Here is a 142,722-nt window from a genome sequence, read left to right on the forward strand (position 1 = left end):
AACCGGGATAATGATGATCTCTACATCACAAGGCTGATGTAGCATGAAATGGAAGAGCAGCCGCTGGTCTATTATTATCATTATCTAACAAGTCATAATTGTGGCCCGACATGAAGAAAAAGACTGTGCCGGTTGTCTCAAAAGTCGTTCCCGTCTAAAATTCTACGGCAAGACTTGAGACAAATTCCACAGCTCTGACTAGGGAGGGCCTTTTCAGAGCAGCCGGCACTCTCGATGGAGTCCGATACTTGAAACCCGCGGAAGTCCTTAGCACCTAGGAAACCACCGATGCTGCGCCCAACTGTGGTGGAATGGCCTGTTCCATTCCTGAGGGATGATAGTGGGGGAGCTTGGAAGACTAAGCCCGGAAGTGCCGGTGAGTTTACTAGCATCTCCAGCATTTTACTACATGACTGATATCTTGTAATTATCACACTTCTACCCTGACGCCCCCGACAGGCTTTTTGAGGAGCGTTTGGAACGGCGCCACAGTCTCTCACCTGGGACCTTTTGGGCTAGCCGGCGTGACGGCCAGGAACGGAAGCCTGGAGGGCCCCGCCCCCACGCAGCCCCCGCCCCCACGCAGCCCCCGCCCCTCCGCGCCTCGCACCGCCCCCACAGGCCCCGCCCCTCCGCGCTGCGGCCCGCCCCTACACCCCTTTTCGCCGCGCCCCGCCCCACGCAGGCCCCGCCCCACGCAGGCCCCGCCCCACTTCGCTGCGCCCCGCCCCCGCCCCCACCCCTGCACCCCGAGACCCGCATTCCCCTCCCGGCGGCGCTGCCGGGCAGCTCCACCTCATCTCGGCCCTGCCCGCCGCGGGCGCGCTGGACGTCAGCGCTGCCAGCGTGGAAACGGCGGCGGGGCGCGGGAGGCGGAAGTAGCGCCTGGGACTGCCGGGCCTCCTTCGGGCTCCACCGGCCGCCTCAGCCATGGACGCGTCCCTGGAGAAGAAGGTCCGTAGCTTGGGGGTGGACGTGGCGCGGCGGCCCGAGACCCCCTCCTCTGGGGCGACTGTTTGCCGCTCGGGAGCTGCCATTGTGACCCGGGAGGGGGCCGTGGGCTAACGGGCCCGCCTGAGGTGGCCTGGCTGCGAGGGCGTCCGTCTCGGCCCTCGCGGCTGGGGCCTGGTCACGTCACGGAGCCTGTGGGTCTCTAGGGTCCCCGTGGATCGGGAGGGGTCTTCGGGGCCGGGTTCTGTGCGGGGGCTGCGAGCGACCCGGAGCCCAGTCGGGGGCCTCGGGGCCGACCTTGGGGCCTGCCTCTGCTCGGCTCGCCCTCTCGAATGACAGAGCCAGCAGTCTGCGGCCCCAGAAACGCCTGGAATGAAGCCCCAGTTGTTTCGGAGCCAACTACAAACCTGTAGGTTGTCTGCGGTCTCCGAGTTTGCCTTCTTTAGCGTGCCTTGGAGTCACCTGGGGCCCTTGGTTAAGAAAAAAAAAAATCCAGATTTTCAGCCCCGAAGTCCGAACCTCAGGGGGGCGGGACTGGGATTTGTGGGTTAAACAAGGTCCCCACGTGATTCTGGTGCAGTAGTTTAAAGACCCCTGAGGTCTAGAAAGAGGTGGGGCTTCTGCAGATGGTGAATTTCGTTTGGGGCGATGCTGCTGCCGCGCAACTTTCTGGTTCCCCCTTTTTGTGGCCAAGGGAGACCCTGGGGTCAGTCGGAAAACCACTGGAAGGAGCGTTTTCCTTTGGTCTCCTCTTGGGAGAACAGCAGCGTGGTGTACCTGGCTGACCGCTCTGGCATGTGAAATGGATTCTAATTGTCCCGGATTTAGGGCGGGTAAACGAGAACCAGAGCTTGGGTTTCTTCACGGATCCCTACCTTCAGACCTTGACTTTCTCCCCGCCTCCGAAGTCCTTCTGTCTACTAAGCTTGGGAGTCTGCTTGTCCTGACCGGGTTTTTCAGTTATGTGGGGTTCAGGGGCGATGTAGTGTTTTAAGACTGCTTTATTTTAATTTTGAACTGGCAAGTATTTGGTCATTTTTTTCAATGCAGCAGCTGCTGTAGATTTGTTCACTTGTCACTGTCGAGTTGAAGGGAGTTAACTACAAGTTGAGCCAGAGGTCTTCACGTGCCCACTGTGATTTACCCTACACGTTGGTTATTTCTCATAAATTGGGTGGAAGGAATCAAGAAAGGGCAAAGATAATATGTTTTTCTTCCACTGCCTCTGTGGTGAATGTTTCTGGCTAGGAACAAAGTCTTCCCAGGCTTTTGATGAACAGTGTCTTTTTTGGAGTTTTCAGTCTAAATCAGTGTTTCTCAACCACCAGGCAGTTTTCCCCACCCGGGGGGATATTTGGTCAACGTTTGGGTACATACTTTGGTTGTCACAACCAGGAATTAGGGAGGGGCTGCTGGTTCCTAGTGAGTAGAGGCCAGGGAATCCGCTAACATGTGACATTGCTCCGGACAGACACCATGCCAGAGACCATCAGTAGTGCCGAGACCGAGAACCCCGGGTCTACAGCGTATGTGGACCAGTAGTTGAATACAAACGCCAGTGGTTGAATACCAAATGATGCTAACAGTGTCCCCTCAGTGTTGTTTCCTTTCCAGTTTCATAAAGAAGATGGGAGCAGCTTTGTGTCATTTCAGTTAGAAACCGAAAGAACTGGAGTGTTTTCCTCCAGGATTAGTTCATTACAGGCAAATCTAGGAAAGAGTGAGTTGGAATCCTGCTTTACGTACTACTCTTTTGGTATTTGATCAGTTTATTGCAGTGTTTGCTCCCTAAGTGTTAAATGATGATAAAAGATCTAAACTCTTCAAATGAATATCTGAAGAGGTACTGAAACTCCGACAGGCTTAAACTCCGACACTCTTAAGCCTGGCACATTCACAACAATTAAACAGTGATCTTTTAGGAATTCAGAATGTGTGGGCTGGAAGTCTCTGCCTTTGGCCAGTGTGGAAATTCTGAATGTAAGTTTTTCAGAACTAGTACTGTGTCTTATTTTTATATTCCTTGAAACGATAGAGGGCTTTCCTTGTAATGAACAATTTCTCTTGGTGCTAAGTGGGCAGAAAAGAAAAAGCATTGCTGTAATATGAATGTTGAGGATTTTGTGTTCTGAAAAATAGTTTGCATCAAAGTAAAACATTGCATTGTGCACATTATTCTGGTTTCTTTGAGGAACAGAGGATTCTGTGTTAAATTCTACATTGCTAGTATGTGTAAATTTAATAACTTTTTGAGCAGTTCTGAATGATCCCCTTTAAACTGATCCCTGCATAATTAATACTAGCTACAGAAACCACAATGTTATTTAATACCCATCCTCTAAAATTTCAAGTAATCTCTCTCACTGTACACTGTACTGTGCTATCATTGTTTAATGGGATCACTCAGTACATTTCCTTTGGTCCAAATGTAATTTTGTACCCTTGCTTTTTCTTTAAGTAATATTCAGACTGCAAACCTGTGATGACAGAGCCTTTTCCTTGCCTTGATTTTTCTTTCACAATATATCAGTTGTCTTTTTGTATTCGAAATTATCGATGTCCGGAAAAACTAGAGATAGGGTAATTAAAGTGAAAGTGAAAGCCGCTTAGTCGTGTCCAACTCTTTGCGACCCCATGGACTGTACAGTCCATGGAATTCTCCAGGCCAGAATACTGGAGTGGGTAGCGTTTCCGTTCTCCAGGGGATCTTCCCAACCCAGGATCAAACCCAGTTCTCCCGCATTGCAGGCGGATTCTTTACCAGCTGAGCCACAAGGGAAGCCCAGTGTAATTCAAGGGGCAAGAAATTCAAGCTAGAAGAGCAGGAGCCTCAAACCGTCAATACTGTATGTCGAACTCATAAGGAGCGAGTGTCACCGTGTTTACTTATGTTTAAGTAAAATGTTGATCTAAGTTTAAAAAATGGCACAGGAAGTAATAACACTGATGCTGAAGATCTTAATGAGGTATTCAGCACACCTACATACACCTGTTGGTAAAAACCTGCTACTTTAAACTTGTAGAACAGCCCAGACCTTTGCCTGTTGCTTGGGAAAAAAATCTCATTCTTCCTGGGTATTATGTTTAGACAAGGTGTATTGCAGTTTGTTTTGCATTTACTTTAGTTCCAGCCTTGAGTAAACTTAGAGCAGACGTCTCCTCCTCGACACCCCGACGTTGGGCTGGGTCACTGTCCACCGTGGGGGCCATCCTGTGCACTGTAGGATGTTCAGCTGCATTCCTGGCCTCCACCCGCTCGATGCCAGGAGCATCTCCTCCCCCGCAGTGTGACAACCAAAAACATCTCAAATTGAGGCAGTTGTCCCCTGCGGGTGAGAGATCCCCTCTGGTTGAGAATCACTGACTTAGAGAATCTAGAGCTGCACCGTCCATATTTGGCTATTTAAATTTAAATCTAATTAATTAAAATTGAGTAAGTTTAAAATTCAGTTCCTCAGTCACACGAGCCACATTTCAAGCGTTGAGCAGTCACAACGTGGTTTGTAGCGCAGCCCAGACAATAGCACATTTCCATCGCCACAGAAAAGTTCTGTTGGACAGTGGGGTAGAGTGGGGCCAATTTATTTATTGTATATCTAACTCTTGGTTCTAAGAGAGGCAACTTGGAGCCTGTTTCTAACCTAAATAATTACTACCAAGCCCATTTTTTATCGTTGTGCTCATCCAGAGCTAAGTGCCCTCTACCCCTTGGACTTGATTGTGGAAAATTCTGTTCCCGCTGCACTGTTTATGAGGAGCAGCAGGAGCTGCATGGTGGGAACATTGCTGATCATTACTGATAAGAACTATCGGAATTTTTATCCCTGCTCTTTACTTAAATGCTCACAGAAAGAGCCCCCCGTGACCCAAACTTGAAATGAGCAGTTTCTGTGATATGCCTTTGTGGATCCCACTCTTACAGAGAAAAGGAAGACTTCCGTGAGGAGATGATCACCTATAATGTTCATTTAAAGCTGACCTCTGCATTATTGTGATGGAGGGTTTTGCATGTAGGTGCATGGTGCCTAGGGCAGTAAATGATTATTAAGTTCTGGGTATCAGGGAAACATGGTGCAAAGTTCCTGATCCTAAACATTTGTGACATCTGTGGTTGTTGGCTTATTCAAGATTTCAGATGCAATTTATTCAAGATGTGCAATAGTTAGCAGTAGAGCTATTGATGGTCCCCAGGCCTGGGTATTCCACCTTATCTAGGATTTTGAGTTATAATTATAGATAGCAGTTGCTTGAGCTTAATGTCGTCTGTTTTCACCCAGAGCAGAAACCTACTTTGACTTCAGGTTTTTTATTGCTGGTCATCTACAGTCAAAGCCCTTTGCTGAGTTCAGAAAGAGACACAAGATGCATAAGATATGATCTCTGGAAGAGGTTACAGTAAGGGGCATACAAGTTTAGGCAAAGCCTTGTATAGCAAGTCAAAGTTTGCTCAGTCATGTCTGACTCTTTGTGACCCCATGGACTATACAGTCCATGGAATTCTCCATGCCAGAATACTGGAGTGGGTAGCCTTTCCCTCCTCCAGGGGATCTTCCCAACCCAGGGATCGAACCCAGGTATCCTGCATTGCAGGCAGATTCTTTACCAGCTGAGCCACAAGGGAAGCCCAAGAATCCTGGGGTGGGTAGCCTATCTCTTCTCCGGGGGATCTTCCTGACCCAGAAATCAAACTGGGGTCTCCTGCGTTGCAGGTGGATTCTTTACCAACTGATTTATCAGGGAAGCACTTTGTATAGCGAAGAGGGATGAAAAGAAGCACAGGAATTAAGAAACAAAGGGCACTGAGTGAGTGGCCGGAAAGTTTATATGGAAGAGATTCTTTAGGTAGAATACTTAGTTCAGAATCACGACTTTTCTAGGTTTGTTCTAAATGTAAATATAATGCATTTTTTTGCTTTATATTTGTGCCTAATGTTACTGCTTAAGTGTGTGTTAGTCACTCAGTTGTGTCTGACTGTTTGCAGTCCCACAGACTGTAGTCTGGCAGACTCTGTCCATGGGATTCTCCAGGCAAGAATACTGGAGTGGGTTGCCATTCCCTTCTCCAGGGGATCTTCCTTACCCAGGGATTGAACCCGGGTCTCCTGCTTTGCAGGCAGATTCTTTACCAGGGATGCTCCCGATGTTAGTGCTGGTAGAATATAAATTAAGAGAAAAGAAGCCATTTTGTCTCTTGAAGTTAAATCAGATATTAAAAGATATATATATATATATATATATATATTTATATGCCTCCAATCACATTGAAAATATCCAGAACTTCCTTTCAGAAATTTATCTAGCTAAAATCAAATGCATTCTCTCCAAACAATATTTAAGGGCTGTAAAATTATTCTGAGTTTAATATTTGTTTAATTTCTGTTACTGTCACAGTAGTTTTTGTTTTTGTTGTTTCCTCTGTGGCAAATGTTAAGTGTTTAGCTGCCTTAATGTTAGATAGTTCTTGAGTCCAGCCTGGGGCCCTATCTACTTTTTAAAAAATGTTTTCTAATGCCTGTGGAAAAGGCATTGAGTTTCAAATGACTGAGGGGCAGTAAACTTTTCTAAGATCTTTTTGCTATATGCATAAAAAGTAGAAACAGCAAGCTAAACCCTTCAATTTGAAGGTGCAACTCAGTGACACTGAACATGTTGCTGCTCTAAGGCTTTCCATGACCTAGTGAGACTGAATTGCTTATTAGATTAGGCATGGTATTGGGTGGAGTCCTATGAAACTGCTGGTTTTGGCCCCTGGAAATAGCTGAATATTAGCAGATAAACAGAGTCACAGTTTTACTCAGTAAAGGCCTAAAGATACATAGAGGTTTTAAGAATTGATGGTTTCCTTTCCTGAGAATTCTTATTAAGATAAGGTTGACAATAAATCTGCATAATTCCAATTCAGTTTTGGAAGTAATTGTATTGATAAGGGCAATGGATATCTTTATCTTTCTGAAGTGATCCCCCCACCAAGTCCTAGGAAACACCTTCTTAAAGAAGCATGTCTCAGTGACTTATTTTTTCGGGTGACTGTAGCATGCTTTTCTTCAGGTGGTTTTCTTTTTTGTTCTAGAGTTAAGTATGTGATTCTATGTGATTCCAAATAAACTAGTAAACTTTTTAGAACTAGAGCTTGCTTGTTGTGGTATTTTTCCTTCCTTGTAGTTATTGGCACTCATGATAAAATATCTAAGTGAATTGATTCTCCGGAAGTAGTAGTCTCATGGAATACAGTTTTTGAAATTTTTGGATCCCTGGTCTTCCCAGCATGTATCTTAAAAAAAATTTTTTTTAATTTAGTTATGTATTTATTTTTGGCTGTGCTGGGTCTTCTTGCTGAGCGGGCTTTTCTCTAGTTGCGCCGATAGGGGGCTGCTCTCTAGCTGTACTGTGCGGGCTTCTTACCTCTGTGGCTTCTGTTGTTGCAGAGCACGGGCCCTTGGTGCACAGGCTTCAGCAGTGGCTCACGGGCTTAGTTGCTCTGTGGCATGTGGGATCTTCCCAGACCAGGAATCGAACTGGTGTCTTCTGCATTAGCTGGGAGATTCTTTACTATTGAACCACCAGGGAAGCCTGCCCAGCATGTATCTTATGGCAGTGAATTGATGGCCCTTTTTCCTCGTGCATACATCTGTTGCCAGATTTGATCTGGTGTCACTGTGTTTCATCCCTACTGATACCAGATTTTTTCCCTTATTTGTGTATTTTTGCCCCCTTCTTTTTTCTATCTGTTCTTTTCTGCCTCTTTTCTTGAGAGATTTGTAAGGTTACATACTAACACCTTATGCAACATTTGTATATCCCTTTTCAACTAAAATATTTTGCTTAATGAGCCAGTAAGTACAGGATGTCTTCATGTTCTCACACACTCACGCATAGAGTCTATGATAGTTAAAAAGAAAAGATTTTCCAAGAGTGTCCAATTTTTAAAAGACAAACAGATGAAAGTACCTGGTTCTTAATTAAATTCTTTTCTGTTGGCACTACATAAAAGTATTTAGAAAGGTAGAAACTGAGGCCCCAGTGAGAAAGTCAGGTTTGCAAGGGGCTCTGTCCTCTTAGAGGGTCCCTGTCATCCCTCATGGTTAACCCGTAAGGAACAGCTGTGTTTGTGGAGCAGCTGCTGCTGCTGAGAAACTCTGCTTCTCAGAGATGTGTAGTATTTGGGGTACTTGTTTAGTGCTAGACAGCAGGCATTCTTTATGTTTATCTCTTATGTTTTCACCTGGGAGGAAAATGTATGGTGTTTGGAGGGTTGATACTTGCATGATTATCACTATCCAGGATTAAACCTGCTTAGAAAGCTGTGGAAAGCTGAAGAGTAGGTGGAATGTTAAAAACATTAATTCAGAGCTTTATCTGACTGCCTTGAGGAAGAGTAGTGAAGAAAGGTAGTGTTTTGTTTGTTTGTTTTTAATTGTAGTAGATTTGGGTTTCCCTGGTGGCTCAGCAGTAAAGAATCAGCCTGCAATGCACAAGACCCAGGTTTGATCCCTGGGTCAAGAAGATCCCCTGGAGAAGAGATTGAGTATCCACTCCAGTATTCTTGCCTGGAGAATTTCATGGACAGAGGAGCCTGGCAGGCTACAGTCCGTGGGATTGCAAGAGTTGGACATGACTGAGGGACTACACCACCACCACCACGCTTGACTTACGATGTTGTGGTAATGTCTGTGTAGTGACTTAAAAAAGTCACTAAAGTGTCTAATGCAAATGTTGAAGGTTTAGGTCTGCATTTATAAAATAGCCATTATTCATATACCGTTTGTGAACTTTGTCACCACTTGTATTGTTATTTGCTGAATATTTCTTTTCAGTCAACTCAATCAATTTGCCCTCCTTTTTTAAAAATTAAGGAACAATTTATATGCACTAAAAACACACAGTTTGAGTTTTGGCAGTTGTGTATAGTCACATCAGTTCAGTTCAGTCATGCAGTCATGTCTGAGTTTTGCAACCCCATGGACTGCAGCACGCCAGGCCACCCTGTCCATCACCAGCTCCCGGAGCTTACTCATTATGTCCATTGAGTTGGTGATGCCATCCACCTATCTTATCTTCTGTCATCCCCTTTTCCTCCTGCCTTCAGTCTTTCCCAGCATCAGCGTCTTTTCAAATGAGTCAGTTCTTCACATCAGGTGGACAAAGTATTGGAGTTTCAGCTTGAGCATCAGTCCTTCCAATGAATATTCAGGACTAATTTCCTTTAGGATGGACTGGTTGGATCTCCTTGCAGTCCAAGAGACTCTCAAGAGTCTCCTCCAACACCACAGTTCAAAAGCATCAATTCTTCGGCACCCAGCCTTCTTTACAGTCCAAACATGACTACAGGAAAAACCATAACTTTGACTAGGTGGACCTTTGTCGGCAAAGTAATGTCTCTGCTTTTTAATATGCCATCTAGATTGGTCATAGTGTTTCTTCCAAGGAGCAGGCATCTTTTAATTTCATGGCTGCAGTCAACCATCTGCAGTGATTTTGGAACCCAAGAAAATAAAGTCTGTCACTGTTTCCACTGTTTCCCCATCTGTTTGCCATGAAGTGATGGGACCGCATGTCATGACCTTACTTTTCTGAATGTTGAGTTTTAAGCCAACTTTTTCACTCTTTTTCACTTTCATTTAGAGGCTCTTTACTTCTTTGCTTTCTGCCATAATGGTGGTGTCATCTGCATATCTGAGGTTATTGATATTTCTCCTGGAAATCTTGATTCCAGCTTGTGCCTCATCCAGCCTGGCATTTCGCATGATGTACTCTGCATATAAGTTAAATAAACAGGGTGACGATATACAGCCTTGACGTACTCCTTTCCTGATTTGGAACCAGTCTGTTGTTCCATGTCCAGTTCTAACTGTTGCTTCCTGACTTGCATACGGATTTCTCAGGAGGCAGGTCAGGTGATCTGGTATTCCCATCTCTTTCAGAATTTTCCACAGTTTGTTGTGATCCACACAGTCAAAGTCTTTGGCATAGTCAATAAGGCAGAATAGATGTTTTTCTGGAACTGTCTCACTTTTTCAGTGATCCAGCAGATGTTGGCAATTTGATCTCTGGTTCCTCTGCCTTTCTAAATCCAGCTTGAACATCTGGAAGTTCATGGTTCACATACTGTTGAAGCCTGGCTTGGAGAATTTTGAGCATTACTTTGTTAGCATGTGAGATGAGTGCAGTTGTGCAGTAGTTTGAACATTCTTTGACATTGCTTTTCTTTGGGATTGGAATGAAAACTGACATTTAAGCCCTGTGGCCATTACTGAGTTTTCCAAATTTGCTGGCATATTGAGTGCAGCACTTTCACAGCATCATCTTTTAGGATTTGAAATAGCTCAGCTGGAATTCCGTCACCTCCACTAGCTTTGTTCGTAGTGATGCTTTCTAAGGCCCACTTGACTTCGGACGCCAGGATATCTGGCTCTAGGTGAGTGATCACACCATCATGGTTATCTGGGTCATTAAGATCTTTGTACAGTTCTTCTGTGTATTCTTCTGCTTCTGTTAAGTCCATATCGTTTCTGTCCTTTATTTCTGTCCTTCATGTGAAAATGAATAATATAATTTTGGGTCACACTTTGGTGGGCTGGCTTAATTGAACAAAATATGTTCAAGGGCTCAATTAAGCACCTTGAAAGCTGAAAAAATTTTATGTAGAGCTGTGCTGTGCTTAGTTGCTCAGTCATGTCTGACTCTTTGCAACTCCATGGACTGTAGCCCACCAGGCTCCTCTGTCCATGGGGATTCTCCAGGCAATAATACTGGAGTAGGTTGCCATGCCCTCCTCCAGTGGATCTTCCCAACCCAGGGATCGAACCCATGTCTCCCACATTGCAGGCAGGTTCTTTAACTTCTGAGCCATCAGGGAAGCCCTGGAGAGCAGTGGTTCCCAAATCTTTGGCCCTGGGATTTTCTTCTTCTTCTGCTGTAGTGTCCATTTTTGAAAGGTTATTACAAACAACTTCTTAGTTAATAAAATTTGTCTATTAACAAATGATTGTTTATTCTGTTACTAATTACCGGATATGAATTTTCAGTGACATCCATTAAAATGGTGTGAGTCCCCATCCCCTAAACTGCAGGTTACATCCTATATATGAGATGTCAGATCAATTTAGCAGATCATGACCAGCAGGTTTTCAGAAAAATGAAATAGAATAAAATGATAAATATAACATATTCCAAATAATAGGAGTATTACCTCATAACTGAGTTGATATAATTCTAGCCAGAGGCAAAAATAAGTATTTTTTTCCCTGTTAATTCAAATAATTTATCTTCCAAATAAATTTAGTTTACTACAACTTTGAAAAGTTGAGAGTTACTTCCAGACCTCCTTTACTATTTTATCTTGCATTTGACTTTCAATTTTTTTTCCTCTAACATTTAAGTTGTGAGAATTTTAGTGATATTTTAACATTACATATATACTATTTCTTCTTTTGATAGTGGCAGACTATTTTAATATCCCACACTGAAAGTGATGGAAATCCACCAGTATAAAAGTCATTGTTAAAAAATGCTTATAAAAGAATGAATGGCAGGGCTTGTTTTATAAAATGAGCTGTCTGGTTCTCTGACAGTTACCATATGAGCAATTAAATGGTTCTCCTTAGGAGCTTTGAAATTGCATTAAGCCATGCCATGCATCTCTGTTAGACATAATTGAAGCAAAAATATGGAATCCACTTCATTACACAGAATCAGCCGTAGCTGAAATATAATTTACAATTTGCAGTCTAATGGGTAACAGTTTAATAACGGATTTTGAATTTTCAGTAGTGTACATGTGGTGGTTTTGTAATTAGAAAGTGAACCAGTGGATATACACACTCTGTATATGCTTTGTTGCACATTTGGGCTCCTTTTTTAAACAGTATAATTGCTTCAAGCCTCTTGAGGGCTGAAGGACACCAGTTGAGTGGAGACCCTAGGAATCCAACACAGAAGTGCGTGTTGGCTGCAGGGCCCTTCCCTAGAAAAGCATCTTGAAACACCACATTCATGTTCAGCCTGGGTTGGCTTGCTTCAAGACGGCAGAAAAGATGATGGAAAGGAAGCAGACTAAACGCCAACTGACTGCAAAACGGATGATTAGATAGTCCATGGAGTTGCAAAGAGTTGGACACGACTGAGACTTCACTTTCACTTTCATGTATGGATATGAGAGTTGGACTGTAAAGAAAGCTGAGCCCCAAAGAACTGGTTCTTTTGAATTGTGGTGCTGTATAAGACTCTTGCCCTGGAGAAGGAAATGGCAACCCACTCCAGTATTCTTGCCTGGAGAATCCCCATGGACAGAGGAGCCTGGCAGGCTATAGTCTGTGGGGTCGCAAGAGTTGGACACTACTTAGCAACTGAACCACCACTGCCACCCTAAGACTCTTGAGAGTCCCTTGGACATCAAGGAGATAAACCAGTCAAGCCTAAGGGAAATCAACCCTGAATATTCTTTGGAAGTACTGATGCTGAAGCTCCAATAATTTGGCCACCTGATGTGAAGAGCTGACTCATTGGAAAAAACCCTGATGGTTGGATAAGATTGAAGGCAGGAAGAGAAGGGGATGATGGAGGATGAGATGGTTGGCTGGCATCACTGATTTGATGGTCATGAGTTTGAGAGAGTGAAGGACAGGGAAGCCTGGCGTGCTGCAGTCCATGGGGTCGAAAAAAGTTGGACATGACTGAGCGACTGAACAGCAACAATAAGGAGTCTAAAAAACCTCAAGTGTCTTCTTGCCTACTAACCTCCTTCATCCTGAACTCTGTCTTAGAGACAAAGATATCCCTATCTTGTCCAGTAAGTTCATCTATGTAATAAACTTTTGGAGGAAGCAGCCCCTTTGTGTTAAAAAAAAAGGGGGGGGGATGGTTAGACTCTGTTGCTTTTTTTGTTAATAAAAGGGCCTTTTTTCAGGAATTGTTTCTAGTTGGCCCCCAATTTTTAATCAGGCCCCTGTACTCAAGATTTAAATGAGGGAAAATATATTGTTTATAGGTAGGAAAAGATGTCTCGTAACAATACTGTGCGATCCTGAGCATTGAGAAGAGTGCCATGGGCAGTACCTGCACTGCAGTGCACTGCTTTTGAATTATCTGTTGTCCTTGGTTTTACCTTGTAACTCATGAACAGCCAGCACTGCAAACATTGGCCTGGCCTTCACTAGGTGGAATACTGATTTAAGATGGGAAGTAAACAGTGTAGTGAAGGCTGGGGTAACTCTACATCCTGGTTTGCCCAGGACTGTCCCAGTTTGTACCTGCTGTCCTGGCTTAATTATTAATAGTACTGCCTTGACTCTTAAATATGCTCTGGTTTGGGTAATAAGTTTATGATTATCTAGTTGAGGCTGTTGTAGATCAGAAATTTTACCCATCAGATCAGATCAGTCGCTCAGTCGTGTCCGACTCTTTGCAACCCCGTGAATCGCAGCACGCCAGGCCTCCCTCTCCATCACCAGCTCCCGGAGTTCACTCATACTCACGTCCATAGAGTCAGTGATGCCATCCAGCCATCTCATCCTCTGTCGTCCCCTTCTCCTCCTGCCCCCAATCCCTCCCAGCATCAGTCTTTTCCAATGAGTCAACTCTTCGCATGAGGTGGCCAAAGTACTGGAGTTTCAGCTTTAGCATCATTCCTTCCAAAGAAATCCCAGGGCTGATCTCCTTCAGAATAGACTGGTTGGACCTCCTTGCAGTCCAAGGGACTCTCAAGAGTCTTCTCCAACACCACAGTTCAAAAGCATCAATTCTTTGGCGCTCAGCCTTCTTCACAGTCCAACTCTCACATCCATACATGACCACAGGAAAAACCATAGCCTTGACTAGATGGACCTTTGTTGGCAAAGTAATGTCTCTGCTTTTGAATATGCTATCTAGGTTGGTCATAACTTTCCTTCCAAGGAGTAAGCGTCTTTTAATTTCATGGCTGCAGTCACCATCTGTAGTGATTTTGGCCCATAGGGAGAGTCTTCTGATAAACTAACATTTATCTAGGTGAAAACATCAATCAAACAAGGATTACGTTTAAAATGAGACCTTACTTAACTCTAATTATGATTTTGAGACAAGAGCTTTTTCGAAGTGTAAGTTGCTTTGTTTTCTTATTTGATGAAATTGAGGGGCAGTATTGCCTAGTGGTTAAGAGCACTGGTTCTAGAGTAATTCAGACCTTGTTTTATTAAAAAAAAATTTTTTTTTGGCCACACCTCAAGGCATGTGGGATCTTAGTTCTCTGACCAGGGATCAAATCTGCATCTCCTGCATCGGAAGCTTGGAGTCTTAACCACGGGAGTGCCAGGGAAATCCTCGGACCTTGTTTTAAATTCTGGCTCTGAAGCCTGCTAACTGTAACTTTGAGTTTGCTAGGGAGTAATGTATGTAATCACTTCATGGCAAATCAATGGAGAAGAAATGGAAGCAGTGACAGATTTTAATTTCTTGGGCTCCAAAATCACTGCATATGATAACTTTAGCCATGAAATTAAAAGATGCTTGCTCCTTGGAAGGAAAGCTATGACAAACCTAGACAGCATATTGAAAAGCAGAGACATCCCTTTGCTAATGAAGGTCCGTATAGTCAATGATAAATGGTTTTCCTAATAGTCATATATGGATGTCAGGACCATATGTGGACCATAAAGAAGACTGAGTGCTGAAGAATTGACGCTTCTGAACTGTGGTGTTGGAGAAGACTCTTGAGAGTCCCTTGGACAGCAAGGATATCAAACTAGTCAATCCTAAAGGAAATCAACTCTGAATATTCATTGGGAGGACTGATGCTGAAGCTCCAATACTTTGGCCACCTGATGCGAAGAGCTGACTCATTGGAAAAGACCCTGATGCTGGGAAAGACTGAGGTCAGGAGGAAAAGGGGGACAACAGAGGATGAGATGGTTGGATGACATCACCGACTCAATGGACATGAGTTTAAGCAAACTCTGGGAGACAGTGAAGTACACAAAAGCCTGGCATGCTGCAGTTCATTGGGTCACAGTCAAACTGACTTAGCGAATAAACAACAACAGTGTATATAAAGGTGTTAATTAGATGATGCCTGGAATATAGAGAGCAATTCAGTAAGTGTTAGTAATGAGGGATCTCAGTAAATTAAGGATCACAAGTCTCATTGAGTCCTTTTTCTGCGCCAGACCCTGTGTTAGGTGCTAAGGGTTGAAAAATATGACATCTTCCCAGGAACTTGGCATAGAATACTATTTTTTTCTTCCCTGAATAGTGTAAAACATTCTTCTTCTAAATACTGAATGATGGGCATCTTTATTCAACTTAATTCTTCACTCATTTTGGTTTGTGTCTGGCTGTTGCCCTGCTATTGTTTATTAACATTTATCACACAAGTCCTTTGTCTGGCCCTGTAACAGGTATTGAGGTTGGGAAATGTGAAGAAGAAAGTAGTCACTGTCCTCAGTAGAAGTGTATGGAGGCATGGCTTTTAGTTTTGAGTAACCAATTGATAAATATTTTTCTTAGAGCATTCTTTGACTTAAGGCCTGATATCCTGCAGCTGGGTAACATTTAAAATTTTGGATTATCCTCTTAACAGAACAAGCCCATGCGGGTCTATAGCATTGGAGTCACATTCTATTCACATTTAACTAAACGTGCTATTTTCCTTACCCATCTGCTACCCCACCCCCTGCCCCCACTTCACTCCCTAAAAGAGAGTAGGAGCAAGAACAATTTAAATGTCAGCCTTTCCACTCAATGAGTGTGTGCTCTTGAGAGAGAGACCCAGATGGGGAAATATGAAGCTGCACTTCCCTCCTGCCTCTTTTAGTGTCAGTGTCTTATCATCACATGTGACTCTGGTGTTTAAAAATAAGTATTATCATATGAAGCAGCTTCTTAAGTCAACTACTTTGTCTATTCTTAACTGAAAAATCTGTTCAATCTTATAGGAAAAGTTAGCTGTGTTGAACTTAGAGCCAATATGTTGATATCCAGTATGCTGTGCCTTCCTGAGGGGTTTCAGAGGCAATATGGCAATCCAAGACCCAGGCTGACTTTAGACATTTTAGGCCTATTGTTGTTTAGCTACTCAGTTGTGTCTGACTCTTACGACCTCATGGACTTTAGCCCTCCAGGCTCCTCTATCCATGGGATTCTCCAGGCAAGAATACTGGAGTGGGTTGCCATTTCCTTCTCTGAGGGATCTTCCTGACCCTAGGATAAAATCTGCATCTCCTGCCTTGCAGACAGATTCTTTACCAATGAGCCACCAGGGAAGCCCTTGAGGCCTATAAGAGAAGGCAAAATCAGTGGGAGTCTGAATGGCTGAGAATACCTGTGCTGGGAAGACCACCTGGAACACAGTGCACAGTGAGGGATGTGAGAAATTGGGCAGTTACATATTAGAATGGCCTCGGGTTCAAGCCTTCCAACCTGCTGTCCCCATAAATATTAGTACAGTCATTTGTCAGGCAGTGAGTCCAGATGTTTGATTTAGGAAAAAATGGTATCGATATCATTAGAGGGGATGTGAAAAACTGAAAGTGATTTTATCCATAAGGGTTTCTTGAAAGTGGTGGATCCTGATTTAACAGGTGGTTATTGGGCAATGGCACCCCACTCCAATACTCTTGCCTGGAAAATCCCATGGACGGAGGATCCTGGTAGGCTGCAGTCCATGGGGTGGCTAAGAGTCGGACACGGCTGAGCGACTTCACTTTCACTTTTCACTTTCATGCATTAGAGAAGGAAATGGCAACCCACTCCAGTGTTCTTGCCTGGAGAATCCCAGGGATGGGGGAGCCTTTTGGGCTGCCGTCTGTGGGGTCACACAGAGTTGGACACGCCTGAAATGACTTAGCAGCAGCAGTGGTAGATAAAAGGCACAGGGACATTTCAGACAGGACAGATGTTATAAGCATGAAACAGGGAAGAGTAATTGATCAAGAAAACTGTTTGTCTTTGCGTTTGGCCAGATGCTCAAAGATTGGAGTGTCACAGGAGATGTGGGTGGTAAGGACCTTGACCAGCAGACCGGGGAGCAAGATCACTTCTCTTGACCATTATCTTGTTCCTCCTCCTACTCAGACTTGTTAAGGAAGAACAAGGAGACCCTTTTAGATTGCTCTGTCACCTACCTTGTGGTTACATTTAAATTGTGATTTTTATTGGAAATGCCTTTTGTTTTTAAGTGCTTTTTCTATCTTTTGTAAAAATCAGGTCAGATGTGGCTATGTGATTCTTTTCTAACCTGTTGTAGAATCAGTGTGATGTAATAGAGGCAGAAACAGATCAGGAAACCAGGGTTCTGGCAGCTCTCCGTCTTTATTAGTTCCATGAGCCTAGGCAAGTCACTGTCCTCTCTAAGTCTTAGTTTCCTCTCTGAGATGTGACACCAGGACTTCCCTGGCCTGGCGCTCCGGTAGTTAGGACTCTGCACGTCCACTGCAGGGGGCACTGGTTCCGTCCTTGGTTAGGGAACTAAGATCCCACTTGCCGTGCAGTGCAGGCAAAAACAAGTAAGTTTTATAAGTAATTAAAATGTTAGACTGGAAACAGAGGCTTTCATGCTATACTTTTCCTTTTTTGAAAACTTGACTCAAAACCCTGTTGTTAAGAACAGAGCTATCTCCTTAAAGGGGAGCAGAGCTGATCTCCTTAAAGGGGAGCAGAGCTGGAAGCTCCAGGTGGCTGCCGAGCCCCTTCTCCCTAAAGTTCTTCCCAAGAGTCTTAAGGCTCAAAAGAATGCAGGTTGGCGATTCCTAGACTAGACCCCTAAGGTCCCTTCTTGATTTAACATTTTCTGATACTTATACTGGGGCTTCCCTGGTGCCTCAGATGGTAAGGAATCCGCCTGCAATGTGAGAGACGCAGGTTTGATCCGTGGGTTGGAAAAAACCCCTGGAGAAGGGAATGACTACCCACCCTGGTATTCTCACACTGGTAAACAGTAGCATTTCTTTAAGAAAAAGAACACAATTTTGAGGAGGTAATGCAATACTGAAGGTAATACTCGTTGCACATCTACGTAAGATGAAGTATTACTAGGTACAGTAGACAATAGGAAGAAAATGCAGATAAATACACTTGAAGTACACTTGATTAAGAGGGGAACAAAAGAGAGCTTCTGTAATTGTTTATAACTCAACTCATACTACATAGAGATTCATGGCAACAAGGCTGTCTCCCTAAAAATTGTTACGGAGATGTAAGAAGAAAGAGTGAATGTTTTAATTCTGTGAGAATTTAAAAAATTTAGTTCCATCTATGTTTTGGATGGGAGGTAGATGTACACTTGGTACTAAAATCCAAAAGGGTATGAATGGTAAATTCTTTGGAGGCGTCACTATTACGAGTTTGTGTAAGTGTCCGGAGGTTTTAGAAGCACTTGCAAATTCTTGAAGGTAGGCGTTTCATGTGATTGCTGTAACCTGTTAATACAAACTAGGTAGCTGGGAACAACAGAAATGTATCCTCTTTCAGTTCTGGAGGCCAGAGTTTGAAATCATTGTCGTTGAACTGACATCAAGGGATGGCGGGGCGCACTCCCTCCAGAGGCCCTGGGGTGCCCCTTGCTTTCTTGTCCCAGCTTGCTGCTTGTCAGCCACCCTGCCTTTATTGGTGGCACCATCACTCCAGCTTTAAGGGCAGCGTCTTCAGCTCTCTCTGCTCTGGCAGCACATCGCCTGCTCTCTGGGTTTACACGTGGTCTCCTTCCAGTTCTCTCGTGTTGGTTCATGCTATTGCACTTAGGGCTCGCCTGGATGACCACAGTTGAATCACATCTGCAAAATTTCGTCACAGAAGGGACACATTCACAAGTTCTAGGGATTAGGATATGAACATCTTTTGGGGGGCTAGTTTTCAGCTTGGTGGTGGTGGTTTAGTCGCTGAGCAGTATCCGATCCTTGCGACCCCGTGGACTATAGCCCTCCAGGCTCCTGTGTCCATGGGCTTTCCCAGGCAGGAACACTGGCGTGGGTTGCCATTTCCTTCTCCAGGGGATCTTCCCAACCCAGGGATCGATCCCACATCTCCTGCATTGCAAGCAGGTTGTTACCACTGGGCCACCAGGGAAGCCCCATTTTTCAGCCATAAAACAAATAGTATGCTATTCGTACTTCTCTGGACTTTCTTCTAATAGTGAAAAACTCGAGTAACCTAAAAGGTCCATTAATTCAGGACTGTTAAACTGTAATACATCCGTCAGATGCAAAAAGGTGTAACCGCTAAAGTGAATGAAGCGGACCTACTGATGTGAACCGTGCTCACTGTAAAGCAGGAAAAAAGCAGTGTGGAGGAGCGCACGTGGGGAGAGGGAAGCTTGGAGAGGCACGTGCCAAGAGCGGCCTCCCGGGGGCTGGGACTTTTGTACTGTTGGAATTTTGACATCAAGCATGTGCTTCATAACCCAAGTATGTTATCATAAATCCAGAAGAAAATGGACTTAAAATTTAGTTTTTTTCTTGATGAACTCTGTTGTGGAAGTAATAGAAGGTTGTTAACATTTAACCTTTTGAAAAATGTTTCTCCAGATAGCAGACCCTACTCTAGCTGAAATGGGGAAAAACTTGAAGGAGGCCATGAAGATGCTCGAGGACAGTCAGAGGTGAGCCTGCAGAACAGACATGACCCCATTAAACGTGCTCAACCCGCTGCGAAACTGGCGGCACTGGTTTCCTGCTGTTGAAGACGCCTCTTGCTCTCAGAACATCATGCTTAGCTGCAGCTGACTTTAAAATTGGTGTTTGTCTTGAGTGGACGGTGCTTTATCATTAAAGGATTTTGAAATTGAGAGGCAGGACTTATAATTTTCACTTCAGCCTATTAAAATTTACTTAATATATTAACTTGACTCTAGAAATGCTTCTTACTGTATATTCAGGTCATATAGTACGTCAAGTAAACAAGAAATTGGTTGAAGTATTATTTTTTTTTAGTATTCTTTTCCTGAAATTAAACTATAGCCCAGCCTGGGGGGCTGGGGTGGGGTGGGGGTGGGGGAATGTGTGTTTCAAATCCCACATCAGTTACTAGAGCTTATGAGCAACATTATCACATGTTCATGCTCCAGTGTTAGAAATATAACAATTTTTTATTTCCTTTAAATTAGAAGAACAGAGGAGGAAAATGGAAAGAAGCTCCTATCAGGGGATATTCCAGGGCCACTGCAAGGCAGGTAGGTGGCAAGGAAGAGAAGCACTTTTTCCTACTGTTTAGCACAGGGAACTTCTGCTCAGTGTTATGGGAAGGGAGTTTGGGGCAGAATGGATACATGTGTATGTATGGCTGAGCCCCTTTGCTGTCCACCTGAAGTTATCACAACATTGTTAATCAGCTGTACTCCAGTAGTAAATAAAAGGTTTAAAAAAAAACAACAGATAAGCACCTTTATGTGGGGTGTACATTTTCTTTAAACCAAGATTTTGCCATTGCTGATTTACAATTTTAATGAACACAAAGCAAATTGAGAGTTCTATGCAGTGTAACGTCAGAAAAGTGAAATGCTGTTGGCTGGTTGGTGATGCTGCTATACCTACTGTTTCTCCCCCTTCCCCGATCAGAGTTTAACACAACCTCTTAGAAGCATATACAGACTCATAATATAACTCAACTATCATACTTGTTTCATCCTTGAAACCAGCAATCTGTTTGGTAGACTGAGCTTTATTGTGAGAGTTGTTCTAACTTGATAAGATTTACCATTGTATTATATAGTAGGGAAAGGAAAATGAAAGGAAAGCATCAGCTCATTTATTAGTAGAGTGATTTATTTTTTGGCAGCTAAAGGAAATCTGTCAAATGTTTGTGGTTTGAAGAAGCAGGGAAAATATCAGGAAAATAAGTAGTTGTCCAGCCAACAGTTTGTACAGGATGTTAGCGCTTAATTTGGAATTTAAGTCCTGGCCCAGTTTCCTTCAGACAAACTTATTATTTTTTTATAACCAGGAAACTGTGCACAGGTAAACAGTCCAACTCCCTTAAGTTGTCCTTTGACCTGAATGTAAATATGTTCAGGGCCGCAAAAGAACAGAGGAAGGATCCCAGCGGATGGAGGGTGCCGACTGGAAGTCCTCTGTGGGTGAGGTTCATTTTCCAGCTGAGAACAGGAACCAGATCTTCTGAGTCTCCTCACCCAGGCCTGCTGAAGGGAATTACAGGGTTCTACTCATCCTGCAGAAGTTTCCCTAGAAGAGATGCTGCCAGGAGTATCTGTAATTCTGAGTGGGAGTGCGTTAGTGAAGCCAGTCCAGGGTGCTCACACTAATGATGCTGACAGCCGCACCCGAGATCCCACTTCCCAGGCGCAGAGTTCAGTGCTTTTCATGGACTAATGGCCTTCTCACAGCTCTGTAACATAGGGTGTCCTGAAGGCCACCTGGCTTCATCTCTACATAAAGTCCAAGGACCAGAGTCCCTCACTTGTGAAGGTCAGCACCTTGAGGAAGATGGGTTTGGGGACATTGTTTTTCAAAAGGGAGAACTTTTTATGTCACCTTCTCATTAATAGAGTGGTAGCATTTTGACATCACATGTTTTGCAAGTCACCTTGCCATTGCTAATGACTGCACCACTCACATTCTTCTCATATGTTTCCGCCTCCTCATGTTACAAGCGTTTAAAAACGTATCTTGGACAGAAGTAAGTCTGTTTATACTCTAAGCAAATCTCCAGTTTCTCCAGTTTGGGGAAGAGGTGGTAATAAGCGATGCCTGCATTTCATGTTTAACTCTGTTAGAACAAACAGACAAGAATCCCACATGGAGGGAAACTTAGATACTCCCAGTGGTATTGGAGTATTCTTGCTGCTTTTGTGATCTTCCAGCAGCTTATAAGGACTATTTTGACCCTTATAATATGCTTAGTAAGTAGTCTCCAAGACTCAGATGAACTGGTAGAGAGATACTGCTAAAGCTGGGGAAATTTTTAACAATCAAATTTACATTCAGGTAGAAGATTTAATTAATCACAAGCAAGGGGCTTCCGTGGTGGCTCAGATGATCAAGAATCTGCCTGCAGTGCAGTAGGTTCAGTCCCTGGGTTGGGAAGATCTCCTGGAGAAGGGAATGGCTACCCACTCCAGGATTCCTGCCTGGAGAATTCCATGGACAAAGGAGCCTGGCGGGCTGCAGTCCATGGGATTGCAAAGAGTCAGACACAACTAAGCAACTAATACTTTAATATATGTATGGTTATCTTCAGAATTCAGTTGATAACTTATGGTTTATTTTTAAAAAACAAGATGCTGTATACTGTATCTCAAAACACATGATTTCTGTTGTAACAGAAAGATATCAACGCTAGTTTAGACAAGAGAAATAGTGGGAGACTGTGGTGAGGGGAGGGGTGGCATGTGCTGTTCCCCGTCTATCAGCTGCTTTTCTGTCCCGCAGCGGACAGGACATGGTGAGCATCCTCCAGTTGGTTCAGAATCTGATGCACGGAGATGAAGACGAGCAGCCCCAGAGCACCCGGTAATGGAGAACGCTTGGCAGCTTCTCTTTGAAAGTGCATGTGTTCTTGGGTTTGAAACTGATTACATTCATACAAGTTGCCGCAATAATAAGCCTTATTTCATTCCAGATTATATATGAAGTTACAGCAACATTCACTTCCTTCAGGGAGATGTTGACGTGTTTTAGATAATGTATTTTGTAAAAGGAAATCATTTACTAAAACCTTGTCATTTTTATGGTCTTGTGTCTTAGGGAGGGGCTGGCGCAGGGGCCAGAGGGTAGCTGCTGTGTGCTTCTGTTTCTGGCTGTTTCTGTTCCTGGGCTTTTGATTGCTGAGAAGTACTGCAGCTGAATTCATTGGTGGCAAGCCACGCCATCTGTGAATCATCTGTTTATCTTATTTCCATTTATGCATCTATCAAGCAATTTATCTAGTTTTATTTTCTCTTTAAGTGTTTTAAATACAGTGTTTTTTAGAATAAGTAATGCATTCTTCTGGGTCAGATTTCAAAAGGTAGAAAAGGTATATATGCACAGGCAGTATTCCTTCTCACCTCTCCCTCCCTAGCTTTTCTCCTTCCTAGAGATGAGTTGCCAGTTTCTTGTGTATTCTTCAGAGATACTTCTTGTATACGTACACCCAAGCCAGATGTTTATGCTTACTGCTTCCAGGACCTAAATACTCTGCACCTTGTTCTGTGTCTTGCTTTTTTCATTTATGTCTTCAAGTTCCTGGAATAGCAGTACACAAGGCACTTTTTCCTTTAAGAGCTGTTTAATGTTGCTCTGGGCCTTCCCTGGTAGCTCAGCAGTAAAGAATCCACCTGCTGTGCGGGATACATGGGTTTGATCCCTGGGTCGGGAAGATCCCCTGCAGAAGAAAGTGAAAACCTACTCCAGTAGTCTTGCCTGGAAAATCCCATGGACAGAGGAGCCTGGTGGGCTACGGTCCTTGGGGTCGCAAAGAGTTGGATATGACCGAAAATGCACACAGTCTTAATGGATGAGCCATATTTTATTTAACTAGTCTCCGATTCATGTTTTACCCTTACAGCCATTCCTGCAGCTAGTAACTTTGTACATGTGTCATTTCCTCAAAGTAGTGTTTCTGGAGATTGAAGTCCTAGAAGTGAGATTGCTAGACCGAATAAGTTTGTGTATTTATAAATGTGACAGATATTGCCAAATTTCCCCTCATGGACTTGTACCTGTTCACATTCCCACTCTGTGTGTGTGTTTCCCCCACACGCTTGCCTACAAGGGTATTAGCAAACTTAAGGATTGTTGCCAGTCTCATAGGTAAGAAATGATATTTCAGCATAGTTTTAGTTTGCATTTTTCTTAAGAAATCAGGTTAAGTGTCTTTTTTGTATATTTTAAGACCCATTTATATTTCCTTTTCTATGAACTGTCTCTGCCCAGAATCCTGTTGATTCTTTGTCATTTTCATTATTACATTTATTCTTTATAAGGGAAATTAGTCCATCCACTGTAATTATATGCAAAGCAATACCTAGTCCCCCTTGACTTTGCTGAACTGTTATAAATAGCTGCTTAATGCAGGGAATTGATCTTCATCTGTTGATTCTTAAATTGTTTTCTGCACATTTTATCTCAGCTCTACTCTCTATAGTTCTTACAGCTAGTATTTAAAAAACTTATCTGGAGAAAATTATTTAAAAACAGTTTGTGTATTTAGTTGGTATTCAATAAAAAGGATATTCATCTCATAGGACTTAAATTCAGAAAGAAAATTTCCTCCTAAGCTATTAATACCTTATTACACATTGAATTTTCTAAATTTATCTCAATTTCTGCCTTCTAGGCCATTAAGTGCATTTCAAATGTGACAGAAATTTTTCTGGAATACTGTCTCTAAGTTCTATTTATTTATGCTTAGACTAATACCTTTTTTTAAATCTAATATTTTTGATTAACAGAATTCAGAATATTGGAGAACAAGGTCATATATCTTTGTTGGGGCATAGTCTGGGAGCTTACATTTCAACTCTGGATAAGGAGAAGCTGAGAAAACTTACGACTAGGATACTTTCAGACACTACCTTATGGCTCTGCAGAATTTTCAGGTAATAAGTTTTTAGTTTCCGGTAAAGGCATTTATGAGTTGGGTATAGACTGTGAGAAGTCTCTTTTCTGGAGCTGTGCTACCTAGATTCAGATCTGCCTCTTCCCTTTCCTTTCGGAAGAGTTACTTAACCACTGCATGCCTCAGTTTCCCTATCTGTGCAACAGAGATAGCCTTAATATCCATTTGATGACATTGCTGTGAGGATTAAATGAACCAATGAATTAATACGTGTCAAGAGCTGAGAACATGAGCCTGTACTGTTGAATAATGTCCACAGTTTCTTATTTGTTACCATATATAGTAGAACTCTATGTAACCTTGCTCTGTATTTTCTAAGTCTCCTGTAAATGTGTTATCATACTTCCATGATTTAAAAAAAATAAAAATAAGGAAAGAGAAGATTCCTAGTTGGCACATGTTGATAGAAGATGTAGCAGTGACATGGAGGCAAGTTTGAGGGAGTTTTTTCTCTTTTTTTGCCATGCTGTGTGGCATGCTGGATCTTAGTTCCTCAAGCAGGGATTGAACCCATGCCCCCAGTCTTAACTACTGGACCACCAGGGAGGTCCCTGGATTTGAGTATTTTTATTTAAAGTATTACCTGTGTTTTAGTAGAAAGGAAATGCTGTCATAAGGAAGATGAGTATGTGTTGGGAAATTGAAATTTGCTTTATACAGTGGTAAATATTGTCATTATTAAGGAATTCTAGCAGAGTAAGGAGTCAGTAGAAGCTACAAGACCAGTGGTATTTTGTGTTTATTTATGCTGTTACTTTTATGGAAAAGGAATGTTTACCTAACATTGGAACGTTTAATAACTTGGGAGACTCATTTCAGATGGTGGAAAGGTGCTTGGCCTGGCGAGAGTATGAGTTTGCCTGTGTGGCAAAGGAGAAATTTTCTTCTAATAAAAATCCAACACCTGTAATTGCAGTTCTCTCTCTTTCTCTTTAGAGATGGAGAAGAAGAAAAGTTTCCAAGCAGATAATAGTGAAAGCAAAACTTAGCCTGACTAGCATTATTGACAGTTTTACTTACTTTGGACGTTTTAGGGCTGATACTACTAAAAACCATGCCTACATTATCCAGTGCTGATTTTCTGGTGAAGTAAGCCAATCCGTGATCTTCAGCCTTTTTATATCTGAGGCATTCCTATTTCCTACTGGTTTTATTAGTTCCTATCTTCCAGGAGCTCAGTGTGGATGAAGGGTCATTGCCTTTGTTCTTTATAACCTCCAGCTGCCCTGAGTTTTCAGCCATCTGAGACGAGGGTGATTCCTATCTCCTTTGACTGATCTGGGTGACAGTTTCTAGGTTGAGAAAAGATTTACTTCCATGGTTATAAGACTGGGACTTATAAAATCAGAGGTAAGAACATACTGACGTGTGAGTGTCTCTTAACAGGTATGAAAATGGCTGTGCTTATTTCCACGAAGAAGAAAGAGAAGGACTCGCAAAGATCTGTAGGCTTGCCATCCATTCCCGTTATGAAGACTTCGTAGTGGATGGGTTCAACGTGTTATATAACAGGAAGCCTGTGCTCTATCTAAGTGCTGCTGCTAGGCCTGGCCTGGGCCAGTACCTCTGTAATCAGGTAATGTGGCATAAGGGCGAGCGTTTAAAGAAACGGTGCTTTATTCTGTCCTAGAAGTTTTTCAAGTGTGTTGACCTATTTCTTTGGCCGCTTTTTTTTCAAGTGAAAAGAAAGATGATTTTCTTACGTGCATCTTTTGTCATTTTTATATGTAAATGTGTATTAATAAGTTTAGAGAGATGTATGTGTCTTTTTTAGTTGCCCAAAGGCAACCACAGTCAACATTTTACTTTATTTCTTTTCAGACTTTGATCAGTCAGAGGGCATGTATGTTTTTACATGGCTATACATGGCTTTTTTCACTTACTGTTGTTAACAGGCGCATATCACGTTTTATCAGTTCTTCATAGTAAAGTATATTTTTAATGCCTTCATGATATTCCTTTAAGTGAGTGTATAGTATTTAAATTTTTTTTTTCTTTTTGGGAAGTTAGAGTGTTTGTATTCTTTGGCTTTTTATGACCATTTTTGGGAAATTCTCTTTGTATAGTGCTGTTATGAACATCTTTATGCATAAAGCTTTTTCTATACTTTGGGTTATATTCCTCAGATGGATTTTCAGAGCCAGTCTAGAATTATTAGATCAAAGAGCATTATCCTTTTTTGGAGTTTTCTGAAAGCTTGATTAGGGTGCTACCTTGAGTCAAGAACTTGTTAAGCCTCTTGGCCAAGAACATTTTAAAGCAAAACGCATAGAATTGGAGGGATTGTCTTCTGTAAGATGGAGAAGTCCCCAGGAGATACATAGGGGAATCTCAGGAGTTGAGTTGATTCTGAACCTTGGTCACTGGTGGTAAGAAATTCTGTCCTCTTCTTCTCTGGAGGAGGGCATGGCAACCCACTCCAGTATTCTTGCCTGGAGAATCCCATCGACAGAGGAGCCTGATGGGGTATAGTCCATAGGGTTGAAAAAGAGTTAGACACGACTTGGTGACTAATCAGCAACACCAAATATTAACCTAAGTAGACTAAATCAGGTCGGCAATACAGAGTGTTTTTACCCGTTTTCACATCAAAAAAAAAGAAATCATGCCTTCTTAAGAATATACAAAACGAGGAATTTTATAATACCTCTGTAGAAACATGAAACATTACTTATTGAGTACTTGCTGTGAGCCAGGCTCTTAGGGGCTCAGAGCTATCTTGGGACAGCAATCGAGTCTTCAAAAAAATGTGTGAGGAAAAGTGGGAAAGGCAGGTGGCAGCCGTTCATGTTTTAAAAGTATGTACATGGTAATGTGCATATTTTTTTATACCTGGGAAAATATATATATATACGTATATTATATTTTTGCCTAGAAAATATCTGAAAAGTTCTATACTAACCTATTAGCAGGGGTAATGTTAGTCACTCAGTCATGTCCAACTCTGTGACTCTATGGACTGCTGTGACTCTGTGTACTGTAGCCTGCCAGGCTCCTCTGTCCATGGGATTCTCCAGGCAAGGATACTGGAGTGGATTGCCATTCCCTTCTCCAGGGGATCATCCCAAACCCGAGATCGAACCTGGGTCTCCTGCATTGCAGGTGGATTCTTTCCTGTCTGAGCTATCAGGGAAGCCCAACAGTGACAGGTTGTGGCTTAACTGGGGGGTCTGAGGGGTGGGGGGGATGGGACGGCATTTTCACTTTTAATTTCTGTAATTATTTATTGTGTGTTTTACTTGGGTTTCACGTTCATAATTTAAAGCAAAGATTCTTTACAGGAAAAAAATGTGAATAAAATGCTCATTAAATTTTTGGTGTATAAAGGCTTACAAGTCTTAGTTATATAGAGCAATATGCTCAAATGTTAAAAAATTCCTAAAACATAATCTCCTTAAGGATTTGGAAGCTAAAAATGAAGAATATAAAATTTATTTGATAATTACTGTCTTTATAACACTGACTTCATTTATCTTGAGATATGTACATCTGTTGGTCCATATTTATTGTTTTTTAGGAGTGGGTGGGCCCATAAACATGTTTTGTTCTTTGAATACCTTTAGGCGGTGTTATTTACCACTAATCCTTGGAGGGAAGATCCTAAATTACCCCCCAAAATGCTAAAGGCTCAGCTTGTTTCTCCATTTGGAAAAGTTTTTTGTTTTTTTGGCATATTCTAAAATACAGCAAAGATTAGGTACTCATTTAGAAGATGAGTTGATAGTTACTCATTCAACTGACTCATTTAGAAAATTTTAAATTGTCTGTATCCTCTTAGAAGACAGCTCCTGGAAATTTACCACCCTACCCTCCTCCACCACATGATGTTTTTGGCTTGACTCTCTAGATATACTTTAACATCTATATATTTATAATATTAAGTGTTCCTAAGGGAGGGATTATTTTAAAAGAATAATCGTGACTTAGAACCACAGTCTTTTGGGGACATAAGGGGATGGAGACAGAGATTCTTCTTATGAAGTTGCATGTTTCTTCCCACAGCTTGGCTTGCCCTTTCCCTGCTTGTGTCGAGTGCCCTGTAACACTGTGTTTGGATCCCAGCATCAGATGGTAAGCTCTGATGGTAAAGTTTATAAAATAAGAAAGAATTGTGTTTTGAAACTGTATCTTCCTTTCAATTGTGGCTCTGTTCGCTGGGCTCCAGATAATTATTAGCTTATTCATGGATTGCTTAGATCTTCCCATTGCCCAGTACATGCTTCCAGGTTTGAATGTCCACACAGGTTGACTGGCAGAAAGGTGAGCAGCACCTGGCTCTTAAAGAGTCTTATAATCACTGTATCACCTGCTTTAAGTAGAAACATGAGTTCAACTAACCATCAGAAATTCCTTCTAAACCATTCTTTCAAATGGTTGTCACTGTTACCTGGATTTATGAATGGGCAGATTTTGAAAGTAAGGTTGTTTACCATAATCCTTGGTATTGGATTCTGCTTATTTTCAGACATACAAGTGGTAAGGCTATCCATACTGAAGTCAGAAGCAGAAGGGTTGGGTTTTAGGATTCTGCATTTCTTTTTCAAGGTAGTTAGGTTTTCTGGTTTAGATGCATCACTGAATAACATTCAGTTCAGTTCAGTCACTCAGTCTTAGTTGTGTCCTATGCTTTGTGACCCCACGGACTGCAGCACGCCAGGCTTCCCTGTCCATCACCAACTCCCGGAGCCTGCTCAAACTCATGTTCATTGAGTCGGTGATGCCATCCAACCACCTCATCCTCTGTCGTCCCCTTCTCCCACCTTCAATCTTTCCCAGCATCAGGGTCTTTTCCAATGAGTCAGTTCTTTGCATCAGGTGGCCAAAGTATTGGAGTCTCAGCTTCAGCATCAGCCCTTCCAATGAATATTCAGGACTGATTTCCTTTAGGATGGATTGGTTTGATCTCCTTGCAGTCCAAGGGACTCTCAAGAGTCTTCTCTAGGGGACTTCCCTGGTGGTCCAGTGGCTAAGACTCATGTTTCCAATGCAGGTGGCCTGGGTTCAATCCCTGGTCAGGGAACTAGATCCCTATGCTGCAGCTAAAAAAAAATACCGTGTGCTGCAACCAAGACTGCAGGAAAGAAAATAAACAGTTGTAGGCGGGGAAGCAGGGGAAGAGTTGTAAAAAAAAAAAGGCTTTTCCAACAACACAGTTCAAAAGCATCAATTCTTCGGAGCTCAGCTTTCTTCATGGTCCAACTCTCACATCCATACATGACTACTGGAAAAACCATAGGTTTGACTAGACGGACCTTTGTTGGCATAAGATTAGAGATACATTTTCGGCTGTTTTTGTGGTGGCAAGGGGGCCAGTTTAAGAGAATTTTTAAAATCGTAAATGTTTTAAAGTAGAGAAATGTTGGTTTTGTGTATGTAGTTTCTAACTTTAATCTCATTTAACTGAGTTTTCTAGTTAATCTTCAAGTAAAATGATTTTGTTTTCTCATCTATAATTAGAGGGATAAAAAGGAAAATTGTCTAGAAAAGAACTGATAAATTGTGAGAGTACCTGCTTCATTCAGAAGTTGCCGTTTTTCCTTGTTCAGCTTTTATGCTGGTTGCCTCACGTTTCTATCGTTTGTCTTTCAATCCCAGGATGTTGCCTTCTTGGAGAAACTGATTAAAGATGACATAGAACGAGGAAAACTGCCCTTGCTTCTGGTTGCAAATGCTGGTAGGTGTCATGAACCTGAATCTTCCATTTTAGACATACAAGATAGAGGATTAGGAAAAAAAAAGAAGATTGGTACTTAGCCTTAGACAGATCCAGTCTTAAGAATGTGAGGTAGATGGTATCAGTACCATGGTGAGAATTATAATAGTAAAATGTTGGTTTGTTCTGGGAGTTCTTGTTTGTATGTATATACTTTTTCATTTAGGATGTAAGTGCTTTTCTAGTCCATCATGTGCTTCCTTTCTAAATTGAATTTTTAAATGTCACACTTAAATCTCCACATTTGAGATAGCAAGTCAACTACCGCTTTCTGCTGTGCTCACCAAATTGTATTCAGCATTGTACTTGAAGTTCTGGACAGTGCAGTAAGGCAAGAAAAATAATTATATGGTGTACACGACATGACAAAAATAGTTACATGACAGATTAGAGAGGAGAAATAAACTGTCTTTATTTATAGATGGCATGATTGTAAGATAGAAAGTCCTAAGGAAACCATGAAGAACAGCCATTGGAACTAATAAGCAAATCTATCAAGGTTGCAATGAACAATTGAAATTGAATTTTAAAGGCCATTCATAGTAGCATCAAAAAACCCTTCAGGGATAAATGTAACAAAATAATGCAAGATATATACACACTGAAAACTACAAAATGTTGCTGAGAGAAATTGAAGAAGACCCAAATAAATAGAACAGTGTGCCATAAACATGGGTTGAATGACTTGGTATTATTAAGTCAGATCTCTCCCAAATTAATCTATATATTCAACTCAATCCATATCAAAACCTTAGCAGACTTCCAATTTCTTATAGAAATGGATCAATTCTGTTCAGTCGCTCAGTCGTGTCCAACTCTTTGCAACCCCGTGAACTGCAGTACGCCAGGCTTCCCTGTCCATCACCAACTCCTGGAGCTTACTCAAACTCATGTCCATTGAGTTAGTGATGCCATCTCATCCTCTGTTGTCTCCTTCTCCTTCCACCTTCAATCTTTCCCAGCATCAGAGTCTTTTCAAATGAGTCAGTTCTTCACATCAGGTGGCCAAAGTATTGGAGTTTCAGCTTCAGCATCAGTCCTTCCAATGAATATTCAGGACTGATTTCCTTTAGGATGGACCAGTTGGATCTCCTTGCTGATAGAAATGGATAAGCTGATTCTAAAATTTATATGGACATAAAATGGTCTAAGATGATGAAAATCATTGAGAAAAAGAACAGCACTGGAAGACCTACCTTGTCTGACTTGTAGAGTTACTATACAGGTGCAGATGAGACAGACTCACCCATAGAAATATGGTCACTTAGGTGTTTTTTTTTACAAAGATGCCAAAGGTAATTGAAAAGGAAAAGGATAGTCTTTTTCCATCAGTGGTTTTGGAACAATTGGATATCAATATAGGAAAACTTGAACCTCAATCTTTACCACACTCTACATGCAGATGTTAATTGTAAATAGTTCATAAGCCTGAACATAAAAGCCAAAGCAGTAAAATTTCTAGAAGAACATATAGAAGATCTTTATGACCTTGACTGAGGACAGATTTCTAGGGACACAAAAGGCAGAACCATAATTCGGCTTTATCAAAAATTAAAAGCTTTGCTGCCCAGGGAACTATATTCAATATCTTGTAATAACCTTAATGGAAGAATCTGAAAAAGAATGACTTTGCTGTCAGGTGGCTGAGTGGCAAAGAATGCCAAGCAGGAGACAGGTTTGATCCCTGGGTCAGGAAGATCCCCTGGAGAAGGAAATGGCAACCCACTCCAGTATTCTTGCCTGGAAAATCCCATGGACAGAGGAACCTGGCGGGCTTCAGTCCATAGGGTCACAAAAGAGTCGGACATGACTTAGTGCCTGAACAATACCTGAAACTAACACAACACTGTAAATCAACTATAATTTAATTAAGGGGAAAAAAAAAGCTTTTGCTATCCAAAAAAACATGTTTAAAAAAATGGAAAGGCAAGTAACAGACTAGGAGAAAATAGTGGCAAAACATTTTCCTGACAAAGGACTCTATCCAAAATATACAAGTTTTTATAATTCAGTATTACAGATATAAATAATACCGTGTTTAGAGTGAACAAGAGATTTGAGTAGACATTTCACCAAAGAAATATATGAATGTATAAGCACCGAAAAAATGCTTAACATCATTAGTCATTAGAGAAATGCAAAGTAAAACCACAATGAGCTACTACTATATATCTGTGAGAATGGAGAATATAAAAAATACAGTGCCAAACACTAGTGAGAATGCAGAATAGCTGAAACTCTTAGGCTGCTGAAGAGATGCAATGTTCTTACCTGAAAACAGCCCAGATTCCCCTCCCTCAGTGAATGAATAAATTGTAGGATAAACAAATCATGGGTTACTAAGCAGTAAATGAAAACAACTACTGATACACATATCAACATGGATGAATTTCAGAAGCATGCTAATTAAGTGCCAAAATCCAGACATAAAAGAAGTTACATAGTGTATGAGCCATTTATATGAAATTCTAAGAAGATAAAACGACAGCAAAGAAAACAGATCACAGTTGTCTGGGGCCAGTGAGGAGTGGAGAGAAGAGTGAAACTTCAGGGGGAGATGAGGGAACTTTGGGGTGATGCTGGTTACACGCCATATACATTTGTCAAAATTCATTGAGTCGACTGAAGCAACTCAGCACACCACACGCACATAAATGAGTGGATTTTATTGTACATAAAGTATACTTCAATCAGTAAAGTCGGTTATTTAAAAACAATAATAAACAGAAAAAGCATCCATCCACCTTGTTGCCACCAGAAAAACTGTCTCTTCTGCCTGATTTAGTGTATATATATTTAAATAGAAACAGAACCAATGTACTATCGATCACTTAACAAATGGGAGGGGCTTCAGTTTACATGCGGTTGAGTGACTTAGCAGGGTGACCACATTGCGTTCCCCAGACCCCGCATCCCAGTGGTCAGCCAGCTGACGTTGCCACAAGATGAAGAGAATGTGAATCTGGCCTCCAGTTGCTTAAACACAGCATTGTGCCTTATGTTTTGATGGCTCATGTGACCCAACCCATGCCTTGGCCTTTGATTTTGTTCTGGCTAAACTAAATGTGTCATTTAAGGTTTTTTTTTAATTTGAGATGGGTTTGGGTTTGGAGGTGGAGTTCTCAGGCTTTTCCTTGGCACAGCCCCTGCAAGAGAAGCGCTTGTCTTAGTTGTGTTCCTTGAATCAGTTGGTGAAGATCTGAAATCTTACTAGGTGGCTTCTGCTAACTGGAAATTTAGGACAATTGGGAGCATGCTGACTCTTCATTTTACTCATGTTCTGTGAAGAGGGTCTTCCCAGCAAAGCCTGCCATGTAAATGTCACCAAAGGGGTGGGTCAACATGTGTAATGTGTTTAAGCTGACTTCAGAGTGCTTTCTAAATTTAAACAAAGAACACCTCATATTGGGTTAAAGAAATTATATTATTTTTTATAGAAAGGGAAAGAAAGTGAAAGTTGCTCAGTCGTGTCCAATTCTTTGCGACCCCATGGACTGTAACCTGCCAGGCTCCTCTGTCCATGAAATTCTCTAGGCAAGAATACTAGAGTGGGTTGCCATTCCCTTCTCCAGAGGATCTTCCCAACCCAGGGATCAAACCGAGGTCTCCCTCTATTTTTTATAGAGGACACATCTAAATAAAAATAACCCAGAAAGTGACAAAAAGTAAGGGGTATCTCGGGCAAGTGCTTTCCAGGTGGCGTATCGGTAAAGAATCTGCCAGTCAATGCAGGAGACACAAGAGACGAGTGTTCAGTCCCTGAGTTGGGAAGATGCCCTGGAGTAGGAAATGGCAACCCACTCCAGTATTCTTGCCTGGAGAAGTCCATGAACAGAGAGAGGAGCCTGGCGCGCTGTAGTCCTGTGGGTCACAGAGAATCAGACACGACTGAGCGTGCACACACATCTTGGGCAAGTGCTGACAGAACAAAAGTACTATAGCAGGGTTGCTGTGAGATGAAATAGTCTCCATAGTGATAATTCATGGCATCTACTCAGAGGTAATACATATAAATGCTTACGAATATAACTGAAACGTATAAAGGAAAAGTTGATAGAATACTGGTACAAATTGACAAACCCACAGTCTTGGTGGGAAACTTGAATATATTCTGAAACAACAGATCAAGTACATAGAAAATTAGTGTACATAGATATATAGAGAGAGGATTTAAATTGACAGCAAGCTTGATTTTTTATTTTTCAAAACTTGAATAAAATCCTTGAATAATCAGCTTGCAGTGGTTGATTTTAAGCCAGTTTACAAGGAAAATCTCAACAAAACAGATATATTACTTCTCTCAAAGGGAGATAATGTATATAGAAGCTTTTATCATGCTGTAAAGACTCAGGAAATATTTGTGTCCTTTCTTGGATGTTTTATCCCAGGAACTGCAGCAGTGGGGCACACAGATAAGATTGGGCGTTTGAAGGAGCTCTGTGAGCAATACGGCATATGGCTCCACGTGGAGGGGTAAGTGGAGGGGTGTGGGTCCTCGGTGGGCCTGCAGAGTGCCTGGGAAGAGCTCACTCTGTCGTCACATTTATCTCTAAGGACTCTTTGGTGAAGTGAAAGTGAAGATGCAAGTCACTCAATCATGTTCGACTCTTTGCGATCCCATGGTCTATACAGCCCATGAAATTCTCCAGGCCAGAATACTCTAGTGGGTAGCTGTTCCCTTCTTCAGGGGATCTTCCCAACCCAGGGATGGAACCCAGGTCTCCCACCTTGCAGGCAGAGTGGGAGCTGCTGAGCCACAGGGGAGCCCAAAGACTCTTTGGGTTTCAGATAATAAAGAGGTCTTATTGGCTCCCGTAACTCAGACCAGTGTTAGGATCAGCAGTAACACCACGTCAGCCAAGTCACTTGGCTGACCTTCCTCCATGGTGGCTCCGTCTGGAGCTAGATAGCCTTTCCTGTTCTGGTGCAGAGTAGCTGCAGCAACTCCAGCCGCCTTTCCAGCTTTGCGTCCAGAGGGTCAGAAATCCTTCCAGGAGTCTCATGCTGAGCCAGTTGCTGTGGCCAGGGAAATGTAATTCTCTGATAGTTTAGGTGATTTCGAGGCTGAGGTCTCACAGAGGAGGTGGGGAGTGGATTCCCAGAAGGCTGCTGGAGTGCTGCAAAGACAAAAGGCGGGGAGGAGGTGGGGCAGCCCTGGGGGTCCATTTCCAGCACGTCATATGTACACGGTGCTTTGCTTAATATTGTCGCTCTGGGAAGCGTGATGACTTGGATATAATACCTACCAAGATAGAAAGTAAGACACTTATTACACTAGATAAGTAGAAGCCATCCCCTGAAACATTTTAATTAAAATGCATTTTCCAGGTTTTCCTGAAATTTGTATAATATATGTACCACATTTTATGTTGCTATTGCAAATGCTACCAACACAGCTGAAAGACATGTAAATGTCAGCGTGGAACAGCACAGCCCTGTTTTGTTTTTCTTTTGAGGGGGAGGGGGGTAAGTACATACTTAGTGAATAAGCAGCAGTAAATAATTAGTTCTCAGGTCTGTGTTTTTCCTTCCAGTGTGAATCTGGCAACCTTGGCTCTAGGTTATGTCTCCTCTTCAGTGCTGGTATGTTGTTGATTTACTAGATACTGTGGTTTTAAGAAGGAATTTAAAATCACTTAACCCCGGATGGCTTTTATGCATGGAAGAGGGTGCTGGGTTGACTGGATCCTGGTAGTCTAACAGGAAGTTGTTCTCTCTGTGGTAGGCTGCAACCAAATGTGACAGCATGACGCTGACTCCGGGCCCGTGGCTGGGTCTGCCAGCTGTTCCGGCCGTGACCCTCTATAAGCATGACGATCCTGCCTTGGTAAGCTTCCTCTCACTGGGAGGGAGTAGGGAGTGGTGAGTAGTCATTGAGTCTGGGGGCAAAATACAGAAAAAGGAAAAAGTACATCTCTTCCTTAATGCTACATCTGTGATTTTTCATTAAAAAAATTTTTTTTACATAAGGGAAACTATGCCATATATTTTTTTTCTATTTATTCTCCCCATACTTCCCCATGTGTATGAAAAACTTTTATCACTGTATAATATTCCATCATTTAAGTACCACAGTCATCCTCCATTTGTGAACTTTTAGGCTGTTTTCAAATTTTTGTTACTGAAATAATGAGCATCACTCGTGTTTCAAATTACTTGTTAGACTGGATTCCCACAGTGGAATTAAGATTATTTTAAGGCTCTTGATCTTCCACATTGTCTAAAACGTTACAAAATGATGTAGTTCTTAAAAGCGTAGTGATGGTTCTTATTAGTGAACCAGTTAGTGATAGGCAACTGTGAAATAAGTTTTCAGTGATTCTTAAACAGTTAAGCCTTGCTCATGTGTTTCTGGCCAAGTATTTGGGGATGCTCAGAGCAGCCTTGGAAGGGGCTGCCTCTTGAGTGGCTAAGAGCTCCAGCTCTGAGATGAGCCTGTCTGGATTCTCATCCCGACTTTGCCACATGTTAGCCACGGACCCTTGGAAAAATCAAGGTCTCTGAGCCAAGTTGCCTAGAATACTTTGCTCATGGAGTTGCTTGATGATCAAATGAATAATGCAAGCCAAGTGCCTGCATAGCATCTGACACAAACTAAGTGCATAGTAAATGGAAAGTGGTTAGTTCTGCTATGCGATTTCATTGGCTTTAAGTAATAAACCTATATTGACTTTTTTAGACTTTAGTTTCCGGTCTTACATCAAATAAGCCAGCAGACAAGCTCCGTGCCCTGCCACTGTGGTTGTCTTTACAGTACTTGGGACTTGATGGGATTGTGGAGAGGATCAAGCATGCCTGTCAGCTGGTGAGTGGAAACCTGAAGTTCGCACAAGTCACAGATGCTCCATGGCAGAAACAGAAAAATCCTTCACTGATTTACCCCGCCTTCAATACCTCATTGTCTGGATTTCCCTTCTCATAAGCAAGCAGACTAATTGTCCTGCATATATAGGTTTCTTGTTCAAAGTTCTGGGAGAGACTGCTGGGGCTGTCCCAGCATTTGTGTCCAAATGAAATCAGATTAAAATGAATGCCGGTGTCAGCATGGGGGAGAAAAGAAGTCACGGTGACAGCCAAGGACTGGAGGAGGATGTGGAGGCTGGGATAAGCATTCCACTTGACCGACCGACTCTTGAGGGTAAAAGAGTATGATGGCTGGGGGGAGTAAGGCTGGCATGGATATTTTTAACACCCGCTGGCTTGGGCTCCCAAATTGCAAAGCTTTAGGGACAGTTCTAATTCTCTGTTAGAGGTGTTCTAATTGTGAAAGCTATATAATTATGTTGCAGTTCAGAAAACAAAAAATGCCTTATGTACGCAGTTTTTGAGAGCTGAGTTCTACCTAAGTCTACAGCATGATGTCACCTTTCTGTCCCTCTGATTTCCCACCTGTAAAATAGAGGTGATGATGTGATGAAAGATTGTCATGAGGACTTAGTGAGTTCGTACAGGTAAAGCTCCCACAGTAGGGCCTAATCATATGGTAAGGTATGCAGATAGTTTTAAAAATAAATCTTTGTTTTCCCTGGTTGAGGAGCTAAGATCCTGCATGCTGCATGGGTGCAGCCAAAAACAGGAAAAAATAAATCTTTGTTTTAAATATATTATTGGAATTCGTACATGTTTGTGTCATTTTTATATTTAAGAAAAATTAGTATTTTCATATTACTGTAATAGGGGTCCTGTTATAATAGGATATTTTAACATGAGTTTCTAATGAAATATAAACATTCTAAATTAAGTAGTTTCATTTTTACATTAAGTAATATTAAGATTCATGCTCATTATGTTTACAGAAGCACATTTTTAAAAATATTTTCTTATGGGGCTCTTGGCTGTCATCTTGAGGTTTGGTTCTTCGGAAGGAGAAGCCTTCATTGCCATGGTAACTTAGTTTGGGGAAGGTTGGGGCACTCCAGGGAGAGGTGTTCAGCTCCCTTTGGTTTACAGAGTACAAGAGAATAATGATGACATTAGCCACCAGACACTTGAGGTCCCTGCACTCTGGCATCTACCTGCCAGCAGACACCACAGTGCATCGCAAACCCTCCTGAGGCCTGGCCTCCGCTGCTGACTCACGCAGCTAAATGCACGTGTGAAAAGTCCACAGAGGTTCAGCAGGTGTGGTCTCCCATGTCCCGTCCTGCCTTGTAGTCCACACCAGGCCTCACATTCCCTGAGCAAAAATCAGTGTCCTCCTCCTCTTTTTCTTCCTTTTTCTCCTCTTTGTCTTCATGGGAAGCAGTTCCAGAGCGTTTACAGTCGGTGCCAAGCACTATGTGGCCCCAGGGGGCACCGTGGATGCAGGCTCTCATTTGGTCTCTGCAGCTCCCCCAAAATATAAGGTCCAGTGATAGCATATTAAGAATTAGTTTCCAGGACTTCCCTGGTGGTCTGGTGGTTAAGATTCTGCGCTTCCACTGCAGGGGCCTCAGTTTCGATCCCTGGTCAGGGAACTAAGATCCTGCATGTCACTCAGCATGGCCAAAACAAAAAATTACTACAGTAATATTGACTATATTCCCCATGACTTATTTTTTAATAATTGCAAGTTTGTACTTTTTACCTTTTGAGTCCCTTCACCGACCTCCCCCAGCCGCCACCTGTAGCAGAGACCAGTCTTCTGTCAGCTTTGTTTCGTTTTAGATTTCACATGTGAGATCATATGGTATTTGTCTTTGTTTGAATTATTTCACTTGGAGTAATGCCCTTAAGGCCCACCCGTGTGTGCATGCTAAGACGCTCAGTTGTGTCCGACTCTTTGTGACCCTATGGACTGTAGCCCTTCAGGCTCCTCTGTCCATGGGATTCTCCAGGCAAGAATGTGGCAGTGGGTTGCCATGCCCTCCTCCAGGGGATCTTCCCGACTCAGGGATTGAACGCTTGTCTTTATGTCTCCTGCGTTAGCAGGTGGGTCCTTTATCACTAGCACAGCTGGGAAGCCCTGAGGTCCACCCATGTTGTTGCAGATGACAAGCTTTTGTTCTTTTTTTACGGTTGATTATTTCCTGTTGTGTGCGTGTGTGTGTATTATTATATGCCCTAACGTCTTAACTCATTCATCCTTTGATGGACGCTTAGGTTGTTTACGTATCTTGGCTATTGTAAATAATGCTGAAGTGAATATACCTTGTCAAATTAGTATTTTCCTGTTCTTCAGTGCAGATAGCCCACGTGGAATTGCTGGATCATATGGTGGTTCTACTTCTCATTTTTTGTGGAAGCTCCATATGTTTTCCACGGTGGCTGCACCAATTTACATTCCAACCAAGGGTGCACAGGGTTCCTTTTCCTCCACGTTCTTGTGAACACTTGTTTCTTGTCGTTTTGATGACAGCTGTTCTCCCAGGTGTGCAGCGACATCACGCTGTGGTTTTGATTTGCATTTCCCTGATGATTAGTGATGTTGAGCATCTTTACTTTCCATGTGCCTGTTGTCTGGAAAAATGTCTATTCAGATCTTCTGTCCATTTTTTAATTGGGATAGTTTGGGTTTTTGCCATTGAGTTGTATGAGTTCTTCATATACTTTGGATTTTAATGCCTTATTAAATAAATGATTTGCAAATATTTTCTCCAGTTCCATAGGTTGCCTTTTCATTTGTTGATGACTTCCTTTGCTGTGCAGAAGCTTTTTAGTCTGATGTAGTCTGCTTGCTTAATTTTGTTTTTGTTGCCTTGCACTCAGTATTTTTTGAATGAATGAATGACCTCTATGTTGCTAACATGACAAATTCACATATATCTAATTAGAAAAAGCTTTTCTGGAATCACTAAATGCAATTGTAACTGGCATATTGGGGAATATTTGCAGATGTTGAAATGCAAAAATTGGTATCCACATTTAGAAATCGTCAAGTCGCAGATGGCTTTATCTGCCCAAGATCCTTGTTTGCAGACTTGCAAAGACCCTTAGGAAAACTACTTCTTAATATGAAATTACAAGAAACTGTTTTTTTGTCATTTGCAGAGTCAACGATTGCAAGAAAGTTTGAAGAAAGTGAACCACATCAAAATCTTGGTACAGTATATAATTTGGTCTGTCTCTTAAAGTCAGTAACTTTTACCTTCAGTGACTTAGCATGATTTTCTCCAGATTTGGTGTGTGTTCATGGAATTGCGGCAGCTCCAGTTAACCACCGTTCTTTGGGAAAGTCATACATGTCCCGATGACCTAATTCTGCAGTTAGCAGAAAGCTTAGAAATTTGCCCCATACACTGAACACCTACAGTGCTTTTCAAATAATCCATTCACAGTTTTTATTCTATTAAAATTTAAAATTGCACAAAGATGTAATAAGCACCATTGATTTCACCTGTCCAGAAATTTTTAGAACACCCATCTTCCTCAAGTGGAAAATTGTTTTGTCTCTCAGAGTGCTTTGGGCCACTCTTTGTGAAGCCCTCTGATCCCAGAGAGCATTTGCATGAAGGGGCGTTTCTTTGACAATTCTTCAGGATATAGTTAACTTTAAAATTAACATTTGAGTTTATTTGGGGTTCAAGTGAGTGCAGTCTGTGTCCACTTTAGTACATGGTTCGGTTTAAGTGCTGATCAGGGGCTGCTCCCCTCACCGCCTTCTGAGTAGGAGCTGGGAGCTACTCACTTGACCTGAGGTGACTCCTCTCCTAGCTTGGAAGGGGATAAAGGCCCCACCGGAGAAGCAGAGGATCAATGTAAGTCAGGAGACTTGGGTTCCAATTTCAGCTGTGCCACAGGGGCCCTGTGACACTGACTCATTCTGTTAACCTCTCAAGCCTGTGAGCTCAGCTGTCGGTGAAGGTATGTTGGTTGGACACTCTTGATTGCAAATAGAGAGACTAAATTATGGACTGGAATGAGCACGCTGGTGGGTTACAGGCAGTGCTGGGCCTGTGTATTTCCTGTCGCTCCTTTGCTGAGCCCTCTTGGGCTCCTCCTCATTCCTCTCCTTCCTCATTCTCCTGCAAACCAGGAGGAGCTGATGTTGCTCACTAATTGCCAACTGGTTTGGACTTCTTTGTAAGGCCACATACAGCCTAGGCATAACCCTGTTCCTTCCCTCCTTCCAATGGCTGCTTTACTCAATAGAGGGGACAGTCACTGGCAAACACCATGAGGCACTGTGGCCTGTCAGTAATCCATCAACGTCGTCATCATCACCTTCCTGTCAGTAGCCCACCATCATCATCGTCACCATCACCACTGCAGCTGCTGTTTGTGACATGCTTACTGTGTAGCACGCGTGATACTAAGTCCCCCTTCCATGCCTGTTTCATTTAACCGTCACAGATCTCCTTTGTACATGCTGTTCCCCATACCTGGAAACACTGTTCCCCTTAATTCTTCTCATTACCAATTTCTTATCCTTCAGATCTTAGTTCCCAAATATCACTTCTTCAGAGAGGCTCACCCCACCCCACCAGAGTAACACCCACCACTATCCATCACTCTCTGTGCTCTGGGTTTTCTCCTTCATCATTATTACTGCCTGAAATTGTGGGCTGTGTTTGTTCCTTGTCTGTTTTTGTCTGGAGAAGCCTTGCAAGGCAAAAACTTTTGTCTGTTCATGACTATATCCTACGCCCAGTGTGGTACCTGGCATACAATAGGTGTTCAAGTGTGGATGAATACACAGACTCTGTGAGTTGGACACAGTGGTTATTCCTTTTCTTTAACTGGGGAGGAAGCTAAAGCACAGACAGGATAAGGAAGTGGTAAAGCAGCGTAGAGCTGGGGTGCACTCTCAAAGCCTGTGTCCTCCGCCAGCGGACCCTCTGTCTCAGGGTAGTTAGAGGAGAATGGATTCGTCTGCCCCGGTGGCTTGTTAGGAGGGGCGTATCAGCTAATGTGTGGGAAGGCAGAATGGAGGCGTCAGGCACCATAAGGTGGAAGTGATTATTGTCTTCTGCTCCTTGCTACAGCCTTTGTCTGCTGCTTTCATAGGTGTTGACTTGTGAACCCTCACAGTAAGCCTCTGGGGTCGAGCGGCAGCATCTGTTTCTGTGGCTCAGATGAGCTGTGTGTCCAGAGTCCCAGAACTAGTATGTGGCAAAGCCAAGACTTGACCCCAGGGTATCTCAGAAAAGCTTCTCTGCTGCATAGCCACTCCCTTCTCCCAGCGCCCATGACCTTCTTCCTTCCCATCTGGAGGGCCCTTCAGGAGCCTCTCCCATTGCAGAAACAAGGACCCACTTCCCCAGCTCAGCACCTCCAGCGCCAGGGCCAGGGGTGGCACTCGCAACCCGCTTTCACAGGGTGCCAGTTCAGTCTCCTCGGCAGCTGCGTTCTGATAAGGCTGCTGTTTTACTGGCCTCTTATCAAACACTTGGAGTGGATTCTAAAGTCGGCCTGTGAGGGGAAACTCGAACACTGTTACCATTGCACCTGAGAATTCCAGAATGCCTCCGTGGGACTGAGCGTGGTTTCATGTTTATATCCTTATTGTTCTGCCACTTTGACCGTGATACATCCAAGTGAGGGTTTTTTTTTTTTCAGTCCTGTTTGGGACTTGTGCTGATTTAACATGAGGATTCTTCTTCTTTTTTTTTTAATCCTGTACAGTTAATTTTTTCAGATATGTCCTCCCTTCAGGAACACCAGTAAGCTGCATACTGAACCTTCACTCCACCCCCCATCAGTCTCTTGGATGCCTGCATCTCTCTCTCTCTCTGCCTTCCAGTGCCTCCCTTCAGATCCTTCTTTGAGTTCAGTCATTTATTCTTGAGCAGCATCTCATCTGCTGTTTAACCCATTCACTGAGCTTTTTACTTCCAGTGACCTCTTTCATTCTGCAATATTCTCTTCAGTTCTTTTTCAAGTTATTCTGTTTTATAATCACCTTTTAAAGCAAGGATTCTGGTCCTTTGTCTCTCTGTTTAAACACCGTGATCGCCATGTGTTTCCAATGGCTGTTCCAGTCTCAGTTTTGGGGCCACATATCGTCCTCTCGGTTGTGTCTGCTGACTCTTGCTTCCTGTGTTACATAATTTTTCTGTTTCAAGTGAGATTTTTTTCTCTCGTATGACTTGCCAGGGTCCATTTATTTATGTTGGTTTCCCAGTTTTAGGAGTCCCACAGAGGACGTCACACACAGGTGCAGAACACACCTGATGTTTTCTTCTCATGAAAGAATTTTTTGTCTCTCTCTGCAGAGCCTTAGGCAAAGTGAAGCTTTCTTACTGATCAGTGGGTGAAGTTTTTCTCTCTTTTCGTAAAGAGCATTTTTCAAGGGTCCTGGCTTTATGTAAACTAAGCACTACCCCTCACATGGGCTTAAAAACCCACGACCTTAGATGTTAATGCTAAGTTCTAGGCCCCGTCTGTGCTCCCCTCCCCCCAGGCCCTGCAGCTCAGCTTACAATATTCTTTCTGTTTTCTCTTATTTCTGGATTCACCTGTTTTGTGAGCCTAACAATGATTTGAACGTTTTTTGGTTATTGATTACATTTAATCAAGCATTTCAGGTATTTAGAATTGATGACTTCAGTATTGGCTTGGTCTACCACGTGGCCAGAACCAGAATTCTACATATATAGCCCTGTACAGTATTTCTTATGCACACTGACATTGAGACCACTGGGCTCAAAAAAGTAAGAAACAGAAGACTAGAGAAGTCTTGGCACTCAAATTCTACCTTGTTCTGAAAACAGGAATGTAGAGTTTTGTCACCTTGTTACCATTTACTTTTTATGCTTACTCCATTCTATATAAATATTAAACCACTCTCACTTTAAAGATAACTAATAGATTTATTTGTTTATGTGAAAATTAAGAGAGATAGTAGATATGAAAGCACAAGAATTGACTCCATAAATAATTGGCAGATTCAAATCTACCTGTTGCTTAATCGGACTCACACACATTTGTTCCTTTGAACAGCTTAGTGGGGAAGATCTTGGGCCTATCTCCCCAGTTAGCATGTCCTGGTGTGGCCCTACCAGTGCCTTGGGAAATAGGTTTCAAGACTAGAATTGTAGTGCTGGAGTTGTTGAATGCTGGGAGAGCCCCTCTCCCTCTACCCCCACCCCCTCCTCCAACACGACCGTCTGTCGAGGGCATTAACACTCCCTCTGTGTCCTGACCCCGAGGGGAAGCTGACGGCTGACTGTACATTTGTTCAGTGGAGAACAGGGAACCTTGGGCTGGGCAGTCAATGCAGTGGCCGTCTTCATCTGTTAGGAAATCTGTTAGTGAAGATGGTTGTCTGATGCCTGTCCTGAATGTAAGTATTGCTTCGGTGATTTAGAGAAACACAACCTCAGTTCTAGACTGCGGTTATCCACACGCCAGCAGGACTTGCCTTCTGTTCAGCGAGTTTCACACAATGAGTAGAGGATGAGTAGGAAAGGATCCAGTCATTCCTGGTTGCGGTGGCCTCACTTCTGGATTCTTGAAAGCTTGGACTCTCTTGCTGATTCTAGTGCCACTTTTTTCTTGCCTTTCTTGATCTTTCGTGTTGGACCCATGTTTATCCATAACCATCAAAAATTTCCTTTTGCTTCTCAGTGTACCAGTGTCACATATTATAATGTATTCTCAGGACTGGCTTATAATTATTTCTAAGAATTTTACTAAACCTTTGATTTTTGTTTCTCTAGCAACTGAAATTAACCTTTGAACTTGATGTGGTTTTTTTGCTGTGGCGGTGGTGGTGGTTGGGTTTTTTGGTTTGTTTTCTTGGTTTTGGTGTTTTGGTTTTTTTCCTGCTGCGCAGCTTGTGGTATCTTAGTTCCCTGATCAGAGACTGAACCAGGCCCTGGCAGTGGGAGCGCTGAGCCCTAACCACTGGGCCACCAGGGGATTCTCTTTGCATGCTTTCTAAGGGCAGCATCTGCAGCCTAGTTTCCAGGCTCACCGTTTGACTTTGTAAGTGTTTGGAATTTACTATCACTTGGTAATAACTGGATTCCATGTTTCAGGTGGAAGATGAGCTCAGTTCCCCAGTGGTGGTATTCAGATTTTTCCAGGAACTACCGGGCTCTGGTAGGTGATTTTTAAATGAGGGTTATTTTTCTGTGTGTAAGGGCTTTGAGTGTTAAACCACTTCAAGTTAACTAGGTAGTCCAAAATATTTTGATTGCTAAAATCTTGTCATCGTTGCAAAAAAATGTAATAAGGTTCACAAGAATTCCAGGCCTATTTGCCTTAGCACTTTACTGACAGTTTGCTGTGATTAAACCAGTGGTTTCCAAACACCAGTCCCTGGACCACTGCTGGAATGAATGAGAGTCCCTTGAAAACAGAATTTGGGGCCCTCCTTCCTAAGTGTTTTGATTCAGTAAGCGGATTCAAGAATCTCTATTTGTAAATAATGTCCCAAAGGCGCCCTGCTTAGTCCAAGGCTCTCTCAGGTTTCACCCAACAGCCATGGACCCCATTCCAGACCATTCTCCACTTCCTGTCACCCCCTTGCCCGTAGCCTGCGTGTCTTCCCGTGCCCGATGGATGAGGTCCAGGCTCTGGACCAGGCCTCATGCAGCCTGCGAGTCCAAGCCCTCCCCTTCTGTCCGCCTTCCTCTTCTTGCTCACTGTGCTTCAGTCAGACTGGTCTCCTCTGAGGCACCACTGCCCCCCTCGTCCTCCCGGCTCCTTCCCGCCTTCAGGTTCCCCCAGTGCCCACCCCCTCATGGAGCCTTCCCTGCCTGTCCTGTCTGAGGTGACTGACTCCCTCATGTCGTTTCAGAGCCTCACCTTCTTTCAAGGCCCTGACAACAGTATTTAGTGATTTCATTTCTTTATGCTGTTTCTCCCATAGAACATAAGAGGCAGCCTAAAAACCTTGTCTGCCTCATATCCTAACCCCAGGCCCAGCACAGCACCTAGCACGAGTGGGCACCTCGACCATTTATCGCAGGAGGCCGGTTGCATTGTGAGGCCTGGAGTGCTGCTGGGCCGACTCCCCTGCACAGGGCTCAGTGCTTGTGGACTAGTTGGTGACTTATAATTTTTATGCTTTGATTTCTGCTCAGAATTCCTTGAGGGAGAAAATGTGTTAATGAAATTAAGAATTACATTTGTATAAATAGATGTAAGTGTGTTGGTCTTCATACTATTTGAGACTTTTCTCTCAGGTTCATGTTGGGCACTAAGTGAGCCGGGTCGGGGGGTTGCTGTAGTTGGCTGTGTTTCTGAGAGGCAGACCCCTCTGTGTTTTGTGTCAGATCCAGGACTTAATGCCATCCCAGCGCCCAGCGCTGCCGCCTCAGCCGTCGGCCGGGAGAGGCACTCCTGTGATGCCCTGAACCGCTGGGTAAGAACGCTGTCACGTGCCCGTCCTGCTGCGTCTGGATGGTTGGGATAATGCATGGTCACCTCTAGAAAGGCAGAAACTCACAGGGGAGCCCCTGTGAAGCGTGGGGCTTTGTCCTGGGCTTCTTAAGCAAAAACCACAGCCCCAGAGGCTGCATGAGTTCCGGCAGGTCCTCTCAGCACTGTTCCCTAAGGTTCTTCACGGAACCGTTTCTCTCCTTCCCTGTAAAGGTGAATGACAGCAAGCCAAACCTGGCCTGCGGTCCAGGCACTGTGGAGCTCTGCTGATCCCAGAAGGCACATGAAGCCTCCCCTGCATGCCTTCGGTGGAGGGGCACTTTGCTTTGGCTGTCTTTTGACACTGAAATCATGGGATGATTTCAGTATAAAGAATATTCTAAACAATGTAAAGGTGTTCATCAGAGCAGCACCAACCCTAGCAAAACCTCGGACATGCCCCCAGTGGTTAGGACTTGAGCTTCCACTGCACGGGGCCCAGGTTCAGTCCCTGGATGGGGAGCTAAGATCCTGCATGCTGCAAAGTGTAGCCTAAAAAAAAAATAATTGAAAGAGTTGACTCATTGGAAAAGACTCTGATGTTGGGAGGGATTGGGGGCAGGAGGAGAAAGGGACGACAGAGGATGAGATGGCTGGGTGGCATCACTGACTCGATGGACGTGAGTCTGGTGATGGACAGGGAGGCCTGGCGTGCTGTGGTTCATGGGGTCACAAAGAGTCGGACACGACTGAGCGACTGAACTGAATTGAACCTAGGTGTTCGGGTGAATAAGGTACACCCATGCAGTGAAGTTCAGAACAGCCAGTATAAACCGTGTAGCTGCATGTTCATGGCAGAAGGGAAATGGTCACTGTGAATTGCATGGAAAAATGCACCTTACTACACAGCATGTAGTATATCCTGTTTCACAACAGCAATGGAAGAAACAGACTCGCATGCACAGAAGGTGGGGGGGTTATCCCGTATGTCAACAGTCAGCAGGTGTTTCTCAGTGGTGTGTTGTGGGTAAGTTTTTGTTCTGTTTGTTTTGGTTTGGTTTACCTGTGTTGCCTAGATTTTTCTATAGCAAACATTTTTGTAGTAAGAAAAAATATAAAATTTACAATTTTTAAAATGAAGGTGCCATAAGTATTCAAAGAAAATTACAGATGAAAGGAAACTCACCTCCAGGAACCTCTTGGGTCTGGGCTGAGTGGACGAGGAGACACGGGTGCCCTCCTTGCTGGAGTGCATTCATTCTGCCCCTTTCCCTGCAGCTGGGAGAACAGCTGAAGCAGCTGGTGCCCATGAGCGGCCTCACGGTCATGGATCTGGAGGTTGAGGGCACGTGCGTGCGGTTCAGCCCTCTGATGACGGCGGCAGGTAAGCGGTCTCCGTGGGGCACCCTCGGTGTTGTTCTGAGGGCACCGGTGCCAGGTTGTCAGAGTCCAGGCTGTGGACTGATCGCTTTCCCCTATGAGGCTGTCTTCTCTCCCTGGGGAGGCTTTTACTTTTCATTTGGCTGAGTTTAGGTAGACAAGCCCCTTTCCAGGGTACCTCCTCACAAAGAGAGATCTGTGAAGTCACTCGAATTCCTGTGTCTTGATGTCCTCTGACCTTTTGTTTCCTGTTCAGTGGTTCTCAGTCCAGAGTGACTTTAGAATCCCTGCAGAGCTCTGAAAACCCCCCCAGTGCCCAGCCCCACCTCAGATTCTGGTTGACTGAGTGTACTTGGAATGGAGCCAGGGCACCAAACAGGCCAGTGAAGGTCGAGATCACTGTCGTAGACCTCTTAGAGAGCAACAGAGCTGAAAGCACGTGGACTTTTATGACAGAAAGTCCTGGGGGTTCTTGTCCCCCGCTTGGCCACTTCATACCTGTGAGGCCTGGAGCAAGTTTCTTGTCTCCAGACCTGTTCCCCACCACCTCACATTGGTGATGTGCAGATCAGACTGTGAGACTGTGAACATGCAGTGGTTTGGGTGGTGCTTGGCATGTTTTATAGGAGGCACTTCAAAATAAGCTGTATAGAGATGTATCAGAAATCTGATTGTGCTTTTTTCTGAGATGATCTAAATACGTTCAGAGAATGCTTGATGGTTTTTCATGAGGTGTTTTCGGCATCTTTGGAAAGGTATTTTTCCCACAGACTCCAAAGTAGGGAAGTGCAGGCACCTGTCCCGCATGTCATGACTGTGGCCAGAGGCCTCGGGACATTCTGGGAGCCTTTGGTCCTGCTGAGCAGGGGGTCTGGAACTGGAAAAAGTAACTGTGGACACCCCAGGCTGCACGTATTGAGGCTTAGATCACATAAGCTTTGAATCAGTGGAAGCGAGGGCGCAGTGAACCCTGAGACTCTCAGGCTCTGACCTTCAGAAGCACTTGGTGCTGTCACCATCACCACCCTGCCCTGCTGCCCCTCCGCCCACCCCCAAACCTCTCTCCCCTCCATGTTAATAGAGAGAACTGTGTGGCTGTCTTCTTGTTTCCAACCTGATACAACGTTTATCACTTGACTTAAGCAGAGTCTTTCTTCAAGAAGAATCTGATTTCCATGGTAGGATTTCACTGTGTGTTAAATCAGAGGAGCTAATGCTATCTTCTGTGTAAGAACAAAATGTGTCTACACCTCGGCCATCAGCTGTGTGAATTTTTAACACCTGCTTCTTCCATATCCGGGTTTGTAGTTCAGTCGTGTCCGACTCTTTGTGACCCCATTAACTGCAGCACACCAGGCTTCCCTGTCCTTCACTATCTCCCAGAGTGTGCTCAAACTCATGTCCATTGAGTCGATGATGCCACCCAACCGTCTTATGCTCTGTCACCCCCTTCTCTTCCTGCCCTCAATTTTTCCCAGCATCAGGGTCTTTTCCAGTGAGTCAGCTCTTTACATCAGGTGGCCAAAGTATTGGAGCTTCAGCATCAGTCCTTCCAACGAATATTCAGGGTTGATTTCCTTTAGGATGGACTGGTTGGATCTCCTTGCAGTCCAAGGGACTCTTAAGAGTCTTCTCCAGCACCACAATTCAAAAGCATCAATTCTTTGGCACTTAGCCTTCTTTATGGTGCAACTCTCACATCCATAGATATCTCATATCCTCACGTATCTGGGTTTAGTGGTTGTTTTTTTTGAGTCCTCAGCTGCAACTGACTGGCTATACTGAGAACTGCTGATGTTCTGATAGTGGAACTGAGAGCACAGCTCCCTCCTTTCCAGCCGTTCCTTAAGCGCTTCCCTGACATTCTGTGCACATGTCCAGTTTTAGGGACTCGGGGAGAGGATGTGGATCAGCTGGTGGCCTGCGTCCAGAGCAAGCTGCCGGTCCTGACCTGTACACTGCAGCTGCGAGAGGAGTTCAAGCAGGAGGTGGAGGCAACGGCAGGCCTCTTATATGTTGACGACCCCAACTGGCCTGGAATAGGAGTTGTCAGGTATGGTAAGACTGTGGGCGGATCATTTTGTGAACCAGCTTAGAAATCTAAAATGAATATGTGTAGTCACAGCACTCGTGTCTGATGCAAGTTCACCCAGACCTGGGCATTTAAAAGAGCACAGCTGGCAAGCGGCCCAGCACGCGCTCAGTGAAGTAGGAGTTGCTGTGTGTTCTTTCTGCTCCAACTTGAAAGTTACTAGTGCGCCACTGACGTACGAACAGAGAGCTACCACTCACCCCGGAGAACCACTTCCCAGTGGGGGCAGACCCTCCAACCTCTGACTCAGTGGGCGTCTTGAGTCCCTTTGTCCCCTCTCGGGATAAGAGAAGCCTCCTGTTCCTCTTATGAGTGATGGGGCTTCTTGATCATGCCCCTCTTTGTACATTTCATGTACCTGGAGACTTGGGCTCCCCTGGGACATTCTTAAGGTTCACTCTTGAGACCCTCTGAGCGGCTCCTTTGCCCTGTGTCTCCTTGCACACCCTTGGTAACTCCCAGCAGCTTCTACTCCACCTGTCATCCTGTGTCTAGAGGGACACTTACTTTAGATTACTGAAGTGCTGTTATGTGATATTGTTTATAGGTATGAACACGCTAATGATGATAAGAGCAGTTTGAAATTGGATCCAGAAGGGGAAAAAATCCATGCTGGGCTACTGAAAAAGTTAAATGAACTGGAATCTGACCTTACATTTAAAATGGGTAATTACTCCTATAAGTCAGCTGTGGACTTTGGAAGTCGTTTTCTAACTGGCCTAAAGGGAGTTGGGCTGTCTTAAGTGGTGTAGCTCTTCATAGCATGAGAGAGCTTCCTGCCCCTGCCACAGCCTCGCTGGGTCCCGAATCCGCAGTAGATCCATGCCCTCACCCCCTAGGGGAGGCTGCCCCGTGCCTGGCCGCGTGGTGTGCACGGAATGGCCTGTGTCTGACTCGTGACAGCGGACTTGGGAACCAAGTAAGTCTGTTGTTTCTGCCCACAGGCCCTGAGTATAAAAGCATGAAGAGCTGTATTTACATTGGCATGGCGAGTGATGACATCGATATTTCCGAACTAGTAGAGACCATCGCAGTCACAGCCCGAGAAATCGAGGAGGACTCAAGGGTCTGTAAGAGTAATCTGTGCCTCATTCCTTTTTTGGGTTTTCCCTGGGCAACTAGCTGGAGTCACTAAGGAAGAAGCTTACCTCGGTGATGTCTGTCCATTCATTCTTTCCCCAAGTACTTAAAGGCCGCCTGTGAGCCAGGCGTTGAGCAGGTACCAGGGCAGTCCCTGCCCTCAGTGAACTCACGAGCCAGCCTGGGAAAGACGTATATGAGCAAGTGAGGTGGTGCACGCACGTTCAGGAAGATGCGTTCACATCACCTCTGCCCCGCAAGGCCAGGGGAGAGCTGGTCAGAGCTGGTCCTGGGGCTGGATGGGATGGTGCTTCAGGTAACAGAACTTCCCGCCCGTAATAGACCTGCTGCTCTTGGCCAGTTGGCACAGAGGACCAGGCTTTCAGGCTTACGGGACGCTCTCCACACCAGATATGAGTCATTAGGAATCCCTCAAAGGGAGGGAAAAGGGAGCAGTGCGAGGCTGGCCTGAGAGGAGACAGGCACCTGTGTCGCGTGACTCGTGTTTGGTAGGAGGGGTGCAGAAGAAAAGGGGTTTGAAATGGAGCCTAGGAGCCAACTTTCTTGGTTCGTGGGAGGGCATCTTAAAGTTTTCTGACCCCGCCTGTATCACTTCTGCCTCCGTTTCCATGAATGTTAAGCACTGTGTCTTGTTTTTTTCCTTCTGCCTGCACTGGGTCCTCCTACAGTGCAGGCTCTCCAGTTGTGACACGTAGACGTGTTTAGTTGCCCCAAGACATGTGGGATCTTAGTTCCCAGACCAGGGATGGAACTCATGTCCCCTCCATTGGAAGGCAGATTCTTAACCACTGGACCAGCAGGGAAGTCCCTGTTGTGTCTGTTTCCTGTTGGTAGGACGTTCAGATCATAGGGGCAGTTCTCTTCCCTGGCAAATGCGGCCAGTCACCACGGCGCCTGACACTAGGCCTCCTTTAGCATCTTGACCTCTTCTATTTGATTTTCTGCTGTATTTTCACACTGACATGTTAAAGTACCGTTTACTAACACACTTTTGAAAAATATCGCCAGTGCTGTGTTTATAAATCTAGAACCCCAGCAAGCAGCTTGGACAGATAATGCCTTCCTTGGTCTTAACACAGCTTCTGGAAAACATGACAGAAGTGGTTCGGAAAGGAATCCAGGAAGCTCAGGTTCAGCTGCAGAAGGCAAACGAGGAGCGGCTTCTGGAAGAGGTGAGGCTCCGGGCTGGGCCCCCAGCTGGACTCGGGCTGGGAGCTGGCCTCCGGACGATGGCCTTGAGCAACGCTTGTGTTTTGCAGGGGGTGTTACGGCAGATCCCCGTGGTTGGATCCGTGCTGAACTGGTTTTCTCCAGTACAAGCATCACAAAAAGGAAGGACGTTCAACCTGACGGCAGGTAGGACTACCTTCCTCCCAATCTCTCGCATCTGGAGTGTTTGGCCAGGTGTCCTGGGATGAGGAGCCGTGTGTGCGTCCCAGGCTTCACACCAGGCGCTGGGCCAGGACCGGAGAGGAGGCGAGGTCTGTCTGCCTGGACTCTCGTCCTCCTCTTCTGTCCCGACAGTCGGAACAGCACGGAGGCAGGTGCCCGTGCCCCGGAAGACTCCCTTCCTGGGGTCCAAGCCCACGCAGCTGTCTGTTCGGATCAGTGTTAATATTCTTTGCAGCTCTCATGAGTGTTTTGCCCCAGTCGAGGGCTGCTTTTGCATGGGGCAAGTGAAAGGCTGTAGTCTGTAGCCATTTTAGTTCAGTGAGTACTCCCAGTTGCTGTTCTGCCAGTGGATTAGGCTCCCCAAACCTGGGCCATTCCCCAGGAAATGATGACTACACGGTCACAGGGCAGCAGGGGACAATCTGACTCTCAACCTGCCAGGCCACAGCCTTTAGCCAAGAGGCATCCGCTCCTTGTTGCTAAAAGACATTTCCCATCAGGGCCTGGCTCTCCTGGCACGCTCGGGCCACACTGCAGGCTGGCTGCTTTCACACGCACACAGGATGGCGGGGGGACAAGGCTGGAACACCCCACGGGGCCAGCACTCACGGCTCAGCCGCCAGCAGCTGGCTCAGGGATCTGGAGCCTCGGCTGGAAGCACGCGGGGAACGAGGCTGACGGGCCTCCACAGGGCTGCCCACCCTGGGCGCTTACCCCACACCTCCCCACCTCCTTCCCACAGGCTCCCTAGAGTCCACGGAACACACGTACGTCTACAAAGTGCAAGGCTCGGGGGTCACACCGCCTCAGACCCCCACAGGCACTCGCACCAAACAGAGGCTTCCAGGTACGTCAGTCCCCATGCCTGAGTTCACTCACACTGAAGAACGGTGTCCGTATTTCCCTGGGGAAGAGACCTTGGCCTCCCATAACGCTTTTAGGACCTGCATTCCTGTCTTCTTGGTTCTTCAACCCGAAGTTCTATTTCTCTTCATTTAAGAACAGTGGTCCCTGCCCCTGGGCTTCCCAGGTGGCGCTAGTGGTAAAGAACCCACCTGCCAATGCAGGAGACTTAAGAGACACGGGTTCAATCCCTGGGTCAGGAAGATGCCTTGGAGGAGGGCATGACAACCCTCTCCAGTATTCTTGCCTGGGAAATTCCAAGGACAGAGGAGCCTGGAGGCCTACAGTCCATGGGGTCGCAAAGAGTCAGACACGACTGAAGTGACTGAGCACACATGCGTCTCTGCCCCTTCAGCCATCTCTGAGCCTTGGGGAGTCACCTGTGGAGCGTCACATTTAACCTGTGTCCACTCCTCTGAGTTTCTCCCAGCTGGGGTTCCCTCACGGTCCCTGGCGCTGGGGGCATGTTAGTGTCACATCAGCTCTCATTTCTCGCCTCATCACTTAATGCTTCAGAGCCAGGGATCCCTGGGATTTCTGCTGTGATTAAACACAGATTGCTTAGAGCACAGCTGGCTCCTGCTGCAGGGGAGCCCTTTCCTGAACCATCAGTGCTGTTGATTGATCTTCTAGGCCAGAAGCCATTTAAAAGGTCCCTGCGTGGTTCGGATGCCATCAGCGAGACCAGCTCAGTCAGTCACATCGAAGACTTGGAGAAGATGGAGCAATCGTCGGGTGGGCAAGAGGCCTCAGAAGCTAACAGCCATGAGCGACACCCAGAGGCGCCCGCCCCTCCGGAAGCCGAGCCGCCTGGAGCCCTCCAGGACGGGGCCCAAGGCCTGCAAGATGACCGCCCGCAGGTAGAAGAGCCAGAGAGCTTAAGATAAAACTCAGTGTTTGCTTGGAGACTGTACTGAATATTGTTTCAGGGAAGATGAAGTTATTCTGAAAATGTGAACCGTGCCACATGCTGATGTGAGAGAAATTACTGTTATTTGTGCTTAACTGGGATGGTCGCACAAATACGTGCCTGAGAGCCAGGCCTCCGGGAGGGCAGTTGACATGTCTGATTTTGTGGGTGTTGTACAACAACCAACAACTACTGTTTCTGTCTACCCGACTGTAGTAATACCATATCCCCCCCCCCCCCGTTACCATAAACACGTTTTATTCACAAAAAACACAAGAATTTCAAGTGCCTGCCACTTGAAATACTTGCGCTTCTCTTTCTAAACAGACACATGGAAGACGTTACTAGGTTGCACATAGTAGGTTCTTGGTGAGACAGCTTTCTAGAACTTTCCGGGTTCCCTGGGGCCCTGCTGCACAGACGGCGATCTCTGCCGTCTGTCTTACTTGGTGTTCAGTTGGATCAGGTCGCAATATGCAACTGGACTGTTTGGCTTGAAGGAGAGTGGGTGTGATGGGGTTGTAAACAGGAGCATCAGAAGCGCTCTCCTGCACCCCCGCTGCTGCTGCTGCCCCCGAGACGTCGGTCAGGGCCGTGTCCGCTCGGCAGTGGCAGGTCAGGCTGGACCCGGCACTGCTGCTGGCTCTGCTCTGCCACCAGCCCGTGTCTCCCTTTATATGCTATTTGTAAACAAATTAAAACTTCTCTATTCAGAGTAACTGTACAGACTCTTCTCAACCATATTATATATATGTATATTTTTAAATACTGGTAAAGCTTTTAAATTGGCACAGAAGTACATACTCATTTCTATTTCTATGTTTAATATCTCAAAACTCAACAGATGCTGCTCTTAAGAGCCTCGTATTAAATATGCTGTGTAGCACCTTGTTAAGTTGAAATTCTAAATTTAAGTCCACCTCTGACCTGTTCTCACGGGAGCTTCTGGAGTGTCTGTTCACAGCAGCTCAGCCCTTTGGGCCCAACTCAGAAACAAGATCCAAAAGGGCAGTCTTTCTCAGGCTGATCAAGCCAGAAGACCGCCGAAGTAAACCCTTAACTTCGGCCCGATTCTAAGTACTGCGTCACTTCCTTTACCATCGGCAGCAGCCCCTGTGCCTTTTAGTCCAGCAGTCAAGCTATGGGAGACCTTAACATGGTGGCAATTCACATGGGGTTTGGGACTGTCGAATTGAAAGCCTTAGTTATACCATATTAAGCCTATAATTACACTCTGATTTGATGTGATTCCTGACATTTGGCACTTGTCAAAATGCAGTTTTCCTTTTCTTTTCTTCCTGGTGCAAATGATTAAACAAGTCTTCCCTGTTTCTTTGGTGCAATGAAGTATAGCAGATAAAATGGGGGAAAGGGAAATTATCACCTTTAACAAGATTAATTTTTAAATGTTTTTATATATATTTGAAATTGTTAAAATTGGTTTTGCTGAAAAAGAATTTCACCCTTGAGATACTATTTGAATGTTGGTTTCAATAAAGGTTCTTGAAATTGTTCCCAGTAGTTCACTTCATAAATCTTAGCATTAATTGGGCACGGTGACTTCTTTTTGGATAACAACTTCAAAAGAATAAAGGTTTCTAAAAATACATAATATCAGGTTTGGATTTGATGCTTCTAAAGTATTTTGAGGTTAAAAAAAATCTGAGATGTATAAATTCTCACCACTGCATTTTAAACTAAACGACAATTTTTCCTTTATTCACTAATTTAGCAGAATTAGGAAGACTTACCCAGACTTACCCAAGTATCTGAAATAGCTGCTTAAAGAATAGTGAGAAAGCCAGCTTCTCCTCTGGCCTCTTAATACTAACCAAGAAGAAAACCTAAACAAATGCCTTTGCCAAAATAAGATTTTATTTTAAAGTCATCTGAAAAACACTGAGTAAGGAGAGAGACCTCAGACTCAATGGAGGAAGTTTCCAAGTTCACACTCTTCCCTGCCCCCAGCAGGGGTCTTTTGTTGTATCAGAGAGGTGCTTTCTTTGGTAATTCCTATTTTTTAGCTTCCTGGGGAAGAGATCTTTTCCCATAAGCCATCTTCATTTTTTTTGTAGAGTAGAGCCTTGTTCCCAGGAAACAGTGTGTTAGCTGGAGAAGGATGTTTCTTTAAAAACATCAAGGTAGATCTAATATGTTCAACAAAGTGGGGGGGCTCAGCCAGGGGTGATGTGGAAAGGTTCTGGAAAAACAAGATTTGGGGTGTGAGAGGAGAACCTGCTTTGTTCCCTACTTTGATAAAGCTGTCAAGAGTCTCTGTGCTCCTTACACATTCATCAGGCTGTTCTCGGATCACTGTATAAATATATATAATTTGTAAAGTTACATAAGGAACAGGTGTGCTGGGTTAACAAGAACAAAGCAGATGGCTGCCTGTTGCTATGCTGCGTAGACATCTACCCAGGATCCACTCACCCCCGACTAACATTAGGAGCAGCTCAGCAGGGTCTGCAAATGGCGCCCTCCACAGACACCGAAGGAAACTGCTGTTGTCTCGTCTACACTCTGTTCTTCAACAGATGAGGAAACCAGGGGCCAGAGAGATGCCCAGCCTGTAGATGCTCACCTCTAGTATCTGCTTATCATCTTGCTGCAACCAGAAATCCACATGGGGAAATGGCGTCCAGGAATACGGTCCTATACGAAGTTGCTCTGTCTTTGCATCGTAAATGCTAATCATCTAAAAAAAGAACATTTCAGGGGCAGAATTTAAGGAGTGTTATCGGTGGAAATGCTGCCTTTAACGCAGGCTCCCGTGTCGTCTTGAACTTAAGGCATCTATCTGGTAGAGAAGCGTCTTTCAAGTTTGCTCTCACTGAAACAAGCTGCCGCTTAACTACTTCCCACTGGTCTGGTACTGCACTTGGTGGGCAACAGACATCATTTTGTTTAGTTCTGACAACAATCCTGCAGGAAGCTGGTGTTTTTTCCATTTTGGTTGGAGACCTGAGGCTTAGAGAGATGGGCCTGCTGCCCAAAGTCACGCGTCTGTAGTGTCCGGGCTGGGCTGCAGACCCCGTGTGTCTGACCCAAGGCCATGGCCTTGCCGCCTCCTTGTTCACACCCCTAGTCATCTTGGAGCTTAAAACCACACATGCCTGTTGCCCCCTCAAAAGAAGGGAAAAGCCAACTCGTAAAAATTTGCTAAATGATCAATTCCCTGAATTCTCAAATGTGCCAATGGTAGTTTCCAGCTTAACCAGCAATGTTCAATTTCGGTTACTGAGACTAAAATATGTCCTGAATCTTGGCTAAATCAAGACTGTTCTCCCTGAGACACTGAGAAAGGAAACCTGACAATGTCAAAGGGTTGGCAAAACAGACCACTGGGTCCAGACGTTTCCAGTGAAAAACGGCAGCTTTTCCTAAGCAAGCAGACTGATGCGATTTCTGTTTTTTTCACATTACGTGTTTTTAAAGGATTTTTTCACTTGTTCCTCAAACAGCATGTAAGTCTTATTCTTTTTTTCCTAACTTTTAAAATGAAGGTGTTAGCTAACTAAAAAGACCGAAAGGCAATCAGACTTTTAAACTGATCTGATTATTCTTTGGGCATCAGTTCATCCCAGCAAACTGCTTTCCAGTGACCTCGTCTGGGGACAGCATGACCTGCAGTACAGAAGAGAAAAGCCTCTTCTCCCCACTTAGCTCTCCTTTCTTTGCAGTAACTTCACTGGTAAAGTTCTTACAAAGTACATGGGGTTCATTTTGTTTGGATCTGGATGCAGGGGGATTCACATATATCCCCAACATCTTCAGGGCAGAGAACTGGGGTCTTGCGCTTCTAACCTAAAACATTCTTTCTTCTCTACGTGCTGTGAGTGTGTGGTGGTTCCTGATCATGGGCAGCTTTCCAGAAGCCATCAGAAACTTTTCATTTCCAAGGTGGATAAAGCTCAAGGCTTTAGAGTTTGATGCCCCCCCTTTTCCCTTCACCCTGTTAAGACAAGATGCTGTCGGACTCACTGGTCCTCCTGTTAAAGCTCGGGCAGCCCGCAGCTCCTCCTCCGGACCTCGGTCTTGGAAGGAGGCTCTGTAGATTTCCGCAGTTTTGATGTTGACAGCTGTGGGGACAACAGGATGACTCCAATTGGCAAAAGGAGCTGGTAAGTCTCCCATGCATACCATCGCCCGTGACAGGACTGAACAAAGTTACGTGTCGGCAGTCTCTCCCTTTCTGGGAAGGGAGAATGCAACCCTTTGGCCAGGCATCTCACTGAGAAGTGCTGAGGCCCGAGCTGGACCCAGTAAGACCTGGTTCCAGACCAAGGGCCGCCCCCACCCGGGAGACGCGCCATCTCTTCAGGCAGCCCGTGGCAAGGCCTCTCTGCTCAGCCCTGTGACAAGGAAGACAAGCCTTGGCAAGACAAGGCTGCGGACGTGGCCTGGGATCGGCGCCAGGGCTGGTGGTGTGTGTTGGTTATGACTGTTTCTGACATACAAAAGATAGAGAATAAAGCAGTGAACACCCTGCCAAATAAACCGAACGTTAGGAATATGGCAGAAACCCTCTGTAGAGACAGCCAGTCTCAGGACTTCCCTGGTGGTACAGTGGTTCAAAATCTGCCTTCCAATGCAGGGGACTCAGGTTCAATCCCTGGTCAGGGAACCAAGATCCCACATGCAGCAGGGCAGTTAAGCCCTCACCTGAACTACTGAGCTCTCAGTAGGTGCCTCAACTAGAGAGAAGCCCAGGCACCGCAAGAAAAAACCCTACGTGCCACAACTAAGACCCAATGCAGCCAAATAAATACTTATAGCAAATAAATAAAGACAGCCAGTCCCAGCCTATTAATGCCTCAGGAGTCCCAGGGGCTGTCATAGGAGGAAGGGACACTCTGGCTTTCTTTCAGGCTAACCATCTTTAGCCTGATGGTTTCACTTTGCTTTGTAGGCTTTTTGTTCTCCATCAGAACCTTAATTAGTTCCCTGAGTACAAGAAGATTCAAACCGCCCCATTCCAGCCCCTAGAGCTCTGGCTAGAGAAAAACAGAGGGGCCTCTTGGGGGAGCAGAGCCCACTGACATCGAGCTGCCCCCTAACCAGGTAAGGCCCAGGCTTTCTATTCGCTGCCTTGTTTCCCTTCACAGTCTAGGATGTGGACAATTTTTTCTCTCATAGATATAAGGTCAGAGAAGGTAAGCTCCATGCCCAGGCTCACCCAGCAGATCCAGAGAGGAGTCAGGACCTGGGCCTAAGGCTCTGCCACACTGACAGCCCCGGGCCCACCAGCTGCAGAATCGGCCTTTAACCAGCGTAAGATCACAGACCCTCCGCCCAACACGCTACTTACCAATGCCGTATATTATTGGAAAGTGGCTTTCATTTTCTTCCCGGTCATTTAATTCTAACACGTTAAAAAAAAGAAAGGGAATTTTAAGATCTAATTTTTAAGAAATACTAAATAATTGCTTTCATTTTCTATAAACAGAGGCCAAGAAGGAGCTCCCCCTGCCTGGAAAGGCGGGGGGATCAGAACATGAAAGGAAGGGCCTGTGTCCCGTTTCCCAGCTGAGCCCGGGGCGGTCAGGTTATTGGAACAAACTGCCCTTCCAGAGTCTGAGCCTCCGATCACCCACACGTGTGGCGGCAGCTCCTCTCAGGACCAGCCCCGCCCCTTCCTAGAAAACGGAAGAGGCTGCTGAGAATCTGAGGAGGTCAGAGGAGAGCCCTTGGGGGGTGGGGCGGTCAGGATCTCAGCGGAGGCTGCACAGGATCTGGATGTGGGAGGGCAGGGAGGGCCATGCCAGCAGATACGGGGAAAGCTGGAAGAGGGCAGCAGTCTGATGACACATGGTGCCGTCTGCAACTGAGGCACAGACGTGAGGTCCTGCCTTCAGGGCGAGGGCAAAACATCCCCCAAAGCTACAGCTTTGCTCTGGGAAGGATGGCGGAGCTCACCTGTCACACACAATGTCACCAAATGAATGTCATCTTCTTGTCTGTCAAATTCACCTACAATGAGAATTTTAAAACTGATGTCAAAAAAGTTCCCTTAAGTAGCAGAGCATACGCTGAACAAGAGGGGGATGGAGGGTGGGATCCACCACCCTTAGACCACAGCCTGGCCTGTCCATCAGAGGCGGAGACCCGTGAGCGGACACCCAGCACCCTGCCTGCCAAGGGTCAGACGCGCTCCCAGCATTGGGCCCAGAGAAAACTTCCACAGAGACTTTCCTTCTCCCTATTCTGAGAGGCTGGCGGGACAAACTGAGTCATAAGATTTTAACCTTTTCCTAAAGGACGTTTTTCCCTGGTGATGGGTCATAAAAAAATTTGACCATTATGAAACATTTGGAAAATATAGAAGAGTATAAAGAGTATGTGGCTTTTAAAGGTGTAAGTGAATGGGCTTCTCCTGCCGATAATCCTAGCACTTAACAGTGAGTGTACTTCCTGCCGTGCCTGTCCATGCACAGCTGAGCTCAGACACCGTGCAGACAATTTCACATCCTGATTGATTGTACACGGTATTTTCCCATGCAATTCAAACCTCTTCGTTAAATATTTTTTAATGGTATGTATAACTATGCCTCTACTAATGGACATTTAGATTTCCTATTGTAAATAATCTACTGCCCACCTTCAGGTGTAAATCTCTATGCACATTTCAGATTAATTTTCTTAGAAAAGATTCTCAAAAGAGAAATTACTGGGTCTGTGATGGACCATGATGCCAAAAGGCTTTCCAGGTTCCACCGAAGGCTCCACCCAAGTACTGCAGGGTGGAAGTACGCCCACCTCGCTGCTTCATGGTCAATCACAGAACAACGTTGTTTTTTCTCATGGCGGTATTTGCTAATTTAACCAAGAAAAAATAGTATTATCAGGGTTATTTTAACTTCCTGCAGATTAACATGAACATTTCTGCAGGAGGGTGGTTTGTTTTTTTCCCACACAATTCACAGGCTTACTGTGAGGCATCACCTACTGTTTTGAAGGAAAACCTTGTCCCCATCCCATGAGCTCTAAACGTTTAGCTCTTTGCTCTCCAGTGTTTATGGAAGATTCCAAGCTGAGCAGTTTGGGTGGCTCCCAGCAGGTGTGACCCTCGCAGGTTCTGTACTAATTGAGATTTTCATCTAAGCAAAAATAGGTACACATTTTTATCAGATTTGAGGGGAAAAGTGAACTTACTAAGGAGCTGATGAGTCAGTTTCTGTGACAACTGCCTGTCGTCATTGAAGCCTCCCACGAAGTGCGCTTCCAGCCTGGCAAAGAGACGGGAGGGTGTGCTCAGAGGCGGGATGGCTCGGCTCGGCCCGGCAGGCCTGGGTCTGCCCCGAGCCTCAGCTCCTGGCTCCCGGCCCTGTTCACGCCATGGCGCACACACTGGGGTTCTGCCCGGGGGCCCAGGGGCGCTGTGTCTCAAACATGATGCCACTGGGAGGCAAGAGTAAGAAAGGCTGGTCTGGAAGATGACGATTACGTCACACTACTCACCCGCCCTGAGCGGGACACTTCAGAAACCTCTTAAAAGTCTCGGCAGGGTCGGGGAGGGACGAGACTGACCCAGCCCTGTGCAGGGGCATCTCCGCCACCAGGAAGCAAGTGTCTTGGAGAGACAGGGGTCTCATCTCCGTTTTACAGAGAAGGAAACCGGGTCAGCGTCTGAAGCACATGCTTATCTATGAGACCAGCTTTCTCCTCAGTGCGTCCCCCTGAACATTGGCCGCACGAGACAGAAAAGTGTTCTTGGGGTTAAATATGCTTGGGAGGCCTCACCCGCTCCCAGGGGAGCCACCACGCACAGCAGCAGAGCAAAGCTCCAGGAAACCCTATAGCTGGAAAAACCACATTAACTCTGTTAACCCTGCGTTTCCCAGGCTCACTTCTCTGCTAACCTCCATCCTCGACCTGGGGACCCGAGCTCAAGAGAGTGCGGCCACCTTTCACATTCCCTTCAACTGACAGACAGAATCCTCCTGAGGAAGGCCCCAGAATCTTCTGTGTCAGCGGCTCAGCGCAAAGCATCTGGTGGCCTCGAATCCTCTCTCACAACCGTGTGCTGAGAACCACGGCCCTGGGCCTGGAGCCCAGTCCAGCTATATAACCTGCCAGGCTCAGCGTCTGACAGGACACAAGGTTGAGGCCAGCCCAGGCCATCAGAGACCCAGCAAGGGGAGAGTTAAACTTAAAAACGGATCTGTGTTCCACTAGGGAAACTGTGACAGCGAGGAGGCCTTCCTTAAATCCCTGGGATTTGAAGAACATGTGTATGACTAGACTAGTTCATTCCAGTGAACTGCTGCCCCAGACTTCAAATACAATGAGAGCCATGCCTGCCAGGCCCGGCGATGAGAGAGAAAGGGGAGGCGACAGCGAGCACCAGCCGGACAGCTGGGCTGGGGTCGCGGCTCCCTTAAGTAGCCACGTGGCTCCTGAGAGCCCAGCCCGGGGGCCGCACGTGGGAAGCAGAGGTGACCATGCTGTCTGTCACTGGTAAGCAGGCGGGCGCTGTGCTGGGCGCTCAGGTGGGCGCCAGTCTTGCACACAGTCTGCAACGCTGACCCCCTTCATTCGTTCTCACCCTCCTTTTCCTCACAGCCCATCCGCTACTTAGCATCCTGCTTTGCTGGCGTCTCCTCCCCGTGGACTGTGAGCCCCGGGGCAGGGTTTTGTCTCCTCCGTTCACTGCGAGGCCCCTGGCACCTATGACCAGTTCTAGTTCACAGGAAACGTTCAACAAACACCTCCTGAAGAAAGGGAGAGATTCCACTGCTGGCGCCACAAGGCATCGGCGGACACACAGAGGCCAAGAGAGCGCCACTGAGAACACAACTGCAGGTTCAAAGCCAGACCCTCCTTCCGGGGCCGGCCCCGAGTCCCGTCGCCCACTCTTCCCTGAGCAGCTGCTGAGGCAAGGGCGGGCACCCCGGCAGCTTCCTCTACATGACGGGGCCAAGTTCCCCACAGGACGCAACGCAGGAGCGGGGCGCTCACCTTCCACATTGAGTGTGGTCGGGAAAGGATTTTATGGCGTTCATGATCAAGGGGACCTCAGCTTTGGTGTCACTTCCGTCGCAGTGTGTCAAGCAGGTAGCCCCATTACCTGAAGAACAAGGGTGAAACGACTCATGTTATTCCCGATGAGAACTCGGGGCGCAGCCCAGGTCTACGCCTGTCCATTCGGACCGCCTCATCTTTGAACAGCCTGCAAGAAGGAAAAACAGAGACGTCTGGGCTGCCCAGCCAACCCATCTGACCAGGGCCTCGGGGAGGGGCCATGCAGATGGAGGAGAGGTGAGCGGAGCCAGGAAACGCAAATCGAGACGCTGGTGGTCCCACGCGGTGGGTCCAGGTAAGGAACGGTTTCCTGCGTGTCTCTCGTCATACCTGTGTGCCTCAGGACCACAATGTGACAAGTGGTGGCATCATCAGAACCCAGAATGGAGATGGAGCCTGTTTAAAAAAGAAATAAAATAAAATATCCACTAGCCTTTGGGGAGAAGGCCCAATTCACTGGTTCCTAACCTACCATCCTTTGGGGAGGTCACTGCAAGCTCTCTTTGCTGAACATACAGAAGGCCCTGGGGTCCCACTTGTTGAACAGACTGACCTCTGAGAAGTCTGGCTCTTTCCTGTTTAATTAAAAAAAAAAATAAAATAGTGATGGAAATTAGTGAGGACTGAGTAACTAGATAGGTGGAGAGAGCCAAAGTGCGCCCTAGGTGGAAACAGACCCTCGTGAGGTCTGAGGTGTGTGTATTATCTGACAGAAAGGCTAAAATAAAAACGCAGTGGGATAAACAAAAACACTACCATGTGGAACAATAAAGAAAGCAAGGAAGTTCTGGGTTTTTTTCACCCTAGAGAACAACATTCTAAAACCTATGAAATAAGATGCAAAGATCCTTTTCCACAATCCTTTGCAACTACAAAGAGAATCGGATCAGATGGACTAGTGGAGTGAGTGGTTCAGAAATGACAGCCCTTCTTCACTTTCTTTAAAGATGAGGATGGGTCCAAGCCTTCCCTATGCCCCAACCTAGTAATCCCCGCTCTGGAAACCTGTATTGTGGAAACAACCCCAAATGCCAATGCGCTTATCCCTGTGTTACCGGGAACGGCATGAAGCTGGGGACGACAACAGAAAAGGTAAGCCATTATGCAGAACCGGCTCACAGCTGTTAACTGCACAGTCGCCAACAATGAAGACTACGGGAAAGGAGCTTTGAGAAAAGTAAAACTGAAGAGCGAGACACAAGAATGGGAAAACAGAAATTTAAGCTGTAAATATGCTATTAGTACGACAATGCTGAAAATGTTACTACACATAGGGGAAAATACTGGAAGGAACCACCAGTATAACCATGATGGTGTCGGAACAAGGCCAACGCACGTCATTTAACTGTCCCAGCTGTCGTTCCTCTATTCTCCAAATGCCCTATGAGGTAACTATGTTATTAAAGTAGAAAACCAGGGGATTTCCCTGGTGGTCCAGTGTTAGGGCACTGAGCACCCCATGCTGGGGGCATGGGCTGAATCCCTGCTTAGGGAACATTCCACATGCCACATGGCGTGGCCCAAAAGAAAAGAAAAGGCTACAGTAGAGAACCAAAAAAGAGAACTCATAAATAAGCAAATTAATGAAAAGGTAGGGTAACATTAGGTGTCCACTGAGTATCTGTATAAATTTTTATGTAGTAAATCTGGAGCGGGGAAAACTCAGGTGGCCAGTTAATTCTTCGCTCAGTTGCTCAGTTGTATCCGACTTCGCAATCCCGGAACTGTAGCCCACCAGGCTCCTTTGTCCATGGGATTTCCCAGGCAAAAATACTGGAGTGGGTTGCCATTCCCTTCTCCGGGGGATCTTCCCGACCCAGAGATCAAACCCAGATTGCCTGCATTGCAGGCAGATAGATTCTTTACTGTCTGAGCCACCAGGGAAGCCCAATTAATTCTTTAATGAGAATTAAACTTTTTTTTTTTTCAAAAATGTCAAATTGATGCATCTCTAAAAGGTATCCTAATTTCCTTCTTACTTACAAAAAATAAACTCCTCAATAAACAATTTCCTAACCACGTGTGCAAATACAGAGCGTGTAGGCACTTGTCTAGACCAGGGAACATTTTTATAGACTTACACTGGCTGCCGGCCATTCCTCGCAGCTGGGGCTAATTTCGGTTAGTGCTGGCTTACTGGACAAAATACAAGAGATAGAAGAGAACATGACAATCCATTCGATGAGTTGTAGAGAGTTCTCTTCTAATAAACCTCCACTAATTAGAAGCAAGGCAGCAGTCACAGAGAGGAAGTACAGTGAGAAATAGTGAGGAACCACTTCAGAAAGGAATTAAACTGGGGATTAGCAGATGCACACTATTACATACAGAATGGATAAACAATAAGGTCCTAATTGTATGTAGCACAGGGAACCAGTCAGTATCCTGTAATAAATGACAATGGAAAAGAGTATGAGAAAGAATATAAATACATAAAACGGAATCACTGCTATACAGCAGGAATCAACACATCGCAAATTAACTATACTTCAATGTAAAATATTTTTCTAAAAAGAAAGGAACGAAGGACTGAATGAAGCACAGTGTGCGATCCGATGGCCGAGTCAGGGAGAAAGAAATGCAGCCGATTGTGCAAAAACTCACACCTCAGAGCAGTGAGCGCTCTTCCTTTTCATACCACTTCTCACCTCAATTCAAGGTAAGATAAAGGAGAACGCAGAATTTCCTTTTTTTTATCATTCCTTTAATACTCACCTCTTTTGGTTCGTTTCGGGGAGAGGGAGGGAGGAGTCAAGGCAAATTTTTACCGCTCCTTTTCACAACTGGGTCACCACCCAAAAGCAAAGCTATTTCTGAGGAATGAATTATAACTTGTTTACCTAAGAACCCCAAATCACAACGTCTCTGATCTACACAGCACCTACTGTTTCCCAGAGAAACAGAAGCGCACTGATCAGGAGAGAGGACGGCCTGAAAGGGAAAACAGCGACGTTGCTTTGGTCTGTCACTTTCAAAGAAGATTAGCCAAAGTTCTCCTCTAAGAAAAAGCACCCAGCCCTACTATATAAACTCATATCCTTTCTGAAATAAAAGCAGCCCCAGGTTTCTCAAGTTTTTTTTAATGTTCTGAACACTCAGATTCACACACACACACAAAACCCCAAACCTTTCCCTCAGTCTCTCCTGCTACTGCTCACCCTCATTTCTCAATTCCTATCGGAGGGCACTGTCCTCTTATCCCCGGGGTCAGTGCACTTGTTTCAGAAAAGGGCCAGGCGGTAAATATTTGGGGCTTAGCAGACCATGCGGTTTCAGCTCCTCAGTGTGAAATCAACAGAGAACATGTGACAAACAGCAGTGTCCCCAGAAAATATTCATGGGTGACACTGAACACTGAATTTCACGAGACTTCATACGTCACGTGTCAGGAAGCATTCCTTTCTTTCCCCTCATCGTTTAAAAATGCAGAAACCACTCTGGGCTGGTGGGTCATCCACCAACAGAACGCGGCCCATGGCTGTAGCTGACTGTCCCTGTGTTCAACCATCACTGAGGTGCACCCCAGAGGACGACTAAGTCCCCCGCACCCCTCTGCCAGACTCTGTCTGTTCTTCCTTCAAAAACGGGACAGCAAGTATGAAAGCGCTGCCCAGCCCGGCCCTCGGAACTGAGCCTCCCTCCCGCCACAGGGCCCTCCCTGGTCTCCGGCCCGTCTTCCCTTACACCTGCAGTTGTAGCTGTTTAGTTGCTCAGTCGTGTCTGACTCTCTTTGCGACCCCATGGACTGTAGCCCACCAGGCTTCTCTGTCCATGGGATTTCCCAGGAAAGATTATTGGAGGGGGTTGCCATTTCCTCCTCCAGGGGATCTTCCTGAGCCAGGGATCGAATCTGCGTCTCCTGCATTGGCAGGTGGCTCCTTTACTGCTGAGCCACCTGGGAAGCGCAAGAAACGGGAGCACAATGATACTGTGGCCGAGAATAGGACCCGGGGTCTCCTGTGTGGGAGGTGAGAATTCTTCCACTGAACCCCATGCGCCTCTCGCCTCAATTCCTGCAACTCGTGCCCCCAGCAAAAGGTACAAGGCATGACAATGCTGGGGGCAGGGGGCGCCCCCCCCCCCCGCCCCGTCCTGGAGCGAGTGACCTGGGCTGAGCCTGAGCCCCTGTGCTTCATCCCGTCCTCTGGGAAACGAGGCCACTGCTTAGGTTGTGGGAGGATTAACTGGGAGCAGGCCTGTGGGGAGTGGCTGTCCCTACTCCCCACCTCTGCTCCCTGGTCCTGACCCAAGGTCTCCCCTACCCACATCCTTGCTTCAAAACACCGGTTGTGTTACAGGGCTTTTCTGCTCAAAAAGCCCTTCCATGGGATAATTACAGGGGTTTATAAAGATTCAGCTCTGTGAATGTTCCTCAAGAGGAAAGAGCAGAAATGTCTCGCATGCTTAAAAGCAGGAACTATGTTATGTGGAATTCCATGGGATCATTAAGTCCTAAGATGCTGAGGGACCGGATTCTGAGCATCCAGAGGCTGGATAAGAGCGCAGGCTCTGGACCGCAAGGTCCGAGAGCGCTCTCTGTGGGGACGGCAGCATTTGCACCTGCTGTCTCATCCTGCAGCCGCTGTCACTCATGACTGTCGAGCACTTGAAACATGGCTAGTGTGACTGTGTGTGTGCTTCACGTCGTGTCCGACTCTGCGACCCCATGGACTGTAGCCCGCCAGGCTCCTCTGTCCATGGGATTCTCCAGGCAAGAATACTGGAGTGGGTTGCCTTGCCCTCCTCCAGGGGAATCTTCCCAACCCCACGATAGAACCCGCATCTCCTGTGTCTCCTGCACTGCAGGCGGATTCTTTAACCACTGAGCCCCTTGGGAAGCCCAGTGTGACTGAGGAGCTGATTTTTAAATTTTATTGAATTTTAACTAAATGTAAACTGCCACCTGTGGCCAATGGCTACCGTACTGAGCAGCGCTGCTCCAGAGGCGAAGGCAAACCCGCCAGGGTTCACCTCTCGCAGCACGCAAAGCCTTGGGCAACTCACTCCACCCCCGTGCCTCAGAGTCCCCAACTGTAAAACGGGAACAGCAGTAGTACCTGCCTCCTAGGGCTGGGATGCTTGGCGAGCTCCGCAGCACTGCTATTACTGTTGCTGCTCTTATTATCCCATGCTAAACATAGCTGTAGACAGGCTGGTAATGGCTGCTACTGCATACTTACAACCTGCTGTCACAGGAAAACAGACACCTTATAGAACAGAAGATACAGGACGTTACCATGTAAAAAAGTGCGTCATGTACAAAGAAAAACCTCTGTAAGGATATTCACCAAAGTGTGAAGCATGGCTGCGGTCAGATTCTTTTTTCTTCTTTTGGAGACTTCTATTTTCTTACCAAGGGGATACTGCTTGCTATTAAACAAATAATAATTAAACCTTTCATTTCTCTACACTGTGTGTCAGCTGATCGACCCATCTAAACCTCTGCAACTTAAGTATGACCGACCTCTCCCGGCTTGCCTCCCATTCTGCCCTCCTGCCCTCTGTGCCAGGGAAACCAGCCAGTTCACCCGCCCTCGGAGCCCCTCCTGCTCTGCCCAGGGGCCGGGGGCACAGTCCAGTTGGCCCGGCAAGAATGCCTCCCCTCTCCCCTTAGGCTGCCCACCCCAGCCACACTCCTGTAAGGCAAACTGGTCCCCACTCCACAGCCTTTCTAGGCCGAGTCTCCCCAGAGGCCAAACCTCCCTTCTAGAGGTTCCTGGTATCTCACCTCATTCCCCTTCTCTCCACACTTAGGGTGCTGCCTTGGACTAACTTTTTCATAGAAACTTTCTAACAGACATAAATATAGTGTCACTACGTTCTTTAGGCAGCTGCAACTTTTTCCCTTTAGTGAGTCCCAGTCCCAGCTTCAGCTGTTAATGGTGTGGCAGTGACACAGCAAAGGAGGAGAGTGCTTAACACGATGACCAGTGTCCGCTGGGCGCCCAGCATGTACTGGCTGATACTACTACGGCTTTCTTGAAATTTAAGTTGAGAATCACATAGAGTTGTCCCCTCTTCCCTTGTCATTAACATCGCCTCATTTTTCAGGGGTCATTCTGCTCACACGTTTGTGTAACACATATTTACAAAGCACAGATTCCCTGCCAGGGTCTGCCCTAGGCTCTGAGGATACAAAGGGAAGACACATACTCTGCCTTCAGGAAGCTTATGTTCTCCCCAGGGGAGGCGGAGATCAAGGGAAAATAAACAAAACAAGCCTGCTGGACAAAATCATTACACACCGCCCAACTGGTACAGAAGAAACCTCAAGAATATCTTCCCTAGGCCCACAGACTTGGCCAGACTCCTGAGATTCACTCTGCAGAGTGAAAAGGGGCATTTTCCCCTGTATGGCACTTAATTAACAGTTATGGTGTTTGAGCCACTCTACGGCTAAAAAACATAAAAAACATCCCCATCCTATACATACCCTAACTGTAAGAAAAGAGGCAAAAGCCATAATCAAGGCACATGAGGGGCTCAGCGGGCATCTCTTAATTCCATGAAATGGGTTGTACTGGATCTGGGGCAAGTGGGAGGTTTGGTTCCGATTTTTTTTTTTTAACAGTAAAAACCGTTTTCCAAACTGTGTCCGCTTATGCATCGAATAAGGGTTCAGAGGTCTATCTAAGGACAAAAGCAGGAAACAACAAAAAAAACCTCCCATAGGGTGTGGTCCTCAACACAGCCCAGCGGGGGGAAAACACGGAGGGCCCTTTCTTCCGTCTAAAAATAGCCGGGAGCCCCACACCCCGGGGCCAGATGCCCAGGGGACCCGTCGGGATGCCCCTGCCCACACCCGGAACAACCTCCGGCTTCCTGAAAACCCCAGGAGGGCGCTGCACTCACCGCGGGTGGGGATGCGCGGCAAGGGAGCGACCCAGGGCGCTGCCCAGATTCGCCTAAACGGGTCAAAATCCGAAGTGGGGGGCTAGGACCGCCCTATATGTGAAGAGGGGGTCCCGGCGTGTCCTCCAGCCGCGCTGCTGGGCGACCTTGGGCAAGTCACCTAACCTCTCTGGGCCCCCGTCCCCTCTTCTGGAAAAAGAGTGGGGCCTCTGCAGATGCCCTGTAAGGTCCAAAGAAGGTAAAAGCTCCACAGACGCCTCAAGCCCAGGCTCCGGATGTGCCAACAGCACCTCGGCTGCGCCAAGTTTCGAGCCTGACTCCGGGAAGAGCTGGTGGTGCCGGCGTTGGCGGGCTGAGGAGGGCTCTGGCCCGCCTGCGGGTTCCCTTGGGCCCGCCTCGTAGCCCCCCGCCCGGGCTCTGCTTACCTCCAGAAGCGGGTGGGCTCGGACCAGGTCCCCGGCGGACTGCGGCAGCCGCACTCGCCGCCCGTCCACGAGCAGCGGCATCGCGGAGGCGGCCGCCCGGGCAGGCCCAGGGAGGCAGCGGCCTCCCCACCCCCGGGCCGCCCTCCGCCCCCAGTCCCGGGCCGCCCCGCCCCGCCCGCCGCGCCGCGCGTGCCTCCGGGAAATGGAGTCCGACGGAGGCGCTGTCCCAAGAGGCTAAGGAAATCTAGAGCGGGGTCGCAGGGCCCCATGGGAAACGTAGTACAAACCGGAGGGAGCCCACCTCCTCCGCAAGGGGCGCTGGGAAATGTAGTTCTGAAAGCGTGGAAAGACACGCAGGATGGGGAGGAGCCGCGCTTCTCCAGAGGGCCTTTGCCCTCAGCTCCAGGCTCACAGGAGAAGGCAATGGCACCCCACTCCAGTACTCTTGTCTGGAAAATCCCATGGACCGAGGAGCCTGGGTAGGCTACAGTCCATGGGGTCGCTAAGAGTCGGACACGACTGAGCACTTCACTATCGCTTTTCACTTTGACGCGTTGGAGAAGGAAATGGCAATCCACCCCAGTGTTCTTGCCTGGAGAATCCCAGGGACGGGGGAGCCTGGTGGGCTGCCGTCTATGGGGTCGCAGAGAGTCGGACACAACTGAAGCAACTTAGCAAGCAGCAGCAGCGGCAGCCAGGCTCACAATTCAGCCAACCTGGCCTGAGTTTGGGCACTGGGGTCGCCTGCCTAAGTTCATCATAGTGAACTAGAGCAAGTCTGCGAAACTGCTTCAAAGGGCTGTATTTAATGATAAACATAAACTGTTTTAAGATGAAAAAATGGAGCCTGAAGTTTGCTAGCCCCGCACATTTAGATATCACTAATAATGATCTCTTGCAGATCATGGCTTTCCAGGTGGCGCGGGTGGTAAAAGAACCTGCCTGCTAATGCAGGAGACTAAAAAGCTGCCAGTTCGATCCCTGGGTTGGGAAGATCTCCTGGAGGAGGAAAGCAACCCATTCCATGACTCCTGCCTGGAGAATTCAATGGACAGAGAACCTGCTGGGCTACAGTCCATAGGGTCTGTAGAGTCAGACTCAACTGAAGCGACTTAGGAGGCAAGTAGGCACAATAATGCTTGATGATTGACATTTAACAGGCACTTAGAGATGGGCTAAGAAAAGCCCTTTGCTTTACAAGTGCCTTTGCTGAGTAAAGATCAGCAAAATGGCCTACAGAACCTACTGAGGACAGGTACACTGGTTCGAGGCTTCTCACCTTGGAGCCAATACTATTCAAATAGATGACTCCACAATGAATGAAACAATTTTAGAAAAGTCATAATGGTGAGATGATCAAGGGGGATGCACTTCACACAGAGCAAAAATTATTAGACTGTCTCTCGGAGAAGGCAATGGCACCCCACTCCAGTACTCTTGCTTGGAAAATTCCATGGACTGAGGAGCCTGTTAGGCTGCAGTCCATGGGGTCGCTAAGAGTCGGACACGACTGACTTCACTTTCACTTTTCACTTTCATGCATTGGAGAAGGAAATGGCAGCCCACTCCAGTGTTCTTGCCTGGAGAATCCCAGGGACGGGGGAGCCTGGTGGGCTGCTGTCTATGGGGTCGCACAGAGTCAGACACGACTGAAGTGACTTAGCATAGCATAGCATAGGATGCTGCAGGAAGCACTGCCCGGCAAGCAGAACCTTCGGACCCTTCTCCTCCAGTTGAGGTTGTTTAAGTTGGTACCAAATAGGTAAACATGGGAGAAATGGAAGTTATCTTTGCCTTGAAAAGACTTTTCCATGCTTCCTGCATAACTTTCTCCCAAGGTGGTCAAACAACTGACTTTACATGAACGTTCATCAAATCCTCACAACCGTGAAGCAGTTATTAGTAATTTCCACTTTTATTTTCAAAGTGGAGCTCAGAGAGGCTAGGTAACTTGCTCAGGGTCACACAGTTCCTCAGAAAAAAGACAGGTCTGACACCCTCGACACTTTACAAGTCCTTTCACATCTGTAAGAATTAGCCACTTCTCATTAAAGAAGGCCCACCCGTAGCAGGCAGACAAAATGATGGACCCTGGGATTCCTACTCCATTGAAAGCCTGCTTTTGAGTAAGAGGAATAGAAAAATCCTGTTTTCACGTAATTCCGAAGGAGATTAAACAACTTTTTTTTCACTGCTACTGCTAAGTCACTTCAGTCGTGTCCAACTCTGTGCGACCCCACAGACGGCAGCCCACCAGGCTTCCCCGTCCCTGGGATTCTCCAGGCAAGAACACTGGAGTGGGTTGCCATTTCCTTCTCCAATGCATGAAAGTGAAAAGTGAAGTGAAGTTGCTCAGTCGTGTCTTTTTCACAGATGTTCCTTAAAAACCTGTAACTTTCTGGAAGTGTTTGTTCTCCTTGGACCAGTTGGGTGGGATGCCCTCTAGAAGTGATCCTCATCATCAATATGCAACAATTTCTGAGTACTTGCAACCTGACCTTCCCTGGTGCCCCAGTGGTAAAGAATCTGCCTGCCAATGCAGAAAACGTGGGTTTGATCCCTGGGTTGGGAAGATCCCCTCGAGAAGGAAACGGCAATCCACTCCAGTATTCTTGCCTGGGAAACCTCATGGATAGAGAAGCCTGGTGGGCTTTGGGCTATAGTCCATGGGGTTGCAAAAGAGTCAGATACAACCTAGTGACTGAACAACAACTTGCAAACACACTGACAATTATTTTTGCCTCTTTAATAAAGTCTCAATTTCGTAAAGTCTCAATTTCAGTTTTCTATTGAAAAACGGTGCTTTAATACAGTAGATCAATTAAGAAAAAAAAACACAGAAATCAGAAGAACATTTTTGTGACAAGCCTCTTTATCGGGGTATCTCCCTTTACCCAAGGTGGTGAAACAACCGACTTTACATGAATGTTCATCAAATCCTCACAAGTAGTTCCACTTTTATTTTCAAAGTGGAGCTCAGAGAGTGTAACAAAAGTTCCAAGTTAACCACATCACTGTTTTATTCTCACAATAGATTTTTTTTCCAACTCCTTTGAAATTTTAGACTTCTATGTAAATATATCCTTCTACATTAAAGCTATTCCCCAACTCACAAAGACTCCACTCACTGTTAATTTCTATGGACACATTTTCAATCACTCATTTTATGCACTATACAAAAATCCTATCTTTCTGTCAGCAGTTAAAAAGAGAACCTAAAGGCTCTCAAAGGACCTTCTACCAAGTCACCAAAAGAAAATCACCAATATCCAAAACTTTTTATAACAATAAAAATTTGTTTTTCAAAAACGTATTTACAGACTGAAACTCCAAATTCTACATTGCCATCAATGTAATATACAAGAGCATACAAAGCCCTAGGAAAGAGAAAAGTATTTCATTACAAAATATTTGTGATCAAGAAAATATCGCTTAACTTTAAATAAAGAATAGGAAAAGTGACCGAAAAATAAATATATTTAAAGATGTCCATTTTCACAAATAACAAAAAAGTACACAGATAACAAATGAAGCTAAAATATGCAGGAGCTTCAAAATGACTCTAGCAGCGCTTGCGTAAGTCTGTTATACAGCAATGTTGTTTAGACTCCTCTCTCTCAGTGTTTGGTTATAAAAATACAAAAAGAGACTCAAGAGAGGAGGATTTCAGTGAGCTGGAATTCATGATACGATGAATAGCCAGTAGACAGGGACTGCGCTGTAACCCTGGCCTCTTGTTGCTAGCAAAACCATTCCACCAAATAAACTAAAATCCCCTCTTCCCCCACTTTTGGACAAAGGAATTCTCAGTTACCAACATAACATTCCACCGAGAACAAGTAGTTCCAGTTCTAATAGCACTCTTGGGAGCCTCAAGATAAAATACTGTGTTTTATAAAAGTTCAACCCCTCTTTTAGTCAATGTGAACTACATTAACCCAGAACTCCTTTTTTCCTCTTAAATCCATTTTTACACTCACAAATGTATGATCTGTCTGATTCTGCTTCTCTAAATCCTCTCTCTCTTCCCTCCAGGCGTCTGTTGGTTTCTGAAGTCCTTGGAGATCTCCTTCAGTGCCAGCTCCAACCTGCAGCATCCAGGACCAGCCCTGGCCACCTCCCCCATCTGTCCTCCTGTGTTCCCTGCACCCCACTGAAACTCCAGAACACAAATGCAATTAGGCAGAGGGTACACAGTGTATCCAAAATAGTTAAACTCATTCTGAAGACTTTAAAGAGTGTCCTAGAGGACTTTTCAGTGAAAAGATATCGTGTCAACAAAGTCTTGTAAGTATGAGCCAAGCTTTCAACATTTATCACCAACTCCACTGTAAAATATTGCACATGATACTCTGTCTTTTCCTTTAGTCTCTACAGGAACAAAACAGAAAAAAAAAAGAAGAAAACAAAAAACCCAACCACATCTGTTCAGACACCAGAGTAAGTCTAACTTGAAAGTAAGATGCCTGAAGCATGTACTCGCTCAAGTTCAAAGAAACACTCAAACAGGATGAAACCCAGTACTGAAGGGCACTACGGGAGGAATGTCAGCCTCAGTCACAAATCCTTGTGACCAGGGGGGACTGGTCCGGCAGGTATAAGACAGGTGGGGAGCCCACACTACTTGAAGGGCTGCGGAAATGCGCGTCAAAGGAGCTCGGTGTGATTCCAACTTCACCTTTCAAAAAATCATCTTCCTCATCTTCTACCACCTCCTGCACAAAAACAGAGATTACAAACAAGATTGCAAGCAGCAGTTTGAAATGCTTTCAAGAATTCCTTTCCTCAGGAATGTGCTACTTCTGGAGAAAAAAAAAAGTGAAGGAAAAAAAATCTTCATTTTGAAGGCTCCCTCTGATGCATACTTCTTTATTACAAACCATTCACACAATTGCTCATGACACATTGTGAACATCTCTTTAAAATCTGATTTTTTTTTAAAACAGATTTTAAGTTCAAGGAGGACAGGTAACATGATATATCACTCTTGCTCAATCTAACATAACATGGAATGAATAACCACCTTCCTAAAATGCAAAATTTAAAGAAAAAATAAAAATAAAAAGCATTCCAATGATAACTTATGAAAAAGCAAGGCACATTAAATCTGATTTTTAATGGAAAAACGAATGTGCCACAAAGAAACAGATGGTGACATTCCTATCTTCACCAACTATTCATGAAGACCTACAAAATTAGTGTGAACTTCTGGGGACGTTTCAGCAATAAGCAAATTTGAGACTGTTTCTTGGTGGTAACTATCAAGTGGTAAAGATCTAAATTTGTTAAGCTGATTTTTAATTATCCTTCACGTCCCAGAGTCAGCATGTGAGCTATCTGGTTTGAACAATTCATTAAAAAGCAAGCAGGACTTCCCTTGTGGTCGAGTGGTTAAGAATCCGCCTGCCAACGTAGGAGACACAGGTTCAGTCTCTGGTCTGGGAAGATCCCACTGCTGTGGAGCAACTAAGCTCTCGTGCCACACCCACTGAAGCTCGAGCACCTGGAGCCCATGCTCCGCAACGAGAGAAGCCACTACCATGAGAAACCCACACACCACAACAGAGTAGCCCCTGCACATCTCGACTACAAAAAACCCACACAGCAACAAAGACCCAGCGCCGCCAAAAATAAATATATAAATCTTTAACAAACAAACAAAAAAAAAGGCAAACACTCTTCTCACAAGAACATAACCTGCGTCTGGTGTTCTGTAATGGCTGAATGAACAAATGTAGTATTCAAATATAACACTGCCTTTAACTCTTTGAGATTCCCAGAAAAGTGTATTGAAATCACAACTTTATTTACCTTTTTAATCGGTTTCTTAAACTCCTGAAGCTCTTCTGCACTCATGTCTTCCCATATCTGATAAAGAGGATCGATGAATTTCTTTGACCTGTCAAAAAGATCACATTTCAAAATCAAATTAAATAAATACTAACAGCGAAAGTCATATATTTATTAGCTCTTTTCTCACAAGATCCAAAATGAAAAAGCAAAAACTATAACTCAAATAACAAGTGTCCAAAAATATCCTATGCAGGATCTGTTATTATGGCTCCTTCTTTGTAAGAGCACATCCACTCACATAGATGGAGTATTATACCTACTATTTCTCATCTTTTCATTTCAAGTGAAAACTACTTCGACTGTGCAAAGATTGACAGTGAGTTACAGTATGTTCAAACTGAAGGTGAAACTCTATTATTCTAGAACTTCCTTTGCTGCTAGTTACAGACTGTTGTAACAGAAATTCTGCTTCCTTATATACATGTGAAGTTAAGACTGGCCTGAGGTTTTCTGTAATTATCCATCCAGAAAAATCATTTGGCATTTGCTTATATCATGCAAGACTATGGGATGTGGTCTCTAGAGGAAGGAACGAGTCATTTGGGAGAAATTTATGAGCAAAGAAAAGGCAGCATCCTCCTTCTCCAGCCTCTTTTATGTTCAAACCAACAAGTTTCAAGGATGACAAAAACCCCTTGGTATCAATCTGGGCTCCTACTGAGGCAGACCCTCAGCAGCCTCAAACTGGCTTCTCCACATTGGGCCTGGAATACACACGAGGAGACCACGAGACCCTATCAAAGGCTAGAAGAGCCACACACGACAAAGAAACGCTAAATGCTGATCCTGGGAAAGGCATATACACACCACATTTAAATTCACCACTGAAAGGTCAACTGTGTAAGACTCACCTCTTCAGCACACAAGGATCAAAGGGGAAGAAGGTGTCCAGTGGGTTCGTGCAGGTCTGCACCGAGTCCCCCCCAGCAGTGTTTCTGATAACGGGCAGCATCTGGCGGTTGTTCCTCTCAATGAGGGTGTAGCAGAAGACGAGCTGGTATTTGCTGTGGAACAAAACCAACACCGACAGAAGCATTACTGTGCCACAGTTACTCTGTATGGACACGCCCATTTCTGTGTGACAACCACCCCAACACATAGACCTTACTGAACATAACAACTGCAAGAAAAAACAGCATAAAGTAGAAAGTAATCCTTTTTGGGAACAGTCCTCTGGGCCTACTATTTACAACTGGCGAAGGAGGAAGAAACTGTACCATCACTTTAAGAATATGAGAGTGGGCTTAGATTATTAATAGGCACCACTCACTGAAAACGAATGGGTTCACGGTAATTGTTAATAATTTACAAAATTATGTAGCTGTCTACTTATTTTTACTGTTTGTAAGAAAATTAGTGGGTTGGTGGAAAAAAGGGCTTCGGGTTTCACTGAGAGAAAATATGCATTGTTGATGAAGAGACTTGGCTACTGAAGAAATTAAGACGGGTCCTAAGGGAGAGACATGGGGTTTACTGAATCCCAACCTCAGAAAATGGTAAAGAAAGGAACACGGAGTGAAAACACTTAAGTGGACAGAAGACCTTGCAATAAAAATCCATGGGACCAAGACGCGGTCAATCCCTCTTCGGGTTATGACAGCAATTCACGATCATCCACCGGGCCGCTTCTTTGAGATGAGGACTTAGCTCACTTCTGTTAACTCCCGGCTCCCCGATTCCCTCACACAGTACTCATTCAGGCAGCTGTTCTCAGGCTCTCAGCTCATTACTGCAATCTTAAGTGCCATATGGCTGTTTCGGTTCCATTAGCCAAGGATCACAATTGACTCTTGGTGGGAAGGTAGTAAGGCAAAACTGCACTTTGCAGTATCTGGTAAAACTGAAGGTGTGTACTTCTATTGCCCAGCAACTGCACTTCTGGTGACAGCAGTCTGCCTGTGCGCCAGGACACACATACAACCATGTTCCCAACACTGGAAAACTAAGGCAGCTTGCTGCTGCTGCTAAGTCGCTTCAGTCGTGTCTGACTCTGTGCGACCCCATAGACGGCAGCCCACCAGGCTCCTCTGTCCCTGGGATTCTCCAGGCAAGAACACTGGAGTGGGTTGCCATTTCCTTCTCCAATGCATGAAAGTGAAAAGTGAAAGTGAAGTCGCTCAATCGTGTCCAACTCTTAGTGACCCCATGGACTGCAGCCCACCAGGCTCCTCCGCCCATGGGATTTTCCAGGCAAGAGTACTGGAGTGGGTTTCCATTGCCTTCTCCTTAAATCCCAACAAAGAATTTATTTTTTTAAATTACGAGAACATTACACAGCAGTCAACATCAAAAGACAGCCATATGGGTCCACATGGTTAACTCAATAAGTATGCAGAAGCAGCAGCTACAGAGTAATACTTAAGATCCTTGACACAAACCTTTATTTCCACCCCTTGCTTGCAGCCTCCCATCTTACTCCTCACCTCCACCACTAATACCAGCCCCAAATCTCGAGCCTCTAATGACCAGCCTGCCCCTCAGCTGCAGCCCCTACTCCTACCCACACATACTCTACAGGCAGCAGCCTCTGCCTTGCTCCATCCATCCTTATTCTCCCAGAGACTATCTTCCTGCAACATGCTAGAAATGTCCACCCGCTGGGTACTATTGCTGGTTGGTTTCTTATTTTCCTACTATCATTTTTGAGATCTCAGGAGAGAGAGAAATCCTTAGACTAGATACCCACTGAAGGAAAAATGAGGCTGCTGATGTCTAGGGGAGCAGAAATTATCCTTGTCTTCTAATAGCACCATCTGTTGAGCATTTTAAGCTACGATCTGACCCCATGGACAGAGGAGCCTGGAGGGCTACAGTCCATGGGGTCAAGAGGAGTTGGACACAACTGAGCGACTAATACTTCTTTCTGTCCTCAACATCCTAATTAGAGGCCCAAGGTCTCCAATTCACTTTCTACACAAAGCAGGATAGTTCAGTGAATGCTGACAAAGGAGCCAGCCTGTCGGCATTCAAACCTTAGCTCTGCCAGTCTACCCATGACTTCTCCCAAGTCATTTAATCTCACTGTGACCCCACCTTGTCATTTATAAACAGCGGTTAGTAATACAGTCATAGGACAGGTGAGTTCTGTGTAGAGTGCTTATCGGAACCGTGCTGGGCACACAACAGACGCCATGCATCAGCTGCGGCCACAAGGCCCCCACTGAACCATTTCCCTATTTGTTGGATGTTTATCTCATGTCCAGTCTATTTTTATTACTATTATAGGAGTCATTCTAATAAACATCTGTGGTTTGTACCTCTTGGCTTGCGAACTTACTTCAAAGTGCCTGAGCTTCTGCTGAATGATCCTCTTTAGATTAAAAAGCAGTAGCAATTTCCAATGCCACCGAAAGTATAAAAACAATACCTTCAATGCAGTGTTTTCTGCAGGCACTGGGTTACTGGTTTTTAAATGTCTTTTTGTTATGAATTTTGTTAAGTAATATCACAGAAATTTAATGGAATTTTACAATACTAACCTAAGCTTACTCTTAAGTAACTTCCAGAAATAAAGCAGAAAGAACTTACTTTGTGATTGCGGCAAAAAAGTTAACGACTGAGGGCAGGCAAATCTTCAGAGGATTCAGCTGACTCATCACTATCCGTTCAAAATTTAGACTCTGAAGGTACCTCAAACCTTTGATTAAAAAACAAACAAAAAAAAATTTTTTTAAGGTGCAAACACATGAGTCTAAGCAACACTCATTATTCTATATATTAAAAAAAAATTTTTTTTAAGGGTATTTGCACAAATGCTTTAAAGGTTCATGTAGATATTCACATAGTGCAAAGCCCAAAGAACATCGTTTATCTTAACCACACGCATTTACGACCAAACCAACTTTTCTAAAGAAAAGAGTTTACTCTTTTAAAGATCCAGGAAAGTAAAGATACATTCCCAGTGGGATATGAGCTTATAAGACAATTTGGCACTCAGATACATGCAAGCTCAGCACATGCTGACTGCAGAGAGGGAAACACAGACCATGTGATCTGACTTCTGCTAACAATCACGGAATTATTAAGCAGCTGAGGAGCACAGTAAATTCTCCATTCCCTCGAGGTAATGACTGTACAGTATGGAATTTCTCCTTCCTGAATTCCATATATATATATACACACACACACCAATATGACAGTTAACAAAACCAACAGCAAGACTTACACATCTTAAATTATCCGTAAAGTTGAGCCTATTTTTCAGGTGTGCATTCACTGTACTTCAGGGTTTTTTTGTTTTTATAACAAAACCATGGAGGTAGAAGGAAAAATTAGGTAGATACTACTGTCTTGGGATCAATGACTATCCTTATTAAAAAGAACACCACACTTATTCTAAGAGGTGAGCAAACCAACTTGTGTCTAAGTATATTTTTGTTAGGAGATTCTATGATCTATATATTCTGATAAAAGTAACTAAAAATGCAATAATGTAAAGACTTACAAGAAATAGATCATCTTTAACTAAGACTCTTAGCATTTATTTTTACAGAGAAAAGCACTGATTTTACTTACCTTGTGATAAAACCTTGTCCTACTACTGTTCATACACCTATTTTTAAGCCCCCTATCTTTTTAGTAGTAGTCATGATATAAGAAAGTACATGTAATGCAACATGTACAAGCCTCAGTTTAGAGCTGTGATTCTCAACCAAAGGCCACAGTGCCCCCAAGAGAACATCTGGTAGTGTCTGGAAGATAGTTTTAGTTGTCACAACAGAGGATGAGCAGGGCGAGTATTGGCATCGAGCGGGTAGAGAGTGCGAGATGCTGCTGGTCACCCTATTATACACAGGACAGCCCCCACAACAAAGGATCATCCAGCCGAAGGTATCAGCAGTGCAGAGTCTGAGAAACTCTGGCTTAGAGGAAATAGCCTATTAAACCATTTGCGTTATTCATGAAAATGAAACAGTTTAAACTGACTTAACTGACGGTGTTCTTGGGGACTACCTTCAGCTGTAATACACTAACCCACAAAACAAGCTTCATCTGGTAGATTCAAATTTTAACTCTTAGAAATTAGCAAAACTGTAAACCAGTAAATTAACTCAAGTCTTTGGATATAGGAGCATACCTGGAATAACCTCAAGCTTCAGGGTCACCCTCACCTGGTTTTAATTTCTCATCCTGCCAATAAGTTACTTCCCTGGGGTTTGGTCTCGTCTGTAAAGAAGGGATGACGTTTGCAGTTCACTGGGCCGTTGCAAGGATGGGATGGGATGGGATGGGATGGGGGCGGCATGGGGGTGGGGGCTGAGGATCAAAAGCGCCGAGCCCGGTGCAGCCACAGCACAAGTGCTGAGCCACAGCTCACATCTGACAACGACTCCTGCTGCCACCTTCTAAAGCGGAGCTTCTCAATCACAAATCCATTGACTGTTAAAAAGGCGGCTTAAGGGACTTTTAGGGGCCCACAAGCTGCTAGAAATTATTTGTAAAAAGCTTGAGTGCACATGCAGTTTTATAACAAACAATTTTTGTCAAAAAAGTAATTAATCTTCATTCTGAAGGATAACTAGTACATAGGAAAATCCAGTTTCATATCCATCAACCCCACATCACTGACCTTCCTTCAGGTTTCCACTTAAAAGCTGCTTGTGTCTAAAAACAAAAGTGTAGAACACAGCTTGGCAGGCTGAATAAAATGGTCCATGGAGAGCGACGTCACAAAATGCCTTTGTTCCTGAATCCTGGTTATTAAGGTATACGTGCAGCCAGTTAACCAAAAGATCTAGGCATGATTTTACAGTACTAGAGAAAAGAAAAATTCAAGTCAACTTCACTTGCTTCATAACACACTAGAGTGACACAAAAACACACAATTGCCTCTCATTGCAAACTCAGAAAAGTCTGTCCACTGGCTTCTTTATCTATTACCCATGGGCACAGAGGAGAAGCAAGCAAAGGAAAGAATGGGCAGGTGGAAAGGCAGCCTTCCATTACAAAGTCAAGAATGTGGACCTTCCAGGACAACAGGAAGGCCCCTAAGGCGGCCTAAAGTGTCAAGAGTTGGAGAACAGTTTCTCCTGGTCAACTCAGAAGGGCTTTTCCGATGGCCTCCCAGTCCTCTTGAGGGAAAACGGTTAAAGAGGAGGCATGTCTACCCACATCTCAGAAGAGAAAAACAGCCTGGCTGACTTCACCATCCCCTGGGGGTTCTGATGAAGTCCTGTGGTCAACAATTTAGGACAGAATACCCAGACAGCTTTTAGTTGTCAGGGAAGGGTTTTTAATAGTGTTCTGGCCCAAGGATATCTTCATGGATCACTAGAAGAAACAGGCCCAGCACTGGCCTCCTAAATAGATCCATTACCTTCAAAGGGGATTTTTTTTCTTCAGCTTTAACAGATACAATTGATTCGGAATGCAAATGAAAAATGACAAACCTATAAAAAGAATCAAAACAGTATACAACACTGTACACCATCCACGAAGACAAACGGATCTTCATGTTCAAGTGCAACGATACAGATGACAAAAGCTTTGCATGTGAGGTTTTACAGTTTAAAAATGAGACATCTTATTCTGAAATTGCCTCTTGGAAATATAAACATCTTGCATAGAGTGGAGAAACAAATTTTTCACTTTAAAGACAGGCCACAAAAATAAGGCAGTTATTTCTCTAACTTGAGACAATACTATATTCTTTTTTAAAGCATGATAAGAAAAGCACTTGGAAAATCAGGTTACTTACATAAGAGGAATAAATTTAGCTCTTGCCAAAAAGCTCCCAATATAATTTGCAGCAGCTTGCCTGATGATAGCAGGATTATTTGGATCCTGCAATTTTTTCCAGAGATGTTCCAAAAATGCTTCCGCAAATCCCTATAAAAAGAGAACGTGTTGGTCTCCTCTTTTTCTAATGCTTCAGATATTCTAGCTAGCAGAATTCTAAGATTTTTAACTCACCAACATGGGAAAGCTCCAGTATCTCAGTTATACTGCTAAATAATGAACAGGGTCATCAAGGTTCTTATTTTGAAAACACTCTGAGATAATACTATCAAAAACAAAAGGCGTTCCCCAGCTTTAAATAATTCAATGGATGCCCAAACCAGCTGAGCATCAGACGTAGGGCTTTGGAACCCCACACATTAGGACAGGACTCTGGGATCCAGCAGTCTGTAAAAGCTCTGCTAAGTGAGAATTCTCTGGCGGCCCGTGCTCTCACTGCCAGGGTGCAGCCAAACATAAATCAACAAATAAAGCTCTATGACTCTGATATTTAGCCGTAACTAGAAAGCAGTGCTTATCCACACTCACATGGGAATCCCTTTTGCCATACCCTCCAGACTGCACGTAACAAACTTAACCAGAAACAGAAACGAGGATTAAAGTACAGTTGATATTTGACTAATTATGCTAACTGTAGGGGAAAAACTGACCAGTTCACCTTCTTTTCAACGAAAAATGCAACCTCCAACTTCTCTCAAACAGCTCTTTTCAAAAGCTACTAACATATGCTTTGGGGCAGATTGAGTTTAACCTTCCTACCCATGACCAGTACTCTCCTAGACTAGGACTAGGAAGCTATGAAATAGTGCAAAGAAGAGTCCTATGTTCTTTTGTTTTGCTTTGTTCTCAAAATAGAAAAACAAACTCTTAAGTTTTAAAATCCTGGATTAAAACTTTAGTTTGGGCTAGTTAATATCAACTGAAACAGAATTAAAAAAAATAAAGTTGCATACTGTATATGAGGTTTTTTAAAATTGGAATATAATTGCTTTACAAATGTGTCCATATGAGATTTTAGTGAAGGCTCGAATTAAAGGGAAGGACACCACCTAGTGGACCAAACACAGGATGACGTTTTCAGAGCACAGCTTCAGGTGAAGGAATGCCCTCTCCTCCTTCTACAGGTTGAGAAGGGCTTTCTATTTCACTAGAGGCACTAAGTAAAATGAGCTCAAGACAAAGAAGTAGTCAATTCATGGTCCCTCTTCAACATTTCCCTTCACCCCTCATTTTTTTAAGGAAAATTTGGGGCAAGAGTAACAAAAGCTATGATAACACAAATGACATACTCACCAATTTAAAGCTACAGAGGTAAAACATGAAAAATTGCACATGGCAAGAGGCATGGGTGGGCAACAGGAGCTTGTCAAAGATGGTTATGAGATCTCGATACAAATCTTTTGTTTTGTTGTTATCAATCTTACCTGTGAAGAAAATTTGGCATTTCAGTTTATTTATAAAGACATTATTTTCAAGCCACCAGTTTCATTTACCACATTTTTTAAAAGCAAACAAGACCATTAAGAAATACTTCATCCATGTAGTTAATGGGGGGTCGGTGGGTGGGGGCATACGATGCCATCTTTATCTGGCACAGAGCTTCCATTTTAATTATAAAAATCCAGGACTGGTAAGGAAGTGGGCCCTTATCTCACACACACCACTGTGATTCTACACACTGGAAAATCGCCATTTACAAGTTCTACTGCTAGGAATTTATCACAAGCAGACAAGTGACAATACAGGTGTAAGTACGTTCATTACACCGTTACTTATAATGGAAATACAGCAGGGGGAGGAAAAAAATAAGGAGCCAGTTAAATCCATATGATTAATAACTATTTTAGAAGAACCGTGAATTGTATGAGAAAATGTTCGTAAGAGGTAAAAAGGGAAGATTATAAAATACTACATATCGTGTGATTCCCCCCAAGAAGGCAATGGCACCCCACTCCAGTGCTCTTGCCTGGAAAATCCCATGGACAGAGGAACCTGGTAGGCTGCAGTCCATGGGGTCGCTAAGAGTCGGGCACATCTGAGCGACTTCACTTTCACTTTTCACTTTCATGCATTGGAGAAGGGAATGGCAACCCACTCCAGTGTTCTTGCCTGGAGAATCCCAGGGACAGGGGAGCCTGGTGGGCTGCCATCTATCGGGTCACACAGAGTCGGACACAACTGAAGCGACTTAGCAGCAGCAGCGTGATTCCCCAAATCCACTGAGAAAAACACATACACCCATACAAATAGAACAGAAAAAAAAATGCTAATAATGGTTCTCCAAATAGGACTGTGACCATATAAACTGTCTTTTTTTAAAAACTCCTTTCCTGTATTTTCCAAATCTTCTCTAACCAACATGTATTACTTTCATAGCAGCAAAAAAGTTAAAGTAGTAACATTCTCAACTCAGATTCAAGCCCTATTATTCTGAGTGGTTGAGTTTCATTCTTAAATCTGAGAAATGCAAATAGAAAAAAACTGCTTTTTTCAAGGCAAAGTGTCTAGACTAAAAACCTAAAAATTCCATTAGGGCAAGAAACTTATCAATTTGTCCACCAACACTTGGAACAACCACAAGTACCCAGACTGTACATTTCAAGCGTAACACAAGTGTGCGCATGCACGCATGCTAAGGCGCTGCAGTCATGTCTGACTCTGCAATCACAGGGACTGTAGCCCGCCAGGTTCCTCTGTCCATGGGATTCTCTGGGCAAGAATACTGGAGTGGGGTGCCATGCCTTCCTTCAGGGGATCTTCCCAACCCAGGGATCAAACCCACATCCTCTTAACATTTCCTGCATTGGCAGACACGTTCTTCACCACAAGCGCCGCCTGAAAAGCGCCAAATATCTACTAAGTGTGCGTATGCTTGGTCACGTCCAGCTCTTTGCAATCTCGTGGACTGTAGCCCACCGGGCTCCTCTGTCCAATACTGGAGTGGGTTGCCATTTCCTTCTCCAAAGTATCCACTATACCATTCTTAAATGTCTCCAACTTGAGGTCCACCTTAAACTGTCCAAACTCCACATATAATCTCTTAATACAGTAGGCAGTGAGAAGATCACCAAGGCCTTTGAAGACAAACAACTGAGTCTGGGTCCCAGTCCCACTGTTCTCAAGCTACGTCACGGTGGCAAACAATCTCTCTCAACTTTCTTTTCCTCATACTCAAAACAAGGATTTTTATCGTGGTTTTCCATCAGTATGCCCAGCACTGTGCATCACAGCTGTGACTTCTGCAGGCTGTTACCGTCCACATAGCAGACATCCTTAATGTAGGACAAGAGTAAAGACAGGAGGATGTCTAGGCGCTCAGCCATGGGATGGACCATCTGATCGAGCCTTCCTGGATCAGCCTTGGTTTCATGGTCAGCTTCTTCATCTTCATCCTTTGAAGGTAAAGTAAAAACTGACATTATAAAAACTCAGTAAAAGTAGTTTAGGGAGAAAACTCTGAGGTAACTGTTTCCTTTAAAAGACAAAGAGAAAACCCGGAAATCTTCCCAGGCAGGGGCTCTCAACCAGAGGCATGAATCAGAATCACCCTTGGAATCCAACAGGAAAGCACAGATCCAGCCTCTGATGCTCATGTACAAGAGCTGTCTACAGTGTGGCCATGCAAACATCACAGATTTCCCCCAGGTTCTGGCACAAACTATTGGTGCCAGGTTTCCTTTCCTGGGACAGGGCACCCACCCCCTCAGCTGCTATAAGCACTGGCTGCCAACTCACAGCTGCCCGAGAACTGCCTTGGCTCCTCCCAATCAGACCTAGTAACTGACATGACGTCACAAGAGGCCATCCCCCGGTCCCAAGGTAGGACCTACTCTGTTCTGTAACTCATGCTCCAGAGCTCCTGGGCGGGGGATCAGCCTGCAGTGACTTCCAATCGAAACCCCCAAATCTCACCTCTTTCCTTCCCCTGCCCTTTCCTGCTTCCCCACACCCTGTGTCCCAAGGGCACCTGAATCCCCATCTCAGGCTCCTCCCAGTGAACCCAACTTAAGACACGACTCCGAGCAGAGAAGCACTGCATAAAGGTACATAATTTGTAGAACACAGAAACCACATTGATGTGCTTTTCAATGTATCACTCCTCCACAAACAATATGGGGTGTACAGAAACAAATTTAAGGAACAGACGGAAGAATAAAAGGGAAACAGACTTCACCAAACCCAAATTCAAAGCCTTGGAAATGAACTCTACTAGTCGATGAGCAACAAGGCAGCAACTGCGCATTTAAAGAATCACTTTCAAGCCTGCCGAACTACTGCTTTAACCCACAGCCTTGAAAAAGGTGAGGAGCCATTAGCTGTCTCTTGCCACCCTCTGGGACTGTGAGGGTGTATGTCTGACTACATTCACAAATGCTGACCATATTAAATAGGGCTTCTGTGGCATCAGCTCCACCACCAGTTTGAGCTGCTGTTTCCTCAGCATCCTCAATATCCTGCCGGGATGCATTCACCTACATCATAACAAAGAAAAAAAAAAAAAAGAATAAAAACATATAAAATACAACCACAGTATTCAGCAACTGGAAATTCACCTAATGTACATGTTCTAAAGATATCCACACTAGTGCCCTATACAGCACTGTAACTCAATACACAATTATGGCACAAACCTATAAATGAAACTCAGTCATGAAAGAATTGACAAGATTGTAAATCAAGTACCCTGTACTACATATTTTCATAAAAATCAATACAAACTGTGCTATGTTGGTCTATATCAGATAGCTTCAAAATTTAACATTTATCCCAACATTTACTAGGCACAAGGCACATGCATGGTATATAAGAGCATAAGATCAATCAACAGAAAATTTCTAGATAACTTGTTTAACATACCACTCAAATATGCCTTTTAACATGTCTATATACATGACCTTCTTCCTAAATGTACTCTAAAATGTTCCATAAGCATACATCAGAGAAGGACTTTATGAAGATTATAGATGCAGGTGACCAGAGAGGTTTAACTCCAGGTGAACAATGCGCCAGCCCACCCAACCTCTGGTCTTTCCTAGAACTCCCTCCCCACTACAGGATCAGCGTGCTTCCCATCGAGCCCTATCTCGTTAGTCCACAAACCTCCTCTCCCCAACCCTGAAACACGCCTCTCACTCCTGCTTCATCCTCTCTCTACACCTCAAACCCTCACCGGGTCTCTAGCAGCCCCGCTTCCTAACTAGCCACGCTCTCTGCAGCAACAAACTGCCTCCGAAACACCACACCCAAGGACTCTGCTTTCCTCAACCTCCTGAAGAAGGCCAGCAACGTCTCACGCTGCTGAGAGAAGCCAATCCTCCCTGGGTGTCCAGACTCTCGCTTTCCCTCCCACTTGCCAGTCTAACTCTCTCTCTCTCCTGTCGGGTCTGCTCAGTCCTCAACCTGCAGCTTCAATTCTCCACCCAGTTCCCTCACCCACACCTCAACCCATCCAAAGAGGAACTCGTCGTCCTGCAACTTCCTCCTGACGGTTTTTAATACTGTTTTGGCAACACCAGGCTTTCATTCCACAGGGAGCTACCTTTGAAGGATTCCTTTCCCTTACCTCCCCACTCCTCTACTTCCAATCCAATCAAGGCCCTTTCTTCCACGTGTCACCAGAATCCACCACTTTCTCATTCCCTCTGCAACTTATTTATTGCAGGTCACTTCCTCGGAATGTCTTCCCAACTTCTGACTACAACAGGTTTTCTAGCTCATAATGCATGTGTTCCATCCACAGCATTTACCACAATACTTTTCCACTTACATGACCATCTAATTAATGCCTTGTTCCCCAACCACGAGAGATAGGACTGTCTATAAACACACCAATGTTCAAAGGAAATGTTTAAGAAATGTTCAATGAATGAAAGGTGGAACTGCAGATTCTTTTCTATTGTTGCTACTATTGTTTCAATTATTATAACAAACACTATAACATAATATTTGGGAAAAGAAAATTGAAGAGAAAACAGATTATCCAATACTTACGTCCAACTTGAGTAGCTTTTCAACAACAAGCTCTAGAATTTCATGCCTCAAGGTCGGAAAATACACACTAATCCTGAGTAAGTTATGAACATAACATTCCTAAAACATAAAAAGATAGAAAAAAAGATTATCAAGCAACACAGGAACTACACTGTTTATATACACACTATCAGCGTAATTGTGATTTATATACTCCTACAGTACTTTTAAAACAGGTTTGTTGACACACAATTCACCCACTTTAAGTGTACAATTCAATAGTTCTCAACTATTCAGAGTTGTGCAACCATCACCCTAATCAACTTCAGAACATTTTTATCACCCTAAAAAAAAACCTTGTATCTTCCAGTAATGTACCTCCTCCCAGCCCTAAGTAACCACTGGTCTACTTTCTTTCTCTATGAATTTGCCTAGCATAGCTATTTCACATAAGGAGAATATTACAACATGTGGTGTTTCAGCATAATGTTTTCAAACTTCATTCATGTTGTAGCAAGTAAACCATGTTTATTGTTGACTGATATTCCAATATGCAGGCATAGCACATTCCATTTATTCATAAGCTGCTAAACAGTTGGCTTCCATATTTTGGCTACTATGAGTAAAGCTGCTTTGAACATTTGTGCCAAAGTTTTTAGGGGGACGCATATTTTTATTTCCCTTGGGAGCAGTGGAAATGAGGGTTCATATGGCAATTCTACCTTTTATGAGGAACTGTAAGGCTGTTTTCCAAAGCAGCTGTACCATTTACCATTTACATCCCCACTAGAGCGTGGGGGGTTCTGGTTTCTCCACATCTTTGCCAACACTTGTTATTATCTATCGTTTTGAGTACAGCCATCCTAGTAGGTAAGAAGCAGTATCTCGTTGTGGTTTTGACTTGCATTCTCCTAATGACTAAAAATGTTTAGTTTTTCGTGTGCTCCTAAGCCATTTGTATGTCTATTGTGGAGAAATACCCATTCAGACTCTTTGTACATTTTTAAATTAGGTTCAATAAGAGTTCTTTAAATATTCTAGATACAAGTCCTTTATCCAATATATGATTTGCAAATATTTTTCCATTATTTAAGTTGTCTTTTCATTTTCTTGAAGACTATGAAGCACAAAAGGTTTTAATTTTGATGCAATACAATTTAACTGTTTTTGCTGTGGTTTCTTGTGGTATATCTAGAAATTGTTGTCTAAGATCACAAATATTTTCACCCACATTTTTTCTAACAGTTTTATCCAATTTGAGTTCAATTTTGTATATAATGTGAAGAGAAGTCCTATTTCATTCTTGGCATATGAACATACTCCTGCCCCAGAATCAACTGTTGGAAAGACTATTTATTCTCTTCCCCACTGTCCTACACAACCGATCACTATTGATCGGCTGATCAATGTGATCATTATTGATCACATTGATCTGGCATCCTGTGACTATACTGAACTCATTTATTACCACTAGCATTCTTGTGAATTCCTTAGGATTTTTCTGTATATAAGATCATGTCGTCTGCAAAAAGAGACAGTTTTACTCCTCCTTTCCAATGTGGGCGCCTTTTTCTTTTTCTTGCCTAACTGCCCTGGCTGGAAGCTTTAGAGAAATACTGACCAGAAGTGGCAAAAGCGGACACCCTTGTTTTGCTCCTTATTGTGGGGAAGCCTTCAGTCTTTCACTACTGAGGGTAAAGACAAGTTTTGAATTTTTCATAGATTTTTTTCATAGATGCCCTTCATCAGGCTGAGGAAGTTCTCTTCTGTTTTTGTCACAAAATGGTTTTGGCGTTTTTCATCTACTAAGATGATCATGTGGTATTTACCATTTATTCTACTGATACAGCCTATTATGCTACTTGCTTTGGGAGTATTAAATCAACTTTGCATTCCTAGGATAAATTTCAGTGCATAATTCTTTTTTGTATGTTGTTAGGCTCAGTTTCCCAGTATTTTGTTGAGAATTTTAGCATCTATGTTCATAAGAGATACAGAATTTGTAACATTCCAGTTGAAGCACACTCTCACAAATATCAACAAAAGTTATTAACTCTTTAATACCTGTAATACATTATTTAGGAAAAAATATTCTGTATTTAGAAGGAAACCACTGTTATTGAACTCTACACAGATGATCTAAATATTATGCAAAAGACTTCCAAGACTTCATTAACAGAAGGCTCTGCCTTCAAATAAGGCATGTTTACAACTAGTAATAAATGAACTATTATCTTCCAGCAATTCCTACCTGTGTTAACATTAAGTTCTATCTAGATATTTCTGAAGTGGACTCTGCCCTTGACACGCACACAGGAATAAGAGAAAAGGCACTGAGAATCCTCAGTCAGTGGCTTGCTAAGAAAGGAATGAGTCAAATTCTTAGTCTTGAGTTTAAAATTCAGCAGACAAAACTTTGAAGAAAAGGACCCAAATTCACCTAAAACTAAACCACACAACTTTTCCATTATTTCCCCCATGAAAAGATTTCTTACCAATGTTCTCTCTGATTTTCGAACAAATGGAAATTTTTCCACCAGTATTGGCATAAGAAACCATGGTGTGCTATTAAAAAAAAAAAAAAAAAAATTTCAATAAATCCATGATAAGGAGACTTTCTCAGAAGGTAACATTCCCATTCTAAGAGCAAATATGGATACAAGAGGCAAAAGGCGACTCCTACCTCAAGCAACTGGAAGTGAAAACACCTCAGAGAAAATCTGTAACAACTTAGGGAAAAATAAGCTTCTGCTGAGTTTGATATCATCAGGATATTAAAGGAGGATTCTTTTTTTTCTACAAAGGTTTTAACAAAGAGCTTCAGTTTAAAATCTAAACACTTCCCACTACACGTGTTATTTTTAAAAGGAGAAAAAATTACCAACTTGGACTTTTTAAAGTTAGCTTATGTGCTAAACTTACTGGGGGAATTTGAAGTTCACCCCTCCGAAAGAAACCTACATATAGAGTGAATTTTTATTCGTAAGACAAGACACAAACACACAGGCGGTTCTCACTGAAAAATTTTGGCTATTTTGTCTGTTGAAGTTAAAAGCAAAAGTCCAACCACCATAAAAAGCTGGAGAGTAGACTTGGCATACAGGTTTTGAAAAATAATTGAAGACAATGAATAGAGAACTGAAATGCCATTTTTTCTAAACTGTGATATGACAGCAATGAGATACAAAAACATGCTGCATACAATTTGAGGTTTGATGCTGTGGAGATTTTATAATTTTCTAACTGATCATAATTTTCTTGAGACTTAAACACCACAATACAAAAAAGTAACTGAAGTATACTCACGATGGGACATATCTTGCTATTATCTGTAAGGCTCTGTGACAGGTGTCAAAATTTGCAGGAAGATCTACAGGTGAAAAGGGAGAGCATAAGCATTAAGATAAAACTGAAAACTGAAAAATTACCTACTTAAGGCTAAAATCCCCTGATGACCAAAACTGAATCATCTGTCAGTTAAATAATCACATGTCAGCAAAATAATAATCCCAAGACTTTTCTCCATGATTATCAATGATGACTGTAAATAATGCCAGTAACTGCAACTGATTGCATAGTAATCAGTTAAATATAACTGAGATTCTTTTTGTTAGATATATAACAAAAAGACTCCATCAAAGGTTGCCCTTTGTTACCATCTATCTGTGAGACTAAGTCCTGGAGGAACAAGGATACTCAGACACAAGAGGTGGCCTCTGTTTAATCCTCTTTGTACTTACTCTCATCTTCATCATCAGAATCCGAAACATCTACGTCACCTTCTTTAATAACCACTCGGGCTTTTGAGGAAAAAAGAAAATATGTTATACTTCTAACATTGATCTAAACAAGCAACAGCTACATAAAAAAAGCAATTTTTCTTTTGACTTAAGACAATAAAATTTACAATGTGGGCATGAAGTTTAAGCAGCTAAAAATCCCTGAATTCCAAGACTTCACCAGAAGCTCACTAAAGGGAATTAAATCCATAAAAATCACAGCAACAAATAAATCCAGACACTTCCATGGAGATCATTATAGGGAACAGACAAGTACCAGAACTACTGCTGCTCCAGTAAGTATCCTGGCCTCTTCCAGGGTGGCATAATCTCCAAAATACAGTGGGAAGGCAGCCTTTTTAACAGAGATATTTTTAAAAAGAAAACTTGAAGCAAGCAAAGAGCAATGACTTACGAGGTACAAAATGAGAAGCAATCATGCTGAGACATGGTCTAAGGAAGACAGTTTGTGCTGATACAAGATTACCAAGGAAGGATAAATACTCCTCCACCACTGTCTGACTTCTGTTCAACCACTTCAATCTCTAGAGATGGGAGGGAAAGACAAAAGAAACATTTTACTGATACAATATATCCTATTTTCAATATATACAATATATACTATTTTCAACAGATACTATTTTCAAAGTACTGAATTACATATAAGTCATTGAAATAAATGGTGAACTTACCAACAGAATATTAATAAGCTGCTCAAAGTCTTTCGTCAAGTACATGATGGAAGAACGGAATTCAAGCAGCCAGTTAATGATCTGGTCATCCTTAAGTTAAAAAAAGAAAAGTACTTTCAAAATCACAAGTCCTCTAAAATAACAGAGAAATGATATTACCTGGCATTGGTCATCTATCAGCAATATTTAAATTAGGAGGGGAAAAGTCACAAACTTGGACTTAAGCCAAAATTGGGATGAAGATTTCTTAGTTTGTATCAAAATACAAAAAGATGTTACAATAAATTTTCCTTTTTTCTAAAAACAAAGAAGAAGAAGTAATATAGTAATTGATATCAGGGAAAGGAATCAAGTGCAATGTTTAATTCTAATCATTTTTGCTGGCCCGAGAAAAGTGAGAACACCTCAAATGGTAAATGTTGACACCTGGAACTTTTTTAAAGTGAATTCTAACAGATCAAATAGTCTAAGGCCACAAAGACCAATAGGTACCTCTACTTCCTCTATCCTCATGATGACCTGCAAGCATGTGGATAATATTCAGTCTAAGCTGATTAAACAGAGTCATCAATAAATGTAACTTTTTTTTAACCCAACTTGCAAATGGGTCTAAAGGAATCAAAATGTGTTCTATATAAATGATGGTTCCACTACTCCATTAAATATTTTTCAGACAATAAAATTACTATTCATAATACTTTCCATGACACAGGAAAACCTGCTAAGTTCAAAAAAGAGGCCATGTAGAGAATAAGGTATCAGTGATACTTAATAGATATTGCTTGTATTCAAGCAATACATGTGCAAGAAAAAATTAAAGCCCCTAATTCTGGGGAACTTCCTGCCGGTCCAGACTTTGCTTTCACTGCCAAGGGAGCAGGTTCACTCCCTGGCTAGGGAACTAAGATCCCACAAGCTGCACAGTATGGCCAAAAAAAAAAGCCCCTAGTTTTTTAAAGAAAATGATTGATGATGATATTCAGTAGGGGAAAAGAGAAATAAAGAAACAAAAATAATACAGTGTTGCACCTTTAGCAACAGACTACAGACAGACAGTGTTGAACCCCCAGTGATAAACTATTAACAGACAGGACTGGACCTACAGCCATAGACTACTTATAGGGAGCACATACCATGCGCCAGGCACAGTGCTTAACACCATACGTATATACGTGCTGCTGCTGCTAAGTCGCTTCAGTCGTGTCCGACTCTGTGCGACCCCATGGACTGCAGCCCACCACGCTCCTCCGTCCATGCGATTCTCCAGGTAAGAACACTGGAGTGGGTTGCCATTTCCTCCTCCAATGCATGAAAGTGAAAAGTCAAAGTGAAGTCGCTCAGTCGTGTCCGACTCTTAGCAACCCTATGGACTGCAGCCTACCAGGCTACTCCGTCCATGGGATTTTCCAGGCAAGAGTACTGGAGTGGGGTGCCATTGCCTTCTCCAACATATATTTATACACCTTTCCCTAATCCTAAAAATGCTGCAAAGGGATTACTGTTATTCTCATTTTATAGATGAAAAAACTGAGGCTAAGAAAGATTAATTTGCCCACCACACCAGTAAAAAGGACTTCCCCGGTGGCTCAGACAGTAAAGTATCTGCCTACAATGCAGGAGACCTGGGTTCAATCCCTGGGTCAGGAAGATCTCCTGGAGAAGGAAAAGGCAACCCACTCCAGTACTGTTGCCTGTAAAATCCCATGGATGGAGGAGCCTGTAGGCTACAGTCCATGGGGTCACAGAATTGAACACGACTGAGCAACTTCACTTTCACTTTCACCAGTAAAACACTAGGTTCAAACCCATCTGCCTAGATCGATGCCCCGCCCACTTTCACACAGTGCCTTGCCCCACAGAGTGGAGCTCCCCATCTTCCACTCAACCAGTGAGAGCTTCCTATGCATTATCTATATGACAAACCTCCATGACACTATTTGCCGATGAAACCCTAACTAACCTGGCAGGAAAATAAAGTCACAACTCATTTGCACTACAGTAACTTCATAATATCCACACTCATTAAGGATAACAAGACTTAAGCAGAGAGGCCAAGCTAAGTTACACACAAAGTTAGCTCTGCTGCTAAGTCGCTTCGGTCGTGTCCGACTCTGCGTGACCCCATAGACGGCAGCCCACCAGGCTCCCCCGTCCCTGGGATTCTCCAGGCAAGAACACTGGAGTGGGTTGCCATTTCCTTCTCCAATGCATGAAAGTGAAAAGTGAAAGTGAAGTCGCTCAGTCATGTCTGACTCTTAGTGACCCCATGGACTGCAGCCTACCAGGCTCCTCCATCCATGGGATTTTCCAGGCAAGAGTACCGGAGTGGGGTGCCACTGCCTTCTCCAAAGTTAGCTCTAGTCTGTCACTTTTCCACTAAAACGAGTGCAACAAAATCATAAGGACATTTAATGCTCCAGTTTTCAAGTAAACCAGTCAGAGACTATGGTACTGAACAATCACTAGAAACAAATTATTTCAACACTCCTCTGAACTAACATAAACATAACTGATGTGATTCTTGGGTCTGTAAAAATCCCCTGGAGATGTGCTGATATGAAATACAGTAGAACACAAAGAATGTGTAGCCGGGGAAGCAGGCACAGGTCAGAGAAAGCTTTAAAGACGAAGCGATGCTTCCACTGTCTTTAAACAGACTGAGTACTCTCAAGGGCTCTACACTTTACAAAGGTGAAAGCATGTCTTCAGAAAACCAAGAGCAGTTTAGTCTGGCTGGAGTATACTGTGAGCAAGCAAGCCAACAGATCAATCTGGAGAGCAAAGAGGGACCAGACATATCACTGAAGTCCCTGTAAGCCAGATTTCTAGTTAGAGATCTGCTTGTAGGGTGGGGCATGGTCTGAATGAAGGCACAATCATGTGCTTAGACAAAATCTGGGAAAGTTCATTAGTGAAGATGACATTTCAGTTGGGTCTCAAAGAATAGTTTTATAATTACAGTAATAATAATAATAAACATTAATATAAGACTAAGTGCAAGGCACTATTCTAAGACTTTTAACATTCCATGAGATAGGGAGAACTACCATTGGTTCATAGCTGGGGACACCTAGGCACTGAAAGGCAGTAATTCGCCCTCAATCACAAAGCCAGTAAGAGAGGGAGGTGATGTAACCAGAGCCCATGCTCAAACAGGCAGCAAGCAAAGTGGATCCGAGAATCTCTCACAGCCAGAGAGAAAAGGCACATGCAAAGCCGTAAAGTGGCAAATTCAAGAAACAGAGTATCTAGCGAGACTGAACACTCTAAGTCTGCTGCAGGCCATGCTAAGGGGCTGGTCCTCTATTCCTCGGTGGGCATGAAGAGGGCAACGGCATTTTTAGAATGTGCTTTAGCGATGACTCAAATGCACTGTTAAGGATATAAGGGGTGGAGGGGACGTGTACGTGAGACAGACAAGCAATAAATCATTTAGGCACATAAAGCCTGTAGAGTGGATTTGAAAGAGAGAAAATGCTAAATCCAGGGCACCCGTAACACCTGTGGGTTTGCAGTTAAGAAACAAGTCTGCACAACACTGGAATTCAATTATACTTTGATAAAAAAATAAGTGATATTAAAATTAAAAAAGAAAGAACAAAGTCTGAAGCCCACAAGAGCAATTTGATCTATAAATGCAAATAATTCTATTATGAGGACACAGATAAATCCCAAAACCACGAGAACATAGTGGAATCACACAGGAAGAATCTGTAAAGTGAGGACGGGGTAAGTTAGGAAATCCAATCAATACCAAATTTCTGAAGAACTTGTCAAGAGAGTGATGAGAGATAAGCAGTAAGAAGACAGGAAGATCAAAGAAACTGAAGGAAAGGTTTTAAGAAATGGGCAGTCAACTGTACAAATTGCTACAAGAAATTATTATGGGGCTGAAAGAGGAAGTCCATGAAATCAGAATGTAGGAAATCATCAGTAACCTTTGTCACAGTATATACAGCAGTGGACTTCACAGTGGATTTAAACACGAATGAGAAAGTGCAGACTGTCAACATGAACAATTAAAAAGTCCTCTGAGTCAGAGACTGCTCTCATTGGATCCTTGAAAGACCTCTACGCTTAAAGAACTTATTTCTCTGGTTTTACAAGGAGGGAAACAGAGGCAAAGAGGTTAAAGAATGTGCCCAAGATCACACATTGGGAAACAATGGAGCTGGGATTCTATCCCAGGCAATCTGACCACCAATGCCCACAGTAACAGACTATTCTTCCCGTAACTGGGCAGTCAAGGAAGAAAGGGGGAATAACATTTACGTGATGGGTACAAATCTCGAACCATTTCCAAAAACGCAGAAACAGAGTAGCAGGTTGAAATACAAGTCGTCGTTTGTTGGTTTCATTTTGTTGTTTAGCACTGGAGAGTTGCCTGCAGCACAGAAGACAGGTTCTAAAAAGGCAAATTAAAGCAGGGTTTCCCAGCCCCAGGACTGCTGGGATTTGGGCCCAGATGGTTCAGTGTCGTGAAGGGCTGCTGTGTGTGATGTACGGCTTTCAGCAGCACCCCTACCACCCACGCACTGGGTGGCAGTACCGCTGTTCCCTTCCATTCATCACTGAATCCCCTCAGGGGTGAAAGTGCCCCTGGTTGAGAACCGTTAAAGCAGGATCACAAAGTAAGTTCTAGAGAATGGAACAGGACAACAAGTGCAAATTACCATCTGGACAAAGTGGTAACAACTTTGCTAATAATCAAACACAAAATTAGTTACCTTTATCTCTGGATCTGACAGCTGGTTCTTCAACAGCTCAAAGTCATTTGTTTCCCCCTTAAGAAGAAGGGGAAAAAATGAATTTTTGCTTGCTTGGGTTTTCCTTTTAAAGACCAACAGCAGGACTTTAAACCATTACAAAAAGAAACCTGTACCACTGACATCTCAGTTCTGGGGTGTTCTGGTACACTTGTGTACACCTGTGCACTGACATCTGACCATGATAGTACCCATGCATACATATGGGTATAAATGCAGGTCACACATGAAAGTACACAGCACATTCTCCCACCATCCCTGAGACACAGGAGAATCGCTTCTAAACTAACATGGAAACAAAGCCCCAAAATATCCCCATTAATAGAGCTGGTTTATTATCCCAAAGCAATGCTTATGTAACTACTTAAGAAATAAAATGCTCTGATCTAATAGGTTTTTTTTAATTATACCACTTGCTAAAGATTTTAAAGGACAGTAGGTAAATAAAGCATCTGAAGGTATAAAACCGCAGAAAAGGGGTTACTATTCTAATTGTGAGCGGACAGCACCATGCTATTGTTAAACTGAGTTGACTTCAATATTGATGTCTAAAATCCATCTTGTCTACTGGTCTTTAGTATAATAGCTGTAATTGTATTCTGACCACCAAAAATCAAATCTCAATACATCAATTATATTTCAATAAATCTGAGGGAAAAACCCACCAAACCTCACAGTATCCCCTCTTACCTTTTTGTACTTTAGTAACACTTCTGTCACAGTTCCACCAAACCGAACAGTTTTTCTTGGGGGAGAACTGAAGAAATCATTCTCTAATGCAAGCATGTCTGAAAGCCTACAGAACCAAAGATATCAAGCCATTAAGTGCATGACAAGCAACAATAAAATTTATAAAATCCAACATCGTTCAGTGAGACCACTGCTAAAGCCCCCTAACTGGCCTCCCTCCTCCCACTTGAATCCCCCATTAATGCATTCTTCATTCAGTGATCTAAAAATCTTTCAAAAACTAAACGCAGGCTTCCCTGGTGGTCCAGCGGTTAAGAATCTGCCTGCCAATACAGGGGACACAGATTTGATTCCTGGTCTGGGAAGATCCCACATGTCGAGGGACAATTAAATAAGCCACCACAACTACTGACGCCTGGGCATCCCAGAGCCTGTGTTCTGCAACGAGAGAAGCCACAACAAAAGCAGCCCCTGACTGCTGCAACTAGAGAAAGCTCACAGCAACCCAGTATTTTTTTTTTTTTTAAACTTAAAAAAAGACAGATCATGCTACTCTTCTGCTTAAATTCTCCAAAGGTTTTCTACTTCTCTTAAAATAAAAAAACCTAAACTCCTTATAGACTTCAAGGTCCTACATTAATCTAGCCCCTACCTATCCTTTTCATCTCACTTCCAACCCTTACATACTGCAGCCAGAGTCCTTTCTGCTGTTCAAGTTCACCAATCAGATTCCCATATAACTTACTATTCCCTCTGTCAGAAACACTCATTCTCCAGATGTATACGTGGTTGGACCCTTGTCTTCTTTCAAGTTGAAGCTTAATTGTGAGAGAGGCCTTCCACATCAGAAATCTTAAGTACCTATCCTCTCCCTCTTCCCTACCATCACCCTATTTTATTTCTTCACAGTAGTTACCACTATCTGAAATTATCGCTGACTTACTGTCTTTCCCTCCTCAGACTTTAAACTCGGTTGAGAGCATGGACCTTGTCTCTTTTGATATACTGTCACCAACTCTAACATCCAAAGTAGGTACTTTAAAAAACATATATATGATATTATGCCAAGAGTTCCACAAAGTTTGTTTCTTTTAAACAGGTCAGTGAAAAAAACATAGCATCTTGCTAAAGACTCTCATGGAAGGAAAGTTATGACCAACCTAGACAGCATATTCAAAAGCAGAGACATTACTTTGCCAACAAAGCCATCTAGTCAAGGCTATGGTTTCTTCAGTAGTCATGTATGGATGTGAGAGTTGGACTATAAAGAAAGCTGAGCGCCAAAGAATTGATGTTTTTGAACTGTGGTGTTGGAGAAGACTCTTGAGAGTCCCTTGGACTGCAAGGAGATCCAACCAGTCCATCCTAAAGGAAATTAGTCCTGGGTGTTCATTGGAAAGACTGATGTTGAAGCTGAAACTCCAATACTTTGGCCACCTGATGCTAAGAGCTGACTCATCGGAAAAGACCCTGATGCTGGGAAAGATTGAGGGCAGGAGGACAAGGGGATGACAGAGGATGAGATGGCTGGATGGCATCACCAACTCAATGGACATGGGTTTGGGTGAACTCCGGGAGTTGGTGATGGACAGGGAGGCCTGTGCTGTGGTTCATGGGGTCGCAAAGAGTCGGACACGACTATGCGACTGAATTGAACTGAAAGACTCTCAAAGTTAAACCCCAAAGTGTTTTATGGGAGTTACGGGTTTTAAAAGTTGAGCTAGATATAAAACACTGTTAAGCAAATGTGCGTCAAATAACCTTCAAGCAAACAAAAACTCAAAGACACAATCTGCCATCAGTGGCATCATTTGGTTAATAATCCAAATAGCCCAAGTATCTCTTTTTGAATCCAGTCGAAGAAGCAGGTGGGAAGAAGAGTAAAGGAGTATAAGGTAGTACCCAGGCCTGGAAAAATATGAGGGAGCCCAGTGGGGAGAAAAGGGGACTCTGGAACCGAGGAGGTTGCTTTTCCCAGCCCCTCTCCCACCTTTACTACCCATCCAAGGGTCACTGGCTCACTCCTGACGACCTGAAATGACCCTCTTCCCTCGGCTCCCACCCATTCCATGAGCTCTGGCCCAGACCCTTCAGCTCCGCTCTCCTAATCCCGGTCCAGTGCTCTGCTCCCGGACGCACAGAAGGAAGCGTCCTGCATTCTTACCCGGTCCTCGGCGAGCCCAGCGTCTTGACCGCAGAGCCCGAAGAGGCCGCATCTCCGGGAAACCGCGTGTGAAGCAGAGGAGCCGCCATCCGGCCGGACAAACGCGACGACTGCGGCTTATGCCGGAAGTCTTTCTCCCACTAGGCCCGCCTCCGTTCCGGAAGACACGCGTGAGAGCAACGGGCTTCAGCCAATCAGGAGCCCCACGCGGGGAGAGCTGAGTTACCCGGGTCCAAGCTAGAGCGCCGCTAAGGCGTAATCCCCGCCGTGAATCAGGCCCCTTCTTCCTCTTGGAGGACTTTCCCCGCCAAGCGAGGTGCTGTGGACTCCGCTGGTGGCTCAGCGGTAAAGAATCCGACTGCCAATGCAGGAGACTTGAGTCCGATCCCTGAGTCGGGAAGGTCGGGTGGAGGAGGGCATGGCTACCCACGCCAGTGTTCTTGTTTGGAGAATCCCATGGACAGAGGAGCCTGGGGGGGCTATAGTCCGTGGGGTCGGGAAGAATGCACGGCTGAAGCGACTTAGCCAGTGCACTGTACTGAGCCAACTTTGACTCAGAGTTGGACCAACAAAGGTCCGTCTAGTCAAAGCTATGGTTTTTCCAGTAGTCATGTAGGGATGTGAGAGTTGGACTATAAAGAAGGCGAACTGTGGTGTTGCAAAAGACTCTTGGGAGTCCCTTGGACAGCAAGGAGCTCAAACCAGTAAACCCTAAAGGAAATCAGTCCTGAATATTCATTGAAAGTACCGATGCTGAAGCTGAAACTCCAATACTTTGGCCATCTAATGTGAAGAGCCGACTCATTAGAAAAAGACCCTGATGCTGGGAAAGAATGAGGGCAGGAGGAGAAGGGGACGACAGAGGATGAGATGGTTGGATGGTATCACTGACTCAATGGACATAGTTTGAGCAAGCTCCGGTAGATGGTGAAAGACAGGGAAGTCTGGCGTGCTGCAGTCCATGGGATCACAAGGAGTCGGACATGAATGAGCGACTGAACAACAACTGTAATGAGACTGGAGAGTTGCCTGGGAGGTGTCTGTCCAGCCCTGAGTTTCCCAGAGAAGGGGCGGGGACACCCGGAGGGGCCAATCAGTGGCTTGGTCTGTGGACTTTTAAATTCTAGGAGTCAGTCCAGTTCCAGTTCGGTTCAGTGGCTCAGTCCTGTCCTACTCTTTGCGACCCCATGAATTGCAGCACGCCAGGCCTCCCTGTCCATCACCAACTCCCGGAGTTCACCCAAATCCAGGGCCATTGAGTTGGTGATGCCATCCAGCCATCTCATCCTCTGTCATTCCCTTCTCCTACTGCCCCCAATCCCTCCCAGCATCGGAGTCTTTTCCAATGAGTCAGCTCTTCGCAGGAGGTGGCCAAAGTACTGGAGTTTCAGCTTCAGCATCATTCCTTCCAAAGAACACCCATGACTGATCTCCTGCAGAATGGACTGGTTGGATCTCCTTGCAGTCCAAGGGACTCTCAAGAGTCTTCTCCAACACCACAGTTCAAAAGCATCGATTCTTCAGAGCTCAGCTTTCTTCACAGTCCAACTCTCACATCCATACATGACCACTGGAAAAACCATAGCCTTGACTAGACGGACTTTTGTTGGCAAAGTAATGTCTCTGCTTTTGAATATGCTGTCTAGATTGGTCATAACTTTCCTTCCAAGGAGTAAGCGTCTTTTAATTTCATGGCTGCAGTCACCATCTGCAGTGATTTTGGAGCCCAGAAAAATAAAGTCTGACACTGTTTCCACTGTTTCCCCATCTATTTCCCATGAAGTGATGGGACCAGATGCCATGATCTTCGTTTTCTGAATGTTGAGCTTTAAGCCAACTTTTTCACTCTCCTCTTTCACTTTCATCAAGAGGCTTTGAGTTCCTCTTCACTTTCTGCCATAAGGGTGGTGTCATCTGCAGATCTCAGGTTATTGATATTTCTCCCAGCAATCTTAATTCCAGCTTGTGCTTCCTCCAGCCCAGCATTTCTCATGATGTACACTGCATATAAGTTAAATAAGCAGGGTGACAATATACAGCCTTGATGTGCTCCTTTTCCTATTTGGAACCAGTCTGTTGTTCCATGTCCAGTTCTAACTGTTGCTTCCTGACCTGCATACAGGTTTCTCAAGAGGCAGGTCAGGTGGTCTGGTATTCCCATCTCTTTCAGGCTCCCTCAGTCAAACTGAAGAACCCAAGCCTAGAGGGCTAAGGTACATAGGGTCGGAGAGAATTGGACACAGTGAGTTTGGGTGAACTCTGGGAGTTGGTGATGGACAGGGAGGCCTGGTGTGCTGCGATTCATGGGATCGCAAAGAGTCAGACACGACTGAGCGACTGAACTGACTGACTGAAGCAATTTAGCATGCTGCTGCTGCTGCTAAGTCGCGTCAGTCATGTCCGACTCTGTGCGACCCCATAGATGGCAGCCCACCAGGCTCCACCATGACTGGGATTCTCCAGGCAAGAACACTGGAGATTTAGCATGCAGGCACTCATAAAACAGATAACTAATGAGAACCTACTGTATAGCATAGAGAATGCTACTCAGTGTTCTGTGGTGACCTAAATGGGAAAGAAATCTTCCAAAGAGGGTATATGTATACATATTGCTGATTCCCTTTGCTGTACAGTAGAAAATAACACAAAATTGTAAAGCAACTATACTCCAATAAAAATCAATAATAGAAATGAAGAACTGGAAGCCCTGTGATTAATCTAAACCCACAGAAAGATGGGGAGGGTCAGGATTTGAACAAGTTGGCCTGACCCAGAAACCTGCTTCTTCCTACCTACTGGGCTCTTCTCACAAACACCCAAGCTAATCTTACCCTCCTGGAAACGGGGTTGATGACACATGTTATCCAAAAATCTTAGAGCTGTGATAATTCTGGGATTAGAAATCAAAGAGTGAGAGAAGGCAGTTTTCAAAAGGCATTAACCCTTAAACTTATAATTTTTAAAGATGTACCAAGTCAGCCAGACCAGCAAAGCAGGAAAGGGTCTTCCAAACATAGGGAACAACAGGTGCCAAGGCAGGGTGGGCAGGAAGGAGGCAGAGGGAAAAGGGGATGAAGGGAGAATTGTTGCAACCTTTGGAAACTGTATAGAACTATATCAAAAGGGCATAAACTAGGTACAGCAACTTTTAAAATATAAAGCATTGTTCTGTTTTGGCAACGGTGTAAAATCAGTTACTGTCCTTCTGCTGCCTCCATATGGGCACACCATTTCTTGCCTCTCTGCTTCCGAGTTCCTGCGGAATGCTGGGCAGAAATCATCCATGTCCCAGGAACCGAGGAAATTGTGTGGTAGCTCACAAAGATGTTCAAGATAGCTGTTTAAATGGGAATCTCTTCCCCTATACCCACAAAGCAGAGCTAAAAAGAAAAGAAAAAAATTACAATTCTTTGCACTCTCAGCCAGTATAAGTTTAACTGTACTGTCAAGGAATTTGACAGTTACTTTATTCCTTCACTTGTAAAAAGTCTGATATGTATTAAAGAATATATGTTAATGTAAGTTATTGAACATAGTAAAGTGAAGACCTGTGAATGTACAACCAACTTATGAAACAGCCTGTAATATTGATGCTTTCTATGTGCTCCTTCCAGACCCCCACCCTCTGCCTGCTTCCTCTCAAGGTAACCACTATCCTGAGTTCTTAAAAAATCATTTCAACTTTTCTTTATGCAATTACCATATATATTCCCAGACAACAAGCATACTATTTATTTTCTCTTGTCTTCCAATGATAAAATTACTTCAGATATTTAGGAGGCTGTGTAAGACTTCTAAATATTGGAGACAGGAAAATGGATTGATAAATCACGGTTGTTGCTGTTTAGTTGCTAAGTTGTGTCCAGCTCTTTATAACCCCATGGGCACGACTGAGTGACGTCACTTTCACTTTTCACTTGCATGCATTGGAGAGGGAAATGACAACCCACTCCAGTGTTCTTGCCTGGAGAATCCCAGGGACAGAGGAGCCTGGTGGGCTGCCGTCTGTGGGGTCGCACAGAGTTGGACACGACTGAAGCGACTTGGCAGCAGCAGCAGCAGAGTTGCTCTTGGAGGTATACAAGACACAGTCAAAGAACTTTCCTAAGTAGTTGTGCTACTCCCTGCAATACTTCGTCCATAAGCTTGAACACAGCTTCTTCCTTATGTTCATAAAGCACAGTTAAGACAAGGCTTCTATGTTAAATTTTTTTTTCAATAACACCTGAGCACAATACAGGAAAAATCCTAAAACTAAGTGGCATAATCTTCTGTGGGAGTTCTTGGGTCATGCTCCTTCACTGTGGATCCTTTGCTCACTCTGTTTCATGGGCCATCTCAGCGTGACAGGATAAAAGCCTCCTTTATCCAGCCTTGCCTTCCTCAGACTCTCATGGCTTTTTGTCTCCAACTCTTAAAAAAAAAAAAAAAGTACCAGTACTAATAAAGACCCCTCCTTCTCCAACTGCGACAACAACAGAAAGCAAACAAATAGGAACATGTGCTTGCAAAGATACAACCTCGCCTACAATGTAGTCATCCTTTCGTATCACTGGGTATTATCATTGTTCATAATTGCTCTGAGCTTCTTCACTCTAGAGTGAAATTTTACTTTCGTGTACCCAGATGACCCATTAAACTGTTTTTCAAAAGAGCAGTCTTCCTCTAGAGATGAATTTTACACTCATCCCCAGAGTAGTTCTTTGGGCAAAGCCACAATTGTGGCTTTGTAACAGCTATCTTCAGCTAGTTTAAGCAGAAAAGAAGAATTTGTTCTAAGGTTACAGGATATCTTAAAGCACCAAAAAAGAATTTCTCACTGGCCAAATCTGAGTCAGGAACTTCTCTGGTGGCTCAGTGGTAAAGAATCCACCTGCCAAAGCAGGAGATATGGACATGATCCCTGGGTTGGAAAGATCCCCTGGAGAAGGAAATGGCAACTCACTCCTGTATTTTTGCCAGGGAAATCTCACGCACAGAGGAGTCTGGCAAGCTACAGTCCATAGGGTCGCAAAGAGTAGGACATGACTTAGTGACTAAATAACAACAATAAGCCCTCCTCTAACCCAGTCTAGAGAGATGAGGTCATATGGTACCAAATGGCTTCCAATAAATTTTTGCTGTAGATGAAAGGGTCACTATCAATGCTCCAGAAATGTTTTTCAAATCACTGAATGGCAGGGACGTTCCAAATGAATAATTTCTAAATAGCAAAGCCAATAATAAATATATGATTTGTTCCTTTCCCCTTTCCAAAGAGTCAACAGTTATTTTGAGTCACTTATCTTTATAAAAACATTCATTAACACAAGATGTCAACTGTATATCTTTCATGTAGTTAATGAATATTAATAATGTATATATATTTACTAATATGTCATAGCCACATAATATGTATGCAATCATAAATATTCATATACTATGTGTATGTAATATAAAATTATATACAATAAAATTAATGTATTTAATATATGATTAAATAATATAAGTATATCCAAAGACCATTAATTTAGAGCTTTCCTTGTCCCAGAGAAATATAAAGCAGTTTCTCAACCTTGGCACTGGTGACATGTTAGACCAGATAATACTTTATGAGAGGAGGAGACTGTCCTGCCCATTGCAGGATGTTTAGCAGTATCTCTGGTCTTCATCCATTAGGTGACAGCAGCATTCCCCTCTGTGCCACTGTGACAAGCAAAGATCTCTGCTGCTGCTGGTAAGTCGCTTTAGTCGTGTCCGACTCTGTGCGACCCCATAGATGGCAGCCCACCAGGCTCCCCCATCCCTGGGATTCTCCAGGCAAGAACACCAGAGTGGGTTGCCTTTTCCTTCTCCAATGCATGAAAGTGAAAAGTGAAAGTGAAGTCGCTCAATCGTGTCCAACTCTTAGTGACCCCATGGACTGCAGCCCACCAGGCTCCTCCGTCCATGGGATTTTCCAGGCAAGAGTACTGGAGTGGGGTGCCATTGCCTTCTCCGGCAAAGATCTCTAGACACTGCCAAATGCCCCAGGGAGACAATAATGCCAAAATTAAGAACCACTGGTATAAATCATGATCTTAATGAACACAACTGTGCTCATTTCACATGCTAGAAAGGTAATGCTCAGAATCCTTCAATCTAGGCTTCAACAATACGTGAACCAAAAAATTCCAGATGTTCAAGCTGGATTTAGAAAAGGCGGAGGAGCCAGAGATCAAATTGCTGACATCCGGTGGATTACAGAAAAAGCAGGGGAATTAAAAAAAAAAAAAACTACTTCTGCTTCATTTACTATGCTAAAACCTTTGACTGTGTGAATCCCAACAAACTGTGGAAAATTTTGAAACAGATGGGAATACCAGACCACCTTACCTGCATCCTGAGAAACCTGTATGCAGGTCAAGAAGTAACAGAACCAGACTTGGAACAACTGACTAGTTCCAAATTGGGAAAGGAGTACGTCAAGGCTGTATATTGTCACCTTGCTTATTTAACTTCTATGCAGAATACATCATGCAAAATGCCAGACTGGGTAAACATAAGCTAGAATCAAGATTGCAGTAGAAATATCAACAACCTCAGATATGCAGATGACACCACACTAACGACAGAAAGCAGAGGAACTAAAGAGCCTCTTGATGAAGGCAAAAGAGGAGAGTAAAAAAGCTGGCTTAAAACTCAACATTCAAAAAACTATCTTGGCATCTGGTCCCATGACTTCACGGCAAATAGATTGGTGAAATGTGGAAACAGTGACAGATGTCATTTTCTTGGACTCCAAAATCACTGAAGACGGTGACTGTAGCCACAAAATTAAAAGACACTTGCTCCTTGGAAGTAAAGCTCTGAGAAACCTAGACAGCGTATTAAAAAGCAGAGACACGTTTTGTGAAGAGGCAAAGACTGAGTGATGGCAACTTCGTTGCCAACCTCCAGCAGGAATCGGCTTCTCCACGTAGAACGCCGGGGTAGGAGATTCAGAATCGAATCTCTTCTCCCTTCCCCCTCCTGTGACATTTTTCTTGATCTTCAGCTACGTTTTTCAGCTTTGTGAGGCACCGTATCATCAAAGACAATGGCCAGTAATGTTATCGACAAGATGGATCCTTGCTCCATGAAGTCTCGTGTATTCATTGTGAATCTCAGTACCCTTGTGGTCAAGAAATCCGACCTGGAGGCAATCTTTTCAAAATACAGCAGAATCATGGGTTGCTCTGTTCACAGGGGCTTTGCCTTCATTCAGTGTGTTAATGAGAGAAACGCCCAGGCTGCTGTGGCAGGAGAGGATGGCAGGATGATTGCTGGCCAGGTTTTAGATATTAATCTGGCTGCAGAGCCAAAAGTGAACGGAGGAAAAGCAGGTGTGAAATGATCTGCAGCGCAGATTACGGGTCAGTACCAGAACACCCTTCTCCATCCCCTCCACTCGGCCCATCTTTTGACTTGGACTGTGACTTTCAACAGGATTATTACGACAGGACGCACAGTTACCTAGCACATGTTCCTCCTCCTCCTCCTATTGCTCGGGCTGTAGTGCCCTCAGAATGCCAGCAAATATCAGGAAACACCTCATAAAGGGGCAAACATGGCTTCAATTCTAAGAGCAGACAGTGGGGATCTCCCTCTAAGTCTGGAAAGTTGAAAGGAGATGACCTTCAGACCATTAAGAAGGAGTTAACTCAGATAAAACAAAAAGTGGGTTCTTTACTGGAAAGCCTGGGAAATAATTGAAAAGGAACGGAGCACACAAGGAGTGGAGATGAAGAAGGGTAAGTCAGAAGAGGAGCAGAGCGGCAGCTCCCTGAGCAAGATAAGACTAATGAAGATGGAGTCTGAGCGGGGGGTGCAGATGACTCTGCTGAGGAGGGGGACCTACTGGATGATGACGATAGTGAAGATCGGGGGGATGACCAGCTGGAGTTGATCAAGGATGCTGAAACAGAGAGGATAATGGAGACAGCGCCAGTGGCGAGGATGACTCTTCAGCACATAGTGGGGTTTAGAAATCTTGTCCCATTATTTCTTTACCTAGATGCTTGTCTAAGATCAAAATTTTCACCAGATCCTCTCCCCTAGTATCTTCAGTACATGCTCACTGTTCTCCCCACCCTTGTCCTTCCCATGTTCATTAATTCATGTTGCCCATTTTCACTTCCTTTGACCCTCCTAGTAGTTACGTTTAGTCTTTACCCTGTAATTTTTGCTTTAATTTTGATACGTCTTTATGACTTAACAATAAAAAGGATGTATCAACTGTCTCCAGAGAAGGCAATGGCACCCCACTCCAGTACTCTTGCCTGGAAAACCCCATGGACGGAGGAGCCTGGTAGGCTGCAGTCCATGGGAACGCTAAGAGTCGGACACGACTGAGCGACTTCACTTTCACTCTTCACTTTCATGCATTGGAGAAGGAAATGGCAACCCACTCCAGTGTTCTTGCCTGGAGAATCCCAGGGATGGGGAAGCCTGGTGGGCTGCTGTCTATGGGGTCGCACAGAGTCAGACACGGCTGAAGCGACTTAGCAGCAGCAGCAGCAGTAGCAGCATCAACTGTCTCCAAAATAATCTCTTGCTATAGAGGGAGTACAGTTCTTTCCATTCATACAGTAGCTTCTTCTCTAACTACAAAGGCAATCTCATTAGTTGAGCAGAACCTGAGAGCAGCTTTGAGTTAGAGGTATGTGTGTTACACCCCACATAAGAGTGCTATGTGGGGCTGTTCAACACAAATGTAACAATGTACTTTTGTGAATGAGAGTTGGCATGTTAAATGCATCCTCTAGAAAAATAACTAGTGTAATAATCTTAAGGTTTGTTTTTTAAAGTTGATAGTGTGGGTTATTTTTGTGAACAGCCTGATGTTTGGCGCCTTTTTCTTCCCTCAAAATAAACAAGTCCTTATTTAACCAGGAATTTGGAGGGGGGAAAAAAAGCAGAAACATCACTTTGCCAACAAAGGTCCATATAGTGAAAGCTATGGTATTTCTAGTAATCAGGTATGGATGTGAGAGTTGAACCATAAAGAAAGCTGAGCACCAAAGAATTGATGCTTTTGAACTGTGGTGTTGGAGAAGGCAATCAAACCAGTCAATCCTAAAGGAAATCATCCCTGAATATTGGAAGGACTGATGCTGAAGCTGAAGATCCAGTACTTTGACTACCTGATGCAGAGAACTGACTCATTGGAAAAGATCCCGATACTGGGAAAGATTGAAGGCAGGAGGAGAAGGGGCTGACAGAGGATGAGATGGTTGGATGGCATCACCAACTCAATGGACATCTGTCTGAGCAAACTCAGGGAGATAGTGAAGGACAGGGAAGCCTGGTGTGCTGCAGTCCATGGGGTTGCAAAGAGTCAAACATGACTGAGCAACTGAACAACAATGAGGTGAACTTTTAGTCCAGTTGAAGACACAAAATATGTATGAAACAACTGGAGGACAAAGAGGTAAAACAATATACAAAATTATATTATAAACAGTCATACAGTTTCCATTTTTGCATTTAATATTCTTTGGAAGATGTGGGCTCCATCCCTGGGCTGGGAAGATCTCCAACCCACTCCAGTTTTTTTGCCTGGAAAATCCCATGGACAGAGATGCCTGGTGGGCTACAGTCCATGGGGTCGCAAAGAGTCAGACATGGCTGAAGCGACTTAGCACACAAGCACAAATCTATTAAGTCCTTTAAAGCAGACAACATGGTACTTGCTGTTGGGTTCTATAAAGTGCATACTTTACATCTGTGAGGCATTCTGGGAAGTTTCCCTAAGAAAGTGATTATTGAATCAAAATTTTAAAAATCACTAAGGGTGAAAGGGTCAACAGGCTATGTGGGGATAGCGCATTTAAACCAAGGAGAAAGGTGTGCAAGACCCCATGGCAAGAGTAGAATAGGGGATATGAGTTAGGATTTGAGTTTAACAGTCCAGGGTTAAGGTAATAGTCCTTTGGAGGAAGGTGGTGGTGGTTGAGAAGAGACTCCATTGAGAAAACAGTCAAAATTGGAATCTTGAAATAAATGAATGATTGGGAATCCTTTTGTAATGCAAACATGTGTTCCTTTCCCTTCTTAATATTCAAATATGTTAGCTTTTTGCAATGCAAGACACAAAGTACAAAAATCTAAGCTGAGTGAATGCTAAATTTCAGAAATAATGTATTATTTAATAGCAGTTCATCATGATATAGGGCATCCCTTGTGGCTCAGCTGGTATATAATCCACCTGCAATGCAGGAAACCTGGGTTTGATCCCTGGGTTGGGAAGATTCCCTGGAGAAGGGAAAGGCTACCCACTCCAGTATTCTGGCCTGGAGAATTCCATGGACAGTCCATGGGGTCGCAAAGAGTCGGACACGACTGAGCGACTTTCACTTTCACCATAATATAATCTGATAATGGTACTGGAAAATCTTCTCCATACTGTTACTGAACTCAGGTTCACCTGCTCCTCGCTCAAGAATCCGATACCAAGAGACAAGTGTCAGGTAAAAGGAAAGACAGCTTTATCGAGGAGGATGGCAATCCTGGGGAGAAGGCAGACCCATGAACCAAAAAATAATCCCAGAGTTTGCTCAAATCTATGTCCATTGAGTCAATGATGCTACCTCATCATTTCATCCTCTGCCACCCTCTTCTCCTGCCCTCAATCTTTCCCAGTATCAGAGTCTTTTCCAATGAGTCAGCTCTTCATTTCAGGTGGCCAAAGTATTGGAGCATCAGCATCAGTCCTTCCAATGAATATTCAGGGTTGATTTCCTTTAGGATTAACTGGTTTGATCTCCTTGCAGTCCAAGGGACTCTCAAGAGTCTTTTCTAGCACTGCAATTTGAAAGCATCAGTTCCTAAGTGCTCAGGCTTCTTTATGGTCCAACTCTCACACCTGTACATGACTACTGGAAAAACCATAGCTTTGATTATACATACCTTTGTTAACAACTTTAGAGAAACTTTAAAAGGGAAGGGGGACAGAAAAAGGGAAGGTACTGAAAAAGATGCATAGTATCCTGCTAGTCACTTTTTAAAAACGCACAGACTTGTATAAAAATATATGCTGGGTTTTGCACAGACTCTCTGGATAGATGTTCCAGACACTAAAAACAATGATTGCTTCTGGGAAAGGGCCATTAAGGACTGGGGAGCAGGGGCGTGGGGTTAAAAGCTGAAGGAAGATTTACTTTTTGCTGTATAGCTTTTAGTAATATTTCCCTTTTTCTTTGCTAACCATGTTCATGTACTCCATCCTTAAAAAAAACTAAAATGTTCTGGTAATAAAGTAAAAAGATTCATTGTCCTTTCTGAGCTTAACTTCAAATCTCTGAGATAATGTATTTTTTAAGGAAACTACAACACAGTGAAATAATTATACTGATTTGCTAGGAGGAGGACTCATACTCAGGGCGGTCAGATTTTAGTCCAGTCTCTGCCACTACCTAGGTATAGACAGATCACTTACGATTTTCATTTTTTTGTTTGAGGGCAGGGAATGGACTAAACAAACTTTGGAATTGTTAAAGTCAACGCTCAATCACTAGTGGCTGATTGGTCAATATATATTTATTAGGTCCAAATGTATTATTGCTTTTAAACATTTATTAGAATGGAAACCACAAAAATGTCCATGAATAGGAAACAAGTGAATTTATGATACATCTATTCAATGGAATACTGTGTTCATAAAAAAAAAAAAATAAGAAAGCTCTTTGACACCCAAAATGGAAAGATCTCTGAGATACATATTAAGTTTAAAAAAGCCTGTAAAGAAACATCAGAATGTATAAGCACTTTGCGTATATAAATGATATATATATATATAGTGAATCATTATATATTTGTGCTTGAATGAAAGGATTTATAAGAAATCAGTAACATTTTTTAAATTATGTATTTATTTCTGGATGCACTGTGTTCATGGATGCTGCACTGGCTTTCTCTAGTTGCAGTGCTCAGGCTTCTCACTGCAGTGGTTCCTCTTGTTGCCGAGCTCTGAACCTGGAGAGTGAGGGCTTCAGGAGTTGTGGCACAGGCTTAGTTGCTCTGTGGCATGTGGGATCTTCCTGGACCAGGGATCAAACTCATCTCCCCTGCACTGGCAGGCAGATTCTTAACCACTGGTCCACCTGGGAAGCCCCTAATAACATTTTTGATGTCTATCAGTAACAATGTTCTGAAGGTTGAAGGGAGGCTTTAATATGTGCTATTTTATGCTTTTTGGATTTTGCAATATGGAATTACATTACCTAGTCAAAGATTTAAACTTTAAAAATGTGTTCATCCTATAAAATGTTTTATTTCTATGTCACTTTTTAAAAATTGTAGTTGATATATGATATGATATGTTACAAGTGTACAGTATAGTGGTACCTAATTAAGGTTATACTCCATCTAGAGTTGTTATAAAATATTGGCTATATTCCCTGCGCTGTACAACATAGCCTCATGGCTTACTTCATACATAACAGTTTGTATCTCTTACTCCGCTACCCCTTGTCTTGCCTCTCCCCACTGGTAACCACTAGTTTGTTCTCTGTATCTGTAAGTCTGTTTCTTTTTTGTTATACTCACTAGTTTGTTGTGTTTTTTTTAGATCTACATACAACTGATATCATACAGCATTTGTTTTTCTCTATCTGACTTATTTCACTTAGCATAATGCCTTCCAAGTCCATCCATGGTGTTCAAATGGCAAAATTTTATTCTTAATGGCTGAATAGTATAAAAATACTTCTTTTAAATTGACGGTAAGATAAGCCAGAAGAGTCTAGTGTTTTTTACTTTATTATATATTGATGGATTGATTTATACATTTATGTTTTTAATATTTATTTTTCCTTCATGTCAAGGCCTGTGCGGAGTCCTGGCTGGGGGTGCAGCTCTGCTCTAGGTAGTCAGTCACTTGGGGACCTAGTGTTTGTAAAATACCAAAGTACCTATATTTACTAAGATGATTATAAAGTTGTTTCTATTTTTCTTTCAAGGTGACTATCTGCTGCTCAGCATTGGTGACGCTTGAGGTTCACTAATCACAATTCTTAAGAACCAACTCTATTTACCCAAGATAAAATCCAATCATACGAGTATTGATTAGCCTCTGCAAGATAAAAGGCTCTTCTGCAGGTTCCTGAAACGTGCATATGTACACACCCTCTGCCCTCCAAGAATGTCCTTTGCACTTACTTGGTCCCTTATTCTGCACTACATTAAAGCTGATTTTTCTCTGACTTCCTAACTATAGCTCTTCAATTCTTAAAACAACTCTGCTGAGACTTCCCTGGTGGTCCAGTGGCTAAGGTTCCACACTCCCAATGCAGGGGGCCTGGGTTCGATACTTGGTCAAGGAACTAGATTCCACATGTTGCGACTAAGACCTGGTGCAGCCAAATAAACAAACAATCAATAAAATTAAAAACAGCAACAACAAAACAACTGTGCTTACCTGGTGCATTTTATATACAGAAGCTCAGCAGTTGCATATATTTATTAGTTAAAAATAAATCTATAAATATTAAATGGTTTATAAATTGCTGGTTTAATCCAATTATTCTTTTTGGATTGTGGTCAAATACACAGAAATTTTTGGTGGTGCTAGTGGTAAAGAACCTGCCTGCTAATGCAGGAGACATAAGAGACACGGATTCTACCCCTGGGTCAGGAAGATCCCCTGGAGGAGGCCATGGCAGCCCACTCCAATATTCTTGCCTGGAGAATCCCATGGAAAGAGGAGCCTGGTGGGCTACAGTCCATGTGGTTGCAAAGAGTTGGATACAACTGAAGCTACTTAGCACGCAAGCATGCACACATAAAATTTACCATCTTAATCATTTTCAAAAGTACAGTTCAGTAGTGTTAAGTACATCCACACTGTTGTACAATCGATCTCCATAACCCTTTTCATCTGAAATTCTGTACCCATTAAATAACTCCCCATCCCCCCAACTATCCCCAGACTCTGGAAACCATCACTCTTCTGTCTCTGTGAGTTTGATTCTCTGACATGAGAAATCTTATATAGGTGGACTCACACAGCATATGTCTTGTTGTAACTGGCTTATTTCACTTAGCCTAATATCCTGCCATTATTCTTTTTTCCAAGTATCTGCAATGCATATAGGCTTCCAGCTTGAGTTAATTTTTTAAAATTCTAAACACAGAAATACTGAAGCATGGGACAGAAAATGGGAAGAAATATAAAAACAACTAACATTTTTGGAAGATTTGATAAAACATACCATATCACATACTTTTGCTTGTAATTGGAAATCTAAAAAAAGAAACTATCCCTATATTAGAGCATTCTTGCACAAATAATCCAATGATACAAAGGCAGAACATAAAAGGAGAACAGTCCCACATGAATTTTGATTATCATTCATCAGTTCAGTTCAGTCGCTCAGTCATGTCTGACTCTTTGCGACCCCATGAACCACAGCATGCCAGGCCTCCCTGTCCATCACCAACTCCCGGAGTTCACCCAAACCCATGTCCATTGAGTCGGTGATGCCATCTCATCCTGTCATCCCCTTCTCCTCCTGCCCTCAATCTTTCCCAGCATCAGGGTCTTTTCAAATGAGTCAGCTCTTCACATCAGGTGGCCAAAGTATTGGAGTTTCAGCTTCAATGTCAGTCCTTCCAATGAAAATCCAGGACTGATCTCCTTTAGGATGGACTGGTTGGATCTCCTTGCAGTCCAAGGGACTCTCAAGAGTCTTCTCCAACACCACAGTTCAAAAGCATCAATTTTTCAGTGCTCAGTTTTCTTTATAGTCCAACTCTCACATCCATACATGACCACTGGAAAAACCACAGCCTTGACTAGACGGACCTTTGTTGACAAAGTAATGTCTCTGCCTTTTAATATGCTGTCTAGGTTGGTCATAACTTTCCTTCCAAGGAGTAAGCGTCTTTTAATTTCATGGCTGCAGTCACCATCTGTAGTGATTTTGGAGCCCCAGAAAAATAAAGTCTGACACTGTTTCCACTGTTTCCCCATCTATTTGCCATGAAGTGATGGGACCGGATGCCATGATATTAGTTTTCTGAATGTTGAGCTTTAAGCCAACTTTTTCACTCTCCTCTTTCACTTTCATCAAGAGGCTCTTTAGTTCTTCTTCACTTTCTGCCATAAGGGTGGTGTCATCTGCATATCTGAGGTTATTGATATTTCTCCCGGCAATCTTGATTCCAGCTTGTGCTTCCTCCAGCCCAGCGTTTCTTATGATGTACACTGCATATAAGTTAAATAAGCAGGGTGACAATATACAGCCTTGACATACTCCTTTTCCTATTTGGAACCAGTCTGTTGTTCCATGTCCAGTTCTAACTGTTGCTTCCTGACCTGCATACAGGTTTCTCAAGAGGCAGGTTAGGTGGTCTGGTATTCCCATCTCTTTCAGAATTTTCCACAGTTTATTGTGATCCACACAGTCAAAGGCTTTGGCATAGTCAATAAAGCAGAAATAGATGTTTTTCTGGAACTCTCTTGCTTTTTTGATGATTCAGCGGATGTTGGCAATTTGATCTCTGGTTCCTCTGCCTTTTCTAAAACCAGCTTGAACATCTGGAAGTTATCATTAATATATGCAATCAAATCAGCAGTTTTAAATCCTTGGGAAAAAGGGAAACTCCTGCTATTTAAAAAATGAACATACAAATTATAATACATTGATTGTACTAATCTTTCCGATAGCTTGATGAGGCCACACGATATCCTTTAAAAAGAAGCCACATTTTTCAATGTCCATTTCTGTGGGATTTGTACTTATATCTTTACCCAAAGTGTGTGATGTTATTTTCCACTTAGAATGCTGGAATGCTTCCACAAGAGAAATCTATTTTAAAAATCAACTTATTTTAAAACAAAGTTCATTTGGCTGTTCAACAAACTGTTCATTGGCACAGTTTATTATAGCTTAAAATTCTGATAATGTCTTTATTATCTGAGGCTGGAATATTCTCCCCAACCCTGAAATGTATACTTGGCAGAGGCAGTCTGGTTACGTTTGCTGGTCTAAGATAGGTCAGGACTCCGGGTGGAGGTTTCCAAAATGAGGTTAAGGTAAGTATTTGTGCTTTTATAAACTTGGCGTTGAAATCTGAAGGAATACTGGTGGGTTCTGGAAAGAAAAAAGCAATTTTGAGATGAGAGTGGAACAAAAAAATCAAAGAGTTGTTGATTTTCATTCTCTCTGGAAGTAGAGCTTTAAATGGAGAACTAAGCCACAGACTGATCTGGGGTATTACAGCTCGTTATGACTAACAGGCTTAAGAAAAAAGCTCATTAATAACTACTGCTTGCAGGAAAAGTGTATAGTATACACCTTATAACAAATTATACATTAATTATATATCAATTCCAGCTTCTCCATTTATATGACATTGAAAAAATTACATAACCTTCCAAAATCAAATCTCCTTTCCTTAAAGTAGAGATAAGAGTGGTGCCTGTCTCTGTTGTGACAAATGAGATAAAGCCTGTAAGTTACTTGGCACAGGGGGTAATGTATGATGAACACCCAATAAATGCTGATGCTAGCTACTATTATTAACAAATGCCCCATGTATGTGTATGTTGATTCTGAATTATACAAAATGGGAACACAAAGATGAATAAAACAATGGTGAATGAGATCCTCATGGTCTAGTGGAGAAGTGACTACTACTATATTAAAGAGGCAGTGAATCTGGGACTTCCCTGGGTGTCGAGAGGCTAAGACTCCATGTTCTCAAGTAGGGGGCCCAGAATCAATCCCTGGTCAGGGAACTAGATCTCACATGCCACAACTAGAGATCCCCTGCAGCCAAATAAATGTTGTGTTTTTTTTTTTTAAAGAAGAAGAAAAGAGGCAGTGAGTCATCTGAGGATCAAATCAAGATTTTTCTTTAAGCATTTTATGAATTATAGCATAATTTTTATTATTATTATTCTAGATCAGGGTTTCTCAACCTCATACTGATGATGTTGGATAGTTCTGTGCTGCGAAAGGGCTGGCCTGAGGATGAGATGGCTGGATGGCATCACTGACTGGATGGACGTGAGTCTGGGTGAACTCCAGGAGTTGGTGATGGACAGGGAGGCCTGGCGTGCTGCGATTCATGGGGTCGCAAAGAGTCGGACATGACTGAGTGACTGAACTGAACTGAGCAGTTTAGGGTCTGGCAGCACCTCTGGCCTCCACTCACCAGCTGCCAGCAGCACCTCTTCCCACTCTCCACATCTGCACTGCTGTGGGCTGTGGCTGCGAGCCTCCAAGACCAAACCCAGGCTTCAGTTTCTACTCCTGCTCTCCCCAGAGCTCCCAGGGCCTGCCTGTCTGGCCAGCGGTCTGCTCAGGGCCTGAACATTACCACCTGAACATTCTAAACTCCACTGTCGGCAGATGGCAGGCATCCAACGGTGGAATCGCAATCAGGGAGTCAGGAACTGGGCAGACCAGCTCTCCTCCAGCCAGCAGATGACCAGGAGATGGGCCAGCTTCTCCGAGAGGAGAGAATGGCACCCTGGGACCTGGGTGTCACTGGGGCAGAGTGAAGTACAGCATTTTGCCTGTGAACCTGACTGGCCAGGCCAGGCTCCCTCTGCCTTAGGCCAGCTGCTCTTGGTCAGGTGGATGATTCCAGCTGAGGCAACTGGAGTCAAAGCAGCTGTACAACCCACCGCCCAGTGAGTAGGAATGGGGGTGGGGGTGGGCGGAAGCAGTTACTCTCTTGTTATATAAGCAGCCACGTAATAGCCCAGATTTTCCCTTTTGACTCACCGAGCCTAAAATATTTATCATCTGGGCTTTTATAGAAAAAAATATTGCCAGCCTCCATTTTATTTTATTTATTTATTTTTCACTGCATGGCATGTAGGACCTCAGTTCCCTGACCAGGGATCAAACCTGGGCCCCCTGCATTGTAAGCGTGGAGCCTTAACCACTGGCCCACCAGGGAAGTCTCAGCTCCGTGTTAGATAAGCACTCATCTTACTGTCAATACAGAAAAATGTATCAAAACGGTGTCATGCTACCTGATGGTATCGTGAGACAGGAAGACAAAAGCATAGCCATTTTGGAAAAAGGACCGGGAAGGGCCTTGAGAAAAACAGGCCTTGTGAGCTAAGAACAAAGGCCCCAGGGGTCTGGGGCCCAGAGACAAAAAACAGGGACCGGAAGGAACGAAAGATTAACTTTATCTCTGTTACACTAAGGAGTATACCTAGTTGCCACAAGACAAGAATCTCAACTATAAATTGTAACCTTATCTGTTCCTGTGCTTTCCTACAGAAAATTCTCATGCATTTCTTCCCCCTCACAGAAGCACTCCCTATTGCTGATAGCCATCACGGAGCCACCTGCTGATAATCAAAGAAGGTTGACAATTTCTGGAAGTCTTCAGTGCTCTATCAGACAAACCCTCCCTTTTGTCCTAAAAGCAACTCACCCTTTCTACTCCAGGAGCTGAGAGTTTTGTTTTGTAGTTGTGTGTTTTTTTCGTTGCCACTTTTTCCTTTGTGCACAAGCTATCTCTTTTAATAAAAAGCTTTTCTTGGGACTTCCCTGGTGGTACAGTGGATAAGAATCCACCCGCCAATGCAAGGGACATAGGTTCGATCCCCAGTCCAGGAAGATTCCACATGACATGGAGCAACTAAGCCCATGAGCCACAATTGCTGAAGCCCCCACACCCAAGAGCCTGTGCTCTGCGACAAGAGAAGCCACTGTAATAAGAAACCCGTGCACAACTAGAGAGGGACCCCCACTTGTTGCAGCTAGAGAAAGCCTGCACACAGCAACGAAGACCCAGCACAGCCAAAATATAAATACATACAAAAATAAGTAAATAAATTATATATATATATAAAAGCTTTTGTTGCCTAAGCTTTCCTTTCCTTGGGGAAACGATACTCATTTCTATGGTAGTACTGTCCAAGAAGCTAGAAAGGGCCTGGCAACAATCTTTGTAGCCAAAGTAAAGTGTTATGCCCAAGTAAATAAACACCTGATGAATACCCATGGAGCCTACACTCTAGTTAGAAACTGTTGCTAACATCAAAGAGGGCTATTTTCAGCTTAGAACTAACCTGGAGAGAATTCAGCAATTATTCGCTAATTATTGGCCTACTGCCATTACTTTATAACAGAGCACACAGGTAGAATTACGAATGTAATTACCCTTCTTAAAAAGCCAGCAAGGGGACTTCCTGGTGGTACGGTGGATAAGAATCCACCTGCCAATGCAGGAGAAACCGGTTCAATCCCTGGTGCGGGAAGATCCCACAAGCCACGGAGCAACAAAGCCCTTGCGCCTACAGCCTGCACTCTGCAACAAGACAAGCCACTGCAATGAGAAGCCTGTGCGCTGCAATGAAGAGTAGCTCCTGCTTGCTGCAACAAGAGAGAGCCCGTGTAGGGCAACAAAGACCCAGAACAACCAAAAATAAATAAGCAATTTTTAAAAAAGAAGGCCTGCAAAGATTTCTCACTTTCTCACCCCTCAATTTTGGAGTCCCAGGCACTCTTTTTCATGGTAAAGACTGCTTTATTGGTAGCGATTCAGTTCAGTTCAGTTCAGTTCAGTTCAGTCGCTCAGTCATGTCCGACTCTTTGCGACTCCATGAATCACAGCACACCAGGCCTCCCTGTCCATTACCAACTCCCAGAGTTCACTCAGACTCATGTCCATCGAGTCAGTGATGCCATCCAGCCATCTCATCCTCTGTCGTCCCCTTCTCCTCCTACCCCCAATCCCTCCCAGCATCAGAGTCTTTTCCAATGAGTCAACTCTTCCAATGAGGTGGCCAAAGTACTGGAGTTTCAGCTTTAGCATCATTCCTTCCAAAGAACACCCAGGGCTGATCTCCTTTAGAATGGACTGGTTGGATCTCCTTGAAGTCCAAGTGACTCTCAAGAGTCTTCTCCAACACTACAGTTCAAAAGCATCAATTCTTCCGTGCTCAGCCTTCTTCACAGTCCAACTCTCACATCCATACATGACCACAGGAAAAACCATAGCCTTGACTAGACGAACCTTTGTTGGCAAAGTAATGTCTCTGCTTTTGAATATGCTATCTAGGTTGGTCATAACTTTCCTTCCAAGGAGTAAGCATCTTTTAATTTCATGGCTGCAGTCACCATCTGCAGTGATTTTGGAGCCCAGAAAAATAAAGTCTGACACTGTTTCCCCATCTATTTCCCATGAAATGATGGGACCGGATGCCATGATCTCCGTTTCCTGAATGTTGAGCTTTAAGCCAACTTCTTCACTCTCCACTTTCACTTTCATCAAGAGGTTTTTTAGTTCCTCCTCACTTTCTGACATAAGGGTGGTGTCATCTGCATATCTGAGGTTATTGATATTTCTCCCAGCAATCTGGTGGCAGTTAGTACAAGTCAATAAATATTGATCCCCACAAAACTCAGTTATTTATCAGATTACTGGTTCACAGTAAGCTGAAAGGAGTTGAGCCAAGTGACTGCTGGGAGGATAAACTGAAGCCAATCCTGCTTCTTGGGAAATGAAGTCATAGTCAGTTGATATATGGCATATGCCATTCCATCAACTCTAAGAATCATGGTGGCTCTATACAGGAGGGCATCAGCTATCCCACCTTTCAAATGTACTGGAATGCCATTACCTTTCTGAAACAGCTTTTGTTTCCCTGGAAGCTTATGCTCAAACTGCCTGTATGAAGCAGTACTCATGGTTCTCTGGGTAATCTGACAAAGAGCCAGCAGATACTGCAGCATCTTGGCTCAGTTACTGCCCACTAACCTCGACAACTGACCACCAGGAACGAAAATCCCCAAGCACTCTTGACTACAGCCTCAGATTACCCTTTCCCAAGTGTCTCCCCAGCAGGTCACAGACTGTTAAACCTCTGAGCCTTTCTGTTGATTTTTCCCCATGCATGGAATGTTCTTTCCATCTTCTTAATCCAATGGATACCTCTGGGTCTTCGTTGCTACACACAAGCTTTAGATCAAAAATCCCTCACCCAGCCCACACCTGTATTCTGGGAGACCGAGTAGACTTGTGTTACAGCACTTGCTGTGTGTGTGCTCAGTCACTCAGTCATGTCTGACTCTTTGCGACCCCATAGACTGTAGCCCACCAGCTCCTCTGTCCATGGGGTTTTCCAGGCAAGAATACTGAGTGGGTTGCTGTTTCCTCCTCCAGGGGATCTTCACTGTGTAATTATTTCTAGATCTGCCTCCCTTAATAAACAGTGAGTGCTTGGAGAACAGGGGCACCTTATCTCTGAATCTCTAACACCTAATGGAATGCCTGGCACTCGACAGAAATTCAACAAATGCCAGGCCAATGAATTAATTATTTGAAAGGCACTGCATGGCAGTTCCTGTCAAAAATAAGGGGTAGACACAAGACTACCCCTTCTTCTTCCTTGTCTAAAGTGTTCTTCTCTTTAGAGAACATGGTCTCTAAGCTTTCTGATGGCAAGGTCTGCAACCTTTGTGTTTATTTGTGATCACCATTATTCTTGGCACTTAGTAAATGCTCCTTCAAGAATTATATGGAGAATTACTTCAATCATACGAATTAATGGGAAAATGATCTTTTTCAATAACACTAAATCCTTAGCTTATGGAATTATTACAATTTGTTACTATTTTGCTCCTTAAAAAAAAGAAACCTAAATCACTGAATGTGTTTCATTTTAGAATCCACGAGTCCAAATTGTACAAAAATCAAACAAGCTAAAATGCTTTGCCCCTATGATTATCTATAGAATATATATGTGTGTGTGTGTGTGTGTATTTAGAAACTGTTACACATTCTGTTAAAAGTGAATTGGAGAAAACTGTAAGGAAATTAAGGGTTTGACTTCCACCTAATAGCTGTATTTCACGTCAGAGATGAAACCAGTCAATATGAACACCTTCTTGAATATGTTGGTAGCATGTGAACAGGAGCATTAACATCATCTCAAGGTATTGCTCTGCTCTATGCTCTTCCTCCTTGCCCCCCAAGGAATTTATCAAATGAGGTCAGAGACAAAGACCAGTATACTGACACACTGCACTTAAACCATTGAGAAGCAGTGTTTTAAAGGTCACCAATTTTGACCTTCACATGATCTCTCCTATTGTTCTAACTGACAGGGGGTCAGTTGGGAGTTAAATGAACCTCCTCCTCAGCTGTCTTAACCATAACATTCATCTCATAGGTCAGCATAAAGGGTCTTGTGATTCAGTACACATAACCACATGTGTACTATGGTACATAAGCATATATGATTTAATACAAATAACAAAATGTTTTCCAAATCTCAGAATCTTTACAAGTTTCAGGCCATGATTAATTTTAACCTTTATGTTGACACATGTAAAATAATTTTACTTAAGTAAATGGATTTCAAAAAGCAACCATCACTACCATAAACAAAGAAACTGTTATAATACTGGGCATAGATAGAAGTTATCCACTAAAATAACTTTGTTAATATGAATGGTATTAAGTCCTAGCCAGGTGCCGGTGTTGCCTACCAAAGCCTTACAGAGGTGTTAGAGATCAGTAACCCCAAACTAATAAAATATATTCATATAATCAAAAAGATTGAAAAAGAACTGAAAAGACCTTTCCCACTGGAAGGCTCACTGCTATTTGTGCTGTGTCTTGTACCACCTAAACTCATCTTGTTTCAGAAACATTGTAGAATCTCCCCACCTTCACACCCCCCGAAGCCTCAGAACTCCTGAGTGAAGGTAATTAACACCTTTCGGCTGGTACAGCCATAAAGCCTTAACAACAACTCATCCACTCAGAGCACTAGGTTTCAAAAACCTACTGCCACCAGGGAAGTCCTATTCAAAAACCTACCTAAGTTCAAATAATCGAATCGCTGAAGGAACGGGCCAGTTCACCTCCAGTAACTTTGTGTGTCTGAACAGAGGCGGTTGAGGAAACCACCAGGACACGGACCTGGAAACAATTAAGGAATACTGAAGGTATTCCTTCTAAATCACTTACTTGGCGGAGGCCTGAGGGCCACTCAGAGGGCTGGGGTCTGCTTCTGTCCTAGATGGAGTGACTCTTCTTCCCTCGGGCCAGGGTGGGGGTCCTCCCGGAGGGCACTGACTGCTGGGCTTGAGCAGCTGGAGCTGGAGACTGAGGAGGCAGGGCTGCAGCGTCAGGACGGTTCTGACTTAGCTCCTGGTCCGCTGGTGGCGGGGTCTCAAGATCAACTGGCTCTGTGTGAAACTCCCAGGCAGATGGAGGCTGGCTTGGTCTAATTTCCTGGACTAAAGAGCTGCTCTGGGAGGCCTGCTGGGTGTGATACGTGGCCTGAAGGTCCAGAATAGCTTGGACCACCTGAAGGTCCACAGGCTGGGTCTGCAAAGACTCGGTGGGCAGAACCTGGAGCAGAGAGATGGTGGCCAGACTCTGGGCCTGGGAGGCCTGAAGAGGTGGTGGTCCAGTTTGACAGACCTCCAAAAGATTCTGAAGCTGCTGCTGAGAGGCCACAGGCACCAAGGAGTGGCCCTCAGAAGCCACAGGCACTGGGAGCTGGCTTTGAGAGGCCACAGGCACCAGAGGGTGGCTCTGAGAGGTCCTAGGCATCAGGGGGTAACTCTGAGAGGCTCTAGGCACCAGGGGGTGGCCCTCAGAGGCCACAGGTACCAGGGGGTGGCCCTCAGAGGCCACAGGCACCGGAAGCTGGCTCTGAGAGGTCCTAAGCACCAGGGGGTAGCTCTGAGAGATCCTAGGCTCCAGGGGGTGGCTCTGCGAGGTCCTAGGCACCAGGGGGTGGCTCTGAGAGGTTCTAGGCACCAGGGGCTGGCCCTTAGCGGCCACAGGTATCAGGGGTTGGCCCTCAGAGGCCACAGGCACCGGGAGCTGGACTTGAGAGGTCACAGGCACGGGGGGGTGGCTCTCAGAGGTCACAGGCACCAGGGGGTGGCTCTCAGAGGCCACAGGCACCAGGGGGTGGCTCTCAGAGGCCACAGGCATCAGAGGGTGGCCCTCAGAGGCCACAGGCACTGGGAGCTGGCTCTGAGAGGTCCTAGGCATCAGGGGGTGGCTCTGAGAGGTAAGGATGGTCAGAGGCTGACTTGCAAAGGACGAGGAGACAACAGGCAGGCTCTTAGAGGCAAAGACCACCTGAGGCTGAATAGTAGAAGTCAGGGGGACAACAGGCTGTCTTGTAGAAGCAAGAGTGACTGCAGGGGCCTGGCTTGTAGAGGAAACTACAGGCTGGCTTTTAGAAGTCAGGAGACGTGGAGGCTGGCTAGTAGAGGCCAAAGCGGCTGCAAGCTGGCTCACAGAGACAAGAGTCACTGCAAGGGGCTGGCTCGTAGAGACCAAGTCTACTACAGGCTGGCTCTTCGAAGTCAGAATAGGGGCAGTTTGGCTCATAGAGGCCAAGGAGACTACGGGCAGGCTCTTAGAAGTCAGGATGACTGGAGTTGGAGCCTGCTCCAGAGGAGATGGCGTAAATGGCTGCACCAGATTGGTCGATGGTCCCTTAACGAACTTTGGGAGACTAGCCTCACGGCCCAGGTCACCAGCATCGGGCACCTGGGAGCCAGCTTCCTTTAAAATTTTGACAGCTTCGGGTTTGGGGAGATCCTTGCTGCCAAAGTCCTGAGCCTCGCCCTTCTCCGCAGCCCCTTCTGCCCGGTCTTCGTCTTGGTCTAGCTGGCTTTCGACCTGGCCCGTGACGGTCATATCCAGAGATGTCCGCCCTTTCAGGAACCTCTGGCGTTGTCGCCGCCGCCGCCGTATCCGCATAAAGGTGTTGGAAACGCTGCCTATGGTGAAAGTGAAGCGGTTGCTGATGGTCTGGCTCAGGACTTCCAGCGTGTAGGCGGAGGGCAGGCGGTAGGGGCTGTTGAAGGCCTCTTCAGAAGACAGTTCGATGTTACCGCTGTACCAGAAAGTCCACCAGAGGAGGCTGAGGAAGACGATGCTGGCACCCAGGTAGAGCAACATGTCATAGTAGAGTATACGGGTAAAGACCCCGGTGAACAGCATGGCCGCGCCCACCGTGTCGAAAGTGATGCCCAGCCAAAAGAAATGCTTGCAGCGGCCCAAGCACGACCGCTTCTCGATCTTGGCGACGTGGTTAACCGAAACCTCCATGAGCCCCGACTGTCGCTGTCGCCGCCGCCGCCGGGTCCGCAGAAGCTACCAGGCAAGCGGCGTCGCCACAGGCCGGCAGGGGCCGCTGGGTCGCCACGGCGACGCGTTGGGGGCGCGCCAAGAAGGAGGCAGGACAAGCGTTCGGGAAAGCTCGGCCGCCGCCCACTTGCGCGGAGAGGGGGGGCGGGGTGGGGGAGGCGTCGCTCCAGAGCCTGGCGCATGCGCAGTCTGCCCCAAGGCGGTCTGTCCCAAGGCGGTGCCCCGCCCCCGACCCGGGCCGCTTTTCCCCACGCGCGCAGTGTTTGCTCGGCGTGCTCTAGTCGCGTGTGCGTGTGCCGCCTGGGACCTTCGGAGAGCCAAGAGTTCACCTCACGTGCTCTGTGTCCCCGCCGTAGGAAGACATCTACATTCTTTCCTTCGAGCCCCCGCCTTCTAGAACCGGGGCGAAATCCTGAAGGAGAGCAAAGGGCAAGGACTCTGTCTGTAACTTCCACTTCCCAGCTAGGAATGCAGCTTGGTGTCAGGTGCTACCACTTTCAGAGTTAAAGGCTTCCCCTGGTTTTGGTGAAGGGTCTGTTGATAGATATCTTAATTCGGATCTTAGCTATTTGCCTCCTAGTGACTGGGCGATTACTTGCTTGCCTAGAGAGCAGACCTAGAGATGAATTCCCCCGCCCCTCCCCCGTCTTTTAAGTTTCTTCTGTTTTAATTTTCCTTCCAATTTTTTTAGTTTTGAGTTTTATTTTGGTGGGGTTGTTTTTTTTTTTTTTGGCCACTCCGTGAGGCATGTGGGATCTTAGTTCCTCTACCAAGAATGGAACCCCTGCCCCCTGCAGTTGAAGCACAGTCTTAACCAGTGGACCACCAAGGAAATTTTAATTTTCCTTATAGTGTTAAATTAGTTGAAAAAATTTGAAAAATGGGTGTATTTAATTTACATTGTTTTGAGTTTATTGTAGAGTATTTGTAACAAAACCAGAATTTGTTACAATTTTACATTCGTGGTCTTAATGGAAACAAACATCAATAACACTATTAAAATACACTTCTTAGTGTATCTTGTTTTAAATGGAAAATTGCCGCATTTTACAATTTTTCAACATAGTAACTCCTTAACATCTCCCCACCCACCCCAAGCTGCACCTAGGGGCTTATGGGATCTCAGCTCCCCCACTAAGGATTGAACCCAGACCCTGACAGTGAAAGCACCAAGTCATTACCACTGAATTACCAGAGAAGTTACAAACCACAGGATATTTTTGAGGAAATAATTTTTTTTAGTTATTCTTTTTATGGAAGAAATGTTTGCTTTACTTCCTGATAGTAAAAAGTAGTTCTTATACAGGAGCACAGATCAAAGCCTTTCAGAAGTGGATTGTTAAAAATCAATGGTGTGGCGGGTCCTTGATATGAGATAGGGATTAGGTAATTATAACAATATAGTTTCTCAGAGAAAGCCATTTTCACACCCCAGATTAGTATTTTTTTCTTTAGTAAGTCAATAACTTAATTAACTTATTGATTCCTTTATTGGCTGGGAAGGCGTTTATCAACCAGAAGAAAAATGAGCAACTGCTTATTAACTTTCCAGTAGCTAACATGATACTACTACTACTACTAAGTTGCTTCAGTCGTGTCCGACTCTGTGCAACCCCATAGACGGCAGCCCACCAGGCTCCCCCATCCCTGGGATTCTCCAGGCAAGAACACTGGAGTGGGTTGCCATTTCCTTCTCCAGTGCATGAAAATGAAAAGTTTAAGTGATATCGCTCAGTCGTATCTGACTCTTAGCGACTCCATGGACTGCAGCCTACCAGGCTCCTCCATCCATGGGATTTTCCAGGCAAAAGTACTGGAGTGGGGTGCCATTGCCTTCTCCGATACTACCTGGATTTAAATCTCAGAAATAATAGATTTCTTTTACATGATAATGCATTTTAGTTGAGAGGTGTTGATCTCTCTTTGGTTTTACATAGTGCTAGTATTCCATGGGGTCGTGAAAGAGTCAGACACAACTTAGCGACTAAACAACAAGAAATATACCGTGACATAATGTGACATACTTTAAGCTGCACTTTGAAAATTGCAGTATGTAGTTGATTTACAATGTTAACGTTAATTTCTGCTGTATAGCAAAGTAATTCATATCTATATCTATCTGTATATGAAAGTGAGGTGAAAGTCACTCACTCGTGTCCGACTCTTCAACCCCATGGAATATATATACTGTCCACGGAATTCTCCAGGCTAGAATAGTAGAGTGGATAGCATTTCCCTTCTCCAGGGAATCTTCCCAACCCAGGAATCAAACCCAGGTCTCCCACATTGCAGGCAGATTCTTAACCAGCTGAGCCAGAAGATATTTTATATTTTATATTATTTTCCATTATGGATAGAAAAGGCAGAGAAACCAGAGATCAAATTGCCAACATCCATTGGATCATAGAAAAAGCAGAAGTCCAGGAAAACATCCATTTCTGCTTTGTTGACTGCTTCTGCTTTGTTGGCTACACTAAAGCCATTTTCATCTTTTGTGAATCTACTGTACGTTTTTGCTTCGTGTTTACCGTGAGGCTTGCACATGAGACTTGCACATAATGTCCTATAGATATAACCATCTATTTTATGCTGATAACAATTTAATTTCAATCATAGACAAAAACTCTTCCCCCTTACTTCCCCCTTTTATCTTTTTGATGTCATAATTTACCTCTTTTATTTTGGATATTCCTTAACAAATTATTATAGTTATAGCTATTTCTAATACTCTTGTTCTTTAACCTTAATAACAAAGGAACTCCCTTAATCTGTCAGTGGTTTCTCAGTAGAATACTTACATGCCAGAAGACAGTGGGATGATATATTCAAGAGTGCTGAAAGGAAAAAACAAAACCTGCCAACCAAAAGGAGCTAAGTGGTTAACACTCCATCCTATTGCAGTATTCAGATATTCTGAATTGACTGTATACTTACTTTTATCCGTATGTTGTATATTTTCACATGTTTTCATGTTACTAACGAGTATCTTTGCATTTCAGCTTGGAAAATTCCTTTCAGCATTTCTTATAAAGCAGGTTTAGTGGTGATGAATTGCCTCAGGTTCTGTTTTTCTGGGAAGGTCTTTATCTCACTCTCATTCCCGAAGGACAGATTTGCCAGTAAAGCACTTTGGGTTGGCAGGTTTTGTTTTGCCCTTTCCTTTCAGCACTCTTGAGTACATCATCCCACTGTCTTCTGGCATTTAAGTTTTCTGCTGAGAATCCACTGGTAGCTTGAGGGCGGTCCTTTGTAAATTATAGGCTTTTTTCCCCACCCTCCTCTTGCTGTGTTTAAGATACTCTCTTGGTTTTTGAGTTTTGATAGTTTTTTTAAAACTGTGCCTTGGAGAGGATCTCTTTAAGCTGACTTTGTTAGGTGACCCATGAGCTTCACAAAATTGGATATCCAGATCGCTCCGCATTTAGGAAGTTCTCAGACATTACTTCTTCAAATAAACTTTCTGCCTTCTTCTCCCTCTCTTTTCTTTTTGAAACTAATAATTTGGAAAATACTTCTTTTTTTTTTTTTGATGGCTCCATGGACCACATAGGTTCCTTTCATTCCTTTCTCTTTGATCTCCTCTAACTGGATAAGCTCTAATTTCCTGTCTTCTGTCTCACAGAATCGTCTATTGATCCATCTGTGGTTGCTTTCTATTGCATTTTTCATTTCATTCATTGTATGCTTCAGCTCCAGAACTTGTATGTATTTATTTATTGATTTTGGCTGCACTGGATCTTCATTGCCATTGCTGCACGAGGGCTTTCTCTAGCTGCGAACAAGCCAGGGCTACTCTCTCGCTGTGGTCCGCGGGCTTCTCTAGTTGTGGGGCACTGGCTCTAGAGTGCGTGGGCTGCAATAGTTGCGGCACGTGGGCTCAGTTGTTGCTGCGTCAGGGTTTAATTGCCCTCTGAATGTGTGGGATTTTAGTTTTCCAACCAGGGCTCAAACTTGAGTCCCCTACATTGGCAGGTGGATTTAAACCACTGGATCACCAGGGAAGTCCCCAGAACTTCGTTATGTTCTTTTTTGTGATTTCTATGTATTTGTTAAACCTTTCATTTTGTTTGTATATTGTTTTCCAGATTTCACTGAGTTGTCATTTTGTGTTTTCTTGAAACTCACTAAGTTTCCTTAAAACAGCTACTTGAATTCTTTATTGGGTGAATTGAAGATCTCCGGGTCTCTGGATTTGGTTACTGGAAGTTTCTTGTAATCATTTGGTGGTGTGATGTTACCTTGACCTTTCCTGTTCCTTAGAGTTTTGCTTTGCTCGTTTCACACGTAAAGTAGCGGTCATCTTCTCCAGTTTTTACTGCCTTCTGTTGGCTCTGCTACCGATTCTGAGGCTTTCTCAGACCTTATAGGGGTATACCGACTCTGTGCTGCTTGCTCCCTCTTGTGGCAGAATTCTTAAGCTTCTATGTCTTCTCTGGATCCTGCAAAGTTCTGACAGTTTCTCCTGTTTTCCCAAAGATGGGGCTTTAGCTTTAGCACCGCCAAGCTTGCCGTCCGTCCCCGGCCCACAGATTGAGGCCGGCTTCCTGAGTGTTCTCACTAGCTGTCCGCCGCAGTTTGCTCTCCCCACTGCTGTCAGGAGCACGCACAGGGGCCTGGCCACAGAGGAGTGGGGTGGCTTGGGCGAGGCACCTGGAGCACTGAGGGCACCTGTGGGTCAGTTGGCAAGCGGGGCTTTCGCAGCGACACATGGGCAGGCTTCCTGATGGAGTCCCAATGCAGTTAGTAGGATCTGCATCCCTTTAAAGCCCTCGGAATCCTATCTCCACTCACCCAGCTTCTTCCGGGCCTCCCATCCTGGAGCTCAGGATTCAGTAACTGTGGGTGGGGTGAGAGAGGAATGAGCCCCTTCCCCTACATCCTGCACAACTGGGAAGGCTGGGCACTCAGTCCCATGCTCTCCCTTTCCTTGCAGGAGAAATCACCACCGAGAAAACCTCTCTTTTCACTTGAGCTGGGCTGCCTTGGGGGCGGAGTGATGTGGGGAAAGTGAAGAGGTTCCTCTTACCCTCTCCTTTGTGTCCAGACTTGTATTTCTTTGCTCCTTTTTTCTTTCTTTTTAAAAAATATTTATTTGGCTGTGTCGAGTCTTAGTAGCAGCATGCGGGATCTTTGTTGCATCATGCCAGATCTTTCTCTGTGGCACACAGACTCTAGTTGTGACATGTGGGCTCCGTAGTTGTGGCGCATGGGTCTAGTTGCTCTGCCGGGATCTTAGTTCCTTGACCAGGGATTAAACCCGTGTTGCCTCCATTGCAAGGAGGATTCCTAAGCACTGGACCACCAGAGGAGCAAAAAAGTCCCTCTTTGCTCCTTTCATGTCCTAGAACTTTTCCTCTGGAAAGTTCCGCCAAGGCTCTCTCACCCATGGTTGATTCTAGGGATTCCCAGACCACAGCAGAGAGAGGCTGGAGCCAGTTGATGAGCCATCGCAGGGTCTATAGCTGGGAGCGAGGTCTGTCTGCCTATTGCCTGAGCACGGGTGGGCAAGACTTCTCCTGCATCTGTTGGCTTATGGATCCCACTGCTCCCTCAATGGTACCTTTGTGCATGGATGGATGCCAGATTTTTGTTATTGGTTAGGAAAAGGGATAAAAGCAAGGGATGTCTTTGTCACTGTGATACTGACATCACCTATCCCATTTTAACTACTTTTAAGCCTATAATTCAGTGGCATATGTTCTCACAGCTATGCAACCATCACCACTATTCACCTCCAGAACTTAATTTCCCAAATTAAAAGTCAGTATCTATTAAATAGTAAGTCTTCATTATCCCTTTCCCCCAGCACCTGGTAATCTCTGTTCTACTTTCTGTCTCTATGACTTTGACTATTCTAGGTACCTTTCACATAAGAGGAATCATGCAATATTTGTCTTACTGTCTCTGGCTTTTATAAGTTAGCATCTGTGTTGTTCAAGATCCTTCCATTTTGTAGCATGTGTCAGAATTTCCTTTTTAAGGCTAATAATATCCCATTGTCTAGATATGCTACATTTTGTTTATTCATCCATCCACTTAGGAATATTTGGGCTGTTTCTTCCTTTGTGCATCCTTGCTTTATTCACAGCACTGCTGACACTTGCTTCTTGCCCCAGTGGCTCAGAGGTAAAGAATCCACCTGCAAGGTGCAGTCTCCTGCAGAGAGGCACAGGAGACTTGAGTTCAGTCTCTGGGTCAGGAAGATCCCTGGAGAAGGGAATGGCAACCCACTCCAGTATTCTTGCCTGGAGAATCCCATGGACAGAGGAGCCTGGCGGGCTACAGTCGATAGGGTCACAAAGAGTCGGACACAGCTGAAGTGACTGAGCACACACGGACTGAATTGTGTGCTGCCAAAATTCATATGTTCAAGCCCCAGTGTGACTTTGTTTGGAGAGAGGGTCTATAAGGAGGTAATCAAGATTAAGTGAGGTTATAGGATAACACCTTAAGTCCATAGGACTGAGGTCCTTATAAAAGGGGAAGGGACACCAAAGATTTCTCCCTCCACCTGAACAGAGAGGAGCCCCTTTGAGGACACAGCAATAAGATGGCCACCTATAAGCCAGGAAGCAAGTCCTCACCAGAAACCAAAGCTGCCAGCATCTCTCTGTAAGGAGTCTAGCTTCCAAAACAGAGAAATTTTCTGTGGTTAAACTATTCAGTCTGTTATGTTTTGTTATGGCAGCCTGAGCAGACTAACACAGACTACCCTGGATGATTCTTTGCTGCGGGAGGGCTGTCTTGTATATGGGAGGACACTTTGCAGGTGCCTCTGGCCCCTACTCACAGGGAGAAGCCAGTAGCGCCTTCCTCGCCATGTTGTGACAACCAAAAGTGACTCCAGACACTGCCAGGTGTTTCCTGGGAAACAAAACTGTCCCAGAGGAGAACCACTGATGTAGAGGAATTGAGACATTCCTCTTGCCCGAGAGGCATTCCACTTGTCTCTCTGGCTGGGGGACTTCCCTGGTGGTCCAGTGATTAAGAATCCGCCTCGCAGTGCAGGTGACACAGGTTTGATCCCTAATCTGGAAACTAAGATCCCACAGGCCTTGGAGCAACTAAGCCCACATGCCACAACAATGAAGCCTCTGTGCTCTGGAGCCTGAGCCCTACAACTAGAGAGTCTGTGCACTGCAGTGAAGGATCCCACATGCTGCGACTGAGACCTGATGCAGCCAAATAAGTAAATGTTAAAAAAAAAAGACCTAGTTCAGTTGCTTTCCATTTTCATAGGGAGTGGCTGCAAGAGAAGAAGACATGTCCTGTGGGAGAAAGAGGCAAAGATCTCAGACTTCAGTCCACGTTTTTTGTTATTATTCAATATCAGAATCCTGAGAATGCACTAAAGACATACTTATCCTACCCAAGAAGCTTCTGTTCAATGGACAGGGATTATGGTGCTGGTTTTGTTCATGTTCTCTGGAACCCACCTAACTTGTGTTCTATAAGCAGCCAAGGCTATTAAAACTGGGTCATGTTTAACTTCTAATTGATGACTCGGTTGACATTAAATGGGAATAGGAATTTTGCCCTGTTTATTCTGGAGAACAGTGATTGTAGGATTTACAACAGGTTTCATGACCTGGCTCAGAAGAATGTCTGCCTCAACCAACTCTTCTGTTGATTATTTATTGTATCACTAATATTTGGAGAGATCTTTGAATTGTTAGGATGAAGAATGTTTCCCTCTGCCCCAAACACTGTCTAAGAAAAGATTTTCTGAAAAGACAAATGAACAGAATAAGAAGGAAGATGTAGCTTTAAAGACTGTAGCTTTAAAACTAAAATTTATTTCAGGTTTAAGAAGAATAAATAAAATGGAGATACTTTTGAGGCCCGACTCTGCTCACAGAAATGGATAGTGGGCTCATTCTCACTTTTGCAGCCCAGATGAAGATGGAGGTTCCTTCTGCAGGTGGACACCATAATGTTCCACTTGCCTCTCACTCACTTTCTTCATTGTTGTGCTGTAATATTGACATGATGAGAATCAGAACCCAGAGAAGAAGCAGTCCAAGGGTAAAACTTATCCAGTCTTCAGCTGACAAAGCCATTCCAATCGATAACAGCATATATCCTAATATAAAGTGGAGGATGAATTCAAAGTACAGCATCGAGAACTGCTGCATCTCTTGTAAGAAGGTGTTTAAAATAGGAGCTCATGGGATGCCAGCTGCAGCACATTTTTGGTGGTGGCAGTAAGAGGAGAGGAAGAATGACCAGAATACCATTGAAAGGTTGGCTGAAGAACTCCTCATTTTGGAAAGACATTGCTTTCAATATGAAGTTAATTTGTACCCATAAGGAGTGTGACTGCTCAGACTCGAGTTCTACGCTATCTAGTTTTGGCATATCAATCAAGAGGATAATGTTCTAGGATCATCTTCAATATCTTCCATGAAAGATGCTTAAGAGAAGAGAATGCCCAGCTTGTATGGCTTTAAACAACCCAGGAAGCAATCTGTTACAGTAAGTCCCCTACATATGAACGAGTTCCATTCTGAGGGGGTTCATAAGTCCAATTGTTCGTAAGTCCAACAGAGTTAGCCTGGGTACCCAACTCACATGACCAGCTACGTAGTACTGTACTGTAATAGGTTTATAATACTTTTCATATAAATAATATATAAAAATGTAAGAAACAAAAAGGAAAACATTTTTAATCTTACAGTACAGTACTTAGCACACTACAGCAGCTGGCATACAAGGACTGGCATGAGTGAACAGGCAAGAAGAGTTACAGATTGGAGGAGAGGGAGGAGGCGGGAGATGATAGAGCTGGAGGATCATCAGCAATAGGAAAGGGAGGCTGCTGCTGCTGCTGCTAATTCGCTGCAGGAAAGGGAGAGGTAAGCTGCAATTTCACTCATGTCTGAGGGTGATGGCACAGGTTCCAGCTCCTTGCTAGAACCAGACACACATTTGCATCTTTGAAAGTTTGCAAGTTGAAGGTTCATATGTAGGGGACTTACTGTATTGAATAAATCTTAGTGAACGTATATAAAAGTTTGTTTTTACTTTAAGAAAACAAATATATGGTCAACAGAAAGTAAAATCCATATGAACTGAAGAACCAACAGTTTGAGCCTCAATTGTATATCTGGATAGTGATCTGTAATTACTTCACGTGGGTGAAATGTCTATAGGATTTGCCACTCTGAGCTTTATGTTTTATTTAAAAAATTTTATATTTAACTTTTATTGAAGTATAGTTAATTCACAATGCTGTTTCAGTTTCAGGTGTATGGAAAAATGATTCAGATATATATATATATATTTTTCTTCATTCTTATTTCTATATTCTTTATTATGTATAATACATATATATGTGGGGCTTCCCTGGTGGCTCAGTCAGTAAAGAATTCACCTACAATGCAGGAGACACGGGTTCGACACCTGGGTCAGGAAGATCCCCTGGAGGAGGGCATGGCAACCCATTCCACTATTCTTGCCTGGAGAATCCCATGGACAGAGAAGCCTGGTGGGCCACAGTCCATGGGGTCACAAAGAGTCAGACATGACTGAAATGACTGAGCACATGCACACTAATGTATACACACTTACACACACACTATCATTTGCAGATTTTTTTCCACCAAAAGTTATTATAAGATATTGAATATGGTTCCTGTGCTATAAAGTAGGACTCTCTTGGTTTGAGCTTTCTCTAAATACAAACATGTCCTAAGGGCTCAGTGTTAGCAGGTATTGGTTGTTAAATAATTAGATAGGCAGCCAAGATGGCTTTGGTATTTAGTAACTTCAGTGCAAGAAAAAGGCTCCTTGGGACTGTCAGTACACACCAGGCCATGGGGATTTGACAGCACAGAGAAAACCCATCCCACTGGACAAGCTACCTCTGTAACCTCAGTTTATTCACTAGTAACAGCCTCATTTGACATTTGAGGGCATTAAATTAGCAGGCCTAGAAGAGTGCCTGGCATAACAGCTAATGTCTATTAAGTCTTTTCAGGCCTGTCTCCTGAAAATAGAGCCAAAATTTGTAGCCAGCTGAGTGGATAGGTGAGGTCTGTCTTCATCTACCATTTTCTGAACAAGTCAGAGTCTTCACTGAGTCACAGGTGCCAGGGAAGTAGTTGGAAGCCTCATGTGACAACTTACAGGTGAACTTATTCTAAAGCTGAAGTACATGAAGCATCAGTGAGCTTCCAACCCAATGAGAAGCTTATTTCATCAAGTTCCACAAAATCCTTATGCTTGTCCAAGAAATGTGCAGATGCCCTTTACATATTTTTAACAATGTTTTTTAACAGATGCTTTCAGTGATGCTTTTAAAGTTTTGGCCAGGGCTTACCTGGTGGTCCAGTGGTTAAGAATCCATTTGCCAATGCAGGGGACACAAATTTCATCCCTGGTCTGGGAAGATTTTACATGGTCCAGGCCAACTAAGTCCATGCACCCTAGAGCCTGCACTCTAGAGCCATAGAGCTGCAACTTTTGAGACTTCTCGTCGCAACCACTGAAGCCCTCTGTGCCCTAGAGCTCAGGCTCCACAGCAAGAGAAGCCCCTGCTCGCTGCAACTAGAGAAAGCCTGCACGAAGTAATTTAGACCCAGCACAGTCAAATAATAAAGTTTAGAACAACTTCATAAAGCAGGCTAGAATTGTGGGAGGCACATCAGGTTTGAGATCTGAGGACAGGGCTTCAAAGTTTGCAAAACACTTGGATACTGAGATGCAAACATGTCAGCTATATCAAGCCCTGCTTTCAGTCGGCTAAATCTGGTAGAAGACAACAGTTACTCAATTAAATCTGTGCAATAAGGCTTTATTGGTGAGACTGTAGAGGCAGACACAGGTGACAAGGTTAAAATGGATGGAGAGATGACAGGGAATAGGAATGGGTCCTAGCAACATATTGAACTTAATCCCAAGACACAGCTGGCATATGCTAGGCAGAAGTGGGAGAAATATTCTAGGTAGACAGAATAGTAGCAAGCATCAAAGCAGAGTGGATTGATTCAGGATTTTACATGAGGAATAACTAACTTAGCATGGCCACAGTAGAAACTGGGTTCTGTAAAGAGGGGAAAGGCCAGAACAGAAGAAGCTGAAGAGGTAGGCAGAGTCCACATAATATGGAATTTTACAAGTTCACCATGGAGGTTTGATCCTGAGAGTGGAACAAATCCTCATGACTCTTAAAGAAATGTACAGTAACTTGTTAACTCAGTGGGCCTGGGCTGTCCAAACTCTATATAGTCCAAAGTTCTTCAGGACTGGTTTTGATCACTCTTTGGAGATAACCTATGATCTTGGCATAGGCCATCTGCTAAGAGTATTTTGTATACCTGGGCTTTGGACCACACCATACAGTGGATGCTAGTGATGTGATTCATGGTGAGTGCCTAGTTTTGTATGCTTAGGGGCTCTGGGCTACACTACATCAGTCTGACCTTGGTGGGAAGGGTTGGAGACTGTGCCCGTTTGCCTACATAACTGACCCCCAATAAGAACCCTGGACACCAGGACCATGGGTGAGCTTCCTTATTTGACAGTACTTCACACATTTTGTGAACTGCTGGCAGAGTTAAGTGCTGTCAAAGCTACTCCACTGGGAGAGGACATTTGGAAGCTTGTGCCTAGAATGTCCTAGACTCTGCCTTATATGACTTTTTCCTTTGCTGATTGTAATTTGTATCCTTTAACAATAATAAGCCATAACTATGAGTATAACAGCAATTCTGAACCCTGTGAGCCCTTCTAGTGAAATATCAAACCAAGGATGTTCTTGGGTCTCTAACAGCCAAGAAATAACAAATAACGTCTAACATTTAACATTTGAGAATTAATACATTTGTCATAAGAAGGATGGATTGGAGGGAGCTAATATCAGGGAGTCTAGAAAAGAGCTGTAAAGACCTCAGTGAAGAGGAGTGTTGATAACAAGTGAATAAGCCTTATGACAGATGGTGTGGGGGGAATTTGGGGGGTGAGGGGTGTAGAATTGGGATCAGCTGGCTTGAGTAACTGGACTTATAGTAGCTACGTTTTCTAAGATTGGATGCCCAGGAAAAGACCAGTTCTAGAGGAAAGAGGCTGAATTCTGTGGTAGGCGTGCCAGGATTGAATGCTTGGGCAAGATCTAGGTCTAGGGGAAACACCTCCAGCCTGACATAGATATAACTGGGCGTGGGAAACTTTCCCCAACCAGAAAGTAGTGGATGCTGTGGAATAAGTGAAATAACGCTGAAGGAAGATTCAGAGAGCAATGAGAAAAGAGTCAAGTCCAGGACTTAGTGGCACTCTGGCTGGTTGTTTAAGCCCCATGACTTCTGCAAGGCAAGGGGCCATGCTGGTTCTTCTCTACTAAATCTCTTGGTGTCTATGAAGGTCATCTGGCTGTCCTCCAAGACAACAGAAAACTTGCCTATTTCTTGCAGCTTTAGTGCCTGTCACATCATAGTTACTCAAATCAGTCAGTTCAGTTCAGTCGCTCAGTCATGTCTGACTCCCCACCACCCCAAGGACTGCAGCACAGCAGGCTTCCCTGTCCATCACCAACTCCTGGAGCTTGCCCAAACTCATGTCCACTAAGTCGGTGATGCCATCCAACCATCTCATCCTCTGTAGTCCCCTTCTCCTCCTGCCTTCAATCTTTCCCAGCATCAGCGTCTTTTCCAGTGAGTCAGTTCTTCACATCAGGTGGACAAAGTTTTGGAGCTTCAGCTATAGCATCAGTCCTTCCAATGAATATTCAGGACTGATTTCCTTTAGGATGGACTGGTTGAATCTCCTTGCAGTCCAAGGGACTCTCAAAGAGTCTTCTCCAGCACCACAATTCGAAAGCATGAATTCTTCTGCACTCAGCTTTCTTTATGGTATAACTCTCACATCCATACATGACTACTGGAAAAACCACTGCTTTGCCTAGATGGACCTTTGTTGGCAAAGCAATGTCTCTGCTTTTTAGTATGCTGTCTAGGTTGGTCATAGCTTTTCTTCCAAGGAGCAAGCATCTTTTAATTTCATGGCTGCCGTCACCATCTGCAGTGATTTTGGAGCCCAAGAAAATGAAGTCTCTCACTGTTTCCATTGTTTCCCCATCTATTTTCTATTTAGTGATGGGACCATATGCCATATCTTCATTTTCTGAATGTTGAGTTTTAAGCCAGTTTTTTCACTCTCCTCCTTCACTTTCATTAAGAGGCTCTTGAGTTCCTCTTTGCTTTCTGCCATAAAGGTGGTGTCATCTGCATATATGAGGTTATCAATATTTCTCAAATATCAATACTCAAATACTTCTTCCTTTTTTGGGGCCTCGTGTCCTGGGATGCACAGGACTTGTGGGATCTTAGTTCCCCAACTAGGGATTGAACCTACACCTCCTGCATTGGAAGGGTGGAGTCTTAACCCATGGACCACCAAGGAAGTCCTCAAATACTTCTTAGGCAGAATGACTCTGAAACAAATGAACAGCTACTACAGGAAAGAGAAGAAAATTATTTTTGGCTACCGGAGTTGAAATCTAATGATTAGATGAAGAAAGCTATCACTCATTTAAGTTCCGTGTACAGTTGTCAGCTGGAAACAATGAAAAAGGCTGAGAAGCTGGGCATGGGAGGGCAGAAAGACCTGTACAAGCCAGAGGGACTCTGTGACCTTTTAGAGCTGGTTAATCATTTACACTTGATAAGAAAGCTCTCCGTTCCCTCTAAGTCAGTTAATGTCCTCACTTCAGGTGTGTTTGTTTGTTTGTTTGTTTGTTTTATGGCATTCCAGGGAACACTCATCCCCAGAGAGATGCTTCACAAACAGAAATTTTCTTTATCAGATGAGTTTGCAAAATGCTATATACTCCTAGAGTTTCATCATGCACAAGAGTCCTCTGGGAGATTTGTCTATGAATACCGTCACTCATTAAACCCAGTATTCCCCCGGGTCACCTGGCTGTTGAACCACATCCCACCAAAGACCTTTTAAAATCATGCAGAACTCATGCCCCTTGGAACACATCTTTGCCAAAAACTGAGTTTGAGTACTCCAAAGGCTTTCCACTGAGTATGTGCTGTTTTATCAGATTGTACTTGTATACCAAGCATCTTAAAAGAATGCAAAGCAAGCTTTCCTACCTGGTGGACCAACAGTTTCCTCTAGTCCGAAGTGAGGAAGCTATGGAAGATTTTATAATTTAGGTGGACTGCCGAGCTTGTAGTGAAAGATCTTTGGCATCGGGCAGATCTCTATGGGAAGACAGTGATGAAGAGCTTGAGCGCTGGAGCTGTGCTTCCTGGGTTCAAGTCCTGCCTCTGCCACTTTCTTACTCTGACCTTGAGCAAGTTGCTTAATCTCTCTGCTAATGTGTCTCTGTCTGTAGAGGGGGCAAGACAACAATCGTATTCATGGAGTGGTTTGCATTACTCAGAACATCACAAGTGTTCTACAAATGTTAACTGTTTCTCTTGAGTTACTGATAAAAGAAATTTTCACATATCAAGATATAGGGAATGATTCTGGCTTATACATGAGTTAACCTGAATTTTATGCTTATTAAAATAGCATGTTTGTGGCCTAGCAGGTGTAATTGTACCTCTGCTTTAATCTTTAGAGAAAAGGACCCATGGACCAAAAGTACAGAATGCCCACATTAAAAATAAAGATTAAATGCCTCTCTTCCTGGTATGTCAATGCTGGTCCCCCTCTGATGATCAGTAAGTCTGCCTTCCCAGGTGCCAAGGTCATGCTGCCTTGCTGTGTACTTGCTGGAATATTCTTTTGTGACCCTGAAGAAATGTATCTCTAGCTTGTTAAATGTTCTTTGTTCCAAAGATATAAAACTGTGCTGAAAACCCTGCTTCTCTGGAGGAGTTTCTCAGTGTAATTCTGGGCTAGTCCTCAGTTCAGTTCAATAGCTCAATCGTGTCTGACTCCCTGCTAACCCATAGACTGCAGCACACCAGGCTTCCCTGTCCATCACCAACTCCTGGAGCTTGCTCAAACTCATGTCCACCAAGTCAGTGATACCATCCAACCATCTCATCCTCTGTTGTCCCCTTCTCCTGCCTTCAATCTTTCCCAGCATCAGCGTCTTTTCCAGTGCAGTTCTTCGCATCAGGTGGTCAAAGTATTGGAGCTTCAGCTACAGCATCAGTCCTTCCAATGAATATTCAGGACTGATTTCCTTTAGGATTGACTGGTTGGATCTCCTTGCAGTTCAAGGGACTCTCAAGAGTCTTCTCCAACACCACAAACCAAAATTCTTTGGTGCTCAGCTTTCTTTTTGGTTCAACTCTCACATCCATACATGACTACTGGAAAAACCATAGCTTTGACTAGACGGACCATTGTCAGCAATGTCTCTGCTTTTTAATATGCTGTCTAGGTTGGTCATAGCTTTTCTTCCAAGAAGCAAGCATCTTTTAATTTCATGGCTGCAGTCACCATCTGCAGTGATTTTGGAGCCCCCCAAAATGAAATCTCTCACTGTTTCCATTGTTTCCCCATATATTTGCCATGAAGTGATGGGACTGGATGCCATGATCTTTGTTTTTTGAATGTTGACTTTTAAGCAAGGTTTTTCACTCTCCCCTTTCACTTTCATCAAGAGGCTCTTCTTTTCCTCTTTGCTTTCTGGCATAACGGTGGTGTCATTTGCATATCTGAGGTTATTGATATTTTTCCCAACAATCTTGATTCCAGCTTGTGCTTCAGCCAGCCCATTTCTCATTATGTCCTCTGCATATAAGTTACATAAGCAGGGTAACAGTATACAGCCTTGATGTACTCCTTTCCCAATTTGGAACCAATCCATTCTTCCATGTCTGGTTCTAACTGTTGCTTCTTGACCTGCATACAGATTTCTCAGGAGGCAGGTCAGGTGGTCTGGTATTCCCATCTCTTGAAGAGTTTTCCATAGCTTGTTGTGATCCACACACTCAAAGGCTCTGGCATAGTCAATAAAGGAGAAGTAGATGTTTTTCTGGAACTCTCTTGCTTTTTCAATGATCTGACAGATGTTGGCTATTTGATTTCTGGTTCTTCTGCCTTTTCTAAATCTACCTTGGACATCTGGAAGTTCTCGGTTCACATACTGTTGAAACCTGGCTTGGAGAATTTTGAGCATTACTTTGCTAACATGTGAGATGAGTGCAATTGTGCGATAGTTTGAACATTCTTTGGCATGGCCTTTCTTTGGGATTGGAATGAAAACTGGTCTTTTCCAGTCCTGTGGCCACTGCTGAGTTTTCCAAATTTGCTGGCCTACTGAGTGCAGCACTTTCACAGCATCATCTTCTAGGACTTGAAGTAGCTCAACTGGAATTCCATCACCTCCACTAGCTTTGTTCATAGAGATGGTTCCTAAGGCCCACTTGACTTTGGACTCCAGGACGTCTGTCTGTAGGTGAGTGATCACACCATTGTGCGATCATTAAGGTCTTTTTTTTTGTATAGTTCTAGGTCATTAAGTTTTTGTATAGTTCTAGGTCATTAAGATCTTTTTTTGTATAGTTC

At 44.1% G+C, this 142,722-nt stretch overlaps 4 protein-coding genes, 1 long non-coding RNA gene and 2 pseudogenes across 16 annotated transcripts; 2 read left to right on the top strand and 5 right to left on the bottom strand.

Annotated features, from left to right (window-relative positions):
• The first annotated feature begins 658 nt into the window (after nt 1-658).
• PDXDC1 (pyridoxal dependent decarboxylase domain containing 1) lies at nt 659-55,703 on the top strand. 3 transcript variants are annotated; one of them, XM_086375636.1, is made up of 23 exons: nt 659-954; nt 19,443-19,516; nt 20,021-20,086; nt 22,302-22,382; nt 24,305-24,451; nt 25,858-26,047; nt 28,474-28,542; nt 30,067-30,145; nt 34,573-34,657; nt 35,719-35,767; nt 35,910-36,011; nt 36,864-36,989; nt 40,154-40,204; nt 45,085-45,148; nt 46,327-46,415; nt 47,690-47,795; nt 49,673-49,844; nt 50,431-50,549; nt 50,828-50,949; nt 52,064-52,156; nt 52,244-52,340; nt 53,119-53,223; nt 53,913-55,703. In XM_086375636.1, exons 1-23 carry the CDS (start codon nt 931-933, stop codon nt 54,164-54,166), a joined length of 2,364 nt encoding a protein of 787 aa, XP_086231762.1. In that variant the 5' UTR covers nt 659-930; the 3' UTR covers nt 54,167-55,703. The 3 variants fall into 3 exon arrangements, 2 of the variants coding, with proteins under 2 accessions (XP_086231762.1, XP_086231763.1); XR_015154680.1 differs by lacking the exon at nt 50,431-50,549; XM_086375637.1 differs by lacking the exon at nt 22,302-22,382 and having other exon boundaries at nt 704-954.
• LOC147345364 (uncharacterized) lies at nt 32,836-47,733 on the bottom strand. The gene is made up of 2 exons (XR_015154682.1): nt 47,598-47,733; nt 32,836-35,426 (listed from the first exon to the last, which is right to left on the bottom strand). It is a non-coding gene; the product is annotated as an uncharacterized LOC147345364 (long non-coding RNA).
• Nucleotides 55,704-56,042: 339 nt separating the features above from the next.
• NTAN1 (N-terminal asparagine amidase) lies at nt 56,043-70,642 on the bottom strand. 10 transcript variants are annotated; one of them, XM_086375640.1, is made up of 11 exons: nt 70,491-70,642; nt 65,295-65,349; nt 63,686-63,788; nt 63,544-63,609; nt 63,151-63,259; nt 61,345-61,418; nt 60,109-60,162; nt 59,501-59,554; nt 58,174-58,271; nt 56,774-56,887; nt 56,043-56,389 (listed from the first exon to the last, which is right to left on the bottom strand). In XM_086375640.1, the coding sequence occupies exons 5-11, from the start codon at nt 63,192-63,194 to the stop codon at nt 56,210-56,212; spliced, it is 618 nt and encodes a 205-aa protein (XP_086231766.1). In that variant the 5' UTR covers nt 63,195-63,259; nt 63,544-63,609; nt 63,686-63,788; nt 65,295-65,349; nt 70,491-70,642; the 3' UTR covers nt 56,043-56,209. The 10 variants fall into 10 exon arrangements, with proteins under 10 accessions (XP_086231766.1, XP_086231765.1, XP_086231768.1 ...); XM_086375639.1 differs by lacking the exon at nt 65,295-65,349 and adding an exon at nt 68,502-68,583; XM_086375642.1 differs by lacking the exon at nt 65,295-65,349.
• Nucleotides 70,643-73,221: 2,579 nt separating this feature from the next.
• Nucleotides 73,222-101,256, bottom strand: RRN3 (RNA polymerase I transcription factor RRN3). Its single transcript, XM_086375638.1, has 18 exons — nt 101,143-101,256; nt 98,979-99,084; nt 98,250-98,306; nt 93,523-93,612; nt 93,246-93,375; nt 92,792-92,851; nt 92,358-92,421; nt 91,547-91,616; nt 89,073-89,171; nt 87,461-87,553; nt 86,335-86,473; nt 84,375-84,505; nt 83,041-83,171; nt 81,913-82,097; nt 79,872-79,980; nt 77,195-77,347; nt 76,302-76,389; nt 73,222-75,205 (listed from the first exon to the last, which is right to left on the bottom strand). The coding sequence occupies exons 1-18, from the start codon at nt 101,229-101,231 to the stop codon at nt 75,044-75,046; spliced, it is 1,956 nt and encodes a 651-aa protein (XP_086231764.1). The 5' UTR covers nt 101,232-101,256; the 3' UTR covers nt 73,222-75,043.
• Nucleotides 101,257-108,187: 6,931 nt separating this feature from the next.
• Nucleotides 108,188-109,220, top strand: LOC147345367 (heterogeneous nuclear ribonucleoproteins C1/C2 pseudogene; annotated as a pseudogene).
• A 5,330-nt stretch (nt 109,221-114,550) lies between these two features.
• LOC147345368 (uncharacterized) lies at nt 114,551-127,251 on the bottom strand. Its single transcript, XM_086375653.1, has 2 exons — nt 124,093-127,251; nt 114,551-117,236 (listed from the first exon to the last, which is right to left on the bottom strand). Exon 1 carries the CDS (start codon nt 126,202-126,204, stop codon nt 124,141-124,143), a length of 2,064 nt encoding a protein of 687 aa, XP_086231779.1. The 5' UTR covers nt 126,205-127,251; the 3' UTR covers nt 114,551-117,236; nt 124,093-124,140.
• Nucleotides 121,416-121,956, bottom strand: LOC147345369 (cytochrome c oxidase subunit 7A2, mitochondrial pseudogene; annotated as a pseudogene).
• Nucleotides 127,252-142,722: the final 15,471 nt, after the last annotated feature.

This window comes from Bos grunniens, chromosome 25 (assembly GCF_055505025.1).
Source record: "Bos grunniens cultivar Pamir isolate PY7600 chromosome 25, Bosgru_T2T1.0, whole genome shotgun sequence".
NCBI classification, from domain to species: Eukaryota; Metazoa; Chordata; class Mammalia; order Artiodactyla; family Bovidae; genus Bos; species Bos grunniens.

Excerpts from the sequence above, each read along its gene's own strand:
- LOC147345368 (XM_086375653.1), bottom strand. The coding sequence starts at position 126,204 with ATGGAGGTTTCGGTTAACCACGTCGCCAAGATCGAGAAGCGGTCGTGC.
- PDXDC1 (XM_086375636.1), top strand. The coding sequence starts at position 931 with ATGGACGCGTCCCTGGAGAAGAAG. Across the intron at positions 36,012-36,863 it reads AGCATGACGATCCTGCCTTG|ACTTTAGTTTCCGGTCTTAC; the intron begins GTAAGCTTCCTC and ends TGACTTTTTTAG. Across the intron at positions 36,990-40,153 it reads TCAAGCATGCCTGTCAGCTG|AGTCAACGATTGCAAGAAAG; the intron begins GTGAGTGGAAAC and ends TGTCATTTGCAG.
- RRN3 (XM_086375638.1), bottom strand. The coding sequence starts at position 101,231 with ATGGCGGCTCCTCTGCTTCACACGCGGTTTCCCGGAGATGCGGCCTCT. Across the intron at positions 91,617-92,357 it reads ATAGCAAGATATGTCCCATC|CACACCATGGTTTCTTATGC; the intron begins GTGAGTATACTT and ends TTTTTTTAATAG. Across the intron at positions 86,474-87,460 it reads CAGAAGCCCTATTTAATATG|GATGAAGATGAAGAAGCTGA; the intron begins GTCAGCATTTGT and ends TTACCTTCAAAG.
- NTAN1 (XM_086375642.1), bottom strand. The coding sequence starts at position 70,571 with ATGCCGCTGCTCGTGGACGGGCGGCGAGTGCGGCTGCCGCAGTCCGCC. Across the intron at positions 61,419-63,150 it reads GACCACACTCAATGTGGAAG|GCTGGAAGCGCACTTCGTGG; the intron begins GTGAGCGCCCCG and ends TCTCTTTGCCAG. Across the intron at positions 56,390-56,773 it reads ATGATAAGCAGATACTAGAG|AACCTTTCCACATCACCCCT; the intron begins GTGAGCATCTAC and ends TTGTTTTTCCAG.